Below are 142462 nucleotides of genomic sequence, written 5' to 3'. Positions count from 1 at the left end.
TACTAAATTGAGCTACATTTTTACTCATCTAGGGTGAAGAAATAGAGCTCAAATGATAGCACGTGCAAATTTCGGATTGTCAGACCAGGACAAAACAACAACAACAACAAAAAAAGATTTAAATTCTCCTCATCTTAATATTCTCTTAGACCAAGATACAAAGATACAGCTGCACGTTGCTTTGTTAAGACTCACTGCGTAGAAATGGAGATGGCCATGATTTATATTGGAGTTACACTCGGGGAATTTGTTTTGTTATTGGATAAGGTATGCGCGTTGCCATTTTGCTCGCTGCAAGCCACAGGTATCATTGAGCTTATTTGCTATTTGTATCCTGTTCTGTAAGTCACGGCGCCCGTCAAATAAATCGGTAATAATAAATAATAAGATGCTTACGCGCAGCGTATGAAATATAGAAAGCAATAAGGTGATGAAACGCACAGACGCCGGAACGACAGAGGTGGTAAAAGACACACCGTGTTTCCGGCGGCCAGAGATATAAATTTGGAATAATAACAGAACAAAAGTAAAGACTGATATAAAAACACAAACACGGCCCTGTGTGTTCCTTTAATAAAATTAGGGCCTAGCGCCACCGCTAAGAGTTTACCTCTGGGAGGCCCCACTATAATAAAATCAGATTACTGGGACAATCACATTTATTTCTAATATATCAAATCTCACAGCCTGCGTTTGTGTCTGCCGCACCATGTGACCACTGTACCCCTCGCGCATGCAGGCTTCTGACGCGTAGCTGCTATATCAGACGGTGCGAGCGATAGCTCCGAAACGCACACTTCACCGGCCAACTGACACTAAACTTAATAAGCTTTGAATGTCAAATTTACAGACACAATGAAACACACTGGGGACGCTTCCACCGAACTGCTCCACACTGAAAAACTTTTTTAGACCACATATAGAACATTATATATAGAGAGAGACCGAGAGAGAACAACCGTCCCACTGATAACACATTTTTATAATAATCAATTCTGTACATGTGACATGTCAGTAAGTTATTGATTCGTACATACTGTTATTATTGTTCCAATTGAAGCATTCTTTTTCATTTTTTCATGAAACACTGTTGTTTTTGATGTGGTTGCTTGTGTTGCCTCTAATTTATCCATGACCACAGAATGTATTCAGATACTCATGAATTCATTCAATTCTTTAAAATGGGTAAAAGTTTGAAAAGTACGAAAAGCACAGCAGAAGTTAAAAGACATGTACAGGTCATTCTACATCGATGCAGAATCCTAGCGGTTCAGTGAGGCCCTGTTGAAGGCGACCCCTAATAAAAACCGCGTCTGAATTTCGCGCAAAACCGGCGCTACCGCAACAAGCAGGAAATAATCACGAACGAGGCCGGATCTGTCACTTTAAATCAGGGGGTCACAGTCTACACGGACCGGTCTGAGGGGGAGGGGGGAGGGGGACGGAGCCCCCGGCACACTGCCAGGTTATTAAGTGCCCCGTCATCACTCAAATACCGGCGCAATAATCAGCATTACCATTCCCTCTCCTCGCGCCGCGCCCCCCGTCCTGCCCCCGCGCACCCAACCCGTCCCCAACTCCGTCTCGGGGCTCGCGGTGGCCTTTGATTACGCCGGACTGGAGCGCGAGGGGGTTCCGTCCTGTTTGCTCGCGCAGGCGACGACAGCCGCCGAGCAAATGCCATGCAAATGCTGCCGTGGCGACGGGCTGCCAATCAGGGCGTCTTGGCATTCACGCAGCTTTGCCGGAGCACTTAAAAAGCCATGCTCTACTAAACGAGAAATACCAGCAGACGAGCCCCCATGTTTAAACACCGCGCTGAGTTATTATCCCGGTGGGGATCTGGGTAAAATGAAGCCATCTTCCAATTAAAGCGGCAGATGAACCAAAGACACGGTCCCTGCGGTTTTTTTTCTTTCTTTTTTTTTCATAAAGAGAGAGAGAGAGAGATTATGAGAGGGAAATAACAGCGACAGGGCTTTCATTACAACCTGATTATGGAGATCTAATTCCCGCGAGCCGCGTCGAAGGTTCGGCGCCGCGTTGGAAGGGTTTTTAATATTATTTCTCTGGGGAGAACTGCAGAAGATTTATTAAACTTTATGAACGGCTTACAGATCCAATTTAACAGGACATACTGCGGGGCATCACTGACAGGTGATAAAATACATTCCAAAATGAAATGAAATTTAAGAAAAAAGTTTATGAGGACTGTACTTCAGATCTTTGATCGTTGTTTTTTTTTTTTTTTTTTGGTAATGCAAATAAGTTTCAAATCACCTTTAACCTGCGGTGAGCGTGATGCAATTGTCTCCATTATACACACAGCGTAGAAATTTGATGTAGCCTGGTTTTGAAATATTTATTCATTCCAGTGAATATGTTACTTTTTTTCTACTTTATTTTTCCGACATGGACGTGAATTACTTGTCAAGCGGGTTGCTGACTCATAAATAGAGATATATTCATAGAAAGGCCGAGTATAGTGAATGTAATTTAAACCAAGAAACTTTGGGCTCTATTGGAAAGGCAGGACCAAAGGGACTATTTAGATGGGATTATTATTATTTTTTTTTTTTACATTAAACAAAACAATTTAATTGTCCGTGTCATCAAACGCACGGGCTGAAGGCCGAGGCTGGCAGGCAGCCATCGAGCCCAGAATGCTTTGCGTTTGGCGTCTGACGCACCATAGAGGAAGTCCATACCAAACACTGCTTCATTAGCTCTGAGTCGCACACATACGGCTGAATACACTGATTAAATTAATTTCCATCTGAAAATGTGAGATACAGTCGTGCAGAGAGAATTGTGCAAAAACGAATCAGATTCTAGTTTAGTATGTGCATGTATGTGTGTGCATAAGTGAGCGTGCATCTGTGTGTGAGAGTGTGTGCGTGTGAGCATGCGTGCATGTGTGAGTGTGTGTAAGTGTGAATGTGCTGGTGAATGTGCATGCAAGCGTGTGAGAGAGTGTGTGTGTGTGTGTGAGTGTGCCTGTGTGGGTACTTGTGTGCATGCACGTGTGTGTGTGAGAGAGAGAGAGAGAGAGAGAGAAAGAGAGAGGGTGTGTGCGTGTATGTGTGCATGTGTGTGTAAGCGTGTGTGTGTGTGTTTGTGTATGTGCGTGTGTGTGTGTGTGTGTGAGAGAGAGAGAGAGAGGGTGTGTGTGTGTGTGTGTGTATGTGTGTGTGAGCCTGTGTGTGTGTGTGTGAGCGCACTGGCTGCACATCAGTTAGTGCAAAGCAACTGTGAACACAGCTAAACAACAACTGCAGCTTTATAATTAACAACAAAACCAACAGCTTCCACAACTGCATGAAAAAAACCTGCAAACCAGCAACATAACTTTATTCCAGTTTCACATTAAATATAATTTCCTCGTTGTGAGATTATTGGGACTGATTTCCTGAAGCTTTCTCCGGTTATGGGGATAATGTTGTGTTTATCTTTAATAAATGTCTACCCTGATTGGCCAGTAAAAGTGTCTCATCAAGCAATAACTTTCTGGAGGTTAAATAGATAATGTGAAAATGATTTCTGCATAAATATACAGTCATTAAATATCAATTTAGCATTTTCAGTTTGATAGATTTTATTCATTTGAGATAAAGTTTTTGAGCACGTGTAATTACACTGAAAATTGGTTTAGATCGCTTTTTTAATTTCTGTTTGATTATAATATGTTTAGTGCACATGCATACTTTTCAAATACACACGAAAACGCCCTTACAGTACAATCATTGCCTTACACATATATGGACACTCAGTGCCTTAAACACATTTACACACCACCTCTTACGCACTATAAGACAAAACGTGCAAACCTTGTACCTATAGGGGTACAGCCACTGGGGCAGTACCCTCAAAGACACCCCCTTTGCACCCGTTACCCTTTTAGATTAGTATTCTAAGGTACGGCGACGGAACATTAACAGACATTTAGAGAACACAAAAACGGAGCTCTTCCATACCCCTGTTTTTCTGACAGTGTATGCACAGTGCAGAATTGCATGCTGGGAGCAGAGAGCTCGTTTGTGGCGCAGGATTAATAACGTTGTGTCCCAGAGATAATTAGCACAGTAAAACAGCAGTAATCTCACTCTGTCTCCCCCCCCCCTTCTGTCTGACAGGGTCCTCAGGAGCCCAGCTCTCTTATTTCATTTTTTTTCTGTGAAAATGACATTTATCTTCATTTTTACTTCTCCTCTTTCAGGCGCTCACGCTCTCTTTTGGGGATTCTCTGCCCACCCCATCGCCCCCTCCCCCCCGCCTTCCCCACGGGACGCATGGAGGTGTAAAAAATAGCTGATGCCAGGATGCGCGTGTGTGTTCTTCCTGGGGAACGCTCGTGGATTTATTACGTCCCCATCACATCGCCCCCCATCCACCGATAACTTCCTGTTCGCGGACCGGGCCGTCGGAATCCTACGGACCTATAAAAACTATCGGCAGCTAACGAGTCCTAACGAATCCTAACGATTCCTAACGAATCCCAATGAGGCCTTACATTCAGAACGAGTCCTAACGATTCCTAACGAATCCTAACAAATCCTAATGAGGCTTTACATTCAGAACGAGTCCTAACGATTCCCAACGATTCCTAACGGATCCTAATGAAGCCTTACATTCTGAACGAGTCCTAACGAGTCCCAACGATTCCTAACGGATCCTAATGAGGCCTTACATTCAGAGCGAGTCGCGGCTCAGTGGGGTCAGCGGCTGATTGATCCCGCCCTTCGCCCGGCTTTAATACGGCCCGGTCTGCAGGACTCGTTTCACATAAAGCAGGAGTCTATAGGTGCTCAATGAGGCTCAGTCAAATATCCGAAAACAGCGAGAGAGTGACCTTTACGGGGGGGGGTGGGGGTGGGGTGGTGGGGGGTGTAATGAGCCTTGTGTGTGTGTGTGGCCCTGTTCCAGACCTGAGGGAATACTTCATTCTTTCACTGCCTTCAGCGGTTCGATTTTTATAATAAAAAATAATTTTAAAAAACTATTGTTTCACTGCAAAGATTTAGTTGTTTTTTTTTTGTTATATATATATATCTGATCTTTGTGCGCACTGCATATCTGAGCGTATGAACTTGTTGGAATCGTAAAGAACAGGCTGCGTTTCTGTGGAAACGCCGAGGGTCTGACCACACCGCACTGTGTGGAACTGAGACCCATAAGCCAGAAACTCAACCCCCGTCAGAAAATCCCACCGACACGGCAAAACATTAGAGTCAACCCTAACAGAGTTTATATGAGGCACCATGGCCAGAGTAGACTCATAGACTGTCACTCTGTTACAGTTTAATTCATACTAAAATATTATTGTTATTATTATTATTATTTCCTGTGTCCTATAGGAGAATATAGAGATTTGTTTGTATCTTTATAGCAGAGAGCTATTCATACAGCGTCCCCCCCCCCAACCTACCCTGCTCCACTTCCACCCGATGGCCAAATTCCCCCAACACTCATTCCCCCGCTGCCACACACCCCCAGTGTGAGTCAGCCCCCAAGAAATCATTTACTGTACAATTTACTGTTATAATGCAGATGGAATTCATAACCTGCTGTCAATGTGAGAGAGAGACAGAGAGAGAGAGAGAGAGAGAGCAAAGGGGAGAGAAGGAGAGAGGAAGGAGAGAAGGGGAGGGGGGAGACAGCGAGAGAGAGAGAGATGGGGTGTGTGTGTGTGTGTGTGTGTGTGTGTGGGTGAACTGCAGAGGTACAGGTGTGTATGGATGGTTGTGTGAGATTTGGGAGAATGCAGAAACAGGTTAATCAGCCAATCTCATCTCCGACACCCCCACAAAGACCCGAATTTTCACACACCCCCCCCCCCCCACAAAGAACGGATATAAATACCTGTGCTCTTTCCTAAGCTGAATTTCTCCCTCATAATGTGTTTTCTCCTTCAGGCCAAAGTTTTGACCGTGACACCGTTTGACTGGTGGTGGTGGGGGTGGTGGGAGCGCAGGGGTGGGGGTGAGGGGGGGGGGTGTGATTAGGTTTTGGCAGTATTGAGGTGTAAATGAAGAGACTCGGGGCGGGGGAAAGGTGCATTAGGACGTGCGTTTCAGCCGCGCGTCCTGTCCTCTGTCGCCCCCCCCACACCCCCACCCTACCCCCCGACCCCCCCGACCCCCCCTCTCTGCACGGATGGGTGTTCACAGACCTGTGTTTACAGCTTCATGTGATAAGAGGTCCACCGCAGCCCTGGTAGATTTTTATAAAAGCCTTTCGCTCCACAGCGCTTTCCCCCGTGTCAGATCCACTGCTCCCATTACCCCCCTCGCCCCTGCCCCCCCCACCCCACCCCAGCCGGAGGACGGGGGAAATTTCACACCACAAACATCAGATTTCACCGCCTCTCTCCACCGGGATGCACAAGAACCAGCACAGAGACTTCCGCAATTAGCTATGACCGATTCCTCTCTCTCACTCTCTCTCTCTCTCTCTTTCCTCTTTCTCTTCCTCTCTCACTCACTCCCTCATTTCCTCTCTGTCACTTTCTCTCTCCATTGCCCTTTCTCTTTATTCGCTCTTTTGTCTTCGCCTAACTCCCTCTCTCTTTTCTCTCTCTTTTCTCTCTCTCTCTCTCCCCCTCTCTCTCTCTATAATAAGTGTGTCACGCACTGACAGTTCAGAATGAGCTTTCCCATTAGAGCAGAAGTATATTGTAGGGTCTGAAAGCTGAATATATAGTCTGTTTATTGTGATTGTGCCGAGCACTGCTTTGTGTGTGTGTGTGTGGAGGGTGTGTGTATGAGTGAGCGTGCATGATTTTGTATCACAATGTGTATGCGTGGGTATGTATGTGTTTATGTGTGTATGTGTGAGTGAACATGTATGTGTGTATGACTGAATGTGTATGTGTGTATGTATGAGTGTATACCTGTTTGAGTGTGTGTGTGTATGTGTGAGCATATATGTGTGAATGACTGTGCATATGTGTGTGTGTGTGTGTGTGTGAACATATGTGTGCATGACTGTGCTTATGTATGTGTGTGTGTGTGTGTGTGTGTGTGTGTGTGTGAACTGCAGGACAGAACTTCGATACCCGTTTCCCTTTAACATTTCTCTGAACAGCGCAAACTTTCAGAAACAGAAACGCACATCCTCTTTGTCCTTTAAGTCACTCAGTGATCATAAATAAGTGACCCTGAGATGAGTGTGTGTCATGCTCGACAGACCCGTCCATCAAAATAAGGCCTTTCTTTCGACATCGCTAAACACACAAAAAAAAAAAAAAACAGAAGCGCAGTGTTTTTTTAAACACGAGTCATGTGACCGCTCAGCGGGGTCGCCGGACGCGTCGAGCGCCGTATCGATCGGCGGGAAGTCGCGCCAGCGAGGGGGAAGGCCGTTAAGCCGCGTCTAATTACCGCCGTCGATAAGGAGCGGTTTTTTTTTTTTTTTTTTTTAAACGCGTAAACACGCTGATGGGGGGGGGTAAACGAGGGGACGGGGGTGTGGGGCCCCCGAAAAACCCCAGGGTTTTAAGCGAACGCTTAGCGCTGAAGTGCTTTTAATTACGCCGCTGTTTGCGAAGCCGCCGAATGTTTGAACTATCATTCAGGACGAGCTAATTAGGACCGATTTCTCTACTATGTAATTATTAATAACGAAATTGTAATTAGACAGCTGCTCGAGAGCAGCGCGACAGCCTGTGTTAGCCGACGCTAACGTGATTACCCTCTTGGCAAATTTACAGCATCTCCCTGCTAGAGAGGCGCTCAGCAAGAGAGCTAATTCATTTCCCCAGCAAATCTGTGCCACGCTCAATTATTTATTTATATATACATGTTTGTGTTTTGTTTTTTTTTTTTTTTTAAACAAGATGTTTGCAAATGGCTCTCAATTACAGGGACACTGAGGAGTGGGGAGGGAACAGGAGGAGGAGCGTTGGGAGATGGGGGGGGGAGGCGTGGTCAAGGAGGTGGGTTCGACTCCATTGGAGGGGGTGTGCGGTAAATGGAGAGGGGATTGCCGGTGAGGGGCGGGGCCAGGGAGGATCTGTAGAGCCACTGTCTCAGGCTGGGAACCCTATACTCTTCTGGAAGGCTGTGTGTGTGTGTGTGTGTGTGTGTGTGTGTGTGTGTACTCCGGTTCTCTGGTTTCATTATACATTATTATATTATTATTATACAGGCATTTAGCAGACGCTCTTATCCAGAGCGACTTACACAACTTTCACATAGCATTTACATTGTATCCATTTATACAGCTGGATATATACTGAAGCAATGCAGGTTAGGTACCTTGCTCAAGGGTACAACGGCAGTGTCCTACCCAGGAATCGAACCTGCAACCTTTCGGTTGCAAGCCCAGTTCCTTACCCACTGTGCCACACTGCTGCAGTCCAAATACATGTAGGCTCCAGGGCCATACAGGTAACTTTTTAAAATAAAAAAAACAGTTTTATTCCACATGCAGACGGCGTGCAAATCATTCAGGAACGGCGCACGCTTCAAAAAAACCGCCGTGCTGCTTCTACTCGAGAGCAAAGGCTCCGCCTCCATCACTCCTCGCTGACATCATCAATTACACGCTGCGGCACCGCCCCCCCCGCTTCCCGTCTAATTAAGCGCATCGGAGAGCGCCGCCTTTAATTATGCCATGCTAATCAGCGCCTCAATCTCTGCCCCAATATTTTATGAGGCTAATTAATATTTAAACGCTCATTCAATTGTCACAAGAATATATGAATATGGTCTGCACGGCTTGTGTCAGGGACCACGGTAAGTAATTAATTTTTACCCAACCTCCCCCTATCCCTCTCTCTCTCTCCCTCTCCCTCTGCTCCCTCTCTTTCTACTTCTCTCCCCTTCCCACTCTCTCTCTTCTCTCTCTGTTTTATTTTCCTCTCACTCTTTCCCTTTTCTCTCTCTCTGTCAGTTGTCAGTTCCAATTAAGCATTTTATTAACATATTTTACAAAGTACATCATTAAAGCTTGCATAGTTGTTGTGTCAAACATGCTGTCATGAGAGTACAATAAACAAAAACACAACACAAAAACAATACCAACGCTGTAAAGTAGATAGAAATCATAACAATGGCAACAATAATAGTAAAATCTGCTCTCTCTCTTTCCCCCTCCTCCCTTGCATTCTCTCTCTCTCCCCATATTGCTCTCTCTCAGTATTGCCACTGCTTTTGTGTGCATCATTTGCATGTATTATTATTTTATTTTTTTTAGATTTTAAGACGAACAAGAGGTTTCTGTACAAAATACCGCCACTCCACCCGGCGTCCATTCTGGAAGCTTCCATGTTAGTAAATTATCCTCAGATTCATCAACATCAACATCCACCACCCCGGCACGTCCGTCCGATGCCAGAGTCTGTGAAATTACCATCAGGAGGCGCAGGGGAGGCGCAGAGGAGGAGGCGCAGCAGCGCGGGGACGGGGGACGGGGTAAACAGGTCCTGGCGCGGGGGCCCTAATATTAATTGGGCCGCGGAGTCCCTCTCCCGTTGGCACAGGCTGTTTATTACTCCGCAGAAAAAGGTCAACTTGACTAATGTCCCGGAATGTAATGAATGGCGAATAACCGGCTGATTTATCTGCAGCCGCCGCCCGGCCCGAGCCCGGCCATTTTCACCGGAGGTAATCTATGCGCCGAGCCCTCTGCGCAGAACCAGATATTACTCCTGTTGGAATGGTTACAATGCCCCCCCCCACCCCACTCCACCCCCACCGCCCCCCCCCACCATGCTCATCCTGCGTATGAAACAGGAGTGTCCTGTTGCCCCCCCGCCCCCCCCAGCACAATTTCAGCAAAATAAAACATTTTTCGCCCTCAGCATAATTTCAGTCGTTTCCAGAGGAGCTGTTTTTAAGAGCACGGCCGGGGGCTCCATTAATACTGAACAAACAGCGGGCACACACGCACAAACACACACAAACACACACGCACTCTCAAACACACACACAAATACACATGCACACACTCTCTCTCACAGACTCTCATACATATACACACACACACAAAACACATACACAAAAACCACTCCCCCTCCCCAAGTCAGACAGTCAAAACAAAGTCTGTAGCTGGGGTAATTATCGGTGGGTTTGAAAAATCACTGAAACAGAGCAGTGTGTGTGTGTATGTGCGTGTTCACTTGTACATGAGTGCATGTGTTCATTAGTATGTGTGTGTGTGTGTGTGTGTGTTGCTGGGTCAGCAGAATGCAGTGCACAGGTCCCCTGGTGTTAGGCTCATAGCTGGCAGAGAGCGCCCTCTGGTGGCAGCTCCCAGCTGGGGGAAAGTGCATCGGCCCAACTCACTCTTCCCCCTCTAGTGGAGACACAGGGTACTGCAGGCTTAAGGGTAGAACTCACCTGGTGCAACGGCTTACCTGGTGGGTGTCAGCCATATTAGAGAGCATACCTGCATCACCGGAGCGTGATTCTGACCACGTCCTCCTTCTCCTTAACGTAACAGCCCATCAGAGCTGTGCTCCACAGCAGAATCTGCACTGACAACAGGAAGCTGGAGTTAGAGTCCATCAGAACACAAAGCATTGTGGGAGGTCTTTCTCCTCCAGCATGGATGGGGCCAACATGCTCGAGGAGGGACACAGATTTCAACCAATCACAGCGTTTTGCCTGGAAGAGCAGTGAATTTTCTGAGAACCGTGATTTTATTAAATGAAAAATTAAATATCTACAATTGATTAAATTGATAAACAGATGACAAAAAGAGAAAATGAATTAATAAGTTGTTGCGGGTTATCAGGTTTTTAAATAACCGACTGTGGGTTATCATGTTTTAAATAAGCTTTGCATCTCGTTACCGCCGGCGACGCGTCAGCTGATCCTCACTTCCATGATGAGCGGAGCGATCGCCCGTACAAGGGGGTGAGCGTGGAGTCATTTCAGCTTCTGGAAGCTTCTCTCCTGCCCTAGGAGGGGTGGGGGAATGGGGGGGGGGGGTGGTGTGTGAGTGATGGCACTCCATTTGCGCTCGGTTTGAGGTGATACATCACCACGACTCTTCGCCATTCATCAATACGCCCCGCAATCAATAGCACTGACAGCCGCGCCAGTTGGGCTCCCTCAGCCCGACAGGCCAGGGGGGGAAAGGAAACGCTCCCAGATCCGACGTGACAGGAAGAGCCGTGCAGTGCATGAAGGGAAATGTAGGCGCTGCCCGAGGCAGAACAGAATGCGAGGGGCCACCAATCCATTGTACGTTTTACCACAAAAAAAAAAACTACAAATCCCAGCACTGCCCTTAGCGGAGCTTCCCCATTCCAACTGCAGGTGCTGATTGTGGGAGAGATTGCGTTGATTGGCTGACCGGAGGCCGAGCGCAGCAGTGATTCAGCTGAGGGGTGGGGCCGGTGCGATCCCCGCCTCCTTGGACAGGCAGTACTGTGCTGCCTGGGTGGGGAGGTGTGGTTAATAAGCTTCTAAATGTGCAGTAAGTATCACTGACAGATCACAGCAGGTTCTGAGTAAAGCTCAGAACATCCTGTACTTTGCTAACCTGATGTGCTAATGTATAGGAACTCCCCACACACTGGCAACCCATCAGCCATCACATTTACAATATTCACATTTACAGTGTGTACAACATTCACAACATTGACACACCCTAAACAGCACCTTGGCATTGCCCTACATCACCCAAACCCGCCCCCTCCCCATCAGATCATAATCACCCGCTATCACCCTTCCTCCCCCTATCGCACCATATCTCCCCCCATCAGCAGTCTGAGGTGGGGGGGGGGGTTACTGCAACCCCACAACCTCCGCTCAATCTGATAAGACCCGCAGACAGCAGGGGCACGGGGACAGGGGAGAGGAAGAGAAAAGAAAGGGAACAAGAGGAGGGGTAGAGACAGAGGGGGAAAAAAAGAGTAGTAGAGAGTAGGAGAAGAGAGAGGGAGTAGGAGTGAGAGGAGGTAGAGAATCAGAGAGAGAAGGAGGAGGAGGATGGGGAGGGGGGGGGAGGGTGTGAAGAAATGTCCTTTTGTAAACACAATATAGGCGAGTGTGTGCGCTGTGACAGAGGGGGGTTCAGCGGGGAGGTTCCTGTGCCAGGCTCCGGAGAGGAAGTGATGTATTGGGGGAGGCAGGGCATTAATCATGGCAGATATTTCTGGACAATAAAGGAGGTAATCCTCCAGAACAATCTTTCTTCAAGGATAAATGGGGGGAAAAAACACAATGAACTTGAAATTATACGTGGGACAGGCGAGCCCAACAGGGGGACCGGGCACGGTAATATAATCTAAGGGCTCGGCTATAAAGAGTATCTGAGCAGCCAGTCTGAAATTGAAACTGTCCAAGGTTATTACAAGAAGGCATGGTAACCATGCACTCTGCCCTTACACAAAGAGAGAGAGAGACAGAGAGAGAGAGATGGGGGGGGGGGGGGGGGTACAGAGACACCATACTCCTGTACACATTGTTATTAGTAGTAATAGCAGTATTATTAACATAATGTTTGCTTTGTACATTAATTCGCTGATGACATGACTTGTGCTTTTATAGTGTTGTGCTCCAGAAAAATTTAGAGAGAGCGTGACAGAGAGAGAGAGAGAGATACAGAGACCCCCTACTTATATAAACATTATTATTATTGCTATAATTATAATAATAATTATTATTATTACTACTACTACAACATTAATTGGTTAATGACATGATTCTACGTATTTCAAAAATGTCTTGCCAATAAAGCCTTTTGAATTGGAGAAAGATCACTGTTCTCCATGACACAATCCCTGTGAATAGTGACTGACGAGCACAAATTATGCAAATAAACACATTTTCAATTTGAGTTTAAATTCTAAAGTGTAAGAGGTTAGTAATATACAACATGCTAGCACACTCACCCTACCTCTCACCCATTCACACACACGTATAGACAGACACACTGGAAGCACTCCGGAATATTTTGTTCATATATTCAGTTTTATTCAGCGACTTTTAGCTGCACTCCTTAGTATTCAACTGCCACGTTTTATTATTTTCATAATATTTCATCTGACACAATTGATTTTTTTTTTCCAAGGGAATTTTAGAATTCATATTCTTCTACTTTCCAATTGAGCGCGGAGTAAACTTGACATCTGAAGAGAGGGTTGCCGCCGAGTGCTGGATGGAAACACTGTAATCAAGTCGTTTTTAGATTCCCATCTGCGCCCAAGTCACCTATTAGCTCATTCGCATCCGATTTTAAGTGCAGCCATCGAAACAGCGCGCGGAAACAATGGAACAATAACAGCGAGCGCACTTGAAGGCCTCCGACTGTGAAATTGTAAGAACGAATCGACTGTACTTATGAGCGGTGCTCCCGGGGTTAAAATGCGGCCAGGCAGCCTGCATTAAGCGCCGCTGTGGAGGAGCCGCCGCCGCCACTTACCGGCCGACGCACTTCTGCGATGAGGCCATTATCACCCTGACGCGCTCGGGCTCCGCAATTACGGCAGATGAATGCGGAGGGAAAAGAAAAAAAAGAAAAAAAGAAAAAGGAGGAAAAAAAAAAAAACGCGAGCAGAACGACGGCGTTTGTCACCTCCATCCCGTAACCCGAGGAGAGCCTGACATCGCGGTGCGTTAGTTAACCGTGCCTTTCAGATCGCTGCCGCCGCGGAGAGGAAGAAGAGACCCTGTCAAAAGAGATGTATCGAAATATCTCTCAAACTGTGCGTAATAATCTCTCATCGCGTGTAATGGCCGCTCTGATGACAGCCTTCCGGGCCACAGATGGACTCGGGGTGGGGTGATTGCCTGTCTGAAACGGGCGACGTTAGATGGAGTGTTCACTAGGAGGGGAAATTACTCCTAAACGTTCTGAGGCTGTTATGATGGAATTATTTCGTCTGTGAAATCATGAAGAGGCAGACATACGTTTATTACGCACTCCTCTCGCTCCATTTCTGAAAATAGCAGTAGGAATATAGGGTTACCGTTAGCCAGACACTAAGTAGCTTGTACAAGAAGTTCTCTTATAAAAAAAAAAATATTTTAAAAAACATTTTTTTGAAGTAGATTTAATATAAAATAGAAATTGCATTAAATTATTTTTTGACAGCTGAAAATGTAGGCGGCATACATCAACAATATTTCAAATTGCTGGTGCTTCCACATAAATGCATACCATTGGCTGCGTGTTAGCATACAATCATAGCGATATACCCTCTTTTAAATAAGGTTCTATTTGGAAACCTAAAGGGTTCTTAGGCGTGTCCTCTTGGGGAATTATGATTTTGTGCACCTGTGTGTTTAAATAATATATGTGAAATGCGCAGCGGAGAAAATGTGCAGATGTCCTTTATGAATATAATGTTTCAGATATTTGATAAACACAAAATCATTTCTTGATATGTACATACTTGCATGCATGTGTAGAGCCAGGTCTAAATGTTAGACTACAGTTTAGCAGCTGTGCTTTACATGTGTTGTAGTGTATTTGTAGCTATGCTTTAGACGTTTTATAATGTATTTTAGTTGTGCTTTAGATGCATTGTGGTGTATTTGTAGCTGTGCTTTAAGTGTGTTGTAATGTAGCTGTGCTTTAGATGTTGTGTATTTGTAGCTGTGCTTTAAGTGTGTTGTAATGTAGCTGTGCTTTACATGTATTGTGGCGTATTTGTAGCTGTGCTTTAAATGTGCTGTAATGTGGCTGTGTTTTAAGTGTGTTGTAATGTGGCTGTGCTTTAAGTGTGTTGTAACATAGCTGTGCTTTAAATGTGTTGTAATGTGGCTGTGCTTTCAAGCGTACCGCTCATAACTGTCTGATGGGGCTGATGTTTGTTTATTTGCTAGCTGTGCCGCTTAATAATGTGTGTTCATAACGTAGCATTGCCCTAGCAGTTGTTTTTTGTGCTTTGCTTTATTTTTGTTGTAACGTAGGCCTGGCTTTGATTTGTTATTTGAGCTGTGCTTTAAGTGTGTTATAACGTAGCTGTGCTTTAGATGTTGTTTATTTGTAGCTGTGCTTTAAGTGTGTTGTAACGTAGCTGTGCTTTAGATGTTGTTTATTTGTAGCTGTGCTTTAGATGTGTTGTAACGTAGCTGTGCTTTAAGTGTGTTGTAACGTAGCAGTATACGTGTTGATCCAGTGGCTGTGATCTTGTCACCCCGCGCTAACACCGCAGTCATTAACTTCGTCTTGATTGGGCGGCTGATTTTAAAAGGAATACCTGTGGCATTTCCTCCAAGGTGCAAAAATCAGCCGCGAAAATGGCAGCAATTGATTCCGCTCGTTCCTCATCAGGTTACCATTGCCCCCAACGCGCAGGAAAGGTTTTTTTTTTTCTTTTCTTTTTTCTTTTTCCCTTAATAACGCTGAAGGCCGCCCCCGTTTCGCCCCCATTGCGGGGCAGATGAAAGGCGGTGTGCAGCTCGCCAGCGCGCCGGCGCGCGAGTGTGAAACGCTTTGTTCTGTTTTTAATCTCTCAGTCTCCCCAGCGTCGCGCACCGAGCCGCAAACAGGCGACACAGTCACACGCGGAACATGGAAATTGGGATTTTTTTCTCTTTTTCTTTTTCTCCATCATTTTCACTGTAACAGGAGGGAGGACGCAGTGGCATGCCTGTGCGTGCGTGTGAGAGTGTGTGTGTGTGTGCGTACGTGTGTGTGTGAGATCCTGGCAGGCTATCCAATCGGCCAGTCCCGTCCCCAGTGCAGGCCGCGCCCGTGAGCTTCGTGCGGCGGGGGTAACCTGCGCGGCTCGGCCTCGTCTGTGTGGCGTTGCCGTGCAACAGAGGCTGTGTGTATCCGCAGCCGTACGGAGAGAAGCGCTTTTTTGAGAAGCATTTCGGGTTTTTGTCCATAAAACAACGACTCTGAGTGTTAACCTCAGCCCCACGATCGGTGTTTGATGTGAAGTCAACATTACCCAGATAGAGTACTTACAATTACCAACCCCAGGTTACCACAAACACACACCCGCACATTCACTCACATACAAACACACATGCTCACTTAGTCAAATACACTCTCTCTCTCACACACACACACACACACACACACTCACACACTGACTCACACACACACACACACACTCACCTGGTGTATTTTGGCATCTGTTTTCGGGGCCGTGCTGTGAACCCACCCTCAGCAGCAGACGCAGCAGGTGAGTCGTGCTGATCTCAGGTTAATTGACTGATCCATTGAATGTCGCTTTGCTGAAGTAAAATAGCATACATGAGGGACAAGGTGCCAAGAGGTGCTTAGACAGGCAGAATAAACACAACCGTCAGATTTCCCATCACCCCCCTGGTGCGTAGTTTTTTAAACAGCCAATCTCTTAATCAGTTATATTTTTAGACTGTTCAAATTCCTCTGCCATTTTTTTTTCCTGCACTCAGTTTGTCTTTGACCTCTTTATATCCCATGAGGAACTGGATGCCTTTCCACCAGGTGTTCACAATCTCAGCATTATGGCTCCATTGATTTCACCTGTCAGTCTCTAATTTCACTAATCACTGAAATGTCATCACTTCCTAATAGAATCATTTGCCATCTAGCATATTTAAGAAAATTAGGAAAGCAATAGTTGAATGTCTAGGGATATGAATATGGTAGATGGATTTTTCATGGAAGGCATATGCTTCTTCTGATACAATGTGGCCAAAATGGTAAACCATCCTTCATTAGGTGTTAAAAGTCTCTAATTAAGAACAATTAACAACTGGATCAACTGAAAATTTTGTTTGGAGGACACCAAACTGGGGCAGGTGAATTTTCGGAAACCTGCTACAGCAGGGACCCTTAAAGCACGTAGCCTGACTTGCTATTGGGCTGCATGGTCATACAGCCATTTAAGCACTTCCTGTTTGTGAAACTGGATATGCGATAAACTGTTCCCTAATGGGAGGTTTGCTGACTGTGCCTCTGCAGGGATTTAATCCTGCAACCATCTGGCAATCAGCACAGCTCCTGAACCAGCACCCTCCCTCCTCTGCCTCCCCCTCGCTTTGTGTAAGGCAGGGATTTTAACGACTAGTCCTGGGGGGCCGCAGTGTCTGCAGGTTTAACTCCAGTCCTGAAGGGCCACAGTGCCTGCAGGTTTAACTCCAGTCCTGGAGGGCTGCAGTGTCTCCAGGTTTCACTCCAGTCCTGGAGGGTCGCAGTGCCTGCAGGTATAACCCCAGTCCTGGAGGGCCGCAGTGCCTGCGGGTTTAACTCCAGTCCTGAAGGGCCGCAGTGCCTGCGGGTTTAACTCCAGTCCTGAAGGGCCACAGTGCCTGCAGGTATTTCTGGTTTCCTTTCAATCAGCAGCTAATTTAGGCCTGGGAAACAAGGTGTGTGGGATCCAGCCAATAAAATGACTTAATTAGACGAGCTAAAAACCTCCAGTCACCGCAGCCGCCTGTGACTCCAGCCCAACGCCCCCTGGCGCGGTCACTGAAAATGACACGTCTTCAGCGCACTAATGAAGGGACCTTCCGCCAAAGGTCAAAGGTCACTCCTCCAGGCCTCGTTCTAGACGTTGATAAGCATCTGCGACTATCTATAATCAGCCGAGAAAAGAAAAACACTCTCTCTCTCTCTCTCCGGCGCTGAATACCTTTTAATGTTAATAACAGAACACACATTTCAGCAGGCACTTGCTGGCTGGTTCCCATGACGATGTGATTATGGATGAATAACAGTAATCCTGTGCTGGGACTGTATTTATGAGGATTAGTTGTATTATTTGCCCATTCCCCAGGAGTCGGTACACACCAGTTTTATCTTCAGAATCCCAGAGGTAATTTAATCTGGACGGCGAGGCCAGCTTCACTGCTGTCTTCCTCTTCCCCCCCCCCCTCACCCCCCACACCACCTTTTTTCCATATAAAGTATATTTCCTCTGCTGCTGCCGGGCCCTGGCGTTTGGCCATTCAGTTTTGCATTATAAATGTGGGGTGAGGGTGCACTGCCAGCACAATAAAAGCAGGTCTAATCCCATCTGTCATTTCAGACTTTTCAATCTGGAGCGTCTGCAGTGTCAGCGATGCAACCCCCCCCCCCCTCCCCCACCCCCCCACCGACCTGGCACACCCCCCCAAGCGGTGATGTCATGGCTATGTGACTGACTGCTGCCCTCGGGGTGTTCCCAGCAGCACCGCACCAGGCCTGCCAGCAGGGGGTGCCAGGTTAGTAACAACCATCATTCAGGGCCAATCCCTCCTCCTTTCTGACCTCTGACCCCCAGCATTTACTTGATAAACAGCACGTATTAATCCCTCAATTACACCTGCGGACCCAGTACTGAAGCGGCTTCCCACAGGACTGGAGAGAAAAAGAGAAACTGGGGAACATTTAAAAACTGAAGATAAACACGTACGTTCTTTGCCTTACTCATAAGTTATGTCGGAGGTGCAGCTACTCAAAAGTTAGGTCGGCACGAAAATGCCGAACACTCCGGCACCCCGCGGCAAAGCTGAGAAAAGCCCCTGATGGCGTCGGGTAATTTTAGCAGCCCCAGAGAATGTCAAGATGTCAAATGTTATTCAGAGTCTGGGGATAATAGCGGCCATTGTTCTCCTGCGGGGGGAGAAAGCAGAGCCTGTTCTGGGCCCGGGAAAAGTTTCAATACCTTATAATGAGGTGGAGAGGAAAGAGAGATTGAGCTACTTAGCGCACAAAAAGGGCTGATTTCCTTTCAGCCGTCGGGCAGGACATGCTCGTCGGGAGACGCACCGGATGGCTGATTGGACTGGATCGGCTTTTTTTTCCCCGTTGCTGGAGACCGGAGTCCGGGCCCCCTTCCCCCTGCTGACCAATGGGCTGCTGCCGCCCAATCCGGGGCCAGCCCTTTCTGCACACGCTCAGTGCTGCCACGGTCGTGGTTGGCCAGGGGGAGAGCGGACGCCAGCGGCGTGGTAAACGGACACAGGTGAGTTCTGAGCCCAAGCCTGGGGGTTGCGGGGTCGAATCCCAGATGAGAGTCTGCAGGTCACTGTGTGGGGTAAGGCCTCTGGTCCAGTACAGGAAACGAAGAGACCTGCAGTATACCCATCCAGATGCAATGAGGCTGATGAACCTGCATTGGAGGAGTGAAATGAAGTTGAGTGATCAAAGTCTTGCCTGTGATGCTTCAGTAAATATGAAGCTCTGAACACACTTCTTCTAACAGTGTGCCCTGTAAAGTGAAGCAAGCTGTGCCTGGATGCTCAGGACAGTAGAGTCCTAGACCAGGCCTATCACAGGTGATACCCTACAGGCTAGCGGTGGAAGGTAGCCTACAGGCACTGCGGCCCTCCAGGACCAGGGTAGGTAGCCCTACAGCACTGAGATCCTCCAGGACCAGGGTAGAGTAGCCCTACAGGCACTGCGGCCCTCCAGGACGAGGGTAGAGTAGCCCCACAGGCGCTGTGGCCCTCCAGGACCAGGGTAGAGTAGCCCCACAGGCGCTGTGGCCCTCCAGGACCAGGGTAGAGTAGCCCTACAGGCACTGCGGCCCTCCAGGAACAGGGTAAGGTAGCCCTACAGGCGCTGAGTGGTTAGAGTGGAGATTGACGGTTCTGTGGTTGGTTTTTTCGCGGAGTTTCCAGCGCGGGCCCAAGCAACGGGAGACGTGCTGACTGGCGGGTCCGTGGGGAGCAGGTAATGATCAGACGCAGATCACACTAATTAGGCCCCCGCCGGCGCGCGGGGTGTCAGCGGACCTTTCCGCCAGGCGCTAATTGTCACGAGCTGTTTTTCTGAGGCCGCGAGCTCGCGGTGACACGGCTGAGGCGTTCCCACGGTGACACGGCTGAGGCCTTCCCACGGTGACACGGCTGAGGCGTTCCCACGGTGACACGGCTGAGGCTGATCCCGCTCGGGAGGTCAGACCCCGTTACAGCTCACGTTCAGCAAAACTCGGCCTTCTCCTTACTCATGCAAATACGAACATGTAATTACCACAAGAAGAACAACAACAATAACAAAAAAAGAAGTGACTGAGCAGCATGTTCTTGTTTTTTCAGATGTTTTGAACATCCTCAGTTGTGTACAGAAACCTTGATAAAAAAAAGTAAAATAAAAATTTAAAAACCCCCAACAAAAAGTTGAGGCTCATAACCAGTGCACTCAGCTGTGTGAGGCTGTAAGTAATGGCAGTGATATTTAAACAATGGCTGAATGATGTGCTGTAGAGGCCAGGGCAGAGATGACCGTTGGAGCAAAGTGGATCCTGTCAGTCAGCGGCAGCCAATCACGTGACGATTCACCAGCCTCCTCTCCTGCCATGCTTCACTGCACGTGATGACTATCGCCATTTCCCACTGCCTTTACCCAGAGTTCAGAGGGGCACAAGCGGCAGGTGCCATTTTGTGCGTCGTTTTTAAATGGGTTTAAAAACCATTATTTTTTTCTTCTTCCGCTGATGTCACTAAGCCCCACCCCTAACTCGGTTTCTACTTCTAATGGCAATAAGCTCCGCCCCCTCACCTCATTTTTCTTCTGTTGAGTAAAATCCTTTGGTTTTTTGGCAGAGGGAGGGATAGTATCTTACGTCTTTATGCTAATAACAATCGAGAGAGAGAAGGAGAGAGAGAAAAAGGAGAGAGAGAAGGAGACCAAGAGAGAGAAAGATAATACTCTTGTTTCGGTAGTATAATACACAATTTATCATCATACCATTAAAGTATATTTAAGTCTGTATTTGAATCTGAATCAGAGAGAAGTGGGGGGAGGGGGGGGGGGGGTGCTTCCACCATTTGCATAATTCCCCTAGACAATGTTAAATCAACAGTGTAAAGCTGTCAGTGTTAAGTGTGCGAGAGGAGAACGTGTTTCTGTTATTTGGCTGTTGCATATTTTAAAGCATTTCCATTTCAGCAACAGCAAATATAAACCGTTCAGTAAAGCACATCGATGTTAACAAGTCACCAGAGTGAAATGGGGTTAGAGAAGCACACACTTTCCCTGTCTGACACGCACTAACTTTGCATCAGGAATATCGCAGGCCGCGTTAAAAAACACGCACGGCCTTTCGCATACTTATCACCATACATATTACCGAACTGCGGGAGTCTCGCAGCTGTGTCAGTATTTTCATACATTTACGAATTCGACAACAGGAAGCCATTTGCATTTAAATACATTTGACCCCAAATCAGAACAGGGCGTTCCCCACTTGAGCGGTATCCCAGGAAACGTAACTCAAGCTGGGGGGGGGGGGGCGGGGGCAAGCCTACGATTGCCACACAGTACTCTGGAAATGCACTGAGCATGGCTGGGAACTGGCCGTAGAAGCTTTATGAATACTATTGCCTTCTTTATTAATCTCGCTCCAGATGATCTGAAGAACACCAGTGTGCTAATGGCTCTAGAAAATGATTCCATTAGTTGCTTAAAAAAGAAGTAGAAATGCAGACTATGAACAGGATGTTTTTTTTCCTCAAATACCCCGTGTAATAACATAAAGAAATGGTTTTTGCTCGTCTCGCAGAAAAACTTTTCAGTCCAAATTCGTTTCGCAGATACATGAGAAACTCTCAGTAAAACAATTCTACCGTAAGTCCAGGAAGGAAGTGACATCACCACTGGGCCCACAAGGAAACGCCCCCACTGTTTGTGTCACGTGTCGTGATGACATCACAGCTTTGCGCGACTCATTCTGTCTGTCCTTTCCTGTGAACACCTGTAAACACAGCAATGGCCCCGTCCGTCTGTCCTTGCTTATAAACAGCAGTCTTGGCAAAAACAAATTTCACTCACAACACACAGCTCCTCTGTAAAGTGTCCTCCTGACAGTTTTCTGTAAAAAGCGCCATGCAAATAACTGATTTGATTTGACATTCAGGTTTGGCTCTTCCGAAACGTGGAGCTATAGGGCTATCAGCTAGCAGCGGAGCTAACGCCTCTAAAGCACAAGGTGGTAAGTTATCCTGATGGTGGGATACCTCACCCAGACCATACCTGTGCCACACCCATGCCACGCCCACACCCCACCTGTGCCACGCCCAGTTCCCAGGTAGCTTGGCTGGAACAGATCACACCGGCGAGCTGGTTCTCAGACAGTTTGTCCACTCGAGCCCAATAGACTTTTAATTTTTACTGTAATTTAGCCAATAAACGCCAACAGCGGCAGCAGGATTATGGTGGTTGGGATTCAGCCGTTACGTAACGTCTACTCGGGAGTCATCATCTCAGTTCAAACGCACGACACCAAAACCACGAAATCCTATTAATCCACTTTCGCGATTTCGGCAACCTGAAGAGTAAACAGACCAGGGGAGGAAGTGACGAGACCGCCATGTTATTCCGTTAATTACATCAGACAGGGTTTCATTTTCCAAACAAACCGGAGAGATTTGCGCACACTACACAGCGTTAAACTCATTAGAGAGGTGTACGGAACTGTATCTAATACAATTAGAGTCACAGTGAAGGGTGCGTGCGGCTAATGACACGATTACAGAGTTTTAACCGAACCCAAACAGCGGTGGAATTACCCAGGAGGAGAGCGCCTCGCCTGTCTCTGAACATCAAGCACAATGAACCTCTAACGTCTCCGGATTCCTCATTAATTCAGGCAATGTTAGATAACGCTTAGTATAAATTAACCTTAAATACCACTTAGATAAAATGGCATACCAGTAATTTATAAAGTCTGCTTTTCAAAGAATCATTAATTTCCATTTTATTTAATTTTATTTTTTGCTTGGAGATCTTGCATTTCTTTCAGGTTTAAATGTGCTTAATGGGCTTTAATTAATCTTAAAAACCAATCTTTTAATACTGTTTTGGGTGTTTCTATGACAACTTAAATACAAAGACATGCTCAATTAACTATGTATTACACTATATTTGAAACATTCCCTGTTGAGAAAATTTCAGCACAACACAAACACACATAGGCCCACATAGGCCATATGCACAAGCACATGCACACACACACACACACAGATTATTATTTTTAACATGAAAATTTGAAATAAATTGTGAAAATCTTTCTTTAAACACACACGCACAGGCAAACTGACAATGTTTGTCACGTCAATATGGCGACGAAGAAATCTGATATAGAAAAAAAAAATTAATTGTGTAGAAAAGAGAGAAGGGGGGGGGGGGGCAGACGGCCATCCCAGGCACCGTCTCCCTGCTACTGTACATTAGGGGGATAATCGGATAATCCCTGAGCCGTTTCCTGTTCCTCCTTCACCTGGGAGAGGGAGAGTATCTCCCGCGGGCATCTCCGAGCGATGATCGATACCGGCCAATCATCTTCATTCAACAAAATAACACTGTCATCAGCAGCCTGCGCAAAGCCCATCTTCGGGGGGGCGGGGGCAGGGGCGGGGAGGGGGGGTGGGGAGGGGGGGGTTGTGGGGGCACGTATCTCCGGCGCATTGTTATAATGGCGATTGAATGGCGCTAATGAATGGGTGTTGTGCATTAGTCCTGAAATTTGATGGTATTTGATTTATACGGAGTCCAGGTCTGATTACTAATGTTAAATCCATTAAACTGTCTTCTGCCAGTGCCCTAATGTACTTCCCTCAATGCAATACAGATTAAATAAATCCATTTGCTCCGCTTAATAGAAGACCATAGAGGTCCCTCCTCTGACATGTCTGCTTCTCCGAGAGCTTTTGATAATGCAGTTTCGCAGAAGAAGATTTAAAGAGCTTAAATAACTCAATGTTTTATACCGTCTGTTTGGCAGAAATGTCAAGCGATACGTCCCCTCTCTCTCTCTCTCTCTCTCTCTCTCTCTGTCTCTCCGTTCTCCGCGCACTTGCGCACCACACCTGCGTTATGACTGACGACGTCCTCGTCGGGGAGCCGCGAGCATCTCCGATGACATGTTTAAGTGAAATTTAGCGACGGCGATACTGCTGTTCCACGGAGATACTGTCCCCTCCGCAGCGATGATGCTTCACATAATTACCGCACGCCAGATCTTATTTTTCTGTTGTCCGGGTAACGGAGGAGCACACGCTGCCACAGGAGTTTTGGACGCGGCTTCGAACAGCACATCACAGCAAACTTCATCAGCGTTAAGTCAACTCTGACAAGAGGACATTTACTTTTGGAATTCTACTGTGATCTCAGGGAGTGTTACAATGTTATGCTAATTTTTTAGTCACATAAAAGTTCACTAAAGTTAGGCTGTCACGATATACATGTAGGCCTATAAGCAGAGGTGGAAAATCCAGGTTCAGAAAGCACCCAAGAGGTAGGACTAGTTAGTATAATCAGCTGGCTGAGTTAATGGGTGGAAGAAATACATGGCAGGACTTTTACTTTCTGGCCCCTGGACTTTCCACCCCTGGGCCTAGGTTATATTTGCCTAAATGTGTGATGTGAAGAATAACAGGGACGATGGACTGAGGCCGGTAGGCCCGTCACTGAGGAGGTATTTCTGCGGACATCCCTGCTCTGCTCCTCAAAGGCTCCCATTTCCCTCCCCGCAAAAATTTCACCATTATTGTGTGTAAAATGCAGCCTGTGTACAGAGCATCTAACGATAATTACCTGGCTGCAATAGTCATTCCTTTAAACAAAAAAAAAACAAAAAACGAATAAACAAAATTGAAGAACAAGAAAAAGAAAAGAAGAAGAGAGAAAAAAAAAAAAAAAAACCTTGGCTGCTTTCGAGATAAAAAAAGAGGATTATTGACGGCTAATGCATTTTCTATGAGTGCATATGAGTCTGCAAGAACTGTGACCGGAATACAAATGAGAGAGAAATTGAGAGATGGAGAGAGGGAGAGAGAGAGAGAGAGAGAGATAGAGAGAAAAAATTGAGAGATGGAGAGAGAGAAAGAGAAGTGAGGGGGTAGAGAGACAAAATGAGAGAGGGAAAGAGAGAGAGAGAGAGAGAGATGCGGAGAGGTGGGGAAGTGGTGGGGGAGGTCTTTGGGGTTCGTCCACACGACAGAGGGGCGGGGGGGGGGGTGTGGGCTCTTCAGAAACCTCCGCAAGTCGCGTTTCCTCAAAGCCACCGACGCACACACACACACACACACACACACGCAGACACACACGCAGACACACATACACACAGACACACACACAGTCACACACACGCGCAGACACACACACACACACACACACACACACACACACACACACACACACACACACACACACACAAAAATCACCTTTGATGTCTCACGTTGAATAGCGATTTATGCCATCTTTCCTCTCCTTCCATTTCACCCCCGTCTGAGACCGCCTTCTCCTGGCACCCTGACAGGCACACATCCCTGCTCTGTCTCTGAAAGCCATTTCTCTCTCTCTCCCTCTCTCTCTCTCTCTCCCTCTCTCTCTCTCTCTCTCTCTCTCTCTCTCCCTCTCTCTCTCTCTCTCTTTCTCCCCAGTAACACTGAAAGGAGGTTATTTTTGGATCCCTCGGTTCAAAGCCATTGGATTCTGTTTTATCACTCTACAGCCCTGCAATGTGTTGAGCACACACATATTCACACCTCTACCGTTCCCGATTTCTGCTCAGGGTCTGGAACACACATTTGCGCATTGTTCTACTCTCCGGTACTGGGGGGGGGGGGGGGACCCGGGCACACACACATCTGGCACACGCTGGTGGTGAGAGATTTCACAGGCATACAGGCTGAGGAATGATTTAGCGCGCTAAAATGGCCTCCAGTGACTGGCGGTTTGGAGACTGGGCGGGTGCGAAGGCACTCAATCAAAACCCATCAGTACTGAATTCTGCTGATGCTACTTTCATCTGAAGCTACAGGTAAGATTATCACAGTAATTCTGTCTACACGTGAGATTATCAGTAATTCTGGCTACAGGTGAGATTATCAGTAATTCTGGCTACAGGTGAGATTATCAGTGATTCTGGCTACAGGTGAGATTATCAGTAATTCTGGCAACAGGTGAGATTATCAGTGATTCTGGCTACAGGTGAGATTATCGTAGTAATTCTGTCTACAGGTAATATTATCGCAGTAATTTTGGCTACAGGTGAGATTATCAGTGGTTCTGGCTACAGGTTAGGTTATCACAGTGATTCTGGCTGCAGGGGAGATTAGCAGTGATTTTAGTTACAGGTTACATGATTATAGAGTTCCTGTACAACACAACATTCCTTGCAGTATTTTTTTCCAAATAGCACACATTCTAATTCAGCACGTCCTATAATGTAGCTGTTTTAGATTCTCACTGCAGACTCACGCACACTTGCAGACTCACGCAGACACATGCAAACCCATGCAGACCCACGCAGACTCATGCAAACCCATGCAGACTCATGCAGACCCACGCAGACACATGCAGACCCACGCAGACACATGCAGACCCACGCAGACACATGCAAACCCACGCAGATTCCTGCAGACCCATGCAGATTCCTGCAGACCCATGCAGAGCCGCGCAGACTCATGCATACTCATGCAGACTCACGCAGACACATGCATACTCACGCAGACCCATGCAGCCCCATGCAAACCTGTGCAGACTGTGCAGGCCTGCATGTTTTCTGTTCATCAGGGACTTCAGCTGCAGGAGAGAAGGCTGGACGCATCGTGCCGAGCGCAGGGACCACACGGCTCCATCACCACTCCACTCCTCCGACTGACACGTTTCACGTTTGTTTATTTAATTGGGTTTTTTTCTCTCTCTCTCCCCCTCTCCTCCTCCACGCTGGAAAGCCACACGGCGGAGCACGGTGACCAGAGGTCAAGCGCTTAATTAAAATATCAATGTTGTTCTGTCCACTTGAGTTTGAAATGAACTGCAGTGTTTGTCTTCGCTGAATGGATTTTACTGTTAATGGAGGGTCATCAACCACAGAGGTACAAAATGGCTGCTGTGTGAGTGTGAGAGAGAGGGAGAGAAATGAGGGTAAACTCCCTCTCATCTTCTTATGGCTGCTGTCACACTTATGCCCCCCTCTCTCTTTCCCTCTCCTCCTCTCCCCCCTTTCTCCCCTCTCCCCCTCTCTTTCTCTCTCCCTCCCCTCAGGCTTTTGTTCTCTCTGGTGTGTCAACGGTGTCGGAGTAAAATTCCAATCATTTCATCTTCACAAGGCCCCTCCTCCTCCTACCCAGTCTTGTCCTCTCTGTTTGTCTCTTTCTCTCTGTCTCATGTCTCCCCCTGTCCCTCTATTTCCCCACCCAAATAATTTATATTTTAGATTATGCTTCTTAGCAGAGTTTTTGACAAACTCACACACCCTCACGCCCTCATTCACTCACACGTGCACAGAATCTCACACACGCTCACTCAACTGCAGTAAAACACCCAGACACGCGAGTCGCAGACAGTTAAAACACCCAGATACGCGAGTCACAGACAGCGAAAACACCCAGTAGACAGCTACAAGCCTGAATAACTCGGGCAGCTTGCAGTTAGGAGCTGTCTGTGTCCGAAATATGTCCAAAACGAATCAAAGGTAAGCTCTGGGGCTCTGACCAACCCACCCAAAACACCCAGATACGTCAGTCACAGACAGCTAAACCACCCAGATACGCACAGGAACCAGTCACCAAACAGCGCCTGTCTAATAAAAAACAAGCTTATTGGTCATTTCAGCCTGACGTTGGGACGGGCAGGTGAAGTGCAGGTGAGGCTCTGCGGGGGGCGTAGCCCAGGCTACCTGCTCGCGGTTCTGGTTCTGTGCGGCTGCTCGGTCCGGATCCTGCGTCTGTACATGCACCGCGGACCCTGCGTCTGTACATGCCCCGCGGACCCTGCGTCTGTACATGCACCGCGGACCCTGCGTCTGTACATGCCCCGCGGACCCTGCGTCTGTACATGCCCCGCGGACCCTGCGTCTGTACATGCACTACAGACCCTGCGTCTGTACATGCACCGCGGACCCTGCGTCTGTACATGCACCGCGGACCGTGCGTCTGTACATGTACCGCGGACCGTGCGTCTGTACATGCACCGCGGACCCTGCGTCTGTACATGCACCGCGGACCCTGCGTCTGTACATGCACCGCGCGCGATACTGGCTACACAATCCCACCTGGAGACAGCACCCAGCGTGAACAACACGGGCGGTTTGGAGTTAGGAGCCGCCTGCATCCGAAATACAGCCTGAACGAGTCAAAGGTCAGTTCCGGGGCTCTGACCACCCCTCCCTCCCCCCTCCAACCTGACCCCCCCCTCTGCCCTGTGGACTGTGAGCAGAGTTATTCAGTTATAAACAGCGCTCTCTCTCTCTCTCTCTGGGTTGTGATGATCCGCGAGCGGTGAGTGGGAGAGAGAGAGAGGATGATTGACTGCACTAGAAACAGGAAAGCGACTCAAAAACAAACCCACTCTAAAGAGATGTCATTAAATTAACACTTTACAATATCTCATCTCGGCTAAGTCGACATGTCACATTTTCCTGTTTTTTTTTTTTTTCTTCGCCCCTATTTAAAAAGCCAAATGCGAGGAGAGGCTCAAACTTACAGCACCGCACACTTTAATTGGCAGCATTTACATTGCGCGCGCGTTTTCGCGTGAGAGCGAGAGTGTGTGTGTAGATGTTTGTGCGCTATACAGTGCTACTGCGTGTGTGTTGCGTGAGTACAGGTGTTCACCTGATAAAGTATTTGTGTGTGTGAGGTGAAGCGTGAGTGTGTGCATATATTTGTGAAAGAAAGTGTGTGTGTGTTTGGGTGGTAAAGTGTGAGTGTGTGTGTGTGTGTATTTGGGTGGTAAAGTGTGAGTGTGTGCATATATTTGTGAAAGAAAGTGCGTGTGTGTTTGTGTGGTAAAGTGTGAGTGTGTGCATATATTTGTGAAATAATGTATGTGTGTGTGCGTCATCAGCATGACAGGAGTTCTCTGGCACTGCCAAAGCATTTTAAAGCAGACATATTGGACCCACCCTGCTCTCCCTCTCCATTGTTCCTTACAGTAGATTAAGATCCAGTAATATATCATCGCATAGTTACCACACATCACTACAGCAAAGCGTATGGACTCTGCACGACTAGAAAAGATCTTTACCTCCCTCTGGTGGCAGCGAGATGTACTGCGCTTGGCCGGTCAGTGTTTCCGTTTTGGTATGACCTGACAAGGGCTCTCCAGTACACGCTGACAAATGTTCCCCACACCATTACACGGCAATCAGCGCTTCGACACGATTAAGGTGCCGCCTGATAGGACAGTCTCTTATTTGTCTGTTATTTCTTAGCAGGATTCATTTCAAATAAACCCGAAGTGTTTTGACAACGTTTCACGTCCCTCGCAAAAAAAAATATCACCTCCAAGTGCGAAAAAGAATGAGCAATGCGTCTGTTCTCTCGCGCGGAGAAAAAATATATTTAAAAAAAAAAAAAAAAAAAATATCAGCTTCATCCTCCGCTCAGAAAATCTCCGACCGCTGTTCAGACAATCGCGTCAGTCCCGTCGGTTACGGCGCGCGGCGGGATCACCGAATCGCCGACGAAATGAGAGATTAATTAGGGCGGGTCGATCCCGCGCCTCGTACGACGCCGTCAGGCCGCACGGAGAAGGTCACGCGGCGTTCTCTGAGCCGGGCCGCAGATGAGGAGGTACAGGGAGGAGGAGGAGGGAAAAGCCACAGAGCAACCCCGATATCGCAGAGGGACGTTACCCCCCCTTGCCCTCCCCACGGAGATCTCCCTCTGCGCCTCCTCCTCACTGCGCCTCCTCTCCACCTGCGCGGAGGTGCCAGCAGCGCTCCCACGGGCGAGATCCCCCCCCCCCCCCCCACGCGCGGAGAGGCTTTCCATGCGACGGCAAGGGCCCGTAATTAAGAAGGGCCCGCGATTCGCCGGTGACTCCGGAGCGGAATTAGTCGCGGTAATGGGACTGGGCGGAGGGGGGTGGAGGGGTGGAGGGGCGGTGGGGGGTGGAGGGGCGGGCGGGGGGACTCAGCGCGGGATTACGGGCGAATTCTCGGCGGAGCGAGAGCCGCGCTCGTCGGGAGGCCCTTTCGCGTTCCTCTAACGGAGAGAGGATTACGCTTCCTTTCAGCGCGTCCCCCCCCCGCCCTCGCCCCCGCCCCCCCGCCCCCTCGCCTCGGAACTCGGCGACAGCGGCGAAGAAAAGGCGATTGGGCCGGTTTAGTCCGGGGGGCTCAGAGTTTATTGGGGGAGGCCGCAGAGTGTAGATGATTCCACATCAAACCAGGGGATTATTCAAAGCCGGGATCTTCTCAAGTATTTCATTTTTTATTTTTCTCCCCCCCGCCCCCCCAAACAACAGCACAGCCATCCACCGCGCGTGGCGAGGACGCGTCCGGCAGCTTAGCAGCTCCGGATTGCAAACGCGCCCAGCCGAATTTGTCCCCGGACGAATGCATTCGACTAGGAGAGGAGCTGAGACCAAAGCTCGCTGTGTGACATTAAACCAGTCCCCGAAAAGACCCTCCCTCCCCTCGCCCCCCCCGGCGAAGAACAGCAGTCACTTAACCTTCCACTGCCACCCTCCCGCAGGAAATGGATTAAAATTATAGTGCAGCGCTGACCCGTTTCCCCCGTGGATCACTTCCTCTCAGATTACCTTCAGAAAGGCTCCACTTAGGGGAACAAACTACTGGCCCAACTGCCAGTTCACAGGAAATGCCTACTGAAATGCTTTTCCCGCACATTAAAGATGTCAATTCTGTGTCCCGACAGGAGACTCCAGGTGTTTTGCATGCTTGGGTCAAAGGTCAAAGGTCACAGGCCTCCCCTGGCTTCAGACGCGACTGGGCTTGCTCGGGCCTTAGCATGAAGCCCGATCCTTCGCGGTTTGGCGGTTTGCTTTGTCACCATTGGCCGGGGGCGATTAAGAGTGCGCGCAAACATCCTGACAGATGTCCTTTTTTTTTTCTGGAAGTGTAGCTCCTGCTGTGTGTGCGGCAAACAGACAGTCGGAGAGAATGATGTGTGTTCAACTGTGTGAGGATTAAACGCACCCCCCCCCCCCCGACCACAGCACCGCCAGGCCCGGCTCCAGACGAGCTCTCAGTACCGCCTGCCGGTTCTGCACCCCAACCTGCCACTCAGCCACGGTACTGAGCCACACGGCCCAACTCTCAGAACGCGGAGAGCCATATGGTATCAGATCTCAGTTATTACAGAAACAATGCAGCGTGTAATTCAAGCGCACTCTCCCCTGCTTACCGCAGAAAGCCGGGGGGGGGGGGCGGGGGGGTGGGGGTAAATCACGTTACAGTCCCCTTTTCACTCAAATTTAATCACCTCATCCTGAGATCGATACAAAGAGAGCAGAGAGCAGATGGATTAGTAGAATGTCTGCTTCCCGTCCTCAGGGACACCCTCTCCTCCCTCCTCCCTCCCACCCCCTCCACCCCAGCCCACCCCACCCACAAAAATTCATTCAGCCAGGAAAAAAAAAAAAAAAAAAAAGAGAAAACCAAAATCACACCACACGGTCCTAACGGATGAATTTGGCGACACCTGCCTCAGCAGATAAACACGGTGCGGCACCAAAAATGTTCTCTGGTCCCCTCAAGCAGAACAAAGACTGCCCAAAAAATCTAAAGAAAAGAAAAAAGGAAAAAGAGGGCCGTGTGGCGCTGCAGAGCGCCGGCCCAATCGCGGCCGTTCTGCCTGGAGAGACGGCGGGGCAGGGCGGGGCGCGGAAGGCTCCGGAGCGTTCCAGAGCGTCCGGCCGGAGGGCCGCTGCCACCTGACACGGCCGCCCGACTCGCCGCCGATGGGCACAGTGTGGCACACGTGGAGTGGCGCGGTGGTTTTGGCTGTGTGAAAACTCCGCGTCTGCATCTCTGCGTTTCCAAACATCGCATAATCTCACACAGCCTGGACTTCTTCATCCATATCCATATTCCCAACATGGGTTTCAGATGTTTTACATCCACACGTTCAACGGTGGAGCAAGCATAACATGAGATTGGTAATTAAAGTGCGTTGCCATGGGGATATGGACGATGGGAGATGCATCTGGCAAATCGTGAGGAACCACGTGGCTGCAGAAGGTCAGCTGACACAGACCTGATGTTCTGATTGGGTAAATATTTTTCCGCACAAACAATCTATCAACTTGTAAGGAGAGTGGCCCAGCTCATAACTTATAAAGGGATGAGTGACAGCGAATCATTTCCCCCAAAAGGCCCATTTATGACAGCATTGCGTACATGAAAGAAAAAGTTGCACCGCAACCTCCAACCAGCAGGGGGCCACGTGCTCTTCAGCACAGGCACCGAAACGCACGGTAGAGCTGATCTGCCAAATTTACACTGTCAGAGCCACACTAGGGGTCGTGAAATGATATTTGAAAACATTACATCATTAGTATTACAGGAACTAAGACCCCCTGTCTGCATTATCTGACACATTTCATACATGTGCAGGAGTCCATTTTGTATAATCCATTATGGGGAATGCAGGATCCAAATGGGATTTAATGTATTTAATGCACTTGACCTTGAAAGAGACAGGGGGGCGGTGAGGTTCTCTGTGGACCCCATTATCTTCCAGCAGAGAGAGCAAATGCTTCCGCTTCACAGCCGTTTTTGGGGTGGCACATAATCACCCCCGGGGGGGGGGTTGGGTGTTAAGTAGGGCCTAGTCCTCTAGCGGCTGTGCTGATGGAGCATGGCTGCCGCCGCCGCCCCCCTCTCTGCTGCTGGGGAAAAGGGCTCTTGGGGGGGAAAGCAGTGCTCATCAGCACAGAGTTACTGCCACCTCCTTGCAGATCCTGAGTACTGCAGCCATGGAAAAAACTGCCACCATTACTCTAGTGAGTAAAATCTCTCCTTTAAGGGGGGGTCAGTCAGTCAAGCTAGGGCAGGGCAGCAGAAGACTCCCCTGGGCAGGTAGGTAGACTTGCAGGGGGCAGACAGACTCCCTGGGGGCAGATAGGAGCCTCCCCGGGGGTACCTCAATAAATTCCCCTAAACCAAAGCACCCCTCCTGGGACAGTCTCTCACAAACACATTCCCTACCTGCAATCCTCCTGTCACGGTGACATCAGCACAGCCACTGGAGGAACAGACTCCACTTCACACCCAAACTGACCTGGGCCCGCACCCTAAACAGCACCCCCACCTATCACCTTCACACTTCCCATGAGCCTGCAAGGATTATTTTAGCCCACAGGGCTACTTTTGAGAAATGGACACAAAATTTCAGTCACGTTGCTTTCTGTGTGCACACGCTGATACTGCAGGACTCGCTAATGAGACTCAGGAGAAAAAGACAGGTGCATCCCCCCCCGCCCCCCAGGTGGCCCAATTTCCCCAGACCTTCAAGGACGGCGGACCACGTGACCGCTTTCCATGACCCGCGACTTTCCAGAACATTTCAGAGGGTTCTGAACGACCGTTTGGGCCTCGCAGGCAGTGGGGTGGATTCATCTGGGGCTCGGTTCTCAGTAAGCAGGATTCAGCCATTTTTGACCCAGACAGAGCGCCGCCGTCCACAGACCAAAGAACAAAGATATCACCTGTGTGTGCGCATCTCAGTCTGCACATCCCCGACTGCACACAGCCAGCTAATCACCAGCGCCATCTGGTGGCCAACTGCGCTAACACACTGCACGGACAAAAGTATGCGGACACCTGACATCCAACATCTCATCCAAAATTATGGGCATCGATATGCATTTAAGTCCACCCGTTGCTGCTATAATAAGCAAAAAAAAACCTTTTTTAAAAAAACCTGGAAGCTGGTTTTCGTGAGCAGTGCGTCACACTGCTGGGGAAAGAGTTGTCAGTCAACGATTTCACCTGCTATTACCTGTGAACCAGACAACCATCACACCACGCAGCTTTCACACCTGCAACCGAAAGCGCCCAATCAGAACCTCTCGCTTCCTCAGGCAGAACTCCAGGCAATCTGGACCAGTAACCACGCACAGACCCCCCCGCCCCCCCCTTCAAAAACACTTCCCCAGTGAATACTGAACATTATTACATTATTCAAGCATATTTCACACTCCTCATTACATTTAACTGCAGACTTACACCCCGAGAGAGGTAGAACCTCAGTCACACCAGTTTTTATTAGTGTCATTAAAGCTTACAAACAACACAACACAGTATTCACTGAAATACAATGGCTGAGCACCATCGCTAAGAGAGGCACTGACGACGCTCTCTTCCTTGGGCTCTTTAGTGGAATGCAAAAATGAATCATTAAGGCTCAGACTGACATCATCTATGTACATTAGAACAGAGCAGGCCAGGCTGCACTGCGGTTACCTGGGCAACGGGTCGTGTCGAAGCTTTGAAAGGAAAGACGGTGTTAATATGCAAATGAGCTCCACCCATCCCCGTGTGTAGTCTCTATGACCCCAGAACTGACCTATCGGCACGGATGTGTAACATGACTTGATGTGTAACAGGACAGATGTAACAGTCGCTCGGTTAAAAAAAGGCCCAGCGCAACCACCGCTAACCCCTGACCCCTCCCCTCTCCCCTCTCCCCCCACAGCTCAGAATCACCACCTCAGCGACCCTCCAATGGGAAAGCAGCGTCTGTGAGAACGGCAGGCCCCGATTGGCCGCTACAGATGCTCCTTCAGGAACTCCGTCATGTAGTCTGCCAGGGCGCGAGTGTCGTCCAGCGTCACGGCGTTGTACAGGGACGCCCGAATCCCCCCGACTGACCTGCAGGGGGCGCAAGAGAACACAGTCAACAACCACAGCATACAGCCGCACTTCGGCACCCCCTGGAGGGAGGTAAGCCCGCACAAACCCAGCCTTCTTCCCGTGACGTGAGCCTAGAAGTGCGAGCTGTCACCATCTTGAGTAAGTCTGGAGCGATGCACCAGAGCTACACAGGTCCACAGCCACTGCTTACACTGAATATTTACTTGTCTTGAAGCCAAATGTGCATGTTAATTTTGTGCGTTCTTTGAATGTGTTATTGTGCTGACAGGTGTGGTTCCCTACTGTACCTGTGTGTACCTGTATGTTATTGAACCTGTGTGCTTACAGCAGGGCTGTCAAATTCCAGTCCTGGAGAGACGCAGGTGTCTGCTGGCTTCAGTGCAAGCGATTAATTTAAGCCTTTGATTGGCTAAGGAGTTCACACACCGTGTTCCCAAGCCTGCTGCTTGAAAGGAAACCTCAAACACCTGCAGGCAGGTATGTCAGTGAAGCTATGTGCCCACAGGAGAGGCGTGGCATGCTACCTGTGCCCTTTCAAGGAAATCATTCCCAGTTTGGAGGCTCCTTCCAGGAACGTTTTCTCCAGGGCGTCGTCTCCGTCCTTCTTGCCGATGCGGAACGGCACGTTCATCCGGCTGCGGCAACCGGAGTCCACCGGGCACCTGAGGGGGGTCACATGGGTGGGTCAGTACGCCCCACAGTGAGAATATTACACCCCACACTGGTACGCCCCACAAACAGTGCTCCTGGGGAGAGATCAGCCTGCTCCCCTGAGAGAGATCAGCCAGTACTCCTGAGAGAGATCAGCCTGCTCCCCTGAGAGAGATCAGCCAGTACGACAGAGAGATCAGCTAATTGCCCTGAGAGAGATCAGCCTGCACCCCTGAGAAAGATCAGCTACTACCCCGGAGAATGATCAGCCTGTACTCCCCTGAGAGATCAGCCTGTACACCTGAAATATATCAGCCTGTACCCCTGAGAGAGATCAGCTTGCACCCCTGAGAGATCAGCTAGTACCTCTGAGAGATCAGCCTGCTCCTCTGAGAGATCAGCTTGCATCCCTGAGAGAGAGAAGCCAGTACCCCTGAGACAGATCAGCCTGTTCCTCTAAGAGAGATCAGCTCACACATAGAATCCGTTTGACCCGTTGATGATGTCATAGATCAGGCTGGCTTTCTCCTTGTTGAGCTTCTCCATGGCAGCTGCACCACCACAGTTCCTGATCCACTCCAGAACCAGACCCATGATGTAGATACTGAGGGAGGATAAGAGTCAGATAAGCATATCACAATCCAAAAGTTTCTGAGAAAGAGAGAGAGAGAGAGAGTGAGTGGGAGAGAGAGTGAGGGAGAAAGAGAGAGAGAGGTTTGCTCCGTGTGCTAAACATGAAGGTGTGTCGTACCTGAAGCAGGGCGGGGTGTTGTACACAGAGTTGTTTCCGGCCTGCACCTGGTAGTCAAGGATGACGGGGCACTCCTTCAGGGCCTTCCCCAGCAGGTCCTCCCGAACGATGACCACGGTCACGCCCGCGCACCCCACGTTCTTCTGCGCCCCCGCGAAAATCAGCCCGAACTGCAACCACACAAAGACCCTCTCAATCCGCCAGTGGGGTGCGGGGCCGCTCAAAACAGCCAACTGCCAAAATCCTGGTCCCGCGGTCAAACTTACGCCTCATAGGGTCCGCTACGTGAACCAATGAGAGGAAGGCTCTCCAGGACAGATAAACATTCAACAGGAGCAGCAGTGTAAATATACTATTGTTAAACACATATGAGGACAGCTGCAGAACACCTCATTACATCATATCTTACATACGAGTGTCACTAACGGGTTGGCAGAGCGGAGACAGGACCTGGCAAGGGAAGGCCCCGCCCCCTCACCTTCGACACGTCCACGGGCCGCGACAGGAAGTTGGAGGACATGTCGCAGACGAGCACGGCGCCCTTGGCGTTGGGGACGAAGTTGAACTCCACGCCGTGGACCGTCTCGTTGCAGCAGTAGTACACGTAGGAGGCTGAGGAGCTGAGCGTCCAGGTGCCGGGGTCAGGGACCGCTGCAGGCCGACCGCAACCGTTAACGACCAACACAACCACACAGAATGAATGATCTCAAAATAAAAACGACTGCCCGGCATAACTCTTTTATAAACAGGACCGGAGTTATGTCCAGTGAAAAGCGCACATGCAGACACGCACACACAGGCACACACACACACACTACGGCACACCCCAATCATCCAGGCACACACACACACACACTCACTCACACAGCCAAACACACCACACACAGGCACACACACACACACACGCACACAGTCTCACAGGCACACACACACACACACACACACACACACACATGCGCACACACGCACACAAACATACACAGTCTCTCTCTCTCTCACACACACTCTTACTCACTGGTGTAGCTCTCCAGTTTGGGGTTGACGATGTTCACTGTGCCGTACTTCTCCGCCTCTTTGGCCGCCTTGGCGGACCAGGTGCCCGTCACCAGGTAGTCTGCACACCTGCCCTCCTTCAGACCAATCAGGTTGAGGGGGACGGCGCTGAACTGTCCAGACCCGCCCCCCTGCATGAATATCACCTTGTAGTTCTCAGGAATGTCACTGTGGGAGGGAAAGGACAACATTTTTATTTAGTACCAAAAAATTAATAAATTGTAATAATGGCATTTAAAAAGAGGCAAAAATATTAGAGGAAAATAAATGTTGCTACAATAATAGCAGCAAGTATTGTTATTATTATTCATTAATCATTTATTTTTTAAGGGCTACTGCTCGGCTTATTCTTAGTGCATGAGGCCCACGGTCTCAGATCGAACCCGGACTGTGCTAGCACCGACTGTGGCTGTGAGCTCCACAGGGTGGCGCGCAATTGGCCATTACATCATCCAGGATATGGGAGGGTTCAGTTGATTAGGTGGCCTTCATTTTATCGCTCTCTAGTGACCCCCGCTACTTGATCAGACACCTGTGGGCTGCATGCTAATAGCACATATGAAAGGTCTTCTTCCAGCACCACGCTAAGCGAGTGAGATTGGCGTGACAGCACACTGGCGCCACCATGTGTCTTGGAGGAGAACCGCGGATGTCTACACTCTCCCACATGCGGCTGTGGTTATATAAATAATTGTGGCTATAATAAATAAATTGGGCGTTCCAAATTATGTAGGGAATGTGACATGTTCATTGGGTGCAAAAAAAACAAAAACAAAATTTAACAAAATAATAATTTACTTCCTCTAAAAAGGCTTGCCGTATTGTTATATACCACAGCTGAATACAATTACAGTGATTGGTTTGGGTTTAATTATGTCGTTTAGTTTTGTGAGAATAGCACATCAACAAAAAGTCTGAGAGAGAGAGAGAGAGAGAGAGAGGGTATGTGTGGTTTTGGGGGGTCCCAGTACAGCCACCAGAGCAGGGATCGGAGACTAATGAGACCCTACACAGAGCTGAGGAGAGAGGATACAACAAAGAGGGGAAAGAAGAGAGAAACAGAAAGAAAGAAAGGAATCTGGTATCCTGGTGAGCTCATTTCTGGTGGCTGAATTAGGTCTGCACGCACGCACACAGTGCATCTAGAAGCCAGCACAAGAAAGTGAACATGAAAGTGCAATTGAGTATGAAACATACTATTTTGCTGACAGATGCAAAGGGTTACTCTGGTGACATCATACACATGGGACAGACAGATGCAGAGGGTTACTGTGGTGACATCATTAGTAAGTGAAAAAGTAACCCAAGTGAATCAGATCATCACAACAGCCCACCATCCAATCAGACCGATGATCATCAGATCATCACAACAGCTCACCACTCAATCAGATCATTCAGACCGATGATCATCAGATCATCACAACAGCTCACCACCCAATCAGATCCGAAAGGGGCACTTACAGGAGGTCCCGTAGCAGGTTCTCAGTTGTGTTTAGGATTTTGGTAAAATCTGAAGATCGATGACTCATCTCTACATGGAGAGACAGGCAAAACCTCACAACTGGCACAGATTTCACACAGTTTATTCCATTATTACATCTTTATACTATATCTTATATTACCATATGCATTATCAGAGACAGACAGTAAATACAACCTGCAGACATTTCACACTTAAAAGAGAAAGTGTGGTTGGAGAGAAATAGAGAGAGAGAGAAAGAGATATATATATATATATAGAGAGAGAGAGAGAGAGAGAGAGCATCACAGAGGTCTCTCACCCAGAACACTGATCCCAATGCCATTATAATCCAGGAGCTCCTTCTGAGCTTCCAAAAGGACCTGTCAATCAGTCAGACAGACAGGAAGGAGGGAAATTAAACATCACATGAGACCAGAGCATTACACAGATGTGGCACAAGCATTGGTGTCAGTTTATAGTTTTATTATTTTTAATTAGTTTTATTTATTGATTTATTTATTCTTATTAAGGCCCACCAAAATAAAATGGCATAATTGCTTCCTTATTTTGCAAGGCAACCCACTTTTCCCCGATGTCTTGCAAGACAGTTTAATCTCAGACTTGTTAATGCTAATTTTCCATAAAAGTGTGTTAAAAAAGTCAAACATAAACTGATTAAAATACAGGCAATAATCACATTCATCTTGATGCATTTCATAACTTGAAAATTTTTTAAATTATATTCTTTACTATTAAAGTATGAAAACCCTGAAACATTACCACAAAACAGTGTACTCCAAAATTATGGTAATGGTAGAGTGAAATTATTATTATTTAGATATACTTAATACATTTGGATTTGAGATCAAAAGATGAATATGAGACAGAAATAAAGAAAATCAGCTTTTATTTCATGGTATTTACTTGCGTATGTATTTTACCATTTTACAGAAACAGCTGTTGCATTGAGTTCCACATTTTTAGCTGTGCAAAATTAAGCTAACAGTTGTCTCTCAGGTGTTAACTGTTGCTCAGGTGTTTCCTTTTGCGTGGATTGTTCACAGAGAAATCAGCAGCGAGTGTCTAGTCTTGGTTTTATACTTTGCTTTCAAGGGGATGCTCAACACAAAAAACAGCTGTTTCTGTAAAATGCGCAAATATAAGCAAAAATACATTGCAAAAATAACTAATTTCACTCCAGCATCATACTTTTGCACAGTAGACGTACATTTACATTATCGATGGTATTATTATTAGGCTACTAGCCTGCTTAGGCAGTACCTTTAAAAACGGTATAACTCCTTGAAAAATATATATAACTCCATTCGATAAAAAAGGACGGTGGGGTCTCAGTACATTCGCGTTTACCAGCCATAAACAGAAGCTAGTCAAGGCTAAAATGTGAGCTTTTCCCCCTCTAGCGGCCGCAGTAACCTGGCGAAGCGTGAATGAATGGCTGATGCAACTTCAACAAACGCGTTCGTGTGACTTAACCACGGACCGTGCGAACATTCCTTATCAATGTTTTTCCATGAATGAGAACATCGACAGCTACCTAAATATTATTATTATTATATAATATGCTTACGTAAAGTCATTATTTGTTTTAAATAACAGTAGCTAGCTAGCTCACATAGAAATAATACAACCTGTATTAATAGCTTCGCAATGGCCACGGATTTCCAAATAAACCAAGAAAAAAAAAAAGTGAAAATACGGTTTGTCGAGCGTTTCGATCACGCATGAGCTTACTAGCTGATACATTCGAAATCTGTACAGAAGCTGCGCAATAAAGACGTGCGTATACTAGTGCATTTACATCCACACGCATCTATAGCAGGTTGTTCGGATAAAAACCCAGCCTACTTACGGTCTGTGGGAGTTTTGCCGGTCCGGCGCCAAAGTTGCGAGCTTGCTTCTTGTCCATGATGCTGGGAGAGACCGCGCAGTCAGCAGGGGTTTCTGAGGTGCTGAATCACCGGAGTGACTGACCTACTTCTATTTTCTTAAATCATCTGTCACGGCCCCCCGCTCAGCCTCCCCAAGCCGCGTTTCAGCACCCCCTTGCGCTCATAGGCCGCGCCGCATTGCGCAACACCCGATTGGCTGAGGTGGAGTCTGGGACCGAGCGATTGGTTGGACGCTCACGAGACCGGAACGTGATCAGGCACGATGAAGGGAATTTGCGTTGTGGTTATAGTTGGTCGCACCAGAGTTAATTCACCTATAGGAAGGCTGAAATTCACATAGAAATGGACGACACTGCTGGTGTCTGTGATTTCACTTTTATTATTGGCACAATGAAAATTGCAGGCAGGGATTTCTAGGTCGTGTCTGAATGCACACATCACAGCATCGTTAACCAACATACCATTCACTACTTAATTGTGTCATTTTACAAAACTGGATTTTGTTCATTATCCCAATCCATGACTGTACACTGGACTGCGCAAACTGAAAAATGAATCAGAACAGGGCTTCCTAACTACAGCCCTGGACAGCTACAGGGTCTCTAGATTTGTTGCTGCTGCTCCTCCTGTGGTAGCTTAAATGGGTAACTCACCTCACCTAGTTTCTTGGGTCTGAATTAGTGGATTTTAGGGGGAAAACAAAACACAGCAGACCGAGGGGCTCTCCAGGACCAGGGCTGGGGACCCAAGATTTAGATGAGCAGTAAAAAATGTTCGGTCCAGCACCGCAGTTCAGGACTTTTACTGTGGTTCTGAGACCTTAATTTCAGTGATGCACACCACCACCGCATACCTGAATCAAATTACAGCAGCACTGTCTTACAATATGCACTGGTATTATTTATTGCGAAACACACCTGGGAAAACAAGCCAGAGCTGGCATCGCCGGTTTGGAAAATAGCCAGGGAAAGCCTTCTGACTGCATGTAGGGACCTTCGTAACAGAAGGCACTAAGAGGAGAGAAGTGAGAGAGGGGCGTGGCCTGAGGAAGGCCTGTGAAGGGGGCGGGGCTCAAAACCCCAGATCGGAGCTGGGCTCCAGGCTGCTCAGGGAATGGATCTGCTCCAGGGGCTCCGATTCGGACCCGCTCCTCCCCGCTCCGGACCCCCGCAACCCCCCTCTCACGCTGGGGCTGTCCCTGTGGGACCCATTGCTATGGGAGTCGTTGTCGTGTGAGCCGTTGCCGTGGGAGCCGTTGCCGTGGGAGCCGTTGCCGCGGGAGTCTTCCCCGTCACCAGAGCGGGCCGTGGGTTCGAGTGGAGGGGGATCCCGCAGCTCGCCCCATTCTTCGGCAGGCCTCCCCCCCGAGCCTGAGGAATGCTGGCCACTCCCCACCGAGCCGCCCAGCGGACTGACGGACACTTCCTGTGCAGCTCTTTCCGGCAGGAAGTCCGCCGGGGATGTTACAGTGCCCCCTGTGGAGCCGTCAGGCTGGTGCACAGGAGGAGCAGGGAGCTCTTCTCTTACCTACAGGGCCATTACACAGGTAAATCACACAGGCTAGGACAGGGACACAGGCTAATGCAGACACAGGCTAGCACAGGAACACAGGCTAGCCCACAGACACGACCTAGCACAGGGACACAAGCTAATACAGACACAGGCTAGTACAGGCTAGTACACCCTCATCTTGCGGTAGCCTGCAAAAATGAAATACTTCCTTCGCCAACGTCAAACCTTTTACAATTTGCCACTACAGCAAAGCGCCATTTTCTTTCCAGTAGAAGTTAAGCAGGAAAGAAAACTAAACTGAACACCATAAATCCAGATTTTCTCCCTGCAGTGGCTAGCTTGCTAGTGAGAAGAACAACAGCTTCCAGGTCAGGAAGTAATGCTCAGCTCCTCTGTTTGTATTCAGTAGTAGTGAAAATCAGTGACAGGCGATGTCTGACACCTGTGCTTAGATCCTAAGCGTCCACTCTGTTGTGGTCCATAGTAAAGCAGGTACTTGGAGCAAGCACGGTAGTTTGGGGCTATATTTCTGCACTCACTACTGGTAGACAGTTGGCTGAGAGCTCATTTTAAATCTAGAGGACAGCTACTCTACTTTATTTGCTACTCTACAAACAAAAGAAAAACCCAGAGTGGAATTCCCCTGAATGCGGGGAGCAGAGAGACAGGCACAAGCTGACATTTACTGCTGGTGCAATCAGGGTCATAGGTGATACTGACTACAGTAATCAGTGCTGATTGGTCAGGGCCTGTGTCATGTGATGCCAGCAGTCTAGAGCACATGACCAGCATGTCATTATCCGGTTACACAATTACATGCTCTCTGATTCAGTGAATCTACACTGCCTCTGTTCAGCTACATACTTCAGTACACACACACACACACACACACAGCGGTACGTACTGCCAGCTTGCTATCTCTCCCTGCGTTGGGGCCGAGGGTGGAGGAGAACTGGGGTCGTCCGGGCGGCTGCAGCTGAGACTGATCCAACCCCGCCATGGAGGCCAGCTGACCCAGCCTGAGAGGAGAGGGACAGATCAGCCCTACCTGTGATACTGCAATCACCTGTAAATAACACACTCACCTGTGAGTATCACACTCACCTGTGAAACCACATTCACCTGTGATACTGTCCTCACCTGTACATAACACTCACCTGTGAGTACTGTCCTCACCTGTACATAACACTCACCTGTGAGTATCACACTCACCTGTGAAACCACATTCACCTGTAAATAACACTCACCTATGTATAGTACTCTCACCTGTGAGTAACAAACTCTGTCAAAAATCTGTACTGACCAATACAGGCTTAGATAAGGACACACACACACACACACACACACACACTGTATCAAATACACATTCACACACACATACACATGCAAACTCTCTTTCACTGTAATAGATACGCACACACTCTCTCACACAAACACGCGCGCACTCTACCGGATCTGAATATTTGCAGGTCATTACTCTGTGAAGCTGACACCTGCACAGTCATGGTCTGATCCGCTCGGTATGGGACATTCCAGAGCAGCCCCGCGGGACCCCCCCCATCTCCTCCGCCCCCACCCCACCCCCCACCCCCACCCCGAAACCCCCCGTCCCCCGAGCCATGCTTCCGCGTGCCGGTCACACAGCACCCTGTACAAGCACGCCCCGACCAGCCCCCACTCCAGCCACTCAAGCACACTATCTGGGTCAGCACTGAGGGGGTGGGGGGTGGGGGGTGGGGGATGAACCCTCTTTCATCTCCCTTCCCTGTGAGCAGGGGTGTAGGATTAAATTCTGGGCCCTGTGCATACGCAGTCCCTGTGGGCCCCCTTAAAACTGTAGACCAAAGCAGACTCTTAGTCCTGGCCTTTTGAGCTGCCATCCCCCCCTCGCCCTGGCCCCCTGGCCCCCTGGCCCCCTACCCTTGGGGCCCTGGGCAGTCAGTTCCACCACCCCCCCCCCCCCCATTCAGGGGCCGCTGCCTGTGAGCAGAGGGGCGGGGGCTCCGGAAGCCTCCGTGCTGTGTGGGGAGCGGGGTCGGCGCGCTCTCCTCCCCGCGCCTCTTACCCAGCGTCCTTCAGCAGGTCCAGGAAGGCGTGGAACTTGTGGAAGGAAGTCTCGATGCTCTCCAGCACGGCGTCGTCCTCCAGCGCGCTGGCCACGGCCCGGCCCTGCAGCGCCTCCGACAGCGACGCGTTCGCCGCCCTCAGCCGAGCGTTCTCCAGCTCCACCTGCAGGCCCGCCGCGACATAACCGTGCGACTATTACACCAGTATGACTCATAACCGTGCGACTATTACACCAGTATGACTCATAACCGTGCGACTATTACACCAGTATGACTCATAACCGTGCGACTATTACACCAGTATGACTCATAACCGTGCAACTATTACAACCTAACTAATTACAACCACAGAACTATTACACACGCACAACCACATGACTATTACAATCGCACAACTATTACAGCCCCCAACCGCACGACTACTACAGGAAGGAGAGGCGTAGAGCTGTAGCACGCTCACCTCTGCTAAACGGGCGTCAGCTCGCACCCTGGCCTTCCGCTCCTCAGTCAGTCTGAGCCGGTACTCCTCCAGCTCCACCTGCCAGGGAAGCACACCAGCAAATGAATATTTTAGCTCTGTACCTGTAGTCATATGTACAGGTGTACAGTATCTGTAGCTGTGGGTACAGGTGTACAGTACCTGTAGCTGTGTGTACAGGTGTACAGTACCTGTATCTGAATGTAAAGTTGTATGTTACCTGTAGTCGTTTGTACTGGCGCACTGTGATGGCCTCTCGAGGGCTGAGCACCGGGGGGGTGTGTGTTCTACTCTCCTCTGATTCAGACTCCATCTCCACTGTGATCTTCACACTAGCTGCCTCCTGTGGAGGACAGAGAGAGAGAGTGCGTGTGTGTGCGTGTGTGTGTGTGTGTGCGCGTGTATGTGTGCGTGCACTCAAGCTGAAATTAGTACATGCCCTTGTATAATGTCAGAGTGAGACATGTTTGTTGCATGGGGTCTTTTGGTGCAGCAGGGTCAGCAGAGTCTTGGGTTTTACCTGGAATGAGTGATCTGCCACGCCCTCAGTAAGAGCTCTGCAAAGAGAGGGAGGAGGAGTTACGCACACACACACACACACACACACACACACACACACACACACACACACACACGCACTCGCGCTTGCGCACGCACGCGCACTCGCTCACGCTCACGCACACGCTCGCACTCACACACTCACACACTCACACACGCTCACGCACGCACACACGCACTCGCACTCACACACACAGAGGTCCTCGCCTCGTCTCACACACACAGTCTGTAATCTCACCTGCGACACTCACCTGGTGCGTCCAGCGCGGCCGGCAGATCTCCAGGGTATGGCCCCAGCCAGGCGGCTCTGCGGCTGCAGGGTGCAAGGACTCCTGCCACCACCAGAGGGGGCTCTTCGAGCGCCTGAATCGAGCCCAACGTTCACACACAGCGCAGCCGTGACCAAGGGGAAATGCTACGAACGAAACTTAACATACCCAGCATTTCTTCGGGTTCACTGGCATCACAGAACATAACAACAATCAGGCTTAACCAGTATCAGGAAAGTGGTTTTCAACATTACAAGTGAACACGGCCTTCGCTAATCAAGCTTTATTTCTCAACTGAGGGAGAAAAACTGATATGGACGGACATAATGGACAGATTTGAAAACATGACCCAATGTCAATATTTGAAATATGGCTTGAAGCAATCACACCACAGCTTAGTCATAAACTCAAGAATTATGGGACTTAATGAGTGTGTGTGACGTGTCTGCGTGTGTATGTTGCTTGTATGTGTGAGTGAGTGTGTGTGTGTGTGTGTGTGTGTGTGTGTACAAGTGTGCATTAGTATCACTGTACCGATTCTGAAGGTGGATTTCCCTCTGGCTCCCTTCTGTCCTCTGGCTTTCTGAGACTCTTTATGTGCTGGAGGCTTGATCCAGGAATACTAAACACGCACGCAACACACACACACACACATTCAACACACAAACACACATGCAACATATACACACACACACAGCACACACAACATACACACACACACACACAAACACAAAATATCTCATGTCACAGTGGCAGCTTGCACACCCCAGTGCAATAAAAGAAACTGCACCTGCAACTATGTATATGAAAAAGAAATTACTGAAAGAAATATGCAACTGACTTCTGAGTGTAACTGCATACACTATTTGTGTGTGTGTGTGTTTGACCCTTTCTTGCCATTACACTGACCTCAGCAGAGTTTCCCTTGGAGTTTGTGAGGACCTTCTCGATGATGGTCTTCACGAGGTTGTTGTCTGAAGAGAGAGACAATGGCCTCTTAAAGCGGCAGTTCTGTTCACAGTGCGTCTCTGAGGGCGAACCTCTAATGATCTTAATCAGGCCTGAGTGTCTTAACCAGCCTGTCCTCGGGCACGGTGCAGTAGGGCACTTACAGGGGCAGCCTGGCACTGCCCGACCTCCCGCTGGCTTTCATTCTGCCCATCGGCCCCCCATTCCCCAAACTCCGCTTCCATCTTCAGCTCAACTGCGCCGCAGCAAACCGAAGCCCAGGATGGTGGTGGTGTGTGCAGGCGTTTGTGTGTGTGTGTGTGTGTGTGTGTGTGTGTGTGCGTGTGTATATATAGTGTACGCGTGGTTGTGTAATGTGCAGTGTGTGAGTGAGTGAGAGTTGGGTACAGTTTGTTTGTGTATATACAGTCTATATGTAGTATGTAGTGTGTATGAGTATGTACAGTCTGTATGTGTATGTATAGTGTGTATGTAGTATGTACAGTGTGCATGTAGTATGTGCAGCGTGTACAGTATGTACTCACCCACCAGCGGGTTCCTGCGCAGGTCTAGCACAGTCAGGGTGCTATTAGTGCTCAGCGTCTCCAGCAGGGCCTGCGCCCCCTCATTGGAGATCCCACATTTCTGCAGGTCCACTGCTGCAAAACACAGTGACATCATCAGCCAGGGACGCAGGGCCACATCAACAGCACAGTGACATCATCAGCCAGGGACGCAGGGCCACATCAACAGCACAGTGACATCATCAGCCAGGGACCAAGTGCGACATCATCAGCACCGTGACATCATCAGCCAGGGACGCAGGGCCACATCATCAGCCCTGTGACATCATCAGCCAGGGAACAAGTGTGATATCATCAGTTATCGACGCTTTCTGACATCAGCCCCGGGGTTTGCGCATTAGCGTACGTGTGGGCATGTGTGTGGTGCTGAGGGACTCAGGGCTCTGACCTTTGACCCACAGGTCCTCTGCCAGTTCCTGAGAGAGAGCAGCGGCTCCTCGGTCTCCGATCAGCGTGTTGCAGTTGAGCGTGATCCTGCGGATCCCGCCCATGTGCTCCAGGTCCGGCTTCCTGTAGCGCAGGCTCTCTGCCCAAACGTCACTGCGCCTCCTGGTGGCCTGGTGCTACAGCGCAATGAAGACAATGATTATACCACCACTGCCAAAATAAACACACCAGCACTGTGAAAATGACACAGCATCACTGGGAAAATAACACGCCATCATGCCGTCACTGCCTCCCTCAAACACAAAAAACAGGAGTGATGTAGACAAGGCCCAGGCTGGTGTACCTTGATGATATTGGCCATGTGTTCGGCACCCTGCCAGGTTAAATTACAGCCGGTGAAATCAACGGTCTTGATTGAAGTGGAATACTTCACACTCTGGCAGATTGCTTAACACATACAAAAAATAATACAAAAATCAACGGGCTTAAAAAGCAAATAAACACAGCATGAGTTCCATTTAACTTCACATAATCACACATTACCAACTATCTGAGATCAAAACACACTATAAAACACAATAAAACATGAGATTACAAACTCACTTATAATCAAGCCATTTATAAACCACTATTATTTTACATAATAAACCACGTCTCTTCTAAGAGAAACTAAGTGAAATCCATGTCTCTCACTTTGTAATCCTTCGTCTCCTATTGGACAGTACGCCAGAGAAAGGTTCTCCAACGACGAACTTTTCGCAAGACCCTAGAGAGGGAAAACACACAATTCAGAGGGGGAAATCACACACTTCAGAGAAGGAAAACACACACTTCAGAGAGGGAAATCACACACTTCAGACAGGAAAATCACACACTTCAGAGAGAGAAAACACATCACACACTTCAGAGAGGGAAATCACACACTTCAGAGAGGGGTGGTGTGTGTACGTGTGTATGGTACCTTGGTGAGGGAGATGAGGTCTCTCTCTATGAGTGGTGGGAGGTGTGTGTAAGTGTGTAAGTGTGTGTGGTACCTTGGTGAGGGCGATAAGGTCTCCCTCTCTGAGTGCGTGTGTGTAAGTGTGTATGGTACCTTGGTGAGGGCGATCAGGTCTCTCTCTCTGAGTGGGAGGCCATGCAGCCTCAGTGTTCGAAGGCAGGGAGAAATACTCAGGCAGTCCCGAATGGCTTTACACAGCCGGAATGTCATGTCCTTGGACCGGAACGCCGGGATCTTCTTCCTGTTATATACCCGAGACCTCTCTGGGTGGGAGACAGATTGTTTTTTTGTTCCAGACGCAGTGAACTTTACCTTTAATTTAATATACACAACTGAAACAGCCCACTCACACCCAGCTGAGCCTCAGCCATGTCTGTGTGGTTACATCACTAGTCACTCATCTCTTCCAAGATTACACAGAGATCTGAGAAAACCTGAAGGTACAGAACAGCCTTCAGGCAAAACTGATTTGATTCATTACATTTAATATTACTATTCATATTAATTTCATTAATATTAATTTTAAAATCCTCTCCAGCTGATTAGTCATGCATAATGGTACTTCTTCACACAAAGACATTAGCACAGAATCTGTCTATACCAACACTGAAGTGGACTCCTACTTCCATGGAATATAAATGACTTCGGGAAACATTTTACCCTAATTTCTCTAAACTTAAGTCTTTCACTGCAGGCCTATCTTTCACATCAGTGAGCACGCAGCTACTTTAGTTTTTATTTGGATCAGTAGCGTTTTATCGACCAGAAGGCCAAATCGTGCAGTGGTTCTGTTGAACCGGAACCTGCTAAGTCACGCGTATCTGCGCTGGTATCTGGGCACAGACCTGGTTCTCCGAGACCGGGCTGATAGCAGCTGCCGATGACGATGCTGTGCAGTTGTTTGTTTATGGCCACGGAGTTGAGTATCGGCGACCAGTCCGCCAGTCTGATGCGATCTCCGTTGAAGTCCAGCACACCTTGGCCCACGTGTACCTTGACAGCTTGGACCGGGATCATGTCTTGGGCCGCACAAGCGTAGTCATAATAGGTCCCAAAGTCCACGGCTCCCCGCCGCCGTATTTGTATTGGATCTAACATCTTGGTCACTGAGTGCGGCAACAGTACAATACCGTTATATTCCTAAGCCAAGGTACAACAAAGTCATATTTACATTCACTTCTGCAGTACTTTTACCGTGACCTAATGTTCCTTGCCTGACGTTAAATACCGTAAAGTTAACTGGTAGTCTAACTCATATAACTTGACTAGCTACATAACTTTATCGTAAACATTAAAGTGTCTAACCTTAACATAGCTATGGTTACCTAGCCTAGTTTTAACACAGAACTAATGTTAACCTTTTGACCAACACAGACCACCCGGCAGCGACTAAAGTTACAGTACAGTTCGTTAGCTCAGTAGCTAAGAAACCAAATCACAAATTTGAAAGATCCGCAAGGTAGTCTAGTGTTAACTATACCAATTTAGCTGGCTAGCCTAGCTAACCACAACAGGTAGCCCAAGCTGCCACTTCAGATTTTAAGTTACAGCTCGCAAGCTAGCGCTAATTGAACCACTAATGCAATAAATGCAGTGGACTAATGTATTTAAAGACGTGCCAGCTATATTTATAAATAACTTTAGTGTCTCATTAATATTGAAAACATTTATATATCGATAGCATGTATGCTTTAGCGTAAAGGTTGCCAGGTGTTGTATATTACCTCGCGTAACTGTTTCCTTGGTTTCCTAACCGCCCCTCCTGCACTCGGCGGACCCACTCGACAGCGCAGCTCAGCGCCGCTGTTTGAAAATGGCCACAGAGGAACCGCCCCGAATCTCCCATCATCCTCTGCGCCGTCCGCATGCGTCGCCCTCCCTGCTCTGTTTACATGCCTGACCCCAAGCGGCGGGACACGCAACAGCAGGCGCTTCCGTCCGCATAGGAGGGGCCGCGGACACGGTGGTCGGTGGCGGTGCATTTAGGTGGTTAGGCTCCTTCATTATGACCAAGACGGTGATAATCGCCGTGTTTGACTATCGTTGCAAAGATTTTATTGGATCTCACATGAGTAAACGTCATCTGATGTAACATGCTGGTCTTATTACTTATTCGCTTAAAATTATGCGGAGACGAAAGTGAAATTACGTAAAGTCTTAACAAAATGTGAATTGCACATTGCACAGTCCACTGTACTGTTTTGATGAATAAAGTCTGCTGTTCGTTTATGGTTTGACTTCCGAGGAGGCAGGTGGCAGCAATGCGCTGTGTCCGCTTTGTGTGTAATTTTAAAATTGTACAGATGGTGGCGCACATTCGTCTTCAGCCAAGCAAAGCTTGATCGCTCGTTAGTCATTATGATAGACTCTCAATTATTTCCGTCCGCTTAGGAACAGGTTTTTACCATTATGTGCTGTGAAACACAGGAAATCCTGGAGGCATGTTATTATCATTCCCTTTGAAGTTAATTTAGTGTTATGGGGACACCTGGAGTCTGACCCATCTTGAAACATCTGACAGTCCACAGCACAAGAAAAAGGTGAGCCCTTTTCATTTATATTATCTCTGCTGCCTTTATATGCATCATTTTCACATCCTGCTTACAGTGTAGTATTAGGAGGGCTAATAAATAAACTCATTGGCATTACAAGATAGCTGTTAATGCAATAGTGACACACTGACCCATGGACCACTTGTTGCAACACCTCTTTTAAGGTTTTCAGTTAATTTCAAATGGCAGTGATGGAATAAATTTCAGATCATTTTGTTCCCCAGACACAAAATCTGGGACGAGACACTTGGGGTCTGATGCCAGATTGCATATTCTTTTTAACATTATTCATTACTTTAAATGGGTCACTTAAGTTACAAGTATTCAATACTTCACAGTCAATTAAAATCAATTCAACTTATATTTTAGTTAGCATGTGAATGGAGCATACAGGCTTACCAAATGGAGGGCAGGCTCAGGAGAAGCAGTCAGTGGTGTGTGGCAATCCTCTGTTTCTGCTGGTGATTGACACTGCAACCATGGTAACAATACAGTCTGTCACATTCCACCAGTGCCTGATGACTCAAACCACCCTACAGTATTCCCCCAAAGCATATGTGTGTGTGTGTATGCGTATGTACTTGAAATACACCTTTGTGACCATGTGTTGTAACATAGAGGAGCATGCAGACCTGGAAGGGTGACTGTAGGCTGAGAGAACCCATATCCTAAACCTACACCAGAATCCTACACACACACACACACACACACAGCCCCAGTGTCCTGCATTTGGACAGTTTGAACAACAGTGGCACCCTGATTTGAACTGCCCCATGTTTGCGTAAGGAGCCCAGCTTTACTGAAGGAGAGAGGGGAAAGCATCAGTGTAAACACAGACCCATACCGAGTTAAAGCCAGCACACTCAGGGAAAAGGACTCAGAGACTGCCTAAGACACAGCCACAGGGACAGCGCACTGTCTACACGCTCTCCAAACTTTTAATGATTCTTACGACAGCTGGCAGCCACAACACGTTCTCCACCCTACTTTTCTCCAGACAGCAGCGGCTGATGATAATTATGGTCTGATGAAATGATAATTACGTGCTTTGTGAGGTAAGGATGATTACCTCTTCTCCCAAAGGCCCCGAATAGTCTCCTGCTGCTGTTTCAGCCAATGAGACTGCAGCATGCACCACTGTGGATCTCAGCCACTGAGATCACAGTGTTGTACCACTGGGAGTTTTCAGCCAATGAGATTACAGTCCTGTACCATTTGGGAGATTTCAGCCAATGAGATTGCAGTGCTTTATCACTGTCATCTCTGTCACATTTTCTATCTGAATATGTTACTTCTCACCTGGAAAAATCCATAATCAAAAGCACACCAGTCTTTAGACTTCAGGTGCTGAGGGCTCGAGGGTAGACACTGGGTTGCAGGGTACGGCTAGACTTCTGGACATGCCTGTGAGAGGAGTTTGAGTCTCAACAGTAAGAGACTGATGCATGGTGGGAACATGAGTTTTTGGTCATATAACCCTTCCCCAAACATTTATAACTCATCAGCGACCACCATGAATAATACGTTACAAGGGTTTTTAATAAAAATCCTGAAATAACTTAGAAGAATGGGTGCATTCTGGGTACTATATCTCTTTACGGTAATTTAACAGGCATCATTCCTTGTGGGTGAATCAGAGAAGTAGACCCAAGGAGCGAACACAGCTGCACCGGAATTTATGAAAAAATTTATTTAAAAAAAAAAATCTGCACCTCTATCTGTTGTTCTTCTGAAACTAATGATATGCACGGTCTCAGAGAACTACAGGCCAGCCATGGCCACAGTACCACAGATAAGATGAGATACTAATTGCACAGAGCCCTTCAACCCTCTACAGGTCAGACAAAATACAACCCTGGTACAGTAAACCTGAGAGCCAAACACAATCAGACCTAATAATTATTTGAAGTGTTCACATTACACAAATGTGGCACTTCAAAAACCGAGCAATTAGAACAGTTTTCCTCAGTAATAAGCATCATACTCCAAGTACACTGTATACTTGAAGCATTGTGGGGTTATCACAACCAGTCTACCCAGAGTTGAAACCTTGGGGTTTCACCACTAAACTGAATTATAAAATGACAAGCACCTGTTCCAGTTGCAATGCATTTGGTCTAGGGGTTTAGAATCCAGCTAAGCTGGTCGTGAATACCATGTGAATGCCACCTACCACAGCGTGGCTCCTGATTTAGTTCCATTTAGTTCCAGACCCTCGTATGTCACTGGTCTCATGAATAATATATAACCCCATGTAATACGTCTTTACGATCATTAAAGTAAATGAGCGGGCCCTCAGTGAACCAGTGACGTTCTGATTTCTCAGTGTCGCAAGACCTCCATTAGTCTGAAGGAAAAGCAAACTGCTCGTAGCCTCTTTCAACCATTCAGGTTTTTTTTTTACTGAAAGCTTGTTCGGTCTTTTAGTCATTACTACGGTTCCCACTCGAGGGCGTTCCAGTTGGCTGGTGTCACGTGCTACTGTACGACCCCGCGGAATAGCCTTGAGTTGCAAAATATACACCATTCCATTAATGTTCTGCCTGTTAAACGCATTGCATTGTATGAGATTAGATCTCCTTGTGCCTCAGCATTGTCATAAAGAAATGCGTTCATGTGCTCCAAGGGTTTACTACAATAGATAAATTGGTATTAAATAATGAAATTAAGCAAATCAGCGCATATAAAGCCACTAGTGACCACCGTTTAAATACACCTGAAGGTTAGAAAAAGCTTACCGAAATCCTCCTCTTCCTCCCCCTCCTCCGCACACACACTTTTCCCCCATTCTTAAAATCCTGAACCAAAAGTCGGAACAGTTTTATATATATATATATATATTATTATTTTAAACGTTCTGTCATCCATAGGTTTGCTGGAACCACCTCAGCGCCTGCCTTCCTTTCCTTTGCCATGTATTGACTCCCCTCCCCGGGTCTAAACGTCACTTTGTCAGGGGTGGATGGTGTCTATAATAAAATTACATGTGGGGATTCGAGGGGAAGGGAACGGAGAGGGAAGGGAAATAATTTCTTCCATCAAAACACTGCAGCGAGACAATTCCACAAGATCGTTTTCGTCGGATCCGTCTTGAGTAACAGTCGTTACCACTCAGAGACGTAGATTTTTCCCTAGGTTTTCCAGCTGATAACTGTATTCCTGTCTAGCGGATTGGAGTGAAAGTCCGCCATATTCTACTTTACCACGCCCGGGAGTCGAGCTGTTGGGGGGGGTGGGGTGGGGGGGGGGAGCAAAGCTCATGTATTCATTTCTGTATTTTTGTCCGGATACACAAACTGGAAAACGGATTTGGGAAATTACGCCTAGCCTAATTAAAAATAAATAAAGTAAGCAAAGAAGATTAAAAAACAACCAGCAAGAATGAAAATACTTAACAGGATCACGTAGGGAGGCTACAGAGGCTAATGCTAAAAAGGATCTGTTGCTCAAATTGAGAAGGAAAAGCTGATTAGGTCTATTAGGGTTTTAGTCGGGATCGACGGAGTGTTAGGACACCGTTTTGTCTGCAGACTGCTAGAAAGTTAAACGAAACGGGGGGGAGGGGATTACTATTACACTCAAATACATCTTTTTCGTTTTACACCTATGCCCTCTTGTAATCGCGAACGTGTCCATGTTTTTTTTTTTTCTGGCAGCTGGACTAAGGTGCACCTTCGTAACCCTGGATTTTGATCTTTTGTTTTTAATTTCACTTCCTTTTGATACTGAAAACATCAGAACAACAGGACGATAGATACAGCGAACGGGTTCCTTGTTTTTTTTTCTTTTTTTTGTGGAAAGAATGACCCTGGAGCCCATCATGGCGTGCTGCCTGAGCGAGGAGGCGAAAGAGGCTAGGCGGATCAACGACGAGATCGAAAGGCAGCTCCGCCGGGATAAGAGGGACGCGCGCCGGGAACTCAAACTGCTGCTGCTGGGTAAGAGCTTGCTGCAAATTCCGGAGCCATAACGAAATCACTTCCATCGAATGGCAACAGCGGGTTATTACTGCAACAATTAAACAAAACAGCGCCATGCAAATTAGGTGGTTTAAAGGAAACACGGTGTGTGATTTTGCAAAACGCGAACTCCTATACAGCTACGTTGTTCCGTTAATTCATTTAATAAATAGAAAATTGTCCTTCCGCCCCCTCCCCCTGATTGATTGTTGCCTCTTTTCCAAACAACTATGAATTAGCAGGTGGTTTCCGCCCTCATTCAGAAAAAGGCCAAAGTCTTGGATTTTATTGGTGGCTGTTGCTTGGTGAAACTGAGCCCAGAAATCTGTGTAGCCTACTTTGCAAAGGTTAATTGCTTTATTCATGGCATAAACAACCACCGTAGTTATTTTGTGGTTGTACAGAAATGATCGACGAGACTTGAATAATAGTTTAGGAATGTCTTGGTTTCACTATGTGAATCGGTTGAACGAGTTTGGCCTTCGTTTAGTTTCTGTTCAGAAAAGCTTAAACAAATAAACGTGCTTTACGATCACCAGCCAAGGCCCGGGGTTATGGACGTACTCGTCTGTCAGCAGTCAGGGGTAGCTACCTAGAGCAAATGTTTGTAAATATCCACGTGCACGTAACTGTGCGCACGATTTTAATGTAACTGCCAAATAATGGCAACTACCGCCGAAAGTTTTCTGCTTTTGTTTTGGAAACACAGACGGTTCACAGTTTGTGACAAAGTAGCACCGAGTCGTACACAGCAGGTTGGCGCTACCTCTGATCTTCAGAGTGCTTATGACAGATTAATGGCACTGTTATACCCTGGCGCGTGGCTATTTGTGGCGCACCTTTAATTCCACACCTTTCCGCCAAGATTCGCAATACTGGCGCAATGTAGCCTAGTTGAATTAGGGTGATTTCAGATAACCCTATTTATAACCGTTGAATTAATACTCAGTGTGTCAGACATGTAATTGATCATTGCCATGCAGTAAGAGCCATGGTTGCCGATATATTTTCATGGATACCTCAGAGCTAGTTTATTGCAAGCCTTACCAAAAGGATTTGATATTGATATTTAAGCAGTTTACAGTATTATGGTATGACTTAGTTTTATCATTCTGCCTGTGTAACAATTCAGCCTCATATTTTGGTCCAAAATAGATACATTTGAAATGAAATCATACTTTTGAATTGTGCGCAACAGGAATAAGTCCTGAAGAGGAGATTATCTCACTGGACATCAGGGCTAAAGACCAAGCAGTAGGCCTCCTGGTGCAGGTCTACACAGAGGTGTTTTGATGAAGATACACATAGGCCTCCTGGTGCTGGTGCTGCTATACCCCCTGGCAGCATAGTACTTAACACTTCTGATGGTTATTTGGTTAACCTTCTGAAACATTGCTCCAAAGTGTCTAAATGTTCTTCATCACTAATTTTTTAATATTCACACAATCTTCCACATCAATAGTCCTCTTCAATTCCTATGTGGGAAAATCACTGTACTGCTAGTTTGGTTTATCCTGAACATGTCATAGAGAAACTTTCCCTTCACAAAGAATGGCTGCTTAAAGCACTCACTGAATCACATTCAACTGTTTCAACTTTGCACAATGAAGGTTTTTTTTTAAATTTTTTAAAAAGGTAATTAATGTGTCACTCTTTCCTGTTTACATTTTAAATCAAGTTAGTGTGTGGTATTTGAGCACGACTTCATGATGGTATTGGGCATGAAGTGTAAAGGAGTTATATTTTCTATGTACGTAATACTTATTTTAAGTATTTAAACTTTTTTGAGACAAATAGACTTTTGAAACATTCCTACCTCGCTGAAAATGTCCAATGAAACTCAACATTGGCCATGGAGGAGGTTACTGTTAGCAGCTTGTGTTGCTTAGCGCAGCTGGGGAGCATTTTATTAGCACCTTGTACAGCTCCTGGCTTGGCATCATGGCTTAATTTGGTCTTGCAACACTCCCAAACTGAGATTGATATCAACAGGACAGCAAGTTGGCCGGACGGCTTGATGGTGTTTTTAAGTCTTTCCGGTACCGTTCATAAACTTTTCAAAAAATTTGTAACGGGTCATCAGATGAGCATCTACAACACAGGAGGTCCTTTATTGGGCTTTACAGGGTTTAGCTCCACCCCCTTGAGGAGGACGACTGAATGACTTACCATTTCAGTCCATGGGAGTTGAAACCAAAGACATACTGTAGGTTTAGTAAGTATCTTACTGGAAACCCCATGTAAGGTAAATTCTCCATCAATCACTGTATTCTCTATATGTGGGAAAATGTATGCTTGCTGGCCATCATTAACTGTATACTTGTCATTTGTGCTTGTTTGAAACTGGGAAGTGACCTATGATAAATGTTCCATGAGACCACTGTCCTTTAGAGCAGGGATTTCAAAATGGAGATCCCCAGTGTCAGTTCATTTTCGGGTTAATTCATGTTTTGAATTGTGTGTGTAACTGCCTGGTTAGAATGAAAGCCCTTTCTGGACAAGACTGAAGACCCCTGAGGTAATCGACAGGTGACCTTTCTGCAAAAGCTGGTGATGTCACTTCCTGTCCAGACAACAACATCGTTGAAAGTCCTCCTATCTGAGAGCAGACACTGCAGGTCGTCCTGGTGCATTGTGGGAGATTATCTTGGCCCGGAGGAGTTTAGTCAGTTACATGTCCACAGGAAGAGGAAGTGTGCAGTGTTGTGTAGGAAGAGGAAGCGTGGGGTACTGTGGTGGGGAGTACTATGGAGTGCTTTATAACAGGATTTCAGCAGATTTTAGAATGAAGCTCTTTCCGTCACTCAGACAGAAATGCTCTCTCAGCTCTGTCTGAAAAAGGGGTAGTATGTACACAAAATCAATGCTATAATGATAGGCCCCTGGCGACATAGCTCAGGAGGTAAGACCGATTGTCTGGCAGTCGGAGGGTTGCCGGTTCAAACCCCGCCCTGGGCGTGTCAAAGTGTCCTTGAGCAAGACACCTAACCCCTAACTGCTCTGGCGAATGAGAGGCATCAGTTGTAAAGCGCTTTGGATAAAAGCGCTATATAAATGCAGACCATTTACCTTCACTTTCACTCCGTGTGTGTAATTGGAAAGGTTCCCCTCGGCTGGTGCTGCCCGAGCCTTTGGCGATGTTCGGTTTGGTAAGAAAGTGGTGTGGGATGACAGGTCGGTATTGTAACCGTCTGTTATCAGAACGCTGAAGTCCCCCCAGCCCGTCCAACTCTCACTTGAGCTTTCAACGGTCGGCCTGTTGTCACGGTAGCGGTTCCACTTCCTGGAGGGCAGTGGAGGAGTCAGGCTGTGATTGCCCGTCTGAGTGGGTGATTTGGGAAGGGGTTACACTGAGCCCTCGAGGAGAGTGGAGAGTTCCTGTCTGAAGAGTCCTTCATTCGATTACTCAGTCAGCCAATAAATCAACTAATCGGCTAGTCCAATTAATCCATCAGCCAGTCAAATTAATCGGTCAGTGAATTAGTCAGTCAGTCCAGTTAATCCATCATTCAAGTCAATTGGATTTACACCTCCTTTGGCCATTGCTGGTGTGAAAGTGAGTGTGCTGGTGCATTATGGGGGATCCTCGCTGGGAGAAACCTGCATGCAGTCCACAGGAAGAGGTTTGAGGAATTGACCTCTCTTGATGTCACAGCGCTCACCATGGAAACGTGCGCTACTTCAACCCCATGAGACCTGATCAAGCACGCTCGCCTGCACATGTGTGAATGGGCATGTATAACTGCTTTTTGGATCTCTATGACGTCACGTTGTCACTGAAACTGTCGTGTACAGAAGGGTCTGAGGTGGCCTGTATACTACAGGCTGAAGGGTCAGTTCTGCGGGTTTGACGCAGTTAAAATCATGACCATGGACTTTGAGAGGAAGCCGATTCACAGCGAGTGCACGGGCACATTCCGAAAGCATGATCTCATTCTCAGAGCTCTAACGGCCACTGGAACTCGGCAATGATGTCATAGATTAATGGAATACCGCTGAGGTATGGTGCCATACACAAATGGAATGTCTCTAAATTATGATGTCATACACAAATGGAATATTTCTGAAGTCTGGTGTCAGACTCAAATGTAGATCTCGGCTCTCTCTGCAGGACTCCTGCTTCCTAAAAGCAAACCATTGTGTATGAAGGGGACACTCCCTTCATTCTGCTCTTTAAGGTACTTTCCTTCAGAACATTTCCTAGATCAGCATCAGACAAAGACAGTGTTTTAGGGGTAACATTTAGGGTCTGTAGACTGATGCCAGATCAGCTGTTGGTAGGCAAATGCACCCAAAGCCCATAGCCCATGCCTAATTCAGAAAGAGCAGTCATCCATACATTGGTACGCGAGCCAGTTCCTCATGAGTCTTCTCAAATTGGCACATAAGCCACATAGGCAAACTAGGCAGGCCTAGCTGTGTCGCTCAGTCTGTGTTGTAGCTCTGTTGTGCAGTTACTGAATCCATGCAAGTAAACCTGCCCGGCCATTTCCTGTGACCTTAGAAAGGATCCTGTGTCCAGTTCCCTCAGCTCCTCTCTCACACACATTCGCTTTCTCTTTCTCTTTCTCTCTCACACACACACACACGCACACCACTGTACCCAGGGTCCATTGGGAGCACCACGTGTACTGACTTGAGTGTCAGTGCATTTCTTCAGGAAAGCCATAGCTGGTTGCCATGGGTTTTTGTATTTAATCAGGCTTTTCATGCTTTCTGGAGAGTGTGACTTCCTCCCCATCCTCCATCCCCATCCCTGTGTTCTCCTCCCTGGAGACCCATAATCCTGCTGGAACCCTGGCTCCTTCCCCCTGACCCCTGATCCCTGACTGTGTGTTCTGTTTTCAGGTACGGGAGAGAGCGGGAAGAGCACCTTCATCAAGCAGATGCGCATCATCCATGGCTCGGGGTACTCCGAGGAGGACAAGCGCAGCTTCACCAAGCTGGTTTTCCAGAACATTTTCACCGCCATGCAGTCCATGATCCGTGCCATGGAGACCCTCAATATTCCCTACAAATACCAACACAACAAGGTAAGCCACGCCCCCTCAGCATCACCTACAAACACCAACACAGCAAGGTAAACCACATCCCTTCAGTGTCATCTATATACCAACACAATAAGGTAAACCACATCCCTTCAGTGTCATCTATATACCAACACAATAAGGTAAACCACATCCCTTCAGTGTCATCTATATACCAACACAATAAGGTAAACCACACCTCCTTCAGCATCACCTACAGATACCAGTACAACAAACTCCTATCCCTCAAAATTGCCTAAAACTGTCAGCAGCTTTTCAGACCAAGAATGAGAGTGGCATTTGCTGTGTGTGAAGGGTTGGGGGAGGGGGGGGGGGTGACAGCAATTATTGCCATAGTTACAGGAAACCAGGACAGCGATATAGTATCTATCGTGGGACAGCTGTGCCTAATCACTTCCTGTTTGGTACTTCCTGTAGGGCATGTGCGAATCAACTCCTCCCCTTTATTCCCAGCAGTGGGCATGTCCGCAATGTGTGGGCCCACTGTTACAGTCAAGCTGCAGCCAATCAGAGTTGGCTGTCCTGGTGGGTGTGGTCACAGCAGCGTGACTTACTGTGAAATGGCTGTCGGACCTACGGGCCAGAGGGAGAATAATACTAGTCTGTCAGCTTGAGGAGGGAACCGGCTTTGCAGGAGTCGAACCGTATTACTCAAAATTATTTTGTTTGCTTGGACGCCCTTATCCGAGAACACCCGTTTTTATGTCATATATTTGCCCGTAGCGGTTCCACAGCTGTAGTACAGCTGTTCGTACGTGGAATCCGAACTCGGAGACTTACGGCCAATCCCAGCTCTACGAGAAAACAAATAAAACCCCTTTATGCTGTTGTATAATAGGGGCTGTGAGGTCACAGGGACGTGTCTAATCTTGCGCTGTCATATCTGTTCGGCGTGGCCAGAGGCTTGAGAAGCAGACACGCCAGGGCAGGAGGTTTGGTTGTTCTGATCGCGTCCGGCTGCAGCTTTTTGCAGCGCTCTCCGACAGGAGGAGATGCACCTCGTTACTACAGAAGACGCGCGAACACGTGGTCCCACCGCTCGGGGAAGTGCACTGACAGCGAGTGTCAGATTTAATTCCAGGGGTGAATTATGTTGTTCTATGCGAGTGAGTGGAAACCCGCTCTTGGGTGTTTTTTTTTTTTTTTTGCACAATGCTGGTGTCAGCTGAACTTGGTAACAATCCACCTGAGAACTTCTGCAGGTCTGTGTTTGGCTGTGCTGCAGGTCCATTTGGCTGTGCTGCAGGTCTGATTGGCTGTGCTGCAGGTCTGATTGGCTGTGCTGCAGGTCTGTTTGGCTGTGCTGCAGGTCTGTTTGGCTGTGCTGAAAGTTTGTTTGGCTGTGCTGCAGGCCGTTTGGCTGTGCTGCAGGTCTGTTTGGCTGTGCTGCAGGTCTGATTGGCTGGACTGCAGGTTCGTTTGGCTGTGCTGCAGGTCTGTTTGGCTGTGCTGCAGGTCTGATTGGCTGGACTGCAGGTTTGTTTGGCTGTGCTGCAGGTTCGTTTGGCTGTGCTGCAGGTTTGTTTGGCTGTGCTGCAGGTTTGTTTGGCTGTGCTGCAGATCTGCTTGGCTGTGCTGCAGGTCTGTTTGGCTCTGTGGGGTCCGCTCAGTACAGTGTTCTGGTTGCCTTTCTTCTGCTCCAGTATCGATTCTGTGAGCGAGATTGTGGCTGCTGGCATTAGAAGACCCCTTCGCTAACTGCTCATGAATAATTAAGCGGCTCGTTGGAAATTACTCTTCCCCCATACTGTCCGGTCTCTCGGAGGGAGAAAGTACCGCGGGCAGCGTACCCCGAGGTCTGCTGGAAGAAGACGAGGTGCAGATGTGCTCCCTGGAACCACACGCCTGTCAGCATACTACTGACCAGTTTGAGCTGCACATCGAAAATCTAAAAATCCGAAACTGACACCCCGCTCACAGCTTGCCGACTGCAGTCCGAAAGGCGGGGCCGTTGGAGGGGTATATCGTTCCCATACTTTTGGAGGGCACTGCATGCATGAGAATGCTTATGCATACGCATGAGTCCTCGAGTTCTCTCCTATGGCGGTCCTGATTGGCCGGCCAGGTGGGCTCAACGTACAGTCGTTGCCCATCGTCCATGTAAACAAACAGAAATGGCGCACTTAAAAGTGTGAAGTGAATGAGATGTGTTGCTGTATTGAAGGGGGTAAGGTGTGGAGAGTGGTGTTGTGGATGAGAGACCGGATTAGACTACAGAAGCAGGAAGCACGCCCATATATGGTGTCCCAGTGTGCCCGTTCCTGTCAGCACCGGAATGTTGTCCGTGCGGTTCCTTGGGGAGAACCAGTCACGCTGTGCGTCTGAAATCTGCTGTCCATTCAGGAGCCAGCGTGTAAATCAACCCCCCCTCCCCACCCCCCACCCCCCACCTCATACGCTAACAGAGCTTCTCTGAGAATGAAAGTGCTCTACTGCAGCTGACCTGCGCTTACTAAAGAGCGATGTGACCACGCCCACCTCACCCTTTGGAAGGCACTGAATAAAAATAAACAAATTTGATACCATGTGACCCTGTGGGAGTGGGGGGGCGGGGGAGTGGGGTGGTGGGGCAGCCATACCATTGTCACGGGATTCCATTCATCCCAAAAGCAGGCGGCGAATTACAGAGAATGAACCGTGACCGTGGAGACAGGGCGAACACACGCATGCACTGTCCCTCCGTTAAAAAAAACGGGCGGTTTTAAAAAGCATTCCCTTGCTTAACCCTTATGTGCAAGATCACAGATGTGTGATTCGAATGTCAACTGAACATGGCCAGTCAATAAACCGGAAAAGAAAAACCCCAGCTGAGCCAATTTTGGTAAAAATCTGTGGCTTTTTTTTCTGGAAGCTGAACTGCTGAATAAACACAGAAACGTCGGAGAAAATTAGGCCAACACTGTTAACCCTTTGAAGAGCAGGGGTTTTTTTTGGAATTTTTTCAGAAGTCAGCGTTCTAGAACTCCACTGCTTTCTGTAACCAGTAGCGATTGTTACATCAGCATTAGAATGTTCAGTCAAGGACATTCTAACCACATATTTGTGATCTCACTCCTTAAAGGGTTAAGGGTAAAATGGCAACTCTGCACTTGGCTGACAGTGATGTTTATCGCATTCTAAACCTGGATAAAAATCAGCACTGCAGGTCTCACGTGAAGGGCGAGGGATTCTGGGAAACCTGAGAGGGATGGCAGGTATTTGCTCACTCTAGGAAATAAATCTGCTCAAGCCTCACCGTGCGCTCACAACACACTATGCACACCATATGGCTCGCCGGGAAGCCAGTGGGAGATGTCGGGACTTACACGTCGGATCCAGCGGTCCAGCCTTCCTTCAGCCAATCAGAGATGAGAGGGAAGCTCGGGGAACCAATGACAGGGCTGTTAGTGCTGGGTGGGGTAGCATTCCAGTTCCCACACTGGGGAGTTATGAAGCCGAGCTCTCCATTCTCATGTTCCGCACACTGCACTGCCGGTGTTCCCGTGCCTCTGCATGCGGACGTCGTGTCTGATACCGATTCTCCGTCTTCATTTTAATCCTAATCTTCTTGGCGGAGCGCCCTGGGATTTTTGGATTAGGGAGTGTGGTATGGGCGCCTGCTCTGTCGTACGCCACTGTGTTTCACTGCTGTTTTTTCGCGCGTCTCACTTCCTCCTCCAGGCCTTCTCCAGGTCTCTCGTCTGTTCGTGTTTTTTTGACGTTTTGCACGGATCGAGAAGAGAGGGAGGGGAGCTTAAATAAATTCCGGGTTCAGTAAAATCTGCCCTTATGAAACGACCCCGGAAACGGGTTCCGGTTCACCGGGGTGGCAGCGCCGGGCCGGGGTCCGGACGCGCCCGTGGCGCTCGCCGAGGAATCGGCGCTAATTGTGCTCGCCTTTCTCCGCCGTTCACAAACGGAAGGAAGCAATCCTGACCCCTATTTTAAAAATCAATTTTCCTTTCCGGAGCTGTGCTAATGTTCTTCTCCCCCGACCCCCGACCCCCACTGGGACTCTGTGATGTAATACGTCCGTCCTGAACAATCCCCCAAACGCTCATTGGTCCAGACGCGTTGGAAAGCCGTCGGTTCCACCAATCGGCTCGACGCAATAAAAAAAAATCGCCCAGTTTCACATTTGAACAACGGTTATGGGAAAGCTCCAGAACCTGATGTTTTCATTCACATTTTCACATCTTGTAACTCCCCACCTCCGAACCTCACTTTATCACCATGGAACACAAAACAATCTAACAGAGAGCAGTCTGAACACCAGAACCCGCCCACACAAGGCGGCTGAAAAACACTGCAAGGGCCACACTTGAATAAAATGGAAGCTTTATCTCGGCGAAGTGAATTTGGCGCAGGGCTGGGGAGTAGTGTGGCGTAGTCGAAAAGGGCGACTGGCTCTCCATTCACACACGATCAGCGCGTTCTGAGCGTTCAGCGGCGCTCAGCGAATCAGGAACATGTTTTTGTTTTGTTTTTTTTTTTGTTTGTTTTTTTGACCGTGCCATGGACCGAGTCGTTTGTCACGCCGTGGTGTTTCTGACCACACGGGGGTGGTGGGGTGGGGGGGCACATCTAAAGGAGATGGCAGCGTTTGGATCATGCGCTTTGCGGCTTGTAGACTCTGAATCAGCCGCGCGGCGAGGGGGGGTGGGGGGAGTGTGGTTTGGCCGCGCAGATCGTGCGCTCGCGGTGTGTAAAAACCTCCGCATCGCGTCACACAGGAACAGAGAACTCATGATGGTTGTGGTTTGGCAGCATTGGGAGCACCGTGTGGAGATGCCTGCTCTTTGTGTTCCTCTCCTGGTACAGAATGGGTACAGCCAGGGACAGGTGATGTTTAGGGGGGGGGACTCGGGACAGAGATGAGTATTTGATAGGGTTCAGGGTCACAGGCTTCTCTGGGCTCTTGACAGCAGCTTCCTGTGAGGAATCTGACCCCCCGTTTCCCCAAACTGATGACACAAGCCCTGCTGCCTACCGAAAGAAATGGAGAAATACAAAACCCACCTCTCCTCGTCTCTCCTCCTTTTTCTCTCTCTCCCCCCTCCTCTCATCTCTCTCTGTCTGTCTCTCTCTCTCACACACACACACACACACACACACACAGGCTTAATGCGAGGAACTTGTCCGGGCAGTACCGTTTCAGCCTCCTGAGGTGAAGTGCGGGTGTAGACTGCATGTGTCCAGCAGGGGGAGCACTCCCCCAGTATTCCAGCTGCAGAGATCTGCTCCCTGGGCTGTTATTCCTTATAAGGAGCAGCCCGCTGTAAAACACTCCTCGCAGTTTAAGAATGAGAACAGCAGAAATTCTAATCCCTTTCAGCGAACCTCCTCGAAGTGAAACTTTCGCTGCGAACTCGGCTGGCAGTTCTGTCGAGACATAACCGCGTTTCTGGTTAATGTTACAGACAAGTTTAGCGGCGTCGCTGATATTATTTGAAGTTTTGGCTAGCTTCGCGTTAACAGGAAGTTAAAGCCAGAAGGCTCAAGAACTTGAGGAGTTGCTCACGGGAAACCTGGGTCTTTTAGCGCAGTAGTACTGCTTTGCTTTGATCATAACGTTAGCGTAAATAAGCAGACGTGCAGTCAAAACGTTAGTATAACGTTAGTGTAGAAAAAGCAATGGTGTAGTAAAGCGTTAGTATAACGTTAGTGTAAGAAAGCAGAAGGGCAGTAAAAACGTAAGTATAACGTTAGTGTAGAAAAGCAGAGGTGTAGTTAAACGTTAGTATAACGTTAGTGTAAAAAAGCAGAGGCGTAGTTAAACGTTAGTATAACGTTAGTGTAAAAAAGCAGAGGCGTAGTTAAACGTTAGTATAACGTTAGTTAAAAAAGCAGAGGCGTAGTTAAACGTTAGTATAACGTTAGTGTAAAAAAGCAGAGGGGTGTCACAGAACCCCGTGTTAGTCGGCTGCTGTTGGGGTGTTGTGTTGGCGCCACCATGGCGACCGTGCGGGTTCGGGTGATGGAACAGCGGAGTTAAAAGCGCCTGTGGCGTCTTTACCGCCTGTGTGCTGGGAGTCCTCAGCGGCTTGATTGGGCTGTGCCGGGCCGCGGCAGGGTTTAAATAAAGTTTTAGGTTTAAATACCCGTGCCGGAGTAACACAGGGGACCCTCGGGCCTCGCCGGGGCGGGGACACGCGTGCACCCCCCTCACCTGTGAGTCCCGTCCCGCTCCCCGCGTGTGGGCGAGGGGGCGCTGGGGGCGAGGGGGGGCGCTGGGGACGGGGAACGCGGTGAGCCCAAACGGGGAGGCTAAGCTCAGGGGAGCCGCAGTCCTCCTGGCCCAGATTCCATGAAATTTAGGCCACACAGACACACACACACACGTACACACACTGATACTCATGCACACACACACGTACACACACTGATACTCATGCATGCGCACACACACACACACACACATACTGATACTCACACACACACACACACACACACATACTGATACTCACTCACACACACACACACACACACACACACACATAGACACACAAACACACATGCTCACACACACATACACACACACACACATAAGGCTCACAGAGGGCTAAAGTGGCACAGCCAATGGAAGCTCGCTGAGCTCAAGTGAAAAGTTTTGGTCGCTGTCTGTTTTGTTTGAGAGCTCACCCCTTCCCTCGTTTTAGCTATTTCTTCTGCTTTGGCCAGTTCTTTTACACAGGACCCTTCCCTCTTATTCCTGATTCTGAGACTTTCAGAAAAAAAAAAAAAAACCTTTTCTTGGTTTCTCAGGGCAACGCCAACATTGTACGTGAGGTGGACGTGGAAAAGGTGTCCACGTTTGAGAACCCCTACGTAGACGCCATCAAGAGCTTATGGAACGACCCAGGAATCCAGGAGGCCTATGACAGAAGGAGAGAATACCAGCTGTCTGACTCTACCAAATAGTGAGTACCCCCCTCACCACCCCCTTCATTTTAACCCCCCGACCCCACCTGTTCTTCTGGGCCTTTTAACCCGCCGCAAAGCCAAAGATCTGGTGATCAGATGACCGCAGTTTTGACTGGTTAGCGTGGCGCTAAGGCATAGTCAAATGGGGCAGACGTGTTTTGCCTGAAACTCGTTTGTTTGGAGCCGGATTTGTGTCTGCGATTCCTGGCGACCCCGTGGGGACGCCCCGCCCCCTCGGCCAGGGGGAGGGGCCTGTGGCACGGACAGGGAGCACAGCGCTACAAACGCTTCTCGCCATTATTACCGTTTAAGGTGCAAGGATTACAGATATGTGACTAGAATGTTCTTAACCGAACATTCTAATGCTGATGTCACAATCAGCGCTGGTGACTGAAAACAGTGGAGTTCTAGAACCTACTGGGGGGCTTTGCAGTGCTGAGCACTGGGCTGCAGAAACATGGAGTCCTACCACTTCACACATGCAGTGCATGTGCTCTCTAAAAGTCCAGTGGGCTCCAGTGACTGAAATTTTGTGACAGACAGACATGGTCTGATCACCTGACACGCGATAGAATCAAATATCTTTCCTGGCCAGAACTCGCTCCATCTCTCCTGTCCCACACCCGAAATCTTTGGCAGAGGGGTGATGATGATGATGTCATTCAGGCGCTCACCCGTTTCTCTGCGGTGTCTACAGCTACCTGAACGCCCTGGACCGAATCGCGGAGTCCTCCTACCTGCCCACCCAGCAGGACGTCCTGCGTGTCAGAGTGCCCACCACGGGGATCATCGAGTACCCCTTCGACCTGCAGAGTGTCATCTTCAGGTGAGCGACCGTGCCCTTCCCCATCGCCACGGTGACCCTCCCGTACCTGTGACCCTCCGCGAACAGACTCAAAAACACTATCATGCCTTCCCACGCACACCGTCAATGATCAACGTGTCTTTTGATTAAATCGGAACGTTCACATCTTTACTGTCCATCGGTTGGTTTGTCAGTTGCACCTGCTTATCAGAATTCCTTCCTGGTCATGTGACCTTCCTAAGGCCTTTGGTTTGCGCTCAGTAATCGCTTCCGCCTGGTTTTCAGGATGGTGGACGTTGGGGGTCAAAGGTCAGAGAGGAGGAAGTGGATCCACTGCTTCGAGAACGTGACCTCCATCATGTTCCTCGTGGCACTCAGCGAGTACGACCAGGTTTTGGTCGAATCCGACAACGAGGTGAGTCCGAGGGTAGGGCGGGGCTCCCCAACAGGGGGGTACCTGGGCTGAACAAGACCCCCCCCTACAGAACTCCCGCTCAACAGTGAAATATAGAATCAACGGTACTATTTTCCAGTACTATAATGGATAACTCTGTGTCGTGTAGCCACAGTGATTTAATAACCTCACTGTGTAATTTTACTCATCTTTTTTCCACTGAAGTCCACCGTCCGGGTCATGGGTGTGGAGTTTTTTTTTGTTTGTTTTTTTTTTGACAGAAGTCTGTCTGGCCACTGTAGGCCCCTCCCCGTGATGTAAAAACAGGGAAATGACCTGCCGCGGGGTCCGTCTTTCCGTCCGTCCCACAGACACGCTTTCCCCTCCGCTCGGAAAAAGAGTTGCAAATGAACTCCCGGTCGCTTTGAATCTGGCTCACGCCAACAAACTCCTTAAAAGGGCTCGTCAGGCGGCCCCCGCCGGGTTTCGGCTCCGGATTTCCCAGCATGCCCTCTGCTCCCCCGCGGCCCGCGCGGAGGAGAGGGGATGTTATTAAAGCGTCCCTGTCCTGGGAATAAGCGTGGTATTCCAGACATCGGAAGACCCGGCAGGGGGCTTGGGGGGGGGGGGGGGGCGGGTCAGGGTGAGGGGTCACAGAGCTGAGGAGAACATTCCTCAGGCATGTGTCACATGGTCTGGAACGCCATATTCCCGCTGAGTCAGCCGGGAAGAGGCTCTGGGAGAAACGGCCTGTCAGAAAATCCGAGAAGGCCAAATCCCACCCGTCTGGTCTGGAAGACTCGTCGCATTGGCAACGCACTTGACTTAAGCTTTTTTCTCCCCCCCCCAAGTTTGGAAAACTCATGAAAGTCATGAAGCGCTCCCTGTAAACTGTGCTGTTGTTGATTTGGGAGAGCTCTGGCAGGCCCGTCCTCTTGTCCGAAGCACGTGGTGTTACCGCCATTTTTTTTTCACTCCGCGATAGACAAGTTGGGTTCACAGACGTGAGTCAGAGGAATACTCTACACATGCAGCTCAACAGGCAAATTTCTGGGGTCTGCATGGCGAAATAAGACAATATCCCACCACGCTAAAACCTTCCCTTTCCTGGGTGACACAAGAGCCACAAATATGACACCCTTACATTATTTAAACTTTTTTTCTTTAGGGATTAATAATATGGATCACAAGACGTTAATGATAAGTTCTCCAATGATATTAGGAATTATTTCTGTACACAGACAGGTGTCAGTTTGGGGAACCGTCTGCCTGGTAATGCACTGAAGGCAGAGGACCATGGGCTATGTAAGTCCAGGGTTAATGCAGTGCTGGATACTCTCTAGTCCGTAGATGAAGATTGAGCTTAGCTTGGCTAAATTTGGCCTGTTCTCATAAAACTTTCAGTCTTCCTGAACGAATCGCAGAACACTTTGTGAACCTTTTCTGTATGCGTGGTTTTACTGATCTGATTTTTTTTTTAAACCCCCAGACATAATCACCTCCTACGTACATTTTCACCTGGTATCAGTGTCCTGCAGTGTTGAATGTGTGTTGAATGTGTGTTGAATGTGTGTTGAATATGTGTTGAATGTGTATTGAATGTGTGTTGAATGTGTGTTGAACGTGTGTTGAATGTGTGTTGAATATGTGTTGAATGTGTGTTGAATGTGTGTTGAATGTGTGTTTTTTTCCCCTGCAGAATCGGATGGAGGAGAGCAAAGCTCTCTTCAGGACTATAATCACGTATCCCTGGTTCCAGAATTCCTCCGTCATTCTGTTCCTAAACAAGAAGGACCTCCTGGAGGAGAAGATAATGCACTCGCACCTCGTGGACTATTTCCCTGAATATGACGGTAGGGTCACGGAGTTCACACACGTGAACACGCATGCACACACACACTCGCTGAGCGAGCTAGCGAGGATTGTACTGATGGAATGAATAAGCATTAAAAAAAGAATTTCACTCCTGAAGTCTTTTTTTTCTCATGAAAGCTGAATAGGAGCAGACTCTTAGCCTCATTGAATGGTCAGCCACTGATATAAACACAGGTCGACACAAGCTGCATGTATACATTTTCTCTCTCTCTCTCTATCTCTCCATCCCTCTCTTTCTCTCTCTCTCTCTCTCTTTCTGCCTGTCTTTCTCTCTGCCTCTCTCTGCCTTTGTCTCTCTTTCTCTCTCACACTCACACACACACTCTCTCTCTCTCACACACATGCAAGCTATTTTGGCGAGGTCCTCATTGTAAAATTGTAGAATTGGTTCTCAACTGATTTTACCTGGTTAAATAAAGGTCAAATAAAAAAATGTAAAAATTTTTTTTGAAAAGGCCAAAATATTTCTGACAACGCGGCATTTTTGAGAAGAGCGCGGTCGGCGGGGCGGAATGGCGGTTGATTTGGCGGAACCGTCGGTGAAATCTCTGTCCTCCCCCAGGGCCCCAGAGGGACGCCCAGGCGGGCCGGGAGTTCATTTTAAGGATGTTCGTGGACCTGAACCCCGACAGCGACAAGATCATCTACTCCCACTTCACCTGCGCCACGGACACCGAGAACATCCGCTTCGTCTTCGCCGCCGTCAAGGACACCATCCTGCAGCTCAACCTGAAGGAGTACAACCTGGTGTGACCGCACCTGGGCTGGCCTGACCGCGCCTGGCCTGACCGCGCCTGGCCTGACCGCACCTGGGCGACCGCTCGGCCTTCACAAGAGTGACTGTACTGTCTGTGAGAAAACAAGCTAAACACGAAACTTAAAACGAGACCACGACAAAAAACGATCACCTAAAGGCTAATTTATTACTGTCCACAGAGTCACAGAGTCTATAGAAAATATTATTATTCTATTTAAAAGAAGAAGAAAAAAAATCTAATTGGAGGTCTGCAGCACAGTTCATTGTTTTTTAAAATTTTTTTTGGAGAAATGTTGTGAATTTTATTTTTTAAATCTCTTGTGCACTCGAGGGTCAGGGTGTCCGTCCTGGTGTTTCCTCAGCTTTTTAAACCCCGAACCACCCCCTTCCCCCCTCCGCCCACCTCCCATCTTGTAGTCACCTGTTGTCCTCTACGCTGAAAAAACCGCTTCACAAGAAACTCTTCACATTAATGGACTCTCTCTCTCTCGCTCCCTCTCCCTCTCTGAAGGATAAAAAAAAAAGTATTGATACTGTGATTTTTAAATTATTGCTATAAATTATTATGTCCGTCGAGGTACTATCTGTCGCTTGGTTTGAGCCGGAAAGGTAAAACGAAACGGAAGTGTTTCAGAGCGGGGGGGTCTGTGGCGTCACCTGCCGCTCACCTGGGCAAAGACTGAGCCACCTCAGACAGGCCTCGAGCCGGTGTATCACACACTCTTCAGTGCCACCACTTTCTCTGTTTTCCGACCTGTTTTTTTTAATCACCGATGCCAAACAACTACCGCACAACACTTCCCCATCCCCCTCCCCCCCCCCCCCCCATGCAGTGAGGCTCAGCCAGACACGGCAGCCATTTTCTGGACCGAGGACTGAGGAGAAGCCCGTTAGCCGCTAGGCTAAGCTCTCTGAGCTTAGCCAGAGTTAGCAGGTTTGGCAGTTTATGTGGTTCTGGATTCTTTTATTTTTTTATTTCTGTCTCTTTTTTTTTTTGTCCTTTGTTTCTGAAATGCCAAAAGCGCCGGTCAGAAAGGAGGCCCCGGACCCTCGAACCGCCGAGCCGTGGCGGCCATGTTGGCGTCAGCGTGGCGGGAGTTCGTCCCCGCGGCGTCAGCGGCGTCTGCGCTGAGGGTACGCTAGCGCTAATGCCAAGCGGGACCTGACGCGTCCCCCACCTGAGGCTCCGGAACCCGAGGAGAGGGTCCGCCCGCGCGTGGGGCCCCAACCGGCTCATTTTGGGGTGACCTACGCGAGCCCGTTGGGGAGGAGGGTTATATTTTCGTGAGGTGAAGTTTACTTGGCACTGCCCGTGTTGGGTGGTGGGGGGTCTGTATATTTATGATGTAGGACCAATACCGCAGCAGCTGAATTATGGATTGGGGGGGGGGGGAGGGTCTGTCCTCTGCGTCGTGTGAAGGGTGTTGAGTGGGGTGGAACTCCTACGTTTGTGTGGGGCAGCCAGTGTGGGAGAGCCTGTTTTTACAGAGGAGGGGGTGGGGGTAGTTCTCAGACCGCCTCTCCCTCAGAGGGAGGGGGGCGGTTGGGCCAATCCCCTCCTCACAGGGCCACGTGACCCACAGCAGACCAGAATGGTCCAATTGCAGGCCAGCTCCAATCTAAGGTCCAATCAGAGTTAAGCTGACACTCTGGTTTGGTGCAGTCAGAGGAGTTGAGTGACTGCCACAGGAAGAGAAAGGACAATGTTGCACAATTATGCACCAAAGCTAGCCCTCATCTCTGATTGGCTACAGCTGTTCCACCCCCGCCCCTTTGCATTTTTGAGTATATATTTTTTTTGTAATAATGCCCTTAAACATAAGCCTGTAATGTACATTTTATTGAGGCATAGTGCAATTATGAATGCTATAATCATTGTACATACATTTCTCTCTTGCTTTTTTCTCTTTTTCTCTATGTATATAAATATATATGTACATATATGCATATACATGTATATATGTTCATATATATGTGTATATATGCACATATATGCATATATATATATATATATATGGCCACATCCATATTGGCTTTGTAATCATTAATTTTTTTGGCGAATGTGCGGTATTGAAAATATGTATCTATGTAATTGTCTTGTATGTCTTATAGCTAATTCATTTTGAATAATGTTATTTACTTTTTTTTTTAATCCAAAAAAATAGAATGTACATTTTTTGCCAGTTCATTTCTCAGCAAGGAAAGCATTTTTTAAAACTATGAAAAGAAGAATAATGCTATCTAACGGAACGGTTTGCCAGTACTTACAATTGCTATTATAGATTTTGTTAATTGAATTTTGTATGAAAAACAACCCAGACTAATTACAGGGCTAATCATATTTGTTAAGACAAAAACAAATCGAGCATGTCTGATGAAGGAGTGACATCATCTTAAAATCTCTGGCCTTTTTCCTTCTGCTTCCTTGTTTACTCTTTTGCCCCTGAATTTGGACTATGCCTACCAGATTGCTCTTTGAGAATACAGCCTGACTTGGACTACACTTCCCAGATTGCTCTTTGGGAATACATCCTGACTTTGTTGGACTACACTTCCCAGGGCGCATTCAAGAGTTTTTCCCCTGGCTTGACCTACATGCCTCAGTTTACCCTGAGCACATTTTCTAGTTTCCTGTGCAGTCTACCAGTCTAGACCTATGCATTTTTGGCAGTATTGTTGTAGGTGCCCTGCCTCATTCTATGTGGAAAGGTGGGGGGTCATTGGGCACGCTCACCCCTCCCCAGTTGTCAAATACGGATAAGCAGTTTGGTTTTTGTTTTACATGCCTCTGAACTGGGGCAAACTGTTGAATAAATAAATATCTGAATGACTACAGACTTGCAGAGATGTTTGTTCTTCTCTATGTGCTTCTTACAGATTTTAATGAGTTTAGCGGAGAAAATAAAAATGGCCCCCTCCTGATAATGGCGTGCCAGGTCACTCCAGGTTAAGCCAGGTGTGTGGGCAAGCGTGTTTGATGTGGTTATCCGTGCGCAGGAGAGGCTAAGTCAGTAACAATAACAACAATATTACCTGCGCTGTATTACCTGTAGGACTGCCTGTGCTTTGGAAATGAAGCCTGTTTCAATGCATTGCGGTGATGCTGTGCCACACCCATATTGAAGGTGGTGTGGGGTTTGGGGAAGGGGGGGGCGGGGGGGGAGGAGGGTGCGGGTGACAAGCTGAAGACAAACTGAATGTGCTGTGAGCACGATGTCCCCTCTGTGTGTTTGCCAGATATTTTAATGCCAAATCAGTGCTTTTAAATGCCTGCGAATGCAAAGCATTGCCACACCCTGTAGACGGCGTCTACGCTGAGGAAAGAGCTTTGGACTCCAGCCGGCCTCTGTCTCTCACCAACCTGCTCTGTATTAAAAACACTTCAGCAGAGGACAGCGCTGTCCAAACACGGCCCAGAACCTCGCTGCACGGATCAGTCAGGAGCACTGTTCTCTCCGGAGCCCTGCCAGGACAATGTGGTGTAGGACGTGTTGAGTACAGAGTAGACTGAGGTCCTGAGAGGTGCCATGGGGCTTACCACGAAGAGTAAAAATGTAACCCCCCCCCCCATGTTGTGGCCCAGTTCCCAAACTGGTAATCTACGTCTGGTCACCTGATTATATTCCTTACAGCTGATTGGCTTTGTTATGGTCTGCATTCACTGCCCAGCATTCCTCCCCTTCCTTATTAAATAAACATTAAACACACTTATTTTGTAATTTATTCATTTGTGTTCATTCAGATGGAGCACCTTGTATAGACAATGAAGAGCAATTGATCGCCGAAATAAAACGCTCTGATTGTTTGTGTGGCTTACACATCAGATATTCTGCATACGTTTCAGAACTGAAACTTTTGTGAAACTGCAAATGAGTTCCTGTCGCTGAAAAGCATTTGAATCAGAAGGTGTTGGCTTCTGGTTTGTATCCTCATTAGAACCATAAGGATTTAGTCTCCCAAATCTAAATACACAAGAGCCTCTTGCTTGACATTGATCACTCCAATGGATATGAGTGTGTGTGTACAGGCCTGCGATAGGTCGCTCTCCTGTGCGTCTGGACTCTTAATCCCCTTAATGTTGGGAAGATGTGTGGGTTATTCATTTTGTATGTAAACCCTCTCCAGCCAAACCGTCTGGGACATCTATAGGCATCACAGTGCCCGTGCTTGGGGACAGGACAAAACTGGCTGTGGGGCATCTGAGTGGTCAGCAGTAATTCAGAGAGAACCAGTGAACAGTGCTAGGACAGCTTTATGATAATAACACCAAACCTTCCTCAGAGCTGTATACATTTACTCTTAAGATGGAACCGTTTTGACACACTGTCTGGAAAATTTGGGCTACTCTTGAAAATGCTTTCAGTTTCGATATGGTGACCACTATATATTTTTTTATGTAGGATTCGCGATGATCCCTCCCGAGTGCGAGTTTTACGGGGCCGGCAGAGTGTGCGGAAAACACTCCCTTGCAAGAGAAATGTTGGTTGTAAGACAGTGGGGACTCAGTGGTCGCCACGGTGAGTGTAAACCGAGTGCTGAACTCGAGCTCGGCTTCACTTTCAGCTCAGCGAGTCTCGCTTGGTCGCCTAATTCCATATCCATCCTTCCCCGCGCTCGTGCTCGTGCTCGCGCTCGCGCTCGCGCCCCGCCCCTCCACGCAGCTTCTGCAGCGAGCAGACAGAGAAGTTAAAGGATATACTGCAGACACTGCGCAAAATACGCAACAGTTTGCTGTGCCGGTGTGGCCTGCGACACCAATGAAGCCGCTGTCTTTACGCAGCAGCCACTTCTAAATAACCTCTATGGACTTCACCAAACTTCACACGCGAAAAAACAATCGGCGGAAATAGAACTGTGGGTTATTAATTTATTTGTTATATTCATTTATTTATTTAGACTCGGACCTGGAGGGGGAAATATATATATATTTTAAATTTTAATTTCTGACATTTTGTGAATGCGAAATAACATACTGTGCCGGCTGCAGAAGTTTGGTCTGAACGGAGAGGTAGCGGTATCCTGGACAGCAAACATTTACTGCAGACTATTCGGCTTGTAGCCCAACTGAATATTTATATTAAGCTAGTCCATATTCACATAATACCAGAGTGAAGTTTCCAACCTGTCTATGATGGCATGCTGCTGCCTGTCAGCAGAAGACAGAGAGAATAAAAGAATAAACGAGGAGATCGAGAGACGGCTCCGCCAGGACAAGAAGGACTCGCGCAGGGAACTCAAACTTCTGCTCCTGGGTAAGTCAATCAATCGATTACAAACACGTATCAACTTTTTATTACGTTACATTTTAACAGACCGCCCACACTGACGGTCAGTGGAAATATACGTTTATTTCCTGGACGCACCAGGTTGCTTCAAACTGACATCATACTTTCCACATACATAAAGAAATTGCAGTTTAGCTCCTGCATGGTAGGTTTCTGTTTACAACAAAAGACGCGCCGATGTTTCATATTACGCCAACTATTTGTTTTTGTTAAAACTGGCCGTCTTGCTATATGCATTTCAGGATTTTTGTGCTTAACATTCTGAGTTCCGACATGACATGTACATTTTGGCTGAATTTGAATTTCCTCGAGGTAGTTTCCTTGCATCCAAAAAGTTGTTATACCTGAAAGTTATATCTGAATTCATTCGCTTGCTCACCTGTCAACTCCCCCCCCTCTCTCACACACAAACGCAAGTTGTACAAAAAAAGGTCGTACTGCACACAGTTACATGCTCATTCTAGATATTACTATGGGAAACCAGGAGCCAAAATGTACCCACTGCACTCCATTGCGTACAAAGTGCGGTCGCATCCCGGACTCCTGTACAGTTCACTCTCTAGAGTGACCGTGTTGTGGTCGCACGGTAGCCGATCGGGCTCTCGCATGTAAATGCATGCAAAATGCGCGGGACCGTATCGCATCAGCGCATCCAGGACGCGGAAGAACGCGGCGCAAAGGCCTCTTTGTGCTGGCCGCCTGTGTTTCTAAACATGATACATGTCCACAGAGAGGCGGAGACGGAGAGTATATTGAGCTGCAACGTACATGCGCAGGGAAAGGTTCAAATGAGGGCGTCTTCCTGCGGGACAAAGCTCTGTGCTAGGAGGAGAACTCTGTGATGGCTATTTGCGCACAGTATGTCTCTGTCTTTAGTCCTGTGTCATTGTGTCACTGTTTTTGTTGCAGGCTAGTAAGACTGTGCGCTTGTGCAGAGGTGAGGTGTAACACCTCAAAGTGGTGATGAAAGCCTTGTTAGAGCACCACCTAGGATCTGAAGGGTTATCCGTTGTTAGCGCTAATATTCAGAAACTTAACGGAGCTTCAGCAACGGGGGTGTAGCCCGGGTGTGAGCCCACAGTTACAGTCTGGCATCCCAAAATGCAGAGAAACACAGGCAATACAAAAAAAAAATAATAATAATTTTTCCCTTTGTTTACACTGCAAGGGCGATTTTATATGGTCAGTGATTTCCCGCTGACCGAAGGCCGTTATGCACGGACGTTTTCATCCGTAAGCGCCGCCCCTCACTGCTCGTGCTACACGTGCTAATTCACGCTAATGCCTCGCAAACACGCCGCTCACCTCCGGCAGATAAAAAGACTACAGTGCCGACAGACTTCAGCCGACTGCCATTTGTCGGTCCGTCAGTGCAAACAAGGGTCGGTCAAACGAGGGGCAATGAAACGAGAGTTATTCGGAGACGGGCGGTTACCCCCGCACGGCGTGTTGGTGCATTGCGCAGTGATGCAGAAGAACCTGCTGCCTCAAATGACAGTGTTTCTCCCCCCCCACCTCCTCCCAGCCAGCCCAACCCGGCCCAGTTTATGGCCTGTTTTCCACCTGATGGTCTATTGCTCTGCGTTGCTTCATTTCACTAATTTCTAATAAAACTGCTGCTTTGGCCGGTGCAGGCTCAGTGGTGGCCCGTTCTCCCAGGTCGGGTAGTTAGGTGTGCTCTTCAGCGTTGGTGTGATCAGTGAGCGTGATTAAAACCGGCTTCTGTGGTCTCCTGCTCTGTTTGCGACCGCGAATAAAAACCGTCTTCGCGCGGCGGAGAGAAAAACACGGGGCAGCGCTGGACAACACGATCATCAATCACTGCACCGCTGCCGTTGGTCGCATTTTTCTTTGGCCTGGTTTGTAGACACGAGTTGTCTGTAATGCATCTCATAAACTACAGGTCATATTCATCTGTATTGCATCTCATAAACTACAGGTCATATTCATCACTAATGCATCTCATAAACTACAGGTCATATTCATCAGTCATGCATCTTATAAAATACAGGTCATATCCATCACTAATGCATCTCATAAACTTGAGGTCATATTCATCAGTCATGCATCTTATAAAATACAGGTCATATCCATCACTAATCCATCTCATAAACTACAGGTCATACTCATCACTAATGCATGTCATAACCTACAGGTCATATTCATCACTAATGCATGTCATAACCTACAGGTCATATTCATCAGTAAGCTTCATACCTACAGGCATTCATCGAATCCATACAGCTAAGGCATATTCATCAGTAATACATGTCATAACCTACAGGTCATATTTATCAATAATGCATGTCATAACCTACAGATCATAATCTTTAGTACTTAGCCACGTTGTCCAGAATCAGAAAGCTTTGTGCCTAAGTCGGTTGCAAGTGTGTAAGCGCTGCTACTGTCCATGAAGTCTCTAAATATGGAGACAGTAGGCAGGCAGGGAGCGGGGTGTTTGTGTCTTGCTGGAGTGCCTGTTTATGTGGGTGTTCTGGCTCGGTCCTGTTGGCCGGCCCGTAACCCTAAACACTGTGAAGGGTCCGTTTCAGAGCGCAGATTGGGGCTGGGGGCTGCCTGGTGCGGCGGAGGGACAGGGAGGGAGGTGGTGGGACAGTGGATACCTGAAGTAGGTTAGCTGTGGGTTTTGGAAATGTTGAAGCACAGCTCAATAAGCCATTAAATTTACTCTCTATGATAACATAGTGGAACAGTATTGCCCTGTGGGTGGGGAGACTCACAATGCTAACATAGTGGGGAAGCAATGCCCTGTGGATGGTGAGATTCGCTATGCTGATATAGCGGAGATACAATGCCCAGTGGATGGTGAGATTCGCTATGCTAATATAGCAGAGATACAATGCCCTGTGGATGGTGAGACTTGCTATGCTAATATAGCGGAGATACAATGCCCTGTGGATGGTGAGATTAGTTATGCTAATGTAGTGAGGAAGCAATGCCCTGTGGATGGTGAGACTCGATATGCTAATGTAGGATGTCCTAGAGGGTTTGAGATCCAGCCTTTCAGAGCGCATATACTATGACCGAACTTCTTAGCTACAGGAGGTATAGAAGTACAGGGGGAACTCTTAATACATTAGCACAAGCTAATAAAGGTTTTCCTCTCTTCTGTTATTAGATATTTATCTCTATTTTATTGCCCTCAGCCCCTGAGGGGAACTAATAAAAATCTGTTTATCAATCAAGAATTTCAGTACTTGAGTTCTGGAAAAGTGCTGGACGCAGGAGCTTGTAAGTCTGCATTCAAGGCGTTTCAGAAGCAGCCCTATAGGATTTGTTTGGGGTGGTTTATTCTGATTGGTGCTGATTCTCTGTTGCCTCTGGGCTGAAGGGTGGCTGCGCTCACTATCAGCAGGCGAGAGGCACACATTTCAGCAGAAACACAGGCCTCCAGTTATGTACTCACAGCGGATGTCTGGCTGACGAGGTCACATGGTCAGCGGGGCAAGGGTGGGGGGGGGGGGGGCATTTGGGGGTTGGGCATATGGAGGAAGAAGGATATCCAATACATTATTCAGTCTAATTGCTTTTATCCCATAATGTTGAGTTTAAGGCTCTGGATTCTCCTGCTATTTGTGTTTTTATTTACTAGTTACCAAGGAGACAAGCTTCTCCCAGCACTGTGGCTGGTGTTGCCAAGCAGCAAAGATAACTCCCACCACCAACTCACACACGTCAACTGTTCCATATGTTTACGGTGTACAGTTCTACATGTATCACATGCCTCCTGAATTTTCACATGCATGTCTACTGGTATGATCCAGATTTGATCATTTGACAAGTACATACCTACAACCCCCATGACTGTGTGTTTGGGTATTTGTGGTAACGTATGTGTGTGTGCATGCGTGTGCAGATGTCTGCGGTTTAGTATTTTTTCATATGTGTGTGTGTATGTGTGTGTGTCACTGATCCTAAGTCAGTGAGTGAGGTTTGTGTGAGTGAGACAGATGGGGGAGTCGGGGGGGCGTGGGCGTCTGCGTGCAACGACACTGGAATGTAAACATGTCTGGGTCTGATACGCACAAAGCAGCATTGCGTGTTTCTGAGGGGAGTGTTGCGTGTTGCATGTTAGCTGAGGGGAGTGTTGCGTGTTGCATGTTAGCTGAGGGGAGTGTTGCGTGTTTCTGAGGGGAGTGTTGCATGTTTCTGAGGGGAGTGTTGCGTGTTGTGTGTTTCTGAGGGGAGTGTTGCGTGTTTCTGAGGGGAGTGTTGCGTGTTTCTGAAGGGAGTGTTGTGTGTTTCTGAGGGGAGTGTTGCGTGTTTCTGAGGGGAGTGTTGCGTGTTTCGAAGATGTTTGTTCTGAGGGGAGTGTTGTGTGTTTCTGAGGGAGTGTTGTGTTTTCAGGAGGAGTGTTTGTGGTGTTGTGTGTTTCTGAGGGAGTGTTGTGTTTCGAGGGGAGTGTTGCGTGTTTCGAGGATGTTGCGTTTTCTGAGGGAATGTTTGCTGTTTCTGAGGAGTTTGTCGTGTTTCTGAGGGAGTGTTGATTGTTTTGAAGTGTTTTGTTCTGTTTTCTGAGGGAGTGTTGCTTGTGTGTTTCTGAGGGGAGTGTTGCGTGTTTCTGAGGGGAGTGTTGCGTGTTTCTGAAGGGAGTGTTGTGTGTTTCTGAGGGGAGTGTTGTGTGTTTCTGAGGGGAGTGTTGTGTGTTTCTGAGAGGAGTGTTGTGTGTTGTGTGTTTCTGAAGGGAGTGTTGTGTGTTTCTGAGGGGAGTGTTGCGTGTTTCTGAGGGGAGTGTTGCGTGTTTCTGAGGGGAGTGTTGTGTGTTTCTGAAGGGAGTGTTGTGTGTTTCTGAGGGGAGTGTTGCGTGTTTCTGAAGGGAGTGTTGCATGTTTCTGAGAGGAGTGTTGTGTGTTTCTGAGAGGAGTGTTGTGTGTTTCTGAGGGGAGTGTTGTGTGTTTCTGAGAGGAGTGTTGTGTGTTTCCAAGGGGAGTGTTGCATGTTTCTGAGGGGAGTGTTGCGTGTTGCATGTTAGCTGAGGGGAGTGTTGTGTGTTTCTGAGGGGAGTGTTGCATGTTTCCAAGGGGAGTGTTGCGTGTTAGCAGACGGGAGTGTTGTGTGTTTCTGAGAGGAGTGTTGCATGTTAGCAGAGGGGAGTGTTGTTACGTGATGTTACGAGATGTTAATGCATTTCTCACAAAATCATATTATCTTGTTGTTCTGTGATTTTGTCAGATCATTAATTAAGACTAGATCTTATATTTATTGTACACTTTATTACTCTACCAAAATATATCCTGATTTTATTCACAAAATTAGTAATAATATGCAGGTCACACACACACACACACACTCTGACCCCTGAACCCTGACCCCTGACTGTGTGTTCTGTTTTCAGGTACGGGAGAGAGCGGGAAGAGCACCTTCATCAAGCAGATGCGCATCATCCATGGCTCCGGTTACACGGATGAAGACAAGCGCGGCTTCATCAGGCTGGTTTTCCAGAACATTTTCACCGCCATGCAGTCCATGATCCGCGCCATGGAGGCCCTCAATATCGCCTACACAGACAGCCAGAACAGTGTAAGAATCCCTCGTTGGATATTCCCGTTAATCTTTCACCTTCTCCCATTGGCTCCAAGTGTTTCTTTGCTGCCTCTTCTCATTGGACAGAAATACACTCTAAATATACTCATGAGCCTAAATACACATTCTCCCTAAAGCATAACTGAACACCTCCTGCAGTGAGAGAGAGAGCTTATGTATGTGTGTGTGTGTGTGTGTGTGAGAAAGTTCAGGCTGAGGCATAATTCAGAATCCCCACCCCACTGTCATTCTCCATCTGTCCCATCCACGTATTTGCAAAGGCAGTGGCGAGGGCGGGGTCTAACGCTGCCGCCCAGCGAATGGACCCAAACCCCACTGGGGGATGGCGTTACCACGGTACCCTGCTGTGGCGCGATTCCATTGGCCGTAACAGTGTTGTCACAGCGTTAAGACACTCCCCCCTCCCCCCCCCGTGTGTGTTTTCCAGAGCAACGCTGCCCTGATTCTGGAGGTGGAGGTGGACATGTTGGACACGATGGAGCCCCCGCAGGCCGACGCGATCCGGGCCCTGTGGGCCGACCCAGGAATGCAGGAGTGCTACGATCGCAGGAGAGAGTACCAGCTGTCCGACTCCGCCAAATAGTGAGAGTGCCGCGGCTCTGCCTCCCATTTGAGACAGGCTTCTGTAGATCTAGTAATGCTTGTCTTGATTGGCTGATAACTGTTATGAAATGGGTAACGGTTGTTATGATTGGCTGATAGCTGTTATGAAGAAGGTAACGCTTGTTATGACTGGCTGATAGCTGTTATGAAGTATGTAACGGTTGTTATGATTGGCTGATAGCTCTTATGAAATGAGTAACAGTTGTTATGACTGGCTGATAGCTGTTATGAAGTAGGTAACGGTTGTTATGATTGGCTGATGGCTGTTATGAAATGAGTAACGGTTGTTACGATTGGCTGATTGTTCAGCTACCTGACGGACCTGGACCGGATCGCAGACCCCGCGTACGTGCCCACCCAGCAGGACATCCTGCGTGTCAGAGTGCCCACCACAGGTATCATCGAGTACCCCTTCGACCTGGAGAGCGTCATCTTCAGGTAAGCGACGTGTCCATCAACCTGCGGTGTGGGTTTCAGATGTGTGGCTCACGAAGTGAGTGCTCAATGAAATGAAGGATGTAATGGCTATAATGATGTATAATTGCTGTAATGGTGTAGAATGGTCGGGGTGTTTGAGGACTCCACCTTATAGACCTTTAGATTCAGAGCATGTCTAACACAGTGTATAAAATCTCATTGATTTTCATTTGAAAGATTTAGTTGGAATTGCAGTAAAACAATGATCTGAGCTACAGTAGCAGCAATGGCTGTTTCCGGTCCTCAATATTTCCCCAAAGTGTCCATCTGTTTTTCCATTAAAAAAACACTAACAGTGCAGCAGTGAGAATGCCTCCAGACTCTTTCCGCTTCCCATAAGCCCCAGGGAGAACTGAGAATGATGGGAAGTGGCCACCAACCAATGAAAACTGCCGACTTATTTGTGAATTAAGATACATTTCCCATAGACTAAGGAGGGTTCACTAAGGCTGCCAAAGTCCCGCTGCAGCTAACACAGTGAAAAAGTTAAGACATTCAGCAGTAAATAAAGGCCTGCTTTCTCACCTGCTCTTTCAGCCTCCATCCACAGGGTGGTGCTCAAGTCACATTTCATCCACAGTCATAGATCACCATGATGGCGGCGCCTCTTCTCTTCGTCGCCGCGGTAGTAGGAGTGGTGGTGGTGATGTCACGCTGTTTGTTCTCCACTGTCTAGGATGGTGGACGTTGGGGGTCAGAGGTCAGAGAGGAGGAAATGGATCCACTGCTTCGAGAACGTGACCTCCATAATCTTCCTTGTGGCGCTGAGTGAATACGATCAGGTCTTAGTGGAGTGCGACAACGAGGTGAGCATGTCATATTAGCAGCCTGTACAGCAGAGGGCAGTGTTCTCACTGCAGTTGTGTGCCCTAAGATTTGATTAAAGGTGACTTACACAACAGGTGTGTTTGTGTGTGTGTGTTGTGGGCAGAATCGGATGGAGGAGAGCAAGGCTCTGTTTAAGACCATCATCACATACCCCTGGTTTCAGTCATCCTCTGTCATCCTCTTCCTCAACAAGACCGACATCCTGGAAGAGAAGATTTTGCACTCTGACCTCGCCACCTATTTCCCAGAGTATACAGGTGAGTTACCTGCTCAGGTACACAATAAGCATACATTTGAGTTACCTGCTCAGGTACACAATAAGCAAATAGCTAAGTTAACAGCTCAGGTACATAATACATTACATTACATAATAAGCATACATTTGAGTTACCAGCTCAGGTATGCAATAAGCACACAGGTGTTCTCTATTTCAGCTCACTCACATAATCAAAAAATGATATCTTTTTTGTAGTTTAATAAAAAATGTCCCTCCAAATGAACAATGACTAATATAAATGAATAAGTGTCACCACCTGCACGTACACACCAGTAAAAGCCTGTGCACCATTTACTCCCTACAGGCCACACACAGTACTATAGGGGATCCAGTGACTATTTTACTCCCTACAGGCCACACACAGTACTACAGGACAGCTAGCGCTGTTTCTAGGCAGTACAAGGTCAGACTGTGTAGGTGGCTGATAAGTGTTTGGCTGGATAAGGTTTGGCTAAAAGAGTGCTGCGGGTTCCACTCAGGCCCGCCGAAGGAGACACAGCCGGCCCAGGAGTTCATCCTGAAGATGTACCAGGACCAGAACCCCGACAAGGAGAAGACGCTGTACTCCCACTTCACCTGCGCCACGGACACCGAGAACATCCGCTTCGTCTTCGTCGCGGTCAAGGACACCATCCTCAGACACAACCTCAAGGAGTTCAACCTGGTGTAGGTGCGCGGCGTGGCGCAGGTGTGTGTGGTCTCAGGTGACAAAGGGGCTATTAGGTGTAGCAGAGATCTAGTGTCAGAGGGTGTCAGCTATAGTACACAGGTGAAGGGGGAGAGGTTGTCAGGGGTAGGACAGATTTACCCTAACTTGCACTCAATTTTAACATCAGCAGTTTCGGCTCAGGTTTACATTTCTCATTTTTCTTGTTGGAGTAGAATTTTACTTCCTAAAACTTAATTCCTCTGAGATAAAAAAGAAAGCTGCAAATGGAGGGATCGTCGACTGCTTTGTGGACAGAAGTACTGAACTGGAGGAATTTGCATAGTGCCAGGTTTCCAGAACCTTTTTTCCAATCATCAAAAACTCAGGAACTGGGCCAAGCTCCACTTTCTTGAACTTTTTTTAGACAAAGAGATTTAGACATGGAATTAGTTTATGACACTGATAAGAAAAGTAAACTATGTTTTTATTTATTGCTATAATTACACTGTTAAAGTAGGACTTTTTCAAATGTGTGTAAATTAAAAAAGAAAGTGGCTCTCATTCAGTAACCTGCACTAAAGAACAGAAGCAAAATCTGACCTTTTACCCAATCAGAGGACCAAATAATAATTTAAAATACATTGAAATGATGAAAATGTTTGCGTGTGTGCGTATATATAAAAATATATATACACACATACACTTATAAACACACAGATTCTATGGCATTAATATATTTTTGTCTGTATGATGTACTGTAAATTTCTGTGTAGTTTCTTTAAATTGAATAACATTTTCATGTTACACTCAAATAAAATGGAATAAAATTCCCTTGTTATTTATTGAAGGTGTGCCTTTATGTTCCCATATGTTCCTTTAGGTTCCCACTCATTTTAGGAAATCATTTTTCAGGACTTTTCAAGGACAATTTTCATGACTTAGACTTACAGACATTAAAATTAAACACGGACAATGGTAGCCCAAAGCCGGTGGTGGACCGGGGGGGGGGGGGGGGGGCACAATGTGCAAGTACCATAACCACTCAAAACTTTGTGCTCTAAATATACTGTTTTATAGCTTGACTTATAACCTAGCCTACAATTTTCCAGGACCTCACAAATATTTCCAGGACATTTTGTTAGTTTTCTCATTTTCCAGGTGTTAACTAGTCAATAAATTTCCGGGTTTTCAAGGTTTTCCAGGACGAGTGGGAACCCTGGTTAAACTGGCCCATAACCGCGAACTGCAGGTCCCGTGCAGCTCGGACCGCCCCGTAAGACCATCGGCTCTCTACGCAGTGAAGGGTTTCTCACTTTGAGCACAGTTCATCACTTATTTTAACTTTTTATTAAAATGTCTCAACGTAATATAAGGACACAAGGAATCTGAAAGCAAGAAAGCCAAATTAGACCTTATATGAAGGAGTTACTCCATTGCACTGATCCATTTGCAAAAAGGTTAATATTTTAAAGAATGAGTGGTGTCAAAAAAATATATATTACAAAAACAATCGCAGACACTTTCATTTTTTTATTGTAAAAATCGTGGTCGTGGAATAATAATTTAAGCATCGCCATATTTTCTCTTCCACCGGCTGACAATACAACATTCTTCGTGTAAGCCAACATATCACTCAATATATCTAGTGCTTTCATTTAATCTAGAAATTAAAAAAGCGGATTCCTGTGGCTGATTACTGGCAGGTAGTGAACCCTGCATGGTTCAGGTATTCACCCTCCTCTTCCTCACTGACCATCGCTGTTCCATTGCAAAGCACCACTCAAGTCGACGCCAGGTGCACTAAAACCATGACAACAGCCACTTACTAGTGTTATGCAGTGAGATCCATACCCTGGCAGTCTACAGTTGAATATTTATATACACGTAGTGTCGTAAAAGCACACAGCAGGTTGGGGGTTAACCCAGTATGGTACAGTCGGAATTTCTACGCAAATATAAAAATAACATGCTTCTGCAGATTAGACACCGGAAACTTCCAGACTTTGCATGCAGGAGCACAAATATGTGTGTGGGTGGGTTAGTGTACGTGCCTGTGAATGAGTATATGCGGCTGTGTGTTTAGGAGTGTGTATAAGTGTGTGTATGTGTTCGTATTAATGTCTGTCTGTGTGTATGAGAGCGAGCAAGAGTGTGTACGTGAGGCATGCGAGTATGTGTGAGTGTGTTTGTGAGCGTGAGTCTATGTGAGCGAATGTGATTGTGCGTGTGGATGTGTGTATATGTGAACTTGTGTGTGTATGTGAGCTTCTGTGTGTGTGTATGTGAGTGTGTGTAAGAGAGAATATGTGTGAATGAGTGTATTTCCACTCCTGTTGGTACAGGTATGTGTTTGGAATGGGGCGTCTCTGATTCTGGGTTCAGGTAACACTACGGTTACTATGGTTACTACGCCCAAACCTCAGGTATCACGGCCAAACACATTGAGATGAAAACCATGTCCTTTCCCTGTGGCTTTATGAACACACAGCTCAATGGCTTACACTACTGCTCAATAGCTTCCACTAAGCAAAATGGCTCCCACAAACGCTCAACGGCTTGCACAAAAGCTCAATGGCTTCTACCAAGAAAAATGGCTTCCACTAAGCAAAATGGCTCCCACTAAGCACAATGGCTTCCACTATAGATCAATGGCAGTCATCTCCAGACAGCCCAAGCTGAGGGCCATAAGCCACCAGATCTGTCAGTTAACTTCATCTTTACTCTGCTTTTAGTGGGTTACTGAGTTTTCTCCCCCACGAATCCTCACACACCCAGCAGTGAGCAGTATGCTTTCTGGGTGCTCGATCCCAACAGTCCAAACCCATGGAGCCAAGATAAGAAGCTGCATTAGATTGAACAACTGCCACATTTGCCCGAATCACAGATTTGCGCGACGTCAATGTTCATTTCACGGCCGTTTGGAATGTAACCCCTGCGGATGCATACGGGCACTGCGGCACTCTGCTCCTGAAACTGACATTGCCCAGTTTCGAAGTAAACACTGCAGCCATTCTTCAAGGCAACCCACTTCTTTCTGAGTGCCGTGCCGTGCCGTGGGTTTGGAGGGTGGAAACAAGAGCTCGGCGTGTAGCAGAAGGTCACGAGACAACTGGCAGTAAGAAGTCCTCCGTAGAAAAACACAACTGCGGACAGATGAAGGACGAGGAGAATGGGCGTGGCACTTTCACAGGTACAGGTGGGGGGGCCATGGCACTTGACTGAAAAGTCTCCGTGTAACAGTCCTGTCCTTGCAAAGGATCATGGTCTTGGTTAAACCACGCGAGGTTAAAGGAGGGGGGGGGGGTACTGTCACACACCCCTCTGTTCTCAATCAGCCCAAGAGCACCTGCCACTTCACAAAAAGAAAAGAAACCCCCCAAAAAAAGGAGAGAATTCAAAAATAAAAATATAAACTTGAGGCACAGGAGATACTCCTATTGGACAGCAAACAAGTTTGTACAAACAAATCATCTGCAGACTGCTAAATACTTCAGCACAACAGATCTGCTTCCATGCATTAGGGACTAAAGGCACTGAGAGAGAATGTGGGGCTTTGCTCAATAGCGCCATCTCCAGGACACTGGCTGCATTGCATTTTTTAGAGTATATGTGTAGGGTCATGGTTGAACTAAACAGGGTCATTTTCTTTGTGCTGGGTTGTATTAAACCACGTTGGATTGCATAATTTTGTGTAGCCTTGTTGGGTCATTCTGGGTCAAGCTGTTAAGTTGAATGTAATTCTAGTGGTTTGGTTGGAGCCACTCCTTGTCATGTTGGCTCATACTGGATCATAATATGTTGTGTTGGGTCTAATTGCATCTTACTGGGTTCTGGCAAATTCGACCAGGGTTGTACTGGATTCTACGGACTTCTTTTGGCTCTTATTTGCTTGTCATGGATCACACCGGGTTGTGTTTTTCAGCGTCGAGCTGTACTGGGTTGTGTCAGGCCATTTTGACTGGGTCCTATTGGGTCATCGTGGTTTGTGTTGAGTCATGTGAGATGGGTGGCGTGAAGTCACTGGTCAGTATTTTGGCAGGCTCTCCCTTGCGTCTTCTAGCTTGGCCAGAACCCACTGAAAAGAGAGGAAATTAAATGTTTAAACTCTAGCATTACTCAGGCATACAGCCCAAAAGTACCATAGAGGCACAGGGACCATAGAATGTAATTAAGTGATAAATGGAGTCTGAATGAGTGTGACAGTATGGCGCTCTAGGCCAGCAAGTTATCATTCACAGAGCGAGATGGCGGACAGAGGTACCGTGGCTATTTCTGGAGTTTTGAAGTTAATGATCTTCCCAAACTCTTTGGCATGGAACACGGACTTGACTCTCTCCTGTGCACAGAGGGAGGAAGGAGGAGGAGGAAGAGAAGAAAAAAAAGGAAGGATGTTTCAGAATCCTCTCCCCGCGCAGATGATCATCACATGACCAGAGCTGACCAATTAACAAGGTGGGGAGGCTATGATCAAACACACAACAAGTCCTCCTCCTACAGGTGAGGTATTCTGGTGCAGGGGCAATTATGGTATTTTAGCTGAGGTACAGGTAATATTTTTTGGCTAAGCTACATGTGAGGTATGTTGGTGGCAGCACGTACCTTGGCTTCAATCCGTAGTCTCCTCCCCTCAACAATGATTGGCTCTTTGGTGAACTCGTCAAAGCAGTACTGCCACTCGCAGGTCAGCTGCCCGAACGTTCCTTTCGTCACGAAGAATATGCAGCTAGAAGAACACAGGAAGTGACATCACTCAGAATCAAAACCAAACTGGAACAGACTTACCATCAATATACAGAAACTAGAACACACTCGTGCTTCATTAAGTTCACGTCATAGCAACGGACATCCAAAGACGACAGCCTCCTACCTTTTAGTGATCATCAGGAAATCGGATTCGTTCACCTTGGCATGAGCGAAGTATCGATATTTGGCAAATCTTCCATTTTCAATTCTCTGCGAATGAAATTGGGAGTTCATGTTCACGTTTCAGTTAAACAGGAAAACGGCATTTCAAACTGAACACTCTGTAGGTTCCGACACGCCTAACCCTATTGCTAGGCAGAGGTCTACAGCAATACAAACCTACACACTCTCTTACACATATCTAAAACGTTCACAGCTACTGTTCATCGAGCTACCTCTTCTGCTGGTGGGAGGGGGCAGACGCTCACAGACCCCGCCTCCCTGTAAGACAGGCGGTCCAAACTCCTCCCCACAGAAACATGCAGATTACAGACCTCAGGAGTTCTTTCTTAGCAGCACCAGAACATGAAAGCAGACCCATCAGTCCCACAAACCACTGGCACCCAATTGGTCAACCCCTTACAACACTCACACCTGATTGGCCAAGGCTTCTATTTGAAACTGGCGCATGGCCAACACAGCCCTATCCAATGTGACTTTCTGTACACACCTGTTATCCCTGCAATCCGTTCTTATTTATTTTATACTACTTCCAAATGATGCTAAACTGAACTTATTTTGGTGGAGGAGTATTTTAGGTTTCTATTAGGGGTGGGACATTTTATGATTTTCTCCAGAGGAATACAAGCTTGATTTGTCCTTGCGTTTACTCAAGTGCTCTTTTTTATTTAGTGTCTAAAGCTCATTTTACCTCAGTAGACCCACATAAAGGCATCACATGGCATTTTCTCAGGCCTAGGCTAGCCCGTATCACAATACTCAGAAAAGATAAAAGCTTGTTTTGAACCGTTACCAGGCGTGTCTCTGCAGAGATTGCGGACTGTGGGCGGGTGGTGCGATTATATTTTTTCAAAACTACTAAAAATCTGCTGGTGAGTGCTTGTTCACTTGAGTAAACGGTCCCACCCCTAGTTTCTAAGCAGTGAGATCAAACATTTGCGACCAAACACAGGGCATTAATTACTTTCCAAAAATAAATTAATACCAAAAAGATTTTAAAAAATTTTAACTGCCACAGAGTATGTACAGATGATATGCCATTCGCTGAATAAATGAGTGAGAACAACCAATGAAAGAGTGAAATGAAATGAGATTTAAACAACAGTTTATTGGATGAAACACAAGAGGGGGGATGTGACCACTATGACAAAGAGAACAGGAAGGGACTCCGACGAAAGAGGGAGGGGTCAAAATGCCACCTGACCCAACCGGAAGGAAGCGTCACTACCCACCTGACACTGCTCCACCAATCAGAGCAGGCAGGCTCTTACAAAGCTGACTCGTATAGATAAAGAGGCCACCTGTCACTCAGGGCAAATGTCTGTCCCCCATTAGGAATGGAGAATAATGAGGGAAATTAGATGGCACACTTTGTGTGATAAATGTGGTTATTGTTAGCGCTTTTTGGGGTTAACACTTCCTTGGGGTTGAGCTGATGGAGGGTCCCGATGCAGAGGGTTCTTTAAAAAGCAGTATAACACACAAAACACTCACAGAAACCAACAAATATTTGAAAACAAATACGAAGACAATCATTCATTTAAATCAATGCCAATTGTTTCTTTGAACAACATCTGTAACACACTCTGTAGCACACACACACAGACCAACACACACACACAAACCAATAATACAAGAATTATCCAAAAATAAAAATGTGTATAAATGTACCGTGGCACTGAGTAAATATTTTAGAAAACAGTTTGATGTGGATATTGAACGTACAACTTTATGTGTACTGAACACATTCACCATATTGCTTAGTGTGTTTGTGGGGCCCTTTGGGCTTTATAACGTGCTGTAGATGCGTTACTCTGTCTGTTTAAAGACTCCCTCCACAGTGATGACATGATGAGCTTGCAGCAATGACACTGACTGACAGGCCAAGGCAGACAAAGAGAGCTACACATGCGCCGCTAGCACACATCATCATCATCATCATCATCATCATCATCATCATCATGAGTCCTAATCCAGAGAGCGATGGCCATTCTTTTCTGCAAACATGACAAGAGAGGAGAAAGAAGAGAGAGCCAGGGTGAGGATAAATATGCAGGTAGTGCTATTGCCAACGCCAATGCTAATGCTAAAGCTAATGGCAATACCAATGGTGATGCTAAGGCTAATGCTATGCTAATACTAATGCCAATGCTACGGCTATGCTGATGCTAAGGCTACTGCTAAAGGCCACGCTCTCACTGAAGGATAACTGTAATCCCATAAGCTAACTGTAAACTACACTGAGAAGCTTGCCCTGAACACCATCAGCACCCCTCTTTCTCTGATGTCCCACGCTTACCAAAGCTGGTAACGTGTCCGATTCCCAAATACAAGAACGGACTTAAATGCAATTACAACTGAGATATGGACATTAATATTTAAGGGTTCAACAGAAGTTCCTTTTAAAAAATGAACTGAACAGACACTGGGGGGAATAAGGCCCTTCTTAGCCAAACTTAAATTAATGTACCCCTCAGGGTTATGGACCAAAGAGGGTCGACCGCATCGCACGCAATGAAACGCTGCTTGCTGAGCGCCAGGCCGACACCTGTAAGGCGGGAACCCACAGGAACGCCTGCGTGCGATTCGCTGCAGCACAAACACACACGCAGTTACGGTAACGAGAGTCCTGCTGGATTCCGGGTTAGTCAGGCGGCCGTAAGCAGAGCTCACGCGTTATTGGACGGCAGCTCTACGCAGCTCTGAGGCCAGAAGCCTTGTGCGTATACAGACATTATAAAAGCAGCACAAGCACAACCCGCAACATGCTCTGCATGTGTCGATCGCATCTGAGGTAAAGCCACAACGGACACCGATACCAGCCACAATCTCAGACTGAGAGAAACAGCGGAAAGAGGCCAAACGTGAGCGGAAAAGCCATAGCGCATCACAAATGAACTGATTAACTGATTAACAAATGAACTCATTAACTAATTAACAAATTAACTCATTAACTGAAAGCTCATTAGCTCATGCAAGCAGACTCTCAGGTGCGCTAGCAGCGAGCGCATCCGAAGCCATGTGGCCAATCAGAACGAAGCGCAGGCACACCTGGCCCTGACCCCCCCATGACCTCTGAACCCTGACCCCCTGAGGCGTGGCCAGGTCAGGTGCGCCCGGCGAAAGAGGAATACACACAGACCCTACCTGCGAGGAGGCGGAGCTTGCAGGCGGTTAAAAGGACGGAGATGTGTCACCTGTAATATCTGGCTGCCGACGCCCTCCCTCTCCTTATACGGGCGTATGACTCCGTCCTCGTGGAAGAACCGCGGTGGCCGCAGGCTCTCCACGTCCTGAGACGTCTCCGTCGCCCTGGAAACCAGAGACACGGCCATGTTTGACATTACCATATTTCGTGGACTGCTATCTCCCACATGTACCAACCGCCAGCTAGCTAGTCTGCCTGATTCTGTAGCATCATATTACTGCAATATTCAGTGCGTGCTTGTGTGTTTGTGTAAGGCAGTCAGAGAGAGAGAGTGTGTGTGTGTGCGTGTGTATAAGACAGAAAGAGTGTGTGTGTAAGTTTGAGGTACAGGGTGGGGTGGGGGTGTAGTTTTTACCTTTTGATCCCCTGGAAGGTGCTGCTGGCCATGTCGATGATGCCCCCCGTGGGGCGTGTCACTGCCCCCACCAGCCCCTTCCCCATCCCCTTAAAGAACCCGGCCGCACCCTCCTTCTGCGCTCCTGCAGGGAGAGGGAGAGAGAGGGAGAGAGAGAGAGAGAGAGAGAGAGAGAGAGAGAGAGAGCGTCAAACACATCCGTGTAAAAACAGCCTGTACACTACACACGCATGCATGCGCACACCCAAAATGACTTTTATCTCACACACACATACACATTACCTTTAATGGGCTTGGTGACGATTCCTGTGATTCCACTAACAAAACCCTGTAAGAGACCAGAAGAGACACAGTGACTGAGGAGAAACCGCCACTCTGCACTCAGGGAGAGACCATCCCATTGTACTCAGAGTGAGGGGGAAGAGAACATCCCCCTGTGCTCAGTGTGTGGGTGGAGAGACCATCCCTCCCATATGCTCAGTGTGTGGGGGGGGGGACTTACGGAGACCAGCCCCTTGCCGCCGCGGGTCAGACCCTCCCTCAGACCGCTTGGCTGTATGTTCATGGCCTCCCGCCGCTTCTGCTGGTATTCCTCATCCATCGTCATGGCAGCCACTCCCTTCGCCATGGCGCCCGTGATCCTGGAGGCAGCACCAGCAATGCCCCCTGGGGCAGAGACAGAGGGTGTCATGTGACGAGGGCACAGACAGGAGGGGTCAGGTGACAGGGGTGGATAAAGCACTTACCCACAGCACCGCCCACCAGCGCCTTCACTCCCAGAGCCATGCCCTCCGCAAACTCCTCCGGACCTCGGATAGCACCCTGGGGAACACCACAACACAAAATCACTAACGTAGCATACACTCTCTCTCTCTTTCTCTGTATTTTTCTCTCTCTCAGACATAGATACACACACACACACCACTCTCTCTCTCTCACGCACACACACACACCTGGTAAGGTTCGTAGAAGAAGGCCTCCACCCCCTCAGAGAGCCCCCGGATCAGGCCGAAGGGGTTCCCCAAAACATCCAGCCCCAGAACCAGAACGTACATCTGCTTAATGGCCTGAAACACAGAGCCAGCACACACAACATCTTACACAACATACATCTGTTTCGAGTAGTGTTTCATACAGGTGTATTACCTGTTTGGAGTAGTGTATCACACAGGTGTGTTACTGTTTGGAGTAGTGTATCACACAGGTGTGTTACTGTTTGGAGTAGTGTATCACACAGGTGTGTTACCTGTTTGGAGTAGTGTCTGATGACCTCCCACTGGAGCTGTTGTGTGGTGCGGAACTGGAACTGCAGCTCAAAGAATGCGAGCCTGCACACACACACACACACACACACACGCACGGCAAAACCACATTACACTCCGTACATCTGAACACACACCTGCATTCCTGATATGCTACTGTAGTACATATGAGGTACAGTGTGTAATAGCTGGGTAAACTAGGCCGTACTTAAAGACGACGTCCTGCACGTCGGTTAGCGTAGCGCCGATGCTCTTCAGCAGCAGGTTGAGGGACTGCACCGGTATGACCTCCGTCTCCCTCTTCTCCTTATTGCCATCGTCCCCCCCCGAACTCAGGGAGAAGCTCAGGTGCAGCTGCATGTGTGTACACACACACACACACACACACACACACACAGTCATACAGTACTCTTACACAGTACTTCTACAGAGGAATAAAATATTGTATCTGTATGAAGCTGAATACTCATACAGCACTCACTTTGATGGGGGAGATGTGGAAGTACTCATACAGACTGATGGGAGATGTGTCGGTGGCAGAGGCATGATTCAGTTCAGTTTTCAGATACTCGATATCCTTCTCAAACAGCTCCACCTATCAGAGAGTGAGAAAACATGACCTTTAAAGACCACGGCACTGTGGAGTCATAATATTAACACAATCTTTATACAACACAAGTACAACACAACTACAGCCTTCATACAACATAACCAAAAACCAAAACCTTCAGCCATCACTCTGTATCCAGGCAACTACAGCCACCAGGCGACTGTACCTGAGCAGGTGTCCTTACCTCCTGCTCAGACGAAATAATGCCGACGTTCTCCGGGGTGAACAGGTCCATGATGGCATACAGAAAGCCCAGATCCAGCTTCAGGTCCATCTCCTGAATCAGAACCTTAAAATATCTGAAACAGAGACGGTGTTACACAAAGCCTTCATATATCTGCTCTAGAGCTCGATAAAACATTCAAATAGTGCTCTAGATTTCCAGAGGTCCACAGTTCCTTCAAATACCTGCACTAGAGTTCAACAACACCATAAAATACGTGCTCTAGAGTATAAAACCTAGAGCAGGTATTGTTTTATAACCCTGTAAATGTTAGGGATGCCTGGCCGACAAAGAGAGAGAGAGAACTAAGAGGAAGAGCTCACTTGATCCTGGAAATGTCCGAATGGCCAGCAGATCTGGTGACGATGCTGACGTCAGTCAGGGGTTTGGGTTCTGGGAGGAGGGGGCAAAGATTTATTTATAAATGTGAAGGTTTCTGCCAAAAACGAATCAGCCTGCAGTTCTGAGCATCAAACGCCATCTACCAACAACGCCCACTGACCTGATTCCATGGTGACGGACTTGGGGGGTTTGATGGGGTAAAATACGTAGGGGAAGATGGCTCCGGGCAGCTGATTCTGGATCTGTCAAATCACAGGTGGTAAGGTGTGATGTCACAGCTCGCAATGAAAGACAGTAGATATTGCGCTAACACTGTCATTCTCAGACCACTGCGCTCTTAAACCTTCTCAGTAAACACAAGCCAACCCTTAATATGAAAACGCACTACAAATACTAAGTCATAAGTCATCACTAGGAAAAATGCTTGGCTTATGTAAAAATCATACACCACTCCATTGATAAAAAGTTTTCAACTAAAAATCATAAAACCATTACAATAAAAAAATGCTTTCCTTCTACTAAACAACAGTCCATTACCATAAGAAAAATTTCGCTTGTACGTTTCATTTTAGCGAAATCATGAACTCTAGGGGAGTGGGCTAACGTGCTAAGGAGCATGGTGCAGAAATGGCTCCCTCCTTGTGATGTCACCAGGTTCTCGGGCCCCTCCCTCACCTGGATGCGGTTGATCTGAACCCGGTAGGCCCTCTGGCGGGCGGAGACGCTGTACTCCACCTTCACCCCCGGCAGGAAGTTCCTCCTGAGGTCCGACAGGTACGGCTGCAGGACTTTCATTCCTTTACCGCTGGGGGTCAGGGAGACCTGCCACACATACACCTGTTACACACCTGTTACACACCCATTACACCCCTGTTACATACTTACTACAGACCTATTATTCAGAAACGTTAAGGGCCGGATTTGGCTCCCAGGCTAGTTTGATAACCCGTGTCACTCTAGATCAGTGGGGCGGGACTGAACACTGATCTGCAGCTGAGCAGGGGGCGGGGCTGAACTCTGACCTGCAGGTTAGGAGGGGGCGGGGCTGAACTCTGACCTGCAGGTTAGGAGGGGGCGGGGCTGAACTCTGACCTGCAGGTCAGGAGGGGGCAGGGCTGAACTCTGACCTGCATGTTGTTCTCCAGGTCCAGGATCAGGTTGTCCACTGGGCTGTTCTCGATGTATTCCAGGAAGTGGCGCTCCAGCTGAGCTGCGTCCTTATGGCTCATCTGCTTCCAGCGAGACTTCTTCTTCGCGTTCGACTCCCACACCACATCAGAGCTGCGTACAGGGGAAACACAGTGAAACAGGCTGGACGTGTGCATGTGTGCACGTGTGTGTGTGTGTGTGCGTGCGTGTGAGTGTGCGTGTGTTACAGACGGTGCTCAGTCAGTTAGTAGTCTATTGTTTACAAATCCTGTTTGGTCTTCATTAACGATACTGAGAATAATCTGCGTCAACTGGTTTGCTGTTAATGCTGCATACATTTTATGATCCACGTTCAGTAAAGATATAGGTCTATATGAGGCACAGTCTCCTGAGTCTTTACCCTCCTTAGGAAGTACAGTCAGTCAGGAGGATATGATGTTTTTGTGTGTGTGTGTGTGTGTGCGTGTGTATGAGAGAAAATAACAGAGAGAATGTGCGTGTATGTTTGTGCGTGTATGTGTGTGCATGAGTGTGAGCATGAAAGCGACTGTACGTGTGTTTATATTTACCTAGTGATGCCGATGTAGGAGACTTCCTGGCTGGTGTTGTTGTTGACCAGAGAGACCCCCACCTCCTGCAGGGACAGGACCACTTCCTGTTCGGCCGGCTCGGCCTTCTCGCTCTCCCACAGCAGCTTGTAGACACGGCTGTCCTCCGTGAACAGCGCCACCCGCTGGAGGCCCTCGTAGAAGGAGACCAGGAACAGGTTCCCCTTCCCGTCCACATCCAGCTGCAAATCCTGCCAGACAGGTCAAAGGTCAGCCGGCTCTCAAACGTGCAAACCATAAAAGCACAAAAATATAAACGGGCAACATGAAAGTCCAATCAGCACATCTCATTATAAATACTGGAATACTGAACGCAAACTAACAAGCCCACAAACTAAAACTTCCAAACTAAAAAACACAAAACAGAGTACCACTCTACTCATACAGTCACTATTAATGGTCAAGGGTAGGACCCCTGGCAGGAAGTGCCCCTTAAAGAGATAACTCTATTTAACTATAACTTTATTTTTTTATTTTTTGGGGGATTTTGGTTTCTCGACTGATGGTGACATTTTTTTTTTGGTGCGACGAAAATAATTTTGGATACATGCACAAAGAGTGTACCTCCTCGTTGCGCAGCTCTCCCGTGTGGTTCCCGCACTTCCAGTTGAGCGTGCGTGAGCCGGCAGGCTCCGCCCACGTGTAGTACACCGCCTGCCCGGGCCCCAGCTCGTCCTTCTCCTTCTGCGTGCTGCGGGAGAGGGGCAGCGTCACGACCCGGCAACGACCGCGCGGCCACGCCGACCAAATACCGCCGAGGGTCGCAGCCGGGATGCCGCAAAGCCGTGACCGTACCGCCACCCACAGCCCACGATGACCACGATGCTGCCCACAGCCGTGACCGCGAAGCCCGCTTACAGCCGTGACCAGAAACCACCTACAGCCATGACCGTGAGATCACATCCCTGTGACCGTGATACCATGTAGCCATGACGACGATACCCACCTACAGCCATGACTGTGTTACCACATCGCCATGACCGTGATATCACATCCCTATGACCATGATACCATGTAGCCATGACGACGATACCCACCTACAGTCATGACTGTGTACACACGCCATGACGTGTAAATCCTTGACGATACCGCCATGGACGATACACCTCTCATGTGTGTCCAATGCCATGACCGTAACCGCACCTGACCCGATACCCCCTGTGGTAATGACCATCATACCACCACAAAGCCATGACCGCAAATACTGCCTACGATCATGACTGCGTTACTGTGTAAGACCACACTGTTTCCCCATCGGAAAAGACAGAGCAAGGAGAGCGAGAGATGGAGAGCAGGCTAGGGGACACCCCCTCCACCGCCAAAATGTAACAGCCAAAAAAAAACCAATCCCCCCCACCCCCTGCCAGGGAGAAGACAAAGAAAGACACTATACAGTCACTTTTTTTCTAGAGGCAGCAAAACACATTGGGCGGTACAGGTAACCCAGGATAAGAAGGTGAGTAAAGCAGCGACCATAACCAGGCGGATGCAGGAGCAGCAGTTTCCCCGTTCGCACAGATCCCTGAAAGCAACGGCCAGAAACTAACGACACAAAATGGCGCCGCGACAAAAGAACAAGACATGGCGTCTGAGCTCCTCCCTCTTGCTGTGATGACTCCGTGGCGTGAGCCAAGCCGGCCCCGGTACAGTTAAGACGCTCGTAAAAACGCAGATCCGCCATGAGGGAGCAGCTCACACGCACAAACAGAAAATAAACTGAGAAATGTTCCCCTACACCTGCAGGATTCATGGAGGGCCAAGATCCGACCGCACAGAATGCAAACAGGTTAGTGCTGCAATGGTGCGGAGAAATGTGGAAGAGCAGTCATGGATTGGAGAGTTGCTGGTTTGAAGCCCTTGGCGGGATGGGGTGTTTTCCATTCCAGCGCAGCGTGCTACACAGCTGGGCTACAATAAGTATGAGGGCTAGGCAGACAGGGTTAACATGCTAGGTTACGAGTGGTGTGAGGGCTAGGGGCTTGGGCTAACCTGCTTAAGGAGTAGGAGGTGGGAGGGCTTGGGGAGTGGGCTAATGCGCTAAGTTACAGGAGGCCTGAGGGCTAGCGCATGGGCTAACATGCTAAGTTACAGGAGGCCTGAGGGCTAGCGCATGGGCTAACGTGCTAAGTTACAGGAGGCCTGAGGGCTAGCGCATGGGCTAACGTGCTAAGTTACAGGAGGCCTGAGGGCTAGCGCATGGGCTAACATGCTAAGTTACAGGAGGCCTGAGGGCTAGCGCATGGGCTAACATGCTAAGTTACAGGAGGCCTGAGGGCTAGCGCATGGGCTAACGTGCTAAGTTACAGGAGGCCTGAGGGCTAGCGCATGGGCTAACGTGCTAAGTTACAGGAGGCCTGAGGGCGAGGGCATCGGCTAACGTGCTAAGTTACAGGAGGCCTGAGGGCGAGGGCATCGGCTAACGTGCTAAGGAGTAGGAGGCCTGAGGGCTAAGTGTACAGCTAATACAATGAGAAGCAGGTGTGAAATGGGTCTTGTAATGGCGGTGTGTAAATGTGTGTGTGTGTGTGTGAGACAGGGAGATGCAGTGTCGGTCTGAAATGGACCCTCCATGCTGGCCTGGATCTGCTACCTGGGCAGGCTGTCTTCTTCTCCAAGGGAGAAGGACAGATCCAAGATTTCGTTGGGGACCCAGTTTGAGTCTCGCCGATCCGAGCAGCTGCCCGGCAGGGAGGTGAGGGGAAAGAAAATAAACCATCCATCACAAACAAACACAAAATCAACACACACACACACACACACACGCACAAACACGTACACACACACACACACACAGACACACACACACACACACGCACACATACACACACACGCACAGACACACACACACACGCACACATACACACACACGCACACACAGACACACACACATACACAAACACACGCACAGACACACACAGACACACACAGACACACACACATACACAAACACACGCACAGACACACACAGACACACACACACACACGCACAAACACACACACACGCACACACACACACACAAACACACGTACACACACACACAAGCACACACATGCACACACACAAACACACACATGCAAACATGCACACACACACACACACACACAAACACGCACACATGCACACACACATAAACATGCACACATACACACATGCAAACATGCACACACACACTAACACGCACACTCACACACAAACACGCACACGCACACACAAACACGCACACGCACACACAAACAAACACACACACACGCAAACACACATAATAACTCAAAGACTAACTGCAAACAAGCAAAAAAACAAATACACTCTGTGCCATGCTCCTCCATGTGTGTGTGTGCGTCTGTATGAGTGAGAGAGTGTTTATGTGTGTGTGTGTGTGTGTGTATGAGCATAAGCAAGTGTGAGTGTGTGTGTGTGTGTGTGTCTGTATGAGTGAGATAGTGTTTATGTGTGTAGGTGTGCGTGTGTGTGTGTGTGTGTATGTGTGTGTGTGTGTGGGTGTGTGAGTGTGGTCATAAGCAAGTGTGAGTGTGTATGAGCATATGCGTCTGTATGAGTGAGAGAGTGTTTGTGTGTGTGTGTGTGTGTGTGTGTGTGAGCGAGTGTGTGAGAGTGTGAGCATAAGCAAGTGTGAGCGTGTGTATGTGTGTGTGTGAGCATATGCGTGTGTGTGTGTGTGTGTGTGTGTGTGTCTGTATGAGTGAGAGAGTGTTTATGTGTGTGTATGTGTGAGTGTGAGCATATGCGAGTGTGTGTGTGATTGTTACTGAACTGACCAGGCCCAGAGTGTCAGCCAGCATCACTAAATTAAGACTCACTGTTTCCCTCCCTCTCTGTCTCTCTCTCGCTCTCAATCTCTATCCTGTACAGGGATGAAGAGGCTGTTGTGCTGTACAGGAATACTCAGCCACGTAGGGGAGGGTTAGGGCAATCAATCTCAAATAAACATTACACAACGTATGGCAGCAGTTTGCACTGAAAGCAACAAAATCACCTTATGCAACATATTTACTTATTGATAATTACGAGTTCCCTCTCTCTCTCTCTCTCACTCGTTCTGCGCTGTGCTCTCTCGCCCCCCCCCCCCCGGTCTCCCTCGCTCACCTCTGGTAGAACTCCAGGGTCTGTGCCTTGGTGTGGTTGATGATGAGGAAGGGGGCGGCGCCGTCGTGGTAGTCGGAGAAGCGGATCACGGTGGAATGTTCCGTCAGGTTCACGTCCACAATAATCCCGCCCAGCTGTGACATGTGGCGGGGGGAGGAGGAGCAGAAGGAGGTACGGGGTTAAAAGGGTGGGGGGTGGGGCTTACTGCACTTAAGGTCATTGATGGGCAGGGGTCAAAGGTGAGGGGAACAGTGTTTAGCGGTGCAGGGGCGGGGCTAAGAGGGCGGGGCTCACTGTGTTGTCCAGGTGAAGCAGCAGGCAGTTCTCCTGTTTGTGGAAGTTGACGGTGTGGGGGGTGGAGTGGCAGCCCTCCACCTTCACCTTGAGCTTCTTACTGTCCCTCTCGGGCCAGAACGGCACTGCCACCTGTTGGAGGGGAGGGGCAACACATTCACCCTCCTGTCTGCTCTCTCTCTATTTCTTTCTCTCTCTGTGTCTCTCTCTAAAAGTATCATGGAACACAATAGTGTGTGTGTGTGTGTGTGTGTGTGTGTGTGCGCACCTGGTCCGGCGGGGCTTCGGTCCAGTTTTCCTCGTCTTCCTCGCTCACTTTGATGGTGTGCTTGGTTTTGTTCACCAACAGGTAGAATGGCACAAAGGACACAATTCGTGTCAGACTGAAGCTGCTGGCGTCGATCTTTACCCCCACCTACAGGACAGGAGGGGAATCACACCAACACACACCACTGATCAGACCAGGTATGGGACCACCAGACCTCTACAGATCACTTCTATTCAGCATTCAGTGCATCCACTTGGCATCACCGGGCGTGTAGTCCAGCACCCACACAGGTGTGTGATCGCGTGCACTCACCAGGTAATCTTTCACGCGACCTTTGCACTTCACGTCTCCGTAGCTGCCCACGGTGTCCAGGGAGAAGTCGTCCGACAGCTCGCTGTCCGACACCATGAGTCGCACCTAGAGCACACAGACACACGCTCTGACCGACCAATCACAAACCCTCGCCCTCCCATCCCGGCTCGACAGCCAATCACGCGCCTGTCCTCAGGGCCAACAGCCAATGGCACGACCCCCTCCTACCTTGTTGTTCTGCAGGAAGTTGCGGGGCTTGAAGGAGAAGAGGAGGGGCTTGTCGTAGTCGCGCGGGTGCTTCCTGTGGATGTCGTCGGCCTTGTACTGCAGCAGACGGTCCGTCTTGTTCACCATCCAGTAGGGGGAGTGCACCGCCACCACCGTCTGGCCGGGGTCGTAGGTCACGTGCACGGCGATGTCCAGCTCCACCCCCTCGGCGCCCGGCAGCCCGTCGTCGGGGGCGACGGAGCGGAAGACGGTGAAGGCGATCTCGTCCTGGCCGGTCTGCAGCCGGTACTCGCCCTGCCAGTCCTGGGTCAGGTAGTCGCGCAGACGCAGGCGCAGCCGCGACCGGTCCACGATGGCCAGGTGCAGCTGCGCAGAGTGGCCCGCCTGCAGCGTGCTGGGGGCGTGGTCTCCATTCTCCTGCGGACCAATAAGCACGCAGAACACATTCTGCTTACACCGTTCGCCAGGAAAACGAGATGTGTGTGCATATTTAAAATGAACATCAAACAAAGTCAGTTATTATCTTGTGCAAAAATTTAGGATGTCCAATCGTCTCCAACCTTTCAGTTTGTTTCTCTTTATTGGTCATTATGAGGCTCTCCCCCTCCCCCCTCTATGTTTCTGTTTTGTTTATATTATGTTCTGCATTATAAAAACCAATAAATAGCTTATAGCAAAAATAAAAAAATGTAACTTTCACCGAATGGGTGTGCCTGTGTTCACGCAAAGCTTTAAGATAAGTAAAAAGCAGGGGACCGGCGAGCGCCACGGCACTGTCCCGCACGCAGGCGGCCTACCTCCAGGGAGAAGGTCAGCGGGTAGGGCAGAAGGTTCCGGAGCAGGACGGTGGGCCACAGCTGGAGGATGTAGGGCTCGTCGAAGGTGTCCTCGCTGCCGTGGGAACCGTGGCAGGTGAGCAGGTCCTTCTGCGGGACCATGTTGATCATCATGACGCAGTCGGGGTTGCCGGAGCGACGGCAGGTCTGCTGCACGCACTGGCCCGTGTGATTGGTCAAGCCTTCGTAGCTGAAGCCCTCCGACACCTCGTACTCTTCCTCAGTCTCCGTTACAGGCTGCAGGCTGAGCACTGACCTGCAGAACAGACACAGGCGCACGTACACACACACACACACACACACACACTCTTAATATAACACTCAGCACTGACCTGCAGAACACACATGGCCATTGCTCACACAGACTGTAATGCAGGGCACAGACTGTAACACAGACTGTAATGCAGGGCACAGGCTGTAACACGGACTGTAACACAGGGTTCAGACTGTAATGCAGGGCTCAGGCTGTAACACAGACTGTAACACAGGGTTCAGACTGAAACGCAGGGCTCAGCTGTACCTGTAGGAGCCCAGGGGGATGCAGTACTCCTCTTTGGGCAACGCCATGCCCAGCAGCGTGGATCCCTCAAACACCCGGAACGGGATGGAGAAGTAATTTATCATCTGCAGGGCGGGAGAGTAGAGGAGAGGGGGACAGGGGGACAGAGAGACAGGGGGACAAGGGTACAGAGGGATGGCAAGAGAGGACAGAGGGACAGGGGGGGAGTTTTGGGGAACGTTATTCCTGAGTGTGGAGTACAGTGGAGTCTGCTGTGCAATGATGATTCTGAGGCGGCGGTTCTGCACACGCTCAGTTCTCGCGCAGTTTCACGCACCTGGAACGGGGAGCGGATCTTGACGTACTTGCTGCCCTCCGCAGAGTAGATCTGGCACACCAGGTAGCGGGTCACGCCCGAGTCCTTGTGCACGACGCTGAGCATGCTCCGCCCCACCTTTATCAGCGGGATGGTGCTGGCCGCCGTGTGCCCCACGGGAGCTGGGACACATCCAGGCAAGAGCAATCAATCAGAGATACATCCAGGCAAGAGCAATCAATCAGATATACATCCAGGCAAGAGCAATCAATCAGTGATACACACAGGCAAGACCAATCAATCAGAGATACATCCAGGCAAGACCAATCAATCAGTGAATCGTATAGTGTAGTGTATTTAGTGTGTATAGAGTATTTAATGTGTATTGTGTAATATATAGTGCATTTAGTAAGTACAGTGTCAAATGCATAGGTTGTAGTTTATAGGGTGTAGTGTATACCATGTAGTGCATATGGTATATATAATGTGTAGCGTACTTGGTGTGTATTGTGGGTAACGTATAGTGTATAATGCATTAGATGTGCAGTGCACTGTGTGTGGTTTATGCACATGCACTCACTAGGCTGTATGAAGTAGTCCTTGCTGCTCAGGCTGGTCATGGCAGAGAACTGGTCAGTGGTGGTGGTGGAGGTGTAGTCCATGTTGAGGCTCTCGCCGTCCGGCAGCTCCACCCGGTGGTTGGAGGACGCAGTGCCGATGGGGCTGAAGGTCTCGCTGTGCAGCACAGACACTGCCAGGCCCAGCCGGTTCATCACCACCAGCGGGGCCTCGTCCTTCTGGAAGTGATCTGCTGTCTGACTGGCAGCCTCCGCAAACGCCTGGAAAACACACACACACACACACACAGAGTCACAAGTGCACACACACACACACACACACACAGAGTCACAAGTGCACACACACACACACACACACAGTCGGCTAACACACACACATATGCACACATACACGCACACACACACAGTCACAAGTGCACACACACACACACACACACACTCACAAGTGCACACACACACACACACACACAGTCACAAGGGCACTTAAACACACACACACACACACACAGTCACAAGTGCACACACACACACACACACACACACACACACACAGATCAGGCACACACACCACACACACACACAGTCCAAGGCTTAAACCCACCACAATGCACACATACACGCACACACATGTGCTGTTCAATACCACTCAGTCACACATGGACAGACTCTCCAGCCAACCACAGCTGCTGACACACAGCTGCTCTCTCCTGCTCTCACCGTGCCCAGGTTGCTGAGCATGCCCAGTCCGCACTTGGACAGGGTGATGTTGAGCTGGTCCTTGGAGCTGATGCAGATGACGGTCTTGTAGTCGGGCACGGTGTGGTCCACTTCGTCCGACTCACGTTCGTGTTTCACCTGCTTCTTCTTCATCTGCAGGAAACACACAAAATAAAATATCATACATGGTCTAGATTACCCATAAAACTACAGCAATGTTAATAAGCAGGGCCAAGGACAGGGATTAGAGTGACTGTAGTATGGAGTAGTGCTGCCTGTACAGGAAGTGATGTGGCGGTTTTGCACATGCTCAGTGCAGTACCTTGAGCCCCAAGGTCCACGGCCGGAACCCGTCTTTCTTCTCATCCTCCAGAGGCTCCAGCAGCGGCTCCCAGACCCCCAGCATCTCATTATAATAATGCACCTGAAACCACACCCCCCAGCATCTCATTATCATAATGCACCTGAAACCACACCCCCAGCATCTCATTATAATAATGCACCTGAAACCACACCCCAGCACCTCATTTTAATAATGCGCCTGAGGTCTGGTGAGGGGCACTGTGGGATAGCGTACCTCCAGGTTGAGCTTGCTCTCCAGGTTGATGAGCGTGCTCCAGTTCTTGACGTCCCCGTGGAAGGAGGACTTGGCGAGGAGCATGGGGACGGTGCGGTGGCCCACGCCGGCCTCCAGGGTCAGGCAGATGGAGCTGATGGCCATGCGCAGAGACTCGCCCTGGGGCACCAGCGGCACCAGGCTCTGGGCGTCCTCCTCGCTGTCCTCCTCCAGGAACCACAGCTTCAGCTCCTGCCAGCTCTTCCTGTCCCACAGGTTGGGCGGGACGGGGCTGGCCAGCTCCTGGGGCGTCTCCGGGGCCGGGGACAGCGCCGACTGGATGGTGATCACCGTGTTTATGATGATGGGGGACACCTGGAACACAGGCACGTCCAATCACGTCTCAGAGAAGACAGCCAATCAAATCACAGAGAGGACAGCCAATCACATTGTGGAGAGGACAGCCAATCACATCACAGAGAGGACAGAAAATCATATCGCAGAGAGGACAGCCAATCACATCATGGAGAAGACAGCCAATCACATTGTAGAGAGGACAGCCAATCACATCATGGAGAAGAGAGCCAATCACATTGTGGAGAGGACAGCCAATCACATTGCGGAGAGGACAGCCAATCACATCAGACAGGGGGGCGTGTCTCAGATGGGGGGGCGGGGGCTACCTTGAGGGTGAGGGAGCTGATGCTGAGCTCCATGGCCTGGGGGCTGGTGGGGGACTGCGTGCTCTGGAAGAACACCTGGCAGGGCAGCAGCACGGTGGTGACGTTGTTCCGCCGGCCCTCGCGCAGGAAGGGGCACGCCACCACCTTCAGGTCCCGCACGGCCGCCGTCATGCTCTGGCCCTCGGGGTCGCTCCGCATCAGCAGCTCGCACTGCGTCGTCATGACGAGGGCCGGGGCGTCGGCCCGGGTCAGGTCCGCCACAAACACGATCTCCGGGTTCTTCACCACCACGTTCATCTCCGTCTTAGCCACGACGGGCGGGGCTGGCGCTGTTACACACACAGGGAATAAGTACACACACACACACAGAATAAATACACAACACACACACACACACACACACACACACAGTGCAGGTACCTGTCTCCTTGGAGGAGGAGGCGGTGGGTTTGGTGGTCTTGGGCGGGGCGGAGAAGCCCTGCTGACTGGCCTTGATGAAGATGTCGGCGACGGTGAGCAGGAACTCCATGCTGGCGCACAGGTAGATGTCCTGCACCTGCGTGTCCAGCACCGTGCCCTCCCGGCCCTGCTTGTAGTTCACCTCCACCATCACGCTGCGGTCCGAGCCCGGCTTCATCTCCAGCATCCTGCGGGCGCGGAGAGGAGAGCGCTCACAGATTTACACTGCAGTGTGCTACACTACGCTATGCTATGCTAAGCTGCACTGTGCTATGCTAGGCTACACTAGGCTATGCTATGCTAAATTACGCTACGATAGGCTAGGCTAGGCTATGCTAGGCTATGCTACGCTGAACTACAACACAGGGCAGCCACAACCGTGGGCTCACATTCAGACCAATCAGACCACAGCGCGGTGCATACTGCATCATATGGACCAGGGACCCATGTGGCAGGAACTGTATCTGCCAATGGCTGTGTCCCGATCCAGCTTCTGCTGCACCTTCGTAAACTTTTTTATTGATATGTGTGGCACAACTTCCTAAATGACTGAAGTTATACTGCTCAGGACCCTATGTGGCAGGATGTCTGTCTGCTGGCAGTGTGTCTCAGCTGCAGTAATGCGCCAGGCGGGGCGGTATTTGGCAGGAAGCCGCCGTACCTGGCGGTGATCATTTTGACCCTCTGCCGCTTGTCGTCCAGGATGCAGTTGGCCAGCTTGACGGACGCCTTCATGGAGCTGTCGGAGTACATCTGCACGGCCGTGGAGATGGTGCCCAGCCGAAACTCAGCCAGCTTCAGCTCCTCCGCCCGCAAGTCCAGCAGCTGCGCCTGAACACAGAGACACAGCCTCAACAGCGATACAGTCTCAACGCAGGGTCTGAACACAGCGATACAGCCTCAACGCGGGGTCTGAACACAGTGATACAGCCTCAACACAAGGTCTGAATACAGCGATACAGCCTCAACACAAGGTCTGAACACAGCGATACAGCGTCAACACAGAACCTGAACACAGTGTTACAACCCGAACAGTGTTTTCCGGGCTCAGTTTGGGGCAACTGTGATTTGGGGCGCAATGCAGGCTTATCGTAATTTGGGGTATACCTCATTGTCATTCGGGCTGTACAGAACCAGGGTCATGGAGTCGAACTGGAAGTCCAGCTTCAGCGTGGTCTTCAGCTTAGAGCTCTTCTGCGTCTCCACAACTGCAGCCGTCACCACGGTGTTGGCTGGAGGGAGACACAGAACACGCAGCTGCGTGAACAGACAGGATACAGCAGGGGGACAGACTGCAAGCGCAGGGAAGACGCAGTGGCTAAATGAGAGCGACCCCTGCAGTGTACACCCAGGTGTGTGTGTGTGTGTGTATGTGTGTGGGCGTGTGCATATGTGTGTGTGTGCGTGTGCGTATGTGTGTGCGCGCGCGCGCGCGTGTGTGTGTATGTGTGTGTATGTGTGTGTGCGTGTGCGTGTGTGCGCGTGTGTGTATGTGTGTGGGCGTGTGCGTATGTGTGTGTGCGCGTATGTGGTGTGTGTGTGTGTGTGTGTGGTGTGGTATGTGTGTGTGTGTGCGTATGTGTGTGTGCGCGTGTGTGTGTGTGTTGATAAGCGGGAAAAGTGGGCAACATGAGAGATAGAGGTGGGTGTGCTTGGGACGCGGCTGGTGGCCCGGGTTGGGGGGGGGTGTACCTCCAGGGTGGGACGTCTGAGAGTCCTTGGCAGACAAGGTGTCGGATTTATCCGTAGCAGGAGGAGGAGGAGGAGGGACAGCGTCGGACGTCTCACTCAGATTCTCACTCAGAGTCTTCAACACCACCGTCATGTCCTCCTGACTGAGCACCATCTACAACACACACACACACACACACACAGACACACACACACACACACAGACAGGCACTCCACACACACCACCACTCAACACACACCACACACACACACACACACACACACACACACACACACCATTACATCCTCCCCACTGACTGTAATTCCTAAGGAGGGTAAAGACCCAGGAGACTGTGCCTCATATAGACCTATATCTTTACTGAACGTGGATCAGAAAATATTTACAGCATTAACGGCAAACCAGCTGACAAATTATTCTCAATATCATTAACGAAGACCAAACAGGATTTGTAAAGAATAGATTACTAACTGACTTAGCACCATCTACAACACACACACACAGAACACAGACACGGACACACACACACACAGACACGGACACACACACACACACACACACACTCACGCTCATAGGCTTCAGGCGGGCGGTGATTTCGATGTCAGGGATGCTGTGGTACCAGGATGCAGAGAGGTTCCGCCTGATTGACAGGTCCAGGTTCACCGGCTTGAGCAGCTGCATCTCGGTCTGGAACCGCCCCCCCTCAAACGTGGTCCTGAGGAACGAAGACTCCACCGATGACCCTCCCTGTCCATCCATCCATCATCTATACCCCCTTATTCCCTGTCAGGGTCACGGGAGGGGCTGGAGGCTCTCCCAGCATGCATTGGGCCAGAGGCAGGAACACAGCCTGTACAGTTCACGCTACCTATCCCTCACCCGTTACAGCCATCTTTACACTTCTCTCTCTTTCACAATCTCATATCCCTTTCTTTATCTTTCTACAGCCCCCCCCCCACCTCTGTACCCCCCCTTCCTTCCTCACCGGTACATTTTGAGGTCGCTGAGCCCGACCTTCATCACGTCGATGACGGGGGGGATTTTGGCGTGCGCCTTGGACGGCACCACGTAGAAGTGGTTCTGCACGGTGACCAGGCCGAAGTCGGCGGCGATGACGTTGCGGGAGACGGACGACTGCGGCAGGAAGACGACGGGCGCCTTGACGTCGATGTCCAGCGAGATGCGCGTGCTCCGCTCGGCCAGCTCCAGCACACCCGTGGCAGCCTTCTCCGCGGCCTGCGCCGTCGCCTCCGCCACCGCGTCCTTCGCCATCTGGAAGTTATTGATGAAGGCCTGGGGGGGGGAACGCACCGCGGTCAGAGCCTGACCAATCACAAGACATGCCTGCAACCCCTTAACCAATCGCAACCCATATATGCACCCCCCTAAGCAACACCGACCAATCACAAGCCATACCTGAAACCCCGTTGACCAATCGCAACCCATATCTGCGGCCCCCTAACCAACACCGACCAATCACAAGCCATGCCTGAAACCCTGTTGACCAATCACAACAAACATTGCCCTAGACCAACACCTACCAATCCCAAAGATGAACCAACCACAACCCAGACACATACAATGTCTACCGGAAACTAGCCAATCCCAGCCCAGACTCCCTGTGCTGCAGGGTCACTCACCAGGATGGTGGAGATGAACTTGTTGAGGAAGACCACCTGGATGCAGCCCACGGTCAGGGTGACGCTGGTGTCCACCTGACTCATGTCCGAGTAGGCGTCGCCCTCCGTGGCGTCCACGTGGTTGACCATGCGGAAATCGAACACCTCCTTCCCCGTGATGGACACCGCCTTGAAAACAATCACGGTTACGGTCGCCTGTCAGTCAAACTCACCTGTTCCTGTTACACCTGACAGGAAGGAAACGTTTACAATACAGCCAGAGTGATGTCAGAATAAGGGCAATTTGACAGTCAGTGTGATTTCATAATGAGGACAGGGTGTGATATCACATTAAGAATAAAGCCAATGTGATGTCGTAATTAGAATACAGCCAGTGTGATGTCATAAGAATGACACTTCTACTACATTCTACTTGGTAACAGAGCACTCAGGGGATAAATACCAATGTCTAGATTATTTGTGTGTGACTGTGTGCCTCTTTTAAAAACAGATATTCCATGTACAATTATGCTAGACCGTTGAATAAAGTGTCGCTTTTTCACAGTTATTATGTACCTTCTTATATAGGGCGTCTTTGTCACAATCCAGTATGACGATGTTCTTCAGGTTGGCCGAGATCTCCACTGCTTTCTTCTTCATCTGCACTTCAGACACAAGCCCTTCACAAAGACAACCAAACACATAATTATTAATATCGTTATTATTCATCTTCTTAATACATTTACCATTGATATTATTTTTATTAACAAACAGGCATGTTTCCTGTCACAGATTTCCATCCAACTCTATACAGTGACCCAAAGTGACCACTAGATGGCGCTCATGCCACTCTGCCCTAAATGTCACTTGCAGCTGCAAAACGGAAGCCTGGCTGATTAAATCGATGCGAGACTCATCAACCCGACAGAAATCAAAATGCGCATCATCTAAAAACATAGGCTCATCAAGACATCCGTTTCCATGGCAACGTAGGCCCGGGCAATCAAACAGGAAACGTCCCACCTGCTCAGAAAGTCTCATCAGCGGCACAGATCGTGTGTGCATGCTCAGACGCAAGGGAAGCGGGGTGGGGGGTGTTGGGGGCGGTGAGGGCAGAGGTGGGGGGGGTCTGTCGCCGTACCCTCGATGCTGATCTCGGAGATGCGTGCCTTCTGTCCCCGGATGAACACCTTCAAACAGGACAGATCCGCTCTGATGTGCAAATTCACCACATCCTCAAATTTGGACTTCTTAGGCGCTGGAGAGGGTGAGAGAGAGACAGACGGAGACTTATTCAAGTGACGAGTGACGAGGACCAGCCCCAGTGCTGCTCTGCATGGTTGCCATGAGAAACCATCACTTTGATGTGTTCCTGATGAAGCATGAATATGCTCTGCCCCAAAGCACCATGGTTACCATGGAAACAAAGAGCTGCTGAACATGACCTTCGCTTTCAGGGCCTCCAAACAAAAGTTTGTGTGGGGAAAGTGTTGGGTAACCTGGGGACTTAACACTGGTGTAGGGTAATCTGGGGTGTTAACACTGGTGTTGGGTAGTTTGGGGTGTAACACTGGTGTTGGGTAGTTTGGGGTGTAACACTGGTGTTGGGTAATTCGGGGTGTTAACACTGCAGAGGAGGTGGGCGTACTGATTTTTTGGGCGACACGGTGGTAGTCTTTTTCACCTTGTTGGAGTTGGTGGGAACTCACTGGTTTGGGTTTGGGGGCATACAGGTTGTTGAGGTAGTTTGGGTGTAGCATGAGTCTCCACATGCAGGTGTAATCAAAGAGGGACGTACTGATCACTTCTTGGGAGGCAGCTCTCACTCTCCCATCCTCCTCTAAGACTGGTAATTCCGGTTTATCTCCTGGCTTCCTTCTGTGATTACACATTGTTAAATTCACTGTAGATGAACATAGGTGATATCCATGAGTAAAATTATAACATTACCCATGTACATGTAGACGATTAGTAATTACAATTAATTTACTTGTAATCTAACCTGTAATGAACATAGTAATTCACATTGCAATTAACAATATAATTATCCATGTAATTGACATTATAATTACAATTATATTTCTCCTAGTAATTGACATTGCAATTCACACTGTGATTAACATTGCAATTCTCACTGTATTTAACATTGTAATTTACACTGTAATTAACACTGTAATTCACACTGCAATTAACACTGTAATTCTCCTTTAATTGATATTGTAATTCACACTCAATCAATCAATTCAATTCACACTGTGATAACATTTGGCACTGGCTATAGAACATTCTGACCTTTATAAGCTGCTCAGTGTTCTTGTAAAAGGTCTTGAATTCTGGAGCGTTCTTGTCGGCCTGTAAAGGCAGTCAGAGGGAGACGTGTCAAACAGAGGGAAAGGTACTGAGCTGCACGCATATTAAGCAGACTGCACCCGGTCCGGGCACAGGGAGGCTCGGGCTGGCCCCAGGCTGCGCACCTTGATGTACTCCAGAGTGAGAAGGTCATCCTCGGTGTTGTCCAGAGTGGTGATGAGGTGAACCGGCTTCTCCTCTCCATCTGAGAGAGACAGAGAGAGAGGGAGAGATTACCTGTGGCCTTAGGGGCAGTAATGCAGTCTTACCTCTGTACCTGGGTTATTATTTGGGGCAGATATGAGGTCTTACCCCTGTACTCGGGGAATTTGGGGCAGGTTTGAGGTCTTACCCCTGTACTCGGGGCATTTGGGGCAGGTTTGAGGTCTCACCCATGTACTCTGGGCATTTGGGGCAGGTATGAGGTCTCACCCATGTACTCGGGGCACTTGAGGCAGATCTCCCTCAGGAACGTGTTGGAGGACATGTCGAACGTGCGCAGCTTCAGCTCGGTCCCCAGGCCCTCGATGTCCAGGTGCAGGACAGTGATCTCACGCCCCTCAGACACCCTGCACAGCTGGACCAACACCTGCCGCACACAGACGGGGTTTTCACAACCATAACACCACACTATTTACTACTACACCAACACCTAACCATTTACTGCTACACCAACACCTAACCATTTACCACTACACCAACACCTAACCATTTACCACTACACCAACACCTAACCATTTACTACTACACCAACACCTAACCATTTACTGCTACACCAACATCTTACTGAGTATGACTCCTGTACCAAGTAACACTCGCCTACATTTACTGAGCAAAGACACCGCGGAGGACACCAGCAGTGCCCATGTTCATACAGAACACAGAACGGTGAAGTTACACACACAAGCCCACTGCAGACCCAGGATAGGCTGACTGATTTATGATTGACAGGCATGCCCAACCCCTTTCTTTGCAGAGTTGTTAAGACCTTAAGATCCATGAAATCCTGACCTGGCTGATTTCAAACGTCAGGAGGAAGTCTGTCATGTTCTTCTTGGGGTCCTTCTTCACCAGAGTCTTCCTCTTCTGAGAGTCTGAGCGCTGGAGCCCGCCGCTCGGGAAATCAAACATGGGCCTGTCGTCTAACGGAGAGCTGGGAGCATCATAGAAGAGCTCCTCCTCTGAGCCTGCACACACACACACACACACAGACATACACACACATACACACACGCACACACAGACACACACACACGCACGCACGCACGCACACACACACAGACACACGCACACATACGCGCAGACGCACACACACGCACACACACACACACACACACACACACACACAGACACACACACACACACACACACACGCACACACAGACACACACACACGCACGACACGCACACACACACAGACACACAGACACACACACACACGCACACACAGACACACACACGCACACACACACACACACACACAGACAGGTTAGTGTGTTCCTGCTATACTCTCTGCAGTGATGTGTGTGTGTTAGAGGCTCTGCTCTCCTTACCGGACTCGAAGATTAGGGAGCTACGCAGGTCTGCCATCGGGGGCTTCCTGGGGGTCAACTGGGGGGTGTAGGACTGCCGGGGGGGCTGCAGGAAGAGCCAAAAAACACAGGCACTGAGCCGCAGGGTACAGGGGTGCAGGGTACAGGTACAGGTATAGGGTACAGGTACAGGGTACGAGTTAGAGGTACAGGGGTACAGGTGGGGGCGGGGTGGGGGGCGGGGCTTACCTTGGGCAAGGCTGGGATGGGGGTGGTTCGGGGGGCGGGGTGGCTCTCCGGGAGGGGGATGCTGTCAATCAGTCGCAGGACGCCCCCCAGCTTGCTGTCTGAAATGCGCACAGAGAGCAAGGGCAGCTCCCCCGAAACCTTAAACCTCAAAACCAAAAAAAAGGGACAGGTTAACAGGCCCGCCCGCACTGAAAACCATCACCACATATAACCTTAAACCTCAAAACCAACCACAAAGACAGGTTTACAGGCCCGCCCGCACTGAAAACCATCACCACACATAACCTTAAACCTCAAAACCAACCACAAAAACAGGTTTACAGGCCCGGCCGTTAGCATGAGCTAACTCCGTTAGCATGCTGCAGCGCTAACGCTGGAACAGCCAGCGACTGAAGCACTCACTTGGGCATCCTGGAGTCCGTCACCACCATGGCCCTGCTGAACAGCACCTTCACATCCACCGGCTCCAGGATGTGCAGGTCCGACTGCTTCTGGTGCCGGGCGCTCTTCCAGTCTCCGTCTGCGCAGACAGAGAGCAGCTAAAACACCGTCTGCAGCTGCAGCTGCGCAGACAGAGTGCAGCTAAAACACCGTCTGCAGCTGTGGCTGCGGCTGTGCAGACAGAGAGCAGCCGGGGAGACGGCAGAGGCGTTGCCGGGGACGACGGCCGAGGCATTGCTGGGGACAAGGGCTGAGGCGTTGCCGGGGACAACGGCAGCGGGACTCACCCATTTTGCTGTAGAGGAACTGCAGGCTGCTGAGCTGCACGTCGAAGCTGTCGTACGCGCGAGACATGATGTCCTCCAGCGTGTTCCGCCCCGCGCACAGCTGGGGCAGCTCCTGTCTGCTCTTACTGGTCACCTTTCAGAGGGGGCGGGGCCAAACACACAATGCTTAAACACACAGCTCCATCTCACAACACATGCTTCTCTGTAGGGTTTCAGCACCAACAACACGCTTATCTCAGAACCACACTCGTACAAGATACTCTACTGTAAACACACACACTCACACAAGATTGTCTTCTATAACACCCACTTGCACAAGATACTTCACTGTAAAACACACTAACCAAAGATACTCTATTGTAAGCACACACACTCACATAAGATACTCTACTGTAAGAACACACACAAACTCACACACACACACAGAATAGCATTGTAAGGTTTTACCTTCAGATGCCCCAGGTCCAGTAGCACCAGGTTCTGGGCGGTCTCATAAAAGCCCGTTTCGGGAACGATGACATAGGATGCCATGAGGTTCAACTTCAGATCCAGAACCTTCTGGGTCTCAATGACATACATCAGGCCTGGAGTCACACAAATAGACATTTCATTTCGTCATGACTTTGGAGGACCCATCAACTGCCAAAGGTGCCAGTATTCCTCCACTGAGAAATAGCAGACTGCTGTAATACCATCCTGTACAATTACACAGCATAGTACAATGTTTTCTGTTAAGTATACACTCTATAGTACTGAAATAAACACACAGTATGTGCGTTCATCTCACTATGTGTGTGTGTGTGTGTGTGTGTGTGCGCGCGTGTGTTCGTGTGTGGAGGCGAGGGGAAGTGTGGGGTGATGACCACAGCTTAATTGCATCCCATTCACACTCCAATTCTCCTCAGCATCATAGCTAGGCTGTTCACACACTCTCCTGTACACACACACATACACACACACACCCTCCTGCACAATATGTGTGTGTATGGGTGTGTGTGTGTGTGTGTGTGCGTATGTATGGGAGAGTGTGTGTGTGTGTGCGCGTAGGTGTGGCTCACCTGTAGACGTGCGGTCTCTGAACTGCTCCAGCTTCATGAGGGTGGCGGAGGTCAGCTCGTCCAGCTGCAGCTCTTGCGGTGGCATGAAGAACGCAGACATGCTGTTTACCGTCACCTGACCAAGAGAGGAGAGTGACGTCATCGAACTGAGACAGGATAGACCTCACAGAGTGAGGTCAACTAACTGAGACAGGAGAGACCATACAGTGTGAGGTCATCTAACTGAGACAGGAGAGACCACACAGTGCATGAGTGACTCTCATCTCTAGGAGCTGACTGCACACGTTGGGAAAAGAAAGGACATACAGACAGACAGACAGACAGACGAACAGACAGAAACACAGACAGACAAGCAGGTAGACAGACAGGCAGACAGACAGAGAGACGGACAGACAAACAGACAGACAGACGAACAGATGGAGGGACAGACAGATGGACAGACGGACGGACAGATAGACAGATGGACAGACAGACAGGTGGACAGACAGACGAACAGACAGACGGACAGACAGACAGACAGACGGACAGACAGACAGGCAGGCGGGGGAGGGACTCACGGCGTCGTAGACGATCTCCAGCGGCTGGGACTGCACGTGCAGGCGCTGGTCGGCGCAGGCGTCCAGCGGGTTGGTCTCGAACATCACGCTGAGCAGCGGCTCCTCGCTGGCCCGCTCCACCGTGCGGGACGACAGCAGGGTGGGGGCCCTCCGGTTCCGCGGGAGACCCGTCACCTCGAACGAGTTCAGCTGCGCGGAGAGCCTGCGCCGGGACGGGGAGAAACCGCTCAGCGCTCAAACAGAGAGAAACCGCTCACACACAGAGAAACCGCTCAGCGCCCAAACAGAGAGAGACCGCTCACACACAGAGAAACCGCTCAGCGCCCAAACAGAGAGAGACCGCTCACACACAGAGAAACCGCTCACACACAGAGAAACCGCTCAAACACAGAGAAACCGCTCACATACAGAGAAACCGCTCACGCTCAAACAGAGAGAGACCGCTCAAACGCAGAGAAACCGCTCACATACAGAGAAACCGCTCACGCTCAAACAGAGAGAGACCGCTCAAACAGAGACCGCTCAAACACAGAGAAACCGCTCACACACAGAGAAACCGCTCAAACACAGAGAAACCGCTCACACAGAGAGAAACCTCTCTCCGCTCACACACAGAGAAACCTCTCTCCGCTCACACACAGAGAAACCGCTCACACACAGAGAAACCGCTCAGCGCTCGAACACACACAGTCTGTTAACTTTATAAACACAGAGAGATTTCATTCACCTCTAACAAACTAAAAAATATTTGGATAATTTTGTAGTTCAAATGTTTAAACAGGCTGTGAATTTATAGCACAGTAAATAAGACAGAAGCAGCACATAATACAGTAAAGGAACTGGGAGAACAGGTCATGTTTCCGGGGAGGAAGTGGAGGTATATCCCAGACGTACTTAACAGCTTGCGCTCCCGGTCTTTGTGTCAACAAGGCCCGGAGGTCCATCACAGCCAGCCTGATTATTTCCGGCTTGCTCTTGCTCTCTTTGATCGAAATGGACATGCTTATCAACTGGAAATTGATCTTCATATCCTCAAACTGCAAAAAACAAAACAAAATGGATGTCATGAATTATACAGTATATTTTTACAGGGATGAAGTGCATTGGATCTACTTACAGCTAGCTCCGAACAGACACATTGCCATGATTAACAGAAAAGCCACTATAGAGCAGGAAGTGTCTGTCACTGAGGTGCTCAGATGTAGGCCTGCTCTTGATTGGTAGATGAGGTGGGGAAGGAGGGGTTACTCACGTTCTTGGGCAGGTTGTGATTGACAGCTGTCTCGCTGTAACCAATGGCAGTGTAGAGCCTGGCCTTCTCTGCAGGGGTCATGAACTCATCGAACCCTGCACAGGGAGAGAAGAGAGAGAAACATATTAGTTAGAGAGAGAGGACTATAAATTAGGGGAGGTAGGGGTGTTGGTTAGGGTTAGAGGTGGACAGAATGAGCCAGGAATTCTGGGAGGGGGGGGCGTACTTTGAACAGAGAGATTTGCATTGGGTCTTCATCACAGGCTGGGCACTGAATCCTGACCCCTCCCCAGATGTAAGCCCTTGGTAACCACGGTAACCGGACGGTGACCTGGACTGACCTCCGGACTTGACCTCCTTCGGGGCGGTGCTGTCGCTGGACCAGCCCCACATCCACCCGAACCAGCCCTGGGACTCCTCCTCCTCCACCTTCACCCCCGGCCGGTAGATCCTGAGCCCCGCCTTCGACGCCTGGGGAAACGCAAGCGCGGGTTCGAGCGTCAGCGACCAATTCGGTCATTCAGCAGGGCCTAATCTCAACATCTGTTTCCCTCCTGTCCTCGGGAAAAACAACCGCTTAATCCCAGAGGATTAAAAGCATCATCCGCTGTGTAATCGGCAAGGAGCCTGCCCCACTCACACTTCTCAAGCACAACAATCCCCATACAAAACAGCACAAAATGGTCAAATTCTTCTTAGCCATAAGGTGGAAAGATTAAAAATACCACAGAGACTTTATCAAAACGAGGGTTCAGTATTTAACATCAGTGAAATGCCGCTGTTTAACAGCAGAAGCACACGGTACCTCCATCTCCGCTTGCTGGCGCGCTAACGTGATGTTGAAGATGTCCAGCGTTTTCTCGGGCTCCTGGCAACAGAGAAACACGGGTCACATGGGTTCATCAGGGCAGGAAACAAAGATGCATTTTCCCCAGCGAGATGGCGCCGTCTCTCTCTCTCTCCGTACCTCCAGCTCCCGCAGGACGTCCTCCGCGGGCTTCTTGCTGGTGATCTTGATCTTGTAGAGCTCTCGGTAGCGCTTGACCTTCTTGCGGTGAGCCCTCATGTGCTTCCAGGACCACATGTGCAGGGCCGGCTTCACGTTCACCTCCAGGATCCCCGTTATCACATACCGCCACCTGCAACGTTAGCGCAACGCTCAGCAGTGAACGTTAGGGGCAAACGTATGCTAGGCCAGGAACGTTACGTGGAAGCATTCAGCAACGTTAGCGCACCACATTGGGCAAGTTGCAGCAAGCTCAGCAACATTTAGGCAAGTCAGCAACGTGTGGGCAATGTTCAACAATGTTATGACAACATTTAGCAAAGTTGGGGAAGCATTCAGCAACGTTAGGGCAATGTCACTAGGCAACATTCAGATGGAAGCACAGCACGTTGCAAGCTCGGCAGTTAAAAGGTTTAGGAGAGGATCGTATCTGAAGGTGGGAACGTTAGGGAAGCATTCAGCAACATTAGCGCAACACTCAGCAACATTCGGGCAATGTTCAGCAACGTTGATGCAATGTTTAGCAACATCCAGGCAATGTTCTGCAATGTTAATGCAATGTTCAGTAACATTAGGTCAACGTTCAACAACATTAGGGAAACATTCAGGCAACGTTAGGGCAATGTTCAGGCAACGTTAGGGCAGCTTCACAGCCATGTTTAAAAGGAGAGGGGCTGACCATTGGTAGGCGTTGGTGTGCACGGGCACGTCAGGGCGGTACTTCCTGTAGGGCAGGTTGCGTGACATCATGTCCACGGACCCCAGAAGCTCCAGGATACTCACATACTGCAGACAGGAGAGAGAGGAGCATCAGAGCAGGGTTATGGGCTCTGAGAGGTTTCTCTTATGGGCTCGGAGAGGTTTCTCTTATGCTCTATGTGGTAGTTTCTCCTGTGGTCCTGTATATCTTGTGTGTATGGCCAAGGCTTGTGTGAATTACCAAAGCTCGTCTCCTCAGATCAATCATAAAAGTCTCCACCACTGCTCTTGTTTTTATCAGCATCAGGACCACCAGGGCGAGAGGACTGTCATGTGACCGGGACCACTCTCGCTCCCCGCCCTGGAAACTCCACCCCATTACTGTCTGAGCAAGCTCCTGCGCAAGAGCCAATCAGAACTGCGGCTGGCCCGAGGCCCCTCCCCCTCACCTGCAGCCGGTTGAGCTCCACCGCCACCTCCGGCAGGTTGACCACCAGGTCCACTTTGGGCGCTGAGAAGTCCAGGTCCGAGCGCGGGTTCATCCTCAGCTTCGCCCGGGCCGAGATCGGCCGGAAAACTGGGGAACACAAAGGGAACGCTTACGGTCTCCAGCACACCTGCGGTAGCTCACCTGAACACCTGTCCGAGCTCACCTCAACACCGGTCTGAGTTCACCTGAACACTTGTCTGAGCTCACCTGAGCACCTGCTTTAGTTCACACTAACCGCACCCCTCCTGAGCTTACCTGAGCACCTGTCTGAGCTCACCTGAGCACCTGCTTTAGTTCACACTAACCGCACCTCTCCTGAGCACCTGTTACAGTGTAGCAGTGGGTCTCAGTGTGTGCTTTCCTCAGTAACCCTGTCCAGCTTTCAGTATAAACACCGGCCAGCTGGCTGTGATTGACAGGCCACGTCCTCACACAGCGGTTTCACTCACTGAAGTCATAGTCCTGCGGAATGTGGTTCTGCACGGCAATGCTGTCCTTCAGGCACCTCTGGGGAAGAAAGAAACAGGCAGGAAGTGATGTAACCAATGAGCACCAACAGACAGGAAGCGGTCTAACAGAGTGACGTGAGAGACGTGCGGAGACAGCGTTTCCTGCGAACACAAACCTCTCCGTGCGCTGGCTGCTGACTGAGGCAGACTCAGCGAGGTGTGTTCAATGGAACATTCTCTCAGGTTAGGCCGGAATTACGCCGTGTGGCGAAAGCAAAGCGCGTCAGTCAAGTGTGCTACGGATAGCGCACACTTCACGGCTGACCACGGCTTGTTTAACAGCTGTGATCCATTAGCACGGCCGCCGAAAGGAAGTGAGCTCCACACCGCTGCTGCTACGCGGACGCTCGGCGTACCGTGTCATTCTGGCCTTAGGCTGGCGCCTTCCCTTCAGCCATTTTGCACTGAAGTAGGTCTTTCAGCTCTCACGCGAGGATCAGTTTACGAACAGATGAAGAGTGAGAGTCACCACAGCGCTGTGTTTAAACGCGTAACCCAACCGCAGGGCAGACAGACTCAGCGCCCCCCTCCCCCCTTCCACAGGCCACGCGGAGCCGACCTTTCCGTCGGCATGGCAACCGGCGCTGCGCCGCGCCCCAAACTCACCAGGGCCTCGTCCGGCATGTGATTGGAGTAGAGCTCGGAGTTCACGTTCCAGTAGGCGAAGAGGCTGTCCAGGCGAACGATCTGCGGAGGGGGAAAAAACGAAATCAGGCGGGACATAAACAAGCTCCGGAGAGCAGAGAGCGTCCGGCCTGCTCCAGCCTGCTCCAGCCTGCTCCAGCCTGTCTACCGCAGCCTAACCACCGCAGTCTAACCACCTGCCGCTACCTGCCACTGGCCAGGAGTCACCGACACTCACAACTGGATCGCCAAGAAACACGAGAGGTTTCCATAGTAACCACACTGGGGTTGTGGGGGTTAGGGTTCTGAGTATGTGTGCGTGTGTGTGAGTGCAAAGGTTAGGGTTATGGTAGTGGGATAGTGAATTGGGAGTGTGTTTGTGTGTGTGTGTGTGTGCATGAGAGTAGGTTAGGGATAGGGGAATAGGATAGTGAATTGGGCATGTGTGATTTAAAGCAGAATTCTTTACCTTGTAGAAGAGCTTGGCCTTGTCATCCAACAGACACGGAGTCCAGTTCTCATCCGCGGTCTGAAGAGAGACACGGCAAGGAAGGGGTTAAAAATAACCCCACTGTACTAACGTGACAATGGCATCTGCCTTCTACACACGTGTTGGGCACTAAACCATCAGAGCACATCAACAGCATGTGATCTTCATCAATTCTCCAAGCTTCTGTGCGGAACAAGCCTACAGTCAGTATCCTGAGCAAGGGGCAGTACTCCTATACCAGTGATGTCACTAAGGAAAGAGGGCGGGGCCTAACTAGGACAGGGCTGAATGGGGTGTGGCTGGGTGTGGCAGTCACCTGAAGGCTGAGGTTCTGAAGTGACACTCCAAAGGACAATGGGCAGTTGGGGTTGGTTACCTGTGAGGGATCAAACAGGTATATCATTAACACAGGAGCACTGAGCAGTAAGTCAACGAGGGGGTGGGGGTGGGTGGGGGGCGTTGGCGGAAAGGTTACCCAGCAGGCTGTGCGGTCAAACCCCATGGCTCCCATTGCATTGCTACCGTTTTAGGCACCGTGCCCTGCTCACATCATTATAAATGAATTTGAGAGCATAAAACTGTATTGACTCAGCTTCAGAGGTAATAAATCACACACAGATCTACCTCAGCACAGGCAGGAGAGCACAGCACTCAGTACGCAGGCAGAAGAGCACAGCCACTCTGTGCACAGACAGGAAGGAGGGCGCTGAAAAGCTCTCACCTGGTCCTCATATCGGATGTGGATGTTGGAGATCTGCACCTGCAGGTTTTTTATCACCTGAGTCACCAGCTTCTCGACAAACGTGTCCTGCTTCTCCAGCTTGGGGTCGTCTGCAAGGGATTACACAATGTAAACGACAGCAACAGCTTCCCAGCATGCACTACAGGCACATATATTTATACATTTGTATAGGTATGTACACGTCTGTTAAGAGGCACCAGTTGGCAGTGAGAATATATTTATGCTTACAACCCGACAAAGGTCTGTTTTCAATGGGTGATGCCATAGCAGGCAATTTATCTTATTGGGATGGGAGAGGATTACATTAGTTCACACCAGCCTCTTTAGCTCTGTTTTAATTGGCTCATTTTAGCAGGACAGTGCTGATTGGTTGTGCACCGTGACCTCTGAACTCTGACCTTTCTCTGCTGCTTTCTGTTTGGTCTCCTCGATCCGCTGCAGCTCCCTCTGCCTCGCCTCCTGCAGCTGCTTCTCCTCTTTCTCCGCATCGTATTTTATACCTGAAACACAGATTAGATCACATTAACGACAGAGTGTGTGGGTCAGTGTTTAGGTCAGAGTTCTTGGCTGTGACAGTGTATGTGAGAGCACTTCCAGGTCAGAGGTCATGGCTGTAGGGTACTGTAGTTCTTACTGGCAGCGGGGACAATGAGCAGGTAAACTCCATCCAGCGTAGCTTCCACAGACTGGGTGTACAGGTTCTTCCATGGAATCTTCAGCTCCAGCCGCCCTGGGAAAATGAACCAGCCCAAACCAGTCAGAACCAGACAAAGCCTGAGCTAACCCATCCAAACCAGTCAGGACCAGCCAGAGCTTGAGCTGACCCATTCAAACCAGTCAGAACCAGCCAGAGCCAGCACTAACCCATCCAAACCAGTCAGAACCAGCCAGAGCCTGAGCTAACCCATCTAAACCAGTCAGAACCAGACATAGCCTGTGCTAACCCTTCCAAACCAGTGAGAACCAGCCAGACCCTGCACTAACCCATCCACACCAGTCAGAATCAGCCGGAGTCTGGCCTAAGCACTTCATGCCAGACAGAACCAGTCGGAGCCTGTCCTAAACCATTCTAACCAGGCCCTAACTTGCCCTAACCAGCCTGACCCTGACTCACCTGTGCAGCAGAGAGCAGAAACACAAGCATGTCTGGCATGAGCGGCTAAATGCCAGACACACCTGCCGTAAACACTGTCCCGCCCTTCCACCTCAACACAGCCTGCGGCTAGTGTCACATGACCTCTATTGTGCCAGAGAAGGGAGGCTCACGCGTCTCTGTTATTGTGCAAAGTCTCCACAGCAAAAGGATGACAATTCAAATGAGGAACAGAGAGCATGTGACAAGAGTCAAATGAGCATTTAAAGGATTTAAATTATGCCGAGACAGAGACACTGTACACAGGGAAGCTCTTACCTATGTGCCCAGCTCGAACTTTAAAAGGAATATCCAACTGACTCTGTGTGAGAGAGACAGAGAGAGAGAGAGAGAGAGAGAGAGAGAGAGAGAGAGGGAGGGAGGGAGGGAGGGAAGGAGGAAGAGGGAAACAAAGGGAGAGGGTACATCAGTAAACAACAGTGCTGTAGAGAGAATCAACAGCCCGAAGACAGCTCTGGAACAAGTGAAAAAAGGAGATGGTGATTATGATTATGGTTATGATTATGATTACTGTAACCTACCCACACACATGAGCTACCCCAATGCTCACTGTAACAGAGAACACATACAGAGCAAAACTCACCAGTGCATTTTCCTTTATTTCAAGGTTTCTTAACACTGCATCTCCTGCAAAATACAAATAAAGTTGTGCATTAGGCCTACACACCGTACATAAAAAACATTTAAACCCTATACACCATACATATAAAAACATTTATGCAACACCTGCATACTGTACATAAGAGCACATGCATGCAGCCCGGGTACTGTGTATAAAAGTGTGTATGATCGTGCATATGATCCAGCCCATGCAGGCTGATCTGAGTGTGTGTATCTAGCACATGGACGCTAGTATACAGTAAGACACTCATAGTGGCTGCTGCACTGGGTACTTTCCCGACTTCATTACATTACTGGCCTTAGACATTCACACGTAAAATAGAGTGAAGTGTTTCCACCCTGATCTGCTCTCATCATGCATCACTACTGCTCTAAAGCTACTTCCACTCTCACTTTCATCTCCCTGTAATTCCACCTGTACTTATTTATTTAATCACTTCCTCTGGTACACCTCCCAGAACTGCTCTTACTCCTTGCTTACTGTTGCCCTCTGTGTGCGGTTACTCTCTGTGTACTGTTACTCTGTCTGTTGTTACACAGCAGCTCTTACTCACTGCATGCATGGTTGTTTATTACTAACATTGCCTGAAAAGTAGTTTGAGCATCTGGCATAAAAGAATGGCCATGAACAGGTAACAGTTTATTGTGGCCACAATATAAAGTTCATAATAATAATAATAATAATAATAACAGCAGTTGGCACTTCCTTTTCTGACCTCCCTTTCAGTCACAAAACACAAGAAACACATCTCACCAGGACGTCCCACGTCATAACATTACCGCAGGGGAGCAGGACCTTTAGTGACCTACTGCGCCATGACGGGCGCTGCAGCCTTTAAAGGGATGAAAGGGAGGCAGTGGGGATAAAACTATCAAACAGAGAGAGTAAAGAGCCTCGCTTTCAGAGCCAAGATGGCCGCCATCCTTACTGAGGAGGCACAAGCAACCACAACAACAACAATGAAGAAGCAGAAAGAGGTGCGGAATGCTGTGACATCACAGCACTGCACACTGCACTACATAGCAGTTAGGAGACTTCAGCGAGAAGAGAATGTCAGACTTCACTCCACCCTCAGGTCTGTTTTGGATGGGTGACGCAATAGCAGGTACAGTAACACTTGGATTAATTTATGTTGTTGTGATGGGAGAAGATTACAACAGCTTACACCAGGTTCTTTAGCTCCGTTTTAATTTGCTCATTTTAGCAAGACAGCGCTGATTGGCCGTAGAAACCATAATTCTCAGAGTTCACCATTAAAACCACTCAGGGTCAGAGGTCCCAAGGGCAGAAGGAGTTGGGAGTTGGCAGGGTTGCCAGACCGGTTAATAAATCCACAGCCAAAGAGCTGTCAACTGTCTGCCAAAGAAGCCAAAACAGAGACGTCTGACAATCAAAATACAGTCAGCGCCTGCCAGCAGGTTTCTTCTGAGAAACTACTGAGGAAAAAAAACTACTGAAGGATTTACTACAAAAAACATTACCATGTATGGAAACACAAACAGCCATTTCTGGCACAAACAAGCCTGCATTACTGTTCCACCTCAAACTGCGCACGTTTACGCTGCCAATAGACCTTTAGGAAAAAATCCTGAAATGCCAGATGTGCCTTTCAGTGCCACAGACCAGTGTGAAGCCAAACCTGGCAGCAGTGACAGGAAGTCTTTAGCCGTCTCCGGCAGCAGACAAGGCTGCTTTTACGAAGCAGGGAGAGACACACCCATAGGTACACACCAGGCCTGTGCACAACAGACAGAAGGGCACGCGGTGAAAAGAGCAAACTAATCAGGTACAGCTGTTAGAGAGGGAGGGAGGGAGGGAGGGAGGGAGAAAGAGAGGAGGCCAGGTGTACAGAAAAGGGAGAAGACTCAAAAACGGAGGCGGAGGGTTGGATGAATCAAAAGTCCCTCTCTTCTCCATGAGACTCACAACCGAAATAGGCTCTAATTGCACTCCCAGCACAAGCTCCCCTCATCACAGCTATTCAAACAGCTCTTAATTTAAACCCAGCGTGAAATCTGACATGGCCTAATAGGTATCACGCATATAACACCATGACTACAACAGTACGACGAAAGCGTCATTGCTCCTGTAGGTCCTCTTGACTGCTTGGATTCACGCTAGGTTATCACATGCAGGAAGACAGTGCTCCTCTATGAGATCATGCGGCTCTATTCGCAATGTGATGCAGGAGGTTAACTTCTAAAAGCACTGCACAGGGGCTAAAACGTTTAGTGCCCTGCGTGTTCGGGCGCTGCGCAGTGGCTGGTCACGTGATGTGGATTTGCTGTAATTTATCCGCACGATGGCCTCGCAGTTGGCCGTGTGTAAAAGCGTGCGCGCTGCGCTGACGGTAACCCAGTCTCGTGGTTCAGGGACAGGGCGCATGGTTTAGTAGGACACCGTGGGACAGTGGGACGGAGGTCATTCACATGTGCGAGAGGTCACATGAGGTGCGGACGAGCACGCATGGCATGAACCGGAGCGTCACAAAACCGCATCTGAATATAAAAATAGTGATGCTTATAAGCAAGAACAACGCCTACAATCACGGGTAGAAGCGCACACACACGCCGCTGTTGTCTCACCGTGGTGTCGACCTGCACATAGAGCCAGGCGGCTGACCAACGGGACCAGGGCGCGCTTTGACAGGTCTCACATATTCACATTCTAGCCCTGTTTCCAGGTTTAACGCTGAACACCAGGTCCCTGTCCCGTGTTGGTCACACACAGACCCGTGTCAGTTTCTGTTTCGTTTAGATGACAGAGGTTAGCCCAATACGACTAATGGTTAATATAATTACGCCGTTTTAACTTATGTCTAACAGTGTCTCTCCGGCACTGCCCTTTCTTCGTGAGTGAAATATCTTCTCGCGGTAGCTAATCTCGGTACAACTTTACTCCTCTATAAATAAATGCTGCAGCTCTAACTGCTAACCCGATATATTAGCCAACAAACTTGGCTAACGCTAGCGTTAGCTATTTTTGAAGTGCCCTGGGTGGAGGCTGACGGGCGGATAATCCTTCTCTCCTCCTGACACTCTCCTCCGCGACGGCAGTTGGTTATTAATGCCCCATACGAAGCACAGGAAATTTGGGGAGTGGCCAGCCCGTGAGCGGGGTCCCTCCGGGTGAAAGTATACCTTGCTGGGAACGCGTTTAAAACAATGTGACACTCTAATTAGGTGCTGTTAATCGACGCAACACGGACATGGGCACGGACATCCACAGACTCCAAGCCCACAGACAGTTTGTCTAAAACACGCTACCAACAACTACCAGCTACGTATAAGGTCATAGCTCGCATAGGTTCACACACATCTGTCAAACCGAGCCGTTTTAGCAAACTTAGCGCTGTAGTCAGCTGGTTGTGTACGTTTAGAAAGCCAGCTGGCTAGCTAGTTAGCGTTAGCTCAGTAAAAGGTGGTTTTGTGCTATGAAATGTCAGTTGCAGGAAATGCTAAAATGCAACAGCTGCCATGTATGGCTTCTGGTACTGGCGAGAAACACCGCGCTGTCAGTGTCAGATAGAGCAGTAGCTACTGGGATAATAACGTGCTAAGCTACTGCACAGTGGCGCTTAACTTACAGTTTCCGTATTATGCTAGTAGCCTAGATAGCTAGCTAGCTAGCTACCTAACATTAGCCAGCTGGCTAGCGCGTCAGAGTTGCGAAGCAGGTTCCAGGAGGATATTCGAAAATATTGCCATGGTAGACTTTTCTAGAAAATAATTACCTCCCCAAATTCCAAGCTTTAGCTGTGAGCTGTCCAGGTTCACCACGTAGTCCCCCAAGAACCTGTTCAGGACGTCCACCACCAGCGACTCGAACACCATGTTTATTACTTGTTTCACTCCTCAGTTACCATGCTGTCACACTGGCGCGTCTCTCTCTACCTCCACAGAACTGAGGTCTCTACGGTCTGCCTGCCCACCGCGCCTCTTTCTCAAATAACCACGGCGGGGCGCTGTAGGACTTGCGGGGCCAGCACCATAGAGACACACACAGGCACTCTATGGTGTTCGCTCTACCGTAGGGGACAGTTCTGTGAGTAACATTCGTCTTCTCTGTCTCCGAGGAGAGGGAACTTAAAAAGTGTTCCAAACACGATCAACTGGGAAACTAAATCATAACTGTGAACGTTAAATAAATAAGTAAATGAATAAATAAGCTGGGCCAGTCGGGGGTTGCTCAATTGTTGGAGACAAGTTACAGAATACAGACACAAATTTATTTTCAAAACCCCCAGTAACCATTTTGACAATCCAGATTGAATACACAATATGACCAGATTGAATGTATCAGGAAATAACAGCACAGAAAAGCATCTCTTGAAATCAGTTTACTTGCTTTTAACTGAATTATACAAATAAATAATGTACACACATTTTGTTCTCGGTCTTAAGCACTTGTCATTTCTTAATTAATTCAATGTTTCCCCTTATTTTTCCCCGTCTGCCTTTTTGACTTCAAACTGAAACTTGGTTGTAAATTGAATTCAGTGACTCCTACTCTCAGTTCTAAATTCTTCACAAATATCTCACCTGACCTTTTAGGTATTTTAGGACTGGTTTGTTTTTCAGAGATGAAATATAAATCTGTTACAAACATTTATGCATACAAACATGTGACATTGACACTCTACAGGGAACAGATAAGAGTTCTTTAACATATTCCTAACCCAATACTTTTTAGCTGGTGCACATTTGACTATTACACAGCTGAATTAAAAGTGTAGTATTTTTCCTAAGGGTACAATGAGAACACAGTCTATATCCAGATGATACACCTGAAAACAGTACGGGTAACTTGAAAATGACAGCAGGGTTACACTTGGAATTTCCATCATACGCTAATAACCAAAACAAAAATAATAACTACAGTTTTATAATATCAAGTTCTCTGATGAATCAGCTATAAGTGAGATTTTTAACCTGTTATGTCGTGGCTCCGCCCCACCACAGCCTACAGAGGCAGCAGCTGGGAGAGGGGTTTGGAGGTGACCCCCAGAACCACGGCCCGTTTGAGAGTGGAGGCCTTGTCCAGAACCTTGAGTCGGAGCGCCATGCTGTGGAAGCTGGCCTCGCCCAGCTCGGTGAAGAAGAAGTCCTCGTTGAAGACGGGGTTCCTGCAGTTCCTGATGGTGGCGCTGTTCTGCCGCTGCCACTTCCCCGGGGTCAGGCAGAGGCTGACGCAGCAGTGCACCAGCCGGCCACCGGGGGCGCCGTCGTGCAGGTCCTCCACAGACACCACGCGCACGCGCAGGGAGGCACCCGCGTGGTCCCGCTCAGCCGACAGGCGCACGCGGCCCCGCCCCTCCAGGGGCAGCACGTGCTCCCGCTGCAGCCGCTCCTGGCAGTGCAGCAGGTCCAGCGGAAAGATAATGGGCGGGGCCAGGGACGTGGGCGGGGCCAGCGATGTGGGCGGGGTGGTCGTGGAGGTGGGCGGGGCCAGGGAGATGGGCAAGGCCGGCAAGCCTAGGGATTGGGCCGTTTCTCCTGCGCTCTCCGCGCTCTCCACGGAAACGCACTCCTCCTGGGGCCACCCGTAGTCCCCCCCGCCCAGCGACAGCTTGGAGGCGGAGCGGGTGAGGTGCGCGGCGGGACGCTCCGCCCCGAACAGGCGCAGGAGGGCGGAGCTGGAGATGGAGCGGGTGAGCACGGGGGAGCCGTGGGGGGAGGAGTCGCTGGAGGAGGGCGTGTCGCTCTCGGTGCTGCCCTGCTCCGTCAGTGCCTTGGCGGGGGGCGGGACCCCCGGGGCCCGGCCGGTGTTCCGAAACCCTGCCCTCTCCAGCGACCGGCCCTTGAACTGCGCCAGGAACAGCGACTCTTTGCGCCGCGTGTTGGGGCTCTCGTACAGCCCGGCCAGGCCATAGTGCGCCCCGCAAAGGACCCCCTTCCCCGACCCCGCCCCCTCGCCCCGCCCTCTTCCCTGCCTGGCCCCGCCCACATTCTCAATCTCAATGTGGGGGCGGGGCGGATCCCTGAGGGCTGCGTCGCCCCCGGCGTGGGGCAGGCGCGGGTCCTGGAGCGTCGGGGGTGCCCCACGGGTCAGCCTGGGGGGGATGAAGAATTCTGGGATTTTTTCGGGCGTCAGGACGTTGCAGTGCAGCTTGGCGGAGAGGCTGGCCTTGGCGGACAGCTCCTCTCTCATCCCGAGGGTCCGGCCGATCTCCAACGGCAGGCTCTCCACCCCCTCCCGAATCCGCTCGATAAACCACATCCTCCGCTCTGCGCTGTGGCACCGGACCCTGCACAGACGAAGAACTGAGACAGGTGTACACATTTAAAATGGAGGGTGTACATGTCTAGAATTATGTTCTTCTTCTGTCTAAAGACAGTGGCATGTAAGTAATATAGAAAATCAAGATTAATTCCCTCCGAAGGTATAAACAAACCCTAATGCTTTTATCCTGTGATCTCAGAAAAAACACTCATATATATCTGTTATAGCTTTCGTCCAAAATAAGCTACAGTGGTGTACCACAAGAATTAACATTCACACGCCAAAATGTTCCCTCAAATTCCCTCATTTTGTGCACATAGTTATTAAAGTTCAGGAAACAAAGCAAAAACATAAAAACTCGGGGAGACCTGCTCTAATGTTGTTGTAAGGTTGTATGGAATGTTTCTTACCTGCTGAAATATTGGCTGTGCTGGGTTTGGTGGAAGGCAGGTGATGACAGAGTCGCTGCAGTTGTGTTTGATGGCCGGGACAGGCGGGGGTGTGTTTTTAAGGTTGGCCATGGTCTGTACGTCACACTTTTCCGGTCCATCTGCAACCAACCAGAAAATGAGGTTCCAGTCTCCCGCCCACAAGTCCCTGTACGAAGTCACTGTGGCCAATGAGTGTGTGCGTGTGCGGTGTGTGTGTGTTTGAGTCTGTGTGTCTGTGTGTGTGTGTCTGTCCGTGTCTGGGTTTTCTGCTCCACCAATCACACAGGCAGAGTCGATATGTGACATTTACAGAACGGCGGTGGGGGATGAGGTCATGGGGGGGGGGGGGCAGGAAGTTGGCAAAGTCGTAGTGGGTGGGGGGCGACAGGAAGTCTCTCTGGATGACAGGACAGGACACACAAGGCGCTGTTTCTGTGTGAAGGATTCTGGTAGGACTCGCCGGGCTGCAGGACAGCGCTAACCACATGCAGCGAGGTTCCAACCTCAGTCTTCTAAAAATACTCGTTCCCCCCCCTATAAGGTTTGCCTGGTATTGAAGGACCCCCTGAGGGCTCCTGACACCATATCAAAGGCCACTGACCCCCGCGCCCCCCACCCCAGTGAACTGTCCCCTCCCTCGGCCCTCTCTCTTTACCGCCTGACCAAAAAAAAAAACTAATTTCACTGCTGTAGCAGCCTCTGTAAATTTGGGAGGGGTGCAGACTTGCAGACTTCTAAAGTTGCTCATGCAGGTGAGCTCTTAACCTAAGTTGTGGTTACCTGTGAGCTCTGCTAACTTGAAGACAAAACTTTGTGGGTGAACAGCCCCACCTAGCGTCAGGAATTATATTTTATAAATCAATGCACTGCAGCCTGGCACTTCGTGGTGTGATTGAATGATCAGCAGCCGCAGCTCCCCAATAACCGAAGGCTTCAGACGGAATGAGTCAGAGCCTTTGAACAAATGTAGCAATTCCTCAGTTAGCCACAGGAGGGCGCTTGGAGACAAAATATAAACGCACAAGGAAATTAATGTCGGCACAATAATTTTACAAGGACTTTACTGGTGTAGCTTTGTAGCTCAGGGCTGCCATCGTAGTGAATAACTAAAAAAATATTTCAGGGTAACATGAGCTATGTTGCCAAGCAAACCAAAAACAAAAAAAATAAATAAAAAATAAATAAATCTCTTTAAATCCACATGAAGAATTTAACAAGGATGATTTAATCACAAAATATGTTCTGTTTTCTAAAAATATTTATGGGGGAAATACAAAGCTGACCATTTTGAAAAAATAGATTGCTGGGGAAAGGAGAGGATTTCAACATTGCCTGATGGAACATGACAAGTAGGCTGGTTATGACAGACAAATTAGCTGACTATGCTAAAAGTGTCCAGCTCTGTCTCTTCCTAAAATTAATTTGTTCTTGCTTTGAAATTACACTCACACATGTTCTCATGTGCACACGCATACATACAGTATATGCACACAAACACGTGTCCATACTTAGTCACATGCTTGTAGTCATATGCACATGAACATACAGTCGCAAATGCGCCTGCACACACACACACACACACACACAGTTTCACTCTGGTTTTGCTTTCTAGTTGGCCAGTCAGAAATGTGCTCGGTGGCTTTTATTTGGCTAATTAAAATAAACAAGAGTAATTAAGGAATTCGGAGGAACAGCACGCCTGTTAGCCCGTTAGCATGTTGCGAAGACGGAGCTGATTAATATTCATGAGTCCCAGGGTCAGGTGGCTTTTTGGTGAGGCTTTATTACGCCCAATGAAAAACAAGTGCTGCCCGCTAACAGGAATTAGCATCTCAGAGCGGGCCAAAGCAGAGGCCCTTTGTGACGGCCGCTGACATCGCCCGGGTTAAAAATGGCAACACCGTGGACCGATGGTGAGGTGCTCTTGCACTCTATTTCCAGAACAGTGGAACTGTGATCTGATCCCAGATACCCAAACCTTGTTCTTTTTGGGAGAGGGGACACATGAGGAGCTGGTAGTCAGACAGAGCGGCGCATTATTAATGCGGAGTGCGCAGCCAACTCCGCGCAGCCATTGACATCACTTGAGCCTAAATGTACCCTGGAGACCGAGAGCGAGAGTGAGAGAAAGGGAGAGAGAGAGTGAGACAGAGGGAGGGAGAGGAATAGAGTGAGGAGAGGAGAAAAATGGAGGAAGAGAAGATGGAGAGTAAGAAGAGGGAAGAAGAGAAACAAAGGGAGAGGGGAAAAGAGAGGTGTAACAAGGAGGGGGGTTGGCCTCCTACTGGTGTCTAAACACGGGCATCAGATTCAGACAAGTGTCCTTAATCAGCACTGTTAAATATGCACTGTTTTAATTTTACACCCTCAGGTTTAAATCAACGTAAGATTTCAAAGTCTCTCTCCCCCACTCTCTAACCTGTCTTTTCCTCTCTGTCTCCCTTGCTCCACCTGTCTCTCTCTCGTCCAATTTGAATAGCCAATTCAGACATCAAGTACACCTCCGCGTTATGTTTTTTTTTAACATATCGTCTGCTTTTAAACCGTTCAGGGAAAAGTTATCCAACCTATCCCTCGCAGTCAAACCGAGTGGGGTTATGCAGCAAGATGTTGAGGCACTGGAGGGCGAAAAAGTGAGCAATGTACTGACGCTAAGCAAGTAGGTACTGCGTCCGTTGCTGTTCATTAGGTACTCCTTGAAAATCAACATATACAGGCCCGGACTACATTGTTCCTGCGAGAATCTCAGCGAAATCCCGGAAGATTTATGCACGCGGAAGAAAAACGTTTTAAGGTAAAAAAAAAAAAGAAAGTGAGAAAAGGGCAGGAGTCCAATAAACCCGCGCGACGGTAATAATGTATGCCATTAACGAGGGCGCGTGAATTAAGTGGAAAATGAGCTGCGTAAGAGGTCCTTCTAAAAGGACAGTCTGAAACAATTCAAATTAGCTGGAAGGGCGCTCAGCCTCGCCCCGCGGCCCGTGAATCAGAGAGCCGCTCAGCCTTGCCTCCGACAAGAGAGTTATTGCCGTCTCCCAAACTCCGCAGGTGACCTCCAACTTCGCGCCATCACGGGACAGCTTCTCGCTGTCCACTCCGCTTAATGCACCGTCGATTGGCTTTTTATTGGCGTGTGGCACGGATGGCGATACGATGAGTGGGCGACACTTGCCAACAACCCCGCGGAAATGAAAGTGCCAACCCTTACGGAGCGTCAGCAGCTGGGAACTGTACTCGTTAACGGCGGACGGCGATTAATCACCGCAATGCTGGGCGATCAATGTGTCACCCGGTGACACGGCGGTTATATTTTAGACGTGCCACAAAGTCAACTGGGAATCCAGGCGTAGCCTATTTGCAGGTGCCCGGAGCGGTCCCAGATCCCCGTTAGAGTGTTTGTGAGGCCAGGAGGGGAGCGCCTCTCCAAACACGAGCGATGCGCATTGTAACTGACTGCGCCACCCATCGCGACATCAGTGGCAGGCTATTCTCCGCAAGTCGCGATTCCCAGGAGTCCCTTTCAATTAAGGAAAGCCAGGGGTCCCCAGCCCTGCGCCACAGGGTCCGAGGGTGTTCGTTGTTACGCAGCACTTAATTGGTCAATTAAGGCCTTTATCTCACCGAGTGTATTTGGGTCTTACTTTCTTGTTGTTGCTTATTTTTAAGGTAAACTCAAAAAGCAGCCACCGTGTCTTGGACAGATGGACAAGTCAGGGACTTTGGGACAAGCGGATAATTTACACGATCCCGTCATCGCACGGTAATCAGCACGCGCGTTAAGGGAGTGATGGGGAATTTTGAAAACCGGTAAACCTATTTCCACATTGATTCTCTTATCTCCGTCACAAGGAAGGATTCATTATTCTGTTTGACAAGGGGGGCGTATTTTTTTATCCAGCGTGAGCCGCTTTATTCTGAATATTAGATGCACCAGAGTGTAACTGAAATAGTACCCTTTTGTCTGATGAAGTTATGAAAGAGATGAAATGGGTTTTGTTCTGCCACGTTAGCAAGAGAGCACTGTTTCAGCTTTAAAAAAGTGAATACTTTTAACAAATTAAAATGTAAGCCTGCTGCACTTTGAACACCTTGAAAGTCTCCCTAAAGGTTAAACTTTTCTTGGCAAAGGGTTTGGGGTCAAAAGCCAAATATCTTGAAATATGTTTAATTTTCATTAGTGTTGTAATAAATTAGGAGCCGGTGGAGTGGATCCAACATTGTGCGATGTGCGGATTCAGTAACCGAGTGAATTACGCATGACTCCGGCTTCGGGAAACTGTCCTCATCTTTCTTGTTGTTGTTTTCCAGTGAATTAATTGTAAAATTAAAATACGTTCAACGGCTCGTTTCTGACCTAAGTTATGCAATAATTGCCAGTAATCTATTTTTCCTGCTTAGCGCAGAGCGCGACTGTACATCGTGCGCACGCTCATTCTTGCACCAAGCTCACCCGATGTAAACTGTGAATCTATCAATGCAATTATGTGTTTTAAGCAATTAAAGTAATTTCTCCAACGATATTACCAATCAGGGCTAAATTTATTGCCCAGGCCATAGAATACAATATTATACTAACTTTTTTGTATTTAGCCTGTTACGAGGGACCTTCTGGTAAGGAGGAAATTAATGAATTAAGTGCTTCATTATGGCTGCGTGCTCTTGTTGGTCATTAGAAAAAGCCAGTAGAATTTGCCACCCTGGACCTATCGGAGCCTGGATAATTATGATTAATTCCCCCCGTCTCATTCTACCGTCACCCAGGACGACGGAGCAAACGCCAGCGCGATTATGTTTTGCGGGTTCGCGAGGATGCTCCGGTGATCTCCTGACCCCGTAATTTATTCATTATCACATTCATTCATATCATTCATATTAAAAAGACACGCTGGAAAACCAAAGGGCTTTGTCTCTCCATTTAGGAGCATTCACGAGCTGATTCGTCAACCGGCCTCTTTGGAGATAAATACGACTGTGTGTTAGTGTGTGCGATTGAAACAAAGGAAGTCACACATTTTCATATTTCACTTGATTTTTAAAATCAAATTAAGTCATGGTGCAATTTCGTCTCTTGTTTCAGTTGCCCCTGGTTGGTCCATTCCCATTGTTGTTCTTTCCAGACCGACTGTGATTGGACCATGTCAGATTTTAGTCTCTCCTGATTGGATAATGTTGTGGGGGGGGGGGGGGATAATGGGTTGAAGCTCAACCCTGACCTGGTACCCATCAGTGTGCTCGCATCCCACAATCCTCTCCTGCATGCCGGAGTTTGGAAGGAATGCCTCTGTTTGTCAGGCTAGTACTCGAACCACCAGATACTCCTGCTTGTGTCATGATAGAGGGCTGTAATCCTCATAGGCCTGTGTTTGTCATGACAAACCCTGCTGTCATGACAGTGTCGATAATAAATGTGATGAGCACGTTGGCCTCTGTGGGGCAGAGCTGTGCTTGCACTCCTGAACCAATGGAAATTAACCCATTTATCAGGACCTCACTGCCCACTATGAGCACTGCCTTGTCGCAAAAATATTGCTATTATGGCTATACTGTATTTACTTCAGACCATTAAATGGCAGTGTGAAGCCAATGGTTGCGTAAAGGTTGCAGAAAGGTTGCGTTTCTGCAGAGATGAGGCGGATGCTGGAAACCTAACAGTCTAAAGTCACACCGAAGCATTCTTTCGTAATGAATCACAGTGATAATGCGCCCAAGTGCTGCATAATTAAATGGGGCTAATTATCAGCTAATAAGAAGCGTAATAGCCTTTCAGTTACCCTCTATGATCCTCTGTTTTCACAAAGTGTGACTTGATCAGTTCACTCTTTGAATGGTAATTTAACATGAAAGGGAAATGCTAGGGTCTGCTAAGGCAATTGGCTTATGCAGTGCTGGAATACATTGTACAGATTGTAAAATAAATGTTTTAAATTAATGTGTGTGTGTGTGTGTGTGGTATGCGATGTGTGTGCATGTATGTGTTTGGATGTATGTGTTTGAATTTGCGGATGTGTGTGCGTGTGTGCTCATGTCTTTGGATGTGACAGTTTGTGTTCGGATGTGAGAGTGAGTGTGTGTGTGCATGTGTATGTGGGTGTGCATGCGTGTGTGTGGGGGGGCATATGTGTGTGTGTGTATGCACGTGTATGCACGCTGGTTTATTTGGATGCAAGAATATGTGTGCGTGTGTCTGTGTATATGGTTTATGGTGTGTATGTGTGTGCGTACACAGGTTTATTTGGAAGTGAGTGTGTGTGTGTGCGTGAGTATGTACAGGTTTGTGTGTGTGAGCGTGTGTGTGTGTGTGTGTGTGTGCGTGAGTGTGTGTACAGGTTTATGTGTGTGTGTGTGTGTGTGTGCGCGTGAGTGTGTACAGGTTTATGTGTGTGTGTGTGTGTGTGTGTGCTGAGACAGGAGGAGTAATTATGTTTGGAATAATTGTAGGTATAAGTGTTAAACAGTCCTAACAGAGCGCCATTATTCCTCCTGAACCAAACTGCGGTGACAGGCTCATCCATCAGCGCTGACAGACGGGGGACTGGGGTACAATGGGCCCCCCTGCGACGAGCCAGTCTGTGTGCCGTCTTTCCTGTGGGACGTCCCGGGTGGAGAAGAGGAAAACGCTTTTTAAGTGAAAAGGTTTTTATTTCTAAAAATTTCTATTTTTTTAATTTTAACTCATTTAAATTACCCCCCCCCCCCCCATTAATGAGCTGCTAGCCAGTTCCTCATTCTCACTGTCATGATTGACAGGTGCCAGCCTCTCACTGCCTTGCAAAGATATCACGCTCATTTATATCCGCACCACGTTTGTACCCGAGCAAACTCAATATGTTCTTAGTGGATGATTCAATCAAGCCGCAAAGCGGTTGTTGGTTAGTTTTCCGTTGTTGTTAAATGCAGAGGTAGCTTTTCTCTTCATTGTTGCATTTTTTTTTGTTTGTTCAAATAGTAACATTTTTAAAGCATGTTTAACAGCAAATTAAGTTTAAAAACTCTTGAAATTAAATTCAAAGTTCTACAGTTAGTCCACTGCCAAATGTTACCGGTTTGCCAAATACTCAATGCTATAAGCCAAGGAACTTCCTCAATTTTTTTATTTTTCTTGCACTGAGGCTCTTGCTAGCGGCCGTTTTTCAAGGAAAGGTACGGGGTGTAGGAGCACGGTCCTATCTTTAAAAATGAGAGGAGAATATGCATGACCTAACACCTCTGTGTTTCAATCCACTTCAATCCGCTGCTGTGTTAATGTGTGTGTTTGTGTGTATTTGTCACTTTGTATATGTGATATGTGTGCACATGTGTACGAGCAGTTTGGAGAGCACTGGCCCCAGGTTTGGATAAAAAGAAAGGGACAGATTCAATGGTCTGCCCCTCTTTCACCATCTCCCTCTCCCTCTGCTCTTCCTTTCCCTTTCTCCCTCTCTATCTTTCCTACTTCCCTCTGCTTCCCTCCGTCCCTCTCTCTCACCCTCCCTCCCTCTCTCTCTCTCTCCTTCTCTCCCTCTCCTCTGCATTGAGAGGTGAGCCACGGTCACATCAAAGCTGCATTATGGTAAGATCGGCAGGCAGAGGAACAGAGGAAGACTTGACCCGAGCTCCGCTTTTGAAGTCCCGTCAGCCCCGGCGTCCCCTCAGCCCCGCCCCCTGCTCCTGAATGCAGAGTGACTGACTCTCTGTGCCTCTGTGCAGCGACCACCACGCGGCAGGTTCTTTACCTGCCCCTGCCTCCAGAGGATACACTGCATGCGTGTGTGTGTGTGTGTGTGTCAAACTAAAGAGAGACTGGTGAATTTACGCAGCATACACACATGCACACACGCACACCTATGCACACCTACACACACGCACACACACTAACACACATGCACACACACAAACACACACACACACTGTCTCTCTGTTTCCAGTTCCAGCAGCTAATGCAGTGCAGAATGCTGAATGTCTGAAAGACACGGCTGCTCTGTACAGTGTGTGTGTGTGTGTGCGTGTGTGGGTGTGCACGTGTGTGCGCTTGTGTGTGTGTGTGCGGGAGTCTTAAGGACTTCACCTGCCCGTCTGTTTTCTGCTTCTCTGCTGACTCTTCGTCCCTTCGTTCCTGTTCTAGTTAATGGAGGTAGATTCGCTCATATTGACTTTCCCGTATTAAACAGGCTAAGAAATGTAAAATTCTGGATGGAAGAAATAATGAACCAATGAAATGAAATTTTTGTCATTCATCATAACTCTGTGCATGTGCCTTTTCCCTTAGATTCTTAAACATTGTTTTAAACAGTTTGAATATTTAACATTTAAGAAATTATGTTAAAATGGTTCAAATCTACCAAATCCATATTTATATTTCTTTTTTATCTTTGGAATTTTTTTTCTTCTAACTGCAGGTTTATAATGCATTGGACATTGATATTATTAAGCTAATGGTGTTAAGAGATGACCCAGCAGCTATACATTAACAGCACGGTCACTGGGTTCACTAAAAAGCCCAGATGAGGCTTCAGATAAATAATCAAAAGGCATTAAAGTGGCCAATTAATTAACTAATTAACAAGTTTTAATCTGCGACAAATTCCACACATCTTCTCTGTGTATTTTCTCATTCACTTGGAGTCACTGAATAGCTCCTGAAACTGTCCACTTCGTGTTCAAACCCTCCCTAAAGATACAGGAACGCTTTTAAAACATTTAAGTCTGTCCTTTTTATGTTTCAGGTTCAGCGGAGAGGCGGCAGGGCCAGTACAGACACGTTCGAGTGAGGTTTGTAAACCCAGTGTGTCTCGCTGGATTCCTGTGAGGTTTGTAAACCCAGTGTGTCTCGCTGGATTCCTGTGAGGTTTGTAAACCCAGTGTGTCTCGCTGGATTCCTGTGAGGTTTGTAAACCCAGTGTGTCTCGCTGGATTCCTGTGAGGTTTATAAACCCAGTGTGTCTCGCTGGATTCCTGTGAGGTTTATAAACCCAGTGTGTCTCGCTGGACTCCTGTGAGGTTTGTAAACCCACTGTGTCTCGCTGGATTCCTGTGAGGTTTGTAAACCCGGTGTGTCTCGCTGGACTCCTGTGTCCGAAACGGGTCGGGTTCTGCTTTGCGGTCAGACTTTATGTGTGGTGTTTCGGTTGGGCTGCGGTTGAGCTCTTGTGTTCGGGAATCAATGCGTGGCCATCTCCTTCCGTGCGTATGTGTGCACTGAGGGTTGTGTTGTGGTCGCGTTGTGGGTGAGTTGTGGCAGGGTTGTGGTTGAGTTGTGCTCATCTTTGTCCATTTAAAGGTGACTTAGGTGCATTAACTGTCTTAACTACTGCTTGTATTTTTTCCATAGACTGCGTTGTTGCCGTTCTCGTTGTTAGTGTTAATCAGTTTAACCTTCAGGGTCCAAGTTGAACTATGCGGTTGTTCCCTGCACTTGGACCGGTACTTCTCTCTAGGGGTTTCGTCATACTTGTTCCTGGTTATGGTTATACACTTTGTTGTACGTCGCTCTGGATAAGAGCGTCTGCCAAATGCCTGTAATGTAATGTAATGTAATGTAAAGGAGTTCAATGGAGATGAGAAGGCGGTGAGGGTGTGGCTTCACGCTCCACAGACTCCATCCGCATCGCAGAGACAGGCCCAGGACATGTCAGAGCGATGTAAGCAAGGAAGCTACCTGTCATTCAGACTTCCACAAGGAGCTCAGGTTGTCCGCCCTGGCGGGACTTTGACGGTCCTTTCCCTCTCCCCTTACCAAGCAGCCGTTAGCCCAATTTTGCCCGCTTCTATTTTTTTCCACCAACTTCACCTCCCGTTTACTTCCTTCATCTGGTTCCTTAGCTCTGACTGGGAAGCTTCCCAGAACTGTTTCCCAGTTTCACTGCCAGGATGGTGGGTGCGTTCGTATAGCCTTCAGCCACGTGTGTTACAGTGTGTTACGGTGTGCTACGGGACACAGAGATTATGTAACAGTGTTTATCTAACTGTTAGATTATGTAACAGAGATTATCTAACTGTTTATTAGTGTAGCAGCGTATTGCACGGTAACATTAACTGAGAAGTAAATTGTGTGATACTTGCTGACAGTGCACCATTACGCTGGTCTTGTTATGTGTCAGTGTTACAGTGTATTTCTGAGAAAGTGCATAACTGCACACTAAAGCGCAATTATGTAACTGTGTTACAAAGTTGCTCTATTACTGTGTATGGGACGTTAGAGTGTTACTTTGAAACTGCGTCACAGTGTGATTGTGTTTCAGTGTTAATATTGTTGTGTTACAGTGTGACTGTGATTCAATGTTAACATTGTTGTGTTACAGTGTGATTGTATCTCAGTGTTAACATTGTTGTGTTGCGCTGTATGTACTGTATGTTACAGCTGGATTTTGTGACTGTGATACAGTGCAGTTATGCACCCATTCAAATATTATATTCAGGACGGATATTATATCCAGGGCTGATGGTAAATGTCAGTATGGCTTTTTTTCTGAAGCATTCAGAGTCGTTTAAAAACAGCCAGACAAGGCGGAAGACTGTATTGTGCTGTAGTTACTCTGTGAATATACGTGTGTAACAGTAAAAAATAAATAAGTAATAAAAACACACATTTTTCCATCTGTGGTTTAGGTTTGCCTCAATTTGTCAATTCTGAATGTGATGCAAACACCGTATTGCTCAAACAGTTCCTCTCAATATATATGTTTGCTCCATTTGGCCAAATATTAAACATTTCAAATATGTGGATAATTGTTTTAAACAAGCAAATTATATTGCATCAATGTATTAATTATTACCACTTTTCTATATGCAAAGTGGGCCTAATCCATATAATGTACTGCACTTTTGAGACAAATTTGAGACAGTGAGACTAATTTTACTTTATATTCAACACTATGAATTCAATGTCGTGTGAATCTGCTAATAACTGACAGACTGCGTACGTTGCTTACATTTCAGACCTTTTTTAAATCGTGCTTTCGTTGTGTGACCTGTGACTACCCTGAAACTGGCACAAGACAGAACCGACGGGGAAAAAAGAGAATAGAACATCTGGGAGAAACGTGATTAGAAATGATTTAAGGGAAAATGTCACTCACGTCTCCCCAGAATAACACTCAAATCATATCCCAGCTGGAGGAAGCGGTTCCGAACTGTACACCCCACTGTAAGTACGGAGCGCAGCGCCGGGGTGGATAGCGCTAAAGCACCAGGTAGTTTATTATTATAGATCATTATTAGTGTCCTTGATTTCAGCCCCAAAGAGTAAAATAAACCCCATGCAGAGTCAATAATGTCCCCCCTCCCCCTCCCAAACGATGTCTCCTCACCCCCCGGGAGTTTAGAAACGACTCGAGGGCGTGGTATGCCCAGGTGCTGCCGCTGTGGTCACAGCGGGTCGCGGATTATTTGGACTGCGACCAGCCGGTGTGTCTTCTTTCCTGACGGCACGTGGACGCTTCCCTCGTGCTTAAAAAAACTAAACGGAAAATAATATACCGCAGATGTAGGACCTTTTACCTATGCAGGTGATTTTATAGCCAAAGAGACGAGTAGATACGCATCCGCGGAACAGACAAGAAAACGGACTGCCGTACCTATCTGTATTCGACTGAGTTGACAAAAATCTATTACTCATTATTTACTTACTACTCGGGTTGCTTTATAAATGTTACATTTCTCATGGCGCAACCTAAATCTATATAAATTCTCACGCGATTGTCATCAAAGCTCGGCATTTCGTAGACTATCATTACAAAAATGATTAAAATAACTGCGTTAAATGACTATATTTCATTGTGACATGCGGGTTGGTTTCAGATGTGTTCCAAATTTACACGAAAATGTGTTCATATTTGACTTAAATAATTTTAATCAAAAGTTTCGCAAATC

General features: G+C 48.6%; 6 protein-coding genes across 7 annotated transcripts; 2 read left to right on the top strand and 4 right to left on the bottom strand.

The window, feature by feature from the left end:
• Positions 1-33827: 33827 nt before the first annotated feature.
• psat1 (phosphoserine aminotransferase 1) lies at positions 33828-40427 on the bottom strand. The gene is made up of 9 exons (XM_064297069.1): positions 40244-40427; positions 38693-38753; positions 38373-38442; positions 36874-37079; positions 36337-36509; positions 35859-36028; positions 35583-35711; positions 34981-35118; positions 33828-34453 (listed from the first exon to the last, which is right to left on the bottom strand). Exons 1-9 carry the CDS (start codon positions 40298-40300, stop codon positions 34351-34353), a joined length of 1107 nt encoding a protein of 368 aa, XP_064153139.1. The 5' UTR covers positions 40301-40427; the 3' UTR covers positions 33828-34350.
• A 215-nt stretch (positions 40428-40642) lies between these two features.
• On the bottom strand, positions 40643-50021 carry cep78 (centrosomal protein 78). Of its 2 annotated transcripts, XM_064297066.1 has the most exons (16): positions 49810-50021; positions 48931-49191; positions 48179-48348; positions 47779-47851; positions 47429-47532; positions 47087-47261; positions 46660-46773; positions 46076-46140; positions 45701-45788; positions 45149-45260; positions 44860-44896; positions 44560-44682; positions 44322-44399; positions 43861-44024; positions 42700-42814; positions 40643-41810 (listed from the first exon to the last, which is right to left on the bottom strand). In XM_064297066.1, the coding sequence occupies exons 2-16, from the start codon at positions 49181-49183 to the stop codon at positions 41355-41357; spliced, it is 2127 nt and encodes a 708-aa protein (XP_064153136.1). In that variant the 5' UTR covers positions 49184-49191; positions 49810-50021; the 3' UTR covers positions 40643-41354. The 2 variants fall into 2 exon arrangements, with proteins under 2 accessions (XP_064153136.1, XP_064153138.1); XM_064297068.1 differs by lacking the exons at positions 48179-48348; positions 48931-49191; positions 49810-50021 and adding an exon at positions 48120-48139.
• Positions 50022-53604: 3583 nt separating this feature from the next.
• LOC135233475 (guanine nucleotide-binding protein G(q) subunit alpha) lies at positions 53605-73208 on the top strand. The gene is made up of 7 exons (XM_064297070.1): positions 53605-54575; positions 59445-59629; positions 66389-66543; positions 67245-67373; positions 67638-67767; positions 69446-69599; positions 70184-73208. The coding sequence occupies exons 1-7, from the start codon at positions 54440-54442 to the stop codon at positions 70372-70374; spliced, it is 1080 nt and encodes a 359-aa protein (XP_064153140.1). The 5' UTR covers positions 53605-54439; the 3' UTR covers positions 70375-73208.
• Positions 73209-75057: 1849 nt separating this feature from the next.
• LOC135233472 (guanine nucleotide-binding protein subunit alpha-14-like) lies at positions 75058-84879 on the top strand. The gene is made up of 7 exons (XM_064297065.1): positions 75058-75630; positions 81020-81204; positions 81656-81810; positions 82141-82269; positions 82985-83114; positions 83240-83393; positions 83893-84879. The coding sequence occupies exons 1-7, from the start codon at positions 75507-75509 to the stop codon at positions 84081-84083; spliced, it is 1068 nt and encodes a 355-aa protein (XP_064153135.1). The 5' UTR covers positions 75058-75506; the 3' UTR covers positions 84084-84879.
• Positions 84880-85577: 698 nt separating this feature from the next.
• On the bottom strand, positions 85578-127887 carry vps13a (vacuolar protein sorting 13 homolog A). Its single transcript, XM_064353226.1, has 70 exons — positions 127696-127887; positions 123924-123967; positions 123599-123641; positions 122822-122917; positions 122586-122687; positions 122167-122276; positions 121762-121821; positions 121425-121484; positions 120938-121018; positions 120272-120329; positions 119782-119909; positions 119313-119419; positions 118595-118766; positions 118433-118495; positions 117969-118098; positions 117628-117722; positions 117270-117412; positions 116376-116577; positions 115819-115933; positions 115208-115344; positions 114761-114893; positions 114435-114552; positions 114033-114177; positions 113805-113889; positions 113263-113438; positions 112684-112840; positions 112377-112456; positions 112148-112254; positions 111044-111234; positions 110479-110582; positions 109924-110091; positions 109269-109576; positions 108851-108998; positions 108286-108439; positions 107701-107825; positions 107255-107424; positions 106555-106781; positions 106135-106463; positions 105473-105826; positions 105218-105319; positions 104896-105048; positions 104181-104439; positions 103622-103782; positions 103306-103409; positions 102747-103041; positions 101950-102366; positions 101722-101826; positions 101410-101556; positions 101142-101273; positions 100848-100981; positions 97307-97433; positions 96704-96933; positions 96113-96266; positions 95661-95807; positions 95146-95227; positions 94967-95036; positions 94605-94719; positions 94292-94405; positions 94019-94164; positions 93795-93876; positions 93502-93615; positions 93295-93370; positions 93051-93214; positions 92831-92876; positions 92549-92672; positions 92183-92297; positions 88930-89015; positions 88662-88785; positions 88324-88398; positions 85578-88137 (listed from the first exon to the last, which is right to left on the bottom strand). Exons 1-70 carry the CDS (start codon positions 127793-127795, stop codon positions 88087-88089), a joined length of 9576 nt encoding a protein of 3191 aa, XP_064209296.1. The 5' UTR covers positions 127796-127887; the 3' UTR covers positions 85578-88086.
• Positions 127888-128185: 298 nt separating this feature from the next.
• LOC135264528 (C2 calcium-dependent domain-containing protein 4C) lies at positions 128186-130851 on the bottom strand. The gene is made up of 2 exons (XM_064353238.1): positions 130595-130851; positions 128186-130225 (listed from the first exon to the last, which is right to left on the bottom strand). The coding sequence occupies exon 2, from the start codon at positions 130179-130181 to the stop codon at positions 128925-128927; it is 1257 nt and encodes a 418-aa protein (XP_064209308.1). The 5' UTR covers positions 130182-130225; positions 130595-130851; the 3' UTR covers positions 128186-128924.
• Between the last annotated feature and the right edge of the window lie 11611 nt (positions 130852-142462).

The sequence above is a fragment of the Anguilla rostrata genome, chromosome 10 (assembly GCF_018555375.3).
Source record: "Anguilla rostrata isolate EN2019 chromosome 10, ASM1855537v3, whole genome shotgun sequence".
NCBI classification, from domain to species: Eukaryota; Metazoa; Chordata; class Actinopteri; order Anguilliformes; family Anguillidae; genus Anguilla; species Anguilla rostrata.
This window is presented reverse-complemented; position numbering and strand designations above follow the sequence as displayed.

Excerpts from the sequence above, each read along its gene's own strand:
- psat1 (XM_064297069.1), bottom strand. The coding sequence starts at position 40,300 with ATGGACAAGAAGCAAGCTCGCAACTTTGGCGCCGGACCGGCAAAACTC. Across the intron at positions 37,080-38,372 it reads AACCTGCTACGGGACCTCCT|TGACATTCCTGAGAACTACA; the intron begins GTAAGTGCCCCT and ends TCCCTCCCACAG. Across the intron at positions 36,029-36,336 it reads GGCCCGTGGACGTGTCGAAG|TTCGGGCTGATTTTCGCGGG; the intron begins GTGAGGGGGCGG and ends GTGTGGTTGCAG.
- cep78 (XM_064297066.1), bottom strand. The coding sequence starts at position 49,183 with ATGTTAGATCCAATACAAATACGGCGGCGGGGAGCCGTGGACTTTGGG. Across the intron at positions 47,262-47,428 it reads ACATGGCCAATATCATCAAG|CACCAGGCCACCAGGAGGCG; the intron begins GTACACCAGCCT and ends ATTGCGCTGTAG. Across the intron at positions 45,789-46,075 it reads CCAAGGGAAACTCTGCTGAG|TATTCCTGGATCAAGCCTCC; the intron begins GTCAGTGTAATG and ends GTGCGTGTTTAG.
- LOC135233475 (XM_064297070.1), top strand. The coding sequence starts at position 54,440 with ATGACCCTGGAGCCCATCATGGCGTGCTGCCTGAGCGAGGAGGCGAAA. Across the intron at positions 66,544-67,244 it reads CTGTCTGACTCTACCAAATA|CTACCTGAACGCCCTGGACC; the intron begins GTGAGTACCCCC and ends CGGTGTCTACAG. Across the intron at positions 69,600-70,183 it reads CTATTTCCCTGAATATGACG|GGCCCCAGAGGGACGCCCAG; the intron begins GTAGGGTCACGG and ends GTCCTCCCCCAG.
- LOC135233472 (XM_064297065.1), top strand. The coding sequence starts at position 75,507 with ATGATGGCATGCTGCTGCCTGTCAGCAGAAGACAGAGAGAATAAAAGA. Across the intron at positions 82,270-82,984 it reads CTGGAGAGCGTCATCTTCAG|GATGGTGGACGTTGGGGGTC; the intron begins GTAAGCGACGTG and ends TCCACTGTCTAG. Across the intron at positions 83,115-83,239 it reads TAGTGGAGTGCGACAACGAG|AATCGGATGGAGGAGAGCAA; the intron begins GTGAGCATGTCA and ends TGTTGTGGGCAG.
- vps13a (XM_064353226.1), bottom strand. The coding sequence starts at position 127,795 with ATGGTGTTCGAGTCGCTGGTGGTGGACGTCCTGAACAGGTTCTTGGGG. Across the intron at positions 118,099-118,432 it reads GCCAGCAAGCGGAGATGGAG|GCGTCGAAGGCGGGGCTCAG; the intron begins GTACCGTGTGCT and ends GCGTTTCCCCAG. Across the intron at positions 113,890-114,032 it reads CCATCCCAGCCTTGCCCAAG|CCCCCCCGGCAGTCCTACAC; the intron begins GTAAGCCCCGCC and ends CTCTTCCTGCAG.
- LOC135264528 (XM_064353238.1), bottom strand. The coding sequence starts at position 130,181 with ATGTGGTTTATCGAGCGGATTCGGGAGGGGGTGGAGAGCCTGCCGTTG.